The 144179-nt window shown below is 32.8% G+C and overlaps 1 protein-coding gene across 1 annotated transcript; it reads right to left on the bottom strand.

The window, feature by feature from the left end:
- Window positions 1–62255: 62255 nt before the first annotated feature.
- LOC118199067 (tudor and KH domain-containing protein homolog) lies at window positions 62256–136508 on the bottom strand. Its single transcript, XM_035370859.2, has 4 exons — window positions 136142–136508; window positions 130128–130290; window positions 117789–118014; window positions 62256–68705 (listed from the first exon to the last, which is right to left on the bottom strand). Exons 1-4 carry the CDS (start codon window positions 136383–136385, stop codon window positions 68043–68045), a joined length of 1296 nt encoding a protein of 431 aa, XP_035226750.1. The 5' UTR covers window positions 136386–136508; the 3' UTR covers window positions 62256–68042.
- Between the last annotated feature and the right edge of the window lie 7671 nt (window positions 136509–144179).

The raw sequence follows: 144179 nt of genomic DNA, 5'->3' as shown, positions 1-144179 counted from the left end.
ATATGAACACTGAAAACTACTTTTCTCTCCCTCACATTTATTTTATTCTGAAAATTTTCTACTTTGTCTTAAATTATTTTTTAAACTTTCCCAGACTTGATGAACATGACGAAATAAAAAAAAGAAAGAATATGATACGTGATCTGCTTTTATTAAAAGAATTTATTCAATTATCTTTTTTTTTTTCAATTATCCCAGACTTGATGAACATGACGAAATAAAAAAAAAGAAAGAATATGATACGTGATCTGCTTTTATTAAAAGAATTTATTCAATTATCTTTTTTTTTTCTTTACATGATTTGAAATTAGTTTTTTCCTAGATAATATCCCGTATTATCATACCAACACTAAAATTTCATTCTAAGGTTGGTATTTAAATATTTTAAAAATACTTTGCTGAGATTCCTTTCAAAGACGCCTGAGAAAAATACTTATTATTTGACGTTTTTATTTAGAAATTATATATCTATATATGCATAACGTAATATATTATAATTTATAGTGTTGCGTGCGCATCGATTCATAATGGATTGAGTGCACACAGAACCGATGATAGCTTGATAAAATTTATTTTACCAAAAGAAAAATTTTACAGTCCTAGAACTTTCCACAAAAATACTCGTACAACACTTCTTTGTATGACAAAGCACACAGTAGTTACCACTTCAAGCTATTATAAACGTTAAACACAACGCAGTGCAAAATGCATCTAAAGAACGAAGTTCGCACGTAAATCTCTTTTAGTATTTCAATGCTGAACTAAAAACTGAGAGCTAATGTTCTCTTCAGTCATATGTAGTTTTCCTCAAATAGCCTAGAAATTTCCAGTACCATCTATCTATTGTCGAAACCGATGAAAAAATATACAGTTCAGTTACATATAGGGCCGGACATAATCACAGTTACATGGAAGAATCACACCAATTATAGTTCTACAGGGATTGGATCAAAATGTTGCCAAATGGTCGGCAGTTTTGGGGACTTTTGGCGATTTCGCGCTAAATTTAACGATAAAAATTGGTCACCAAAACCACTCTTTTGAAGGTATCTTGCCAATTTAGAGCGAGATAGTCATTTATTTCAAATGAACTTGCCTCTGAAAACCTAATTTTTTAGGCGGAGCTTCGGTTCTTGAGAATTTTCATTGCACATTGTACAAGAAATACTAAATTTTATGTAAAATTTCTCTAAATTTATTTACAAATGTGCAAAATTCGTAATAATGCCCCGTCCCAAGATTGCACGGCCGAGGCAGTACGACCTCTAGGCAGGAAACCACACTTACACTTTGAGGAAAGTAAATGCAATACTAAAAATAATTTTAATAACTAATATACAACAAATCAAATACTAAATCAATAATTAAAGGCACGAATTCACACACACACATATATATATATATATATAATATCCAGGATTCAAGACTTAGTATACATTTACACTATATACCCGATGGAGACTACATACTGTGGGCATAGTAAGGGGTTAGCCTCTCCTAATGAACGACTTAAGTGTTAGAATTTAATGACTTTCCGAATTAAGTTCAGCTGTTTAAGACTACGTACGTCCCAGGGTGACCGGTAGTTTAGTAGAAAATCCTTTCCGTCGAACTAGATTCCATAATCACACCTAGTCACCTTCGTTGAATCAAAAACCTGTAGCTTATATCGGGTCAGTATCTTCTCCGTCGCCAAAATGACTGATGTATAAAATTTTGCATCACTTCAAACCGTGCCTGAAGATTTTGAAAGTGCTATGAGACATTTCCTCCTTCCTTCCAGCATGTCTTCGTGGTACAACGGTTATTACACTCGCCGCGTATTTGTGAGATTCAAGTTCGAATCCCAGCGAGGGCATTGCATGTATTTCACGTCTCTTGCTTCCAGAAACCTAATGACTCTATAGTGACGCTCGAACTAAAAGGTGATGGATGATGATTCTTCACCACCAGGGTTTAGTTACTGGATCCCCTAATCAACAGTCGAAATTTAAAAGGGAGGTTATTTTCTCCCTCCTTCCAGTATGCCTCCAACGTGTAACGATTAGCACACTCGGGGCATATTGGAGAGGTCCAAGTTCGAGTCCCGCCGATGGCACTGCATGTATTTCACGTCTCTTGTTTCTAAAAACCTAATAACTCTATAATACTCATCACGCGATAAAAGCATATCCAGAAAGGCAACAAACAATAGCTCACAAGACAGATGAAGGTGACTACCGAAGAGCAACGGGAGAAATAGCCGGTTGTCTCCTAGAAAGCACTGCGATGGGCCAATAAAAACAGAGGTAACTTCTTGTTCCAGTCCTGTTAGTTTCTAGAAATCACTAGCGAAAGTTATTAAGGATAGTTCAAATAAATATATTTTTTATGCTGTCTGACTGGGAATGCAAAGGTGTCGTTTGGCTTTTGTCGATGCCGAGTATCTTTCAGAGTTCTTTTACTACAGTCGAAGTAAAATTTCTTTTTTGATCGGAATGTAACTGAAGAGGAACTCTGAATATGGAAATTCAGTGCTGTATCATTACCTCTGCTACCGCGACAGCCTCATGATCAGGAATACGATACACTTCAGGCCACTTGGTAAAGTAATCAGTGACAGCCAGGATGTATTTATCGCCATCAGCAGTTCGTGGCAGAGGCTAGGATGGCAAAGGCGATGCGTTCAAAAAAACGCTCCTTAAATTGTAACGTTGCAGCTTCCCTCGTCTGCTTTTCTTCGGTCCTTCCCGATTCGTACAAGCATCTCACGAGGCACCGCTTTCGCACGTCAGGTAAAATTCCAAAAATTGGTTTTTAAAAATTAAGGAAGAATTACGAAGGTCGCGATAACTCATTCAAAAATAAGCCAATCCGTATGAAATTTGAATACGTTGTCAAATAAAATTTGCTTGGTAAAACTGCAGTACGGAAATTAATGGCGCTGCAATACGCTATCCGCGAGGAGGATAAAATTGCCTGTTTCAGAATAAGCCTGTAGATTTCGTTATGATACTGAGATAAGAAATCTGGGATAGCCAACATTGACCTCCAGGCATCATTTGCCGGAAGAACTGCGATGAAGAGCTATTGGAAGACTAGATGCAGAATAAAGTCACACAGAAGAGGCCGAATGCCTAAATGTGACGCCTTCTGTATTTTTTAGACTTTGGAAGCAATTTTTAATCACAGATTTGGCATCCAGGAGGTTCGGCCAAGGACGGCCAACCGCTAAGACGAGCGCTGATGACCGATGTTTGTTGTTATGAGCATGAAGGAATAGAACCTCAATTCCGACTTAACTCAAATCCTTCCTTGCGGCAACCACTGGAAGTTTGGTGTTCACGTTAACCGTGCGTAGAAAGCTTTATAAAGAAGGTCTGTACGCGAGACGACCAGCCATTTGCGTGCCGCTCACGTCCCGTCATAGAAGAAACGTTTGAGGTGAGCACGTCAACGTGTGCATTGGACAGCTGATCAGTGGAGGGTTGTTCTCTTTATGGATCAGTCCAGGTTTAGCCTCGAAGGCGATAGTAGGCGTTATTTGATTTGAGAAGAACTTGGAGCATAGAATCCATCAAACATCCGTGAAAGAGATGTATACGGAGGAGGCAGTGTTCGTGTTTGGGGTGGTATCTGTTTGGCTGGACGCGCAGACCTCCATATCTTTCCATGTAGAACCGTGAATGCTGAAGCCTACAGAGATGACATCCTTGATGCTTATGTGCGCCCTTATGTCGCGTCAATAGGTGATAATTTCCTGCTACAGGGTGACACCGCTAGACCGCACAGGGCTAGCATTGTGGAAGATTATCTTCAGCAGCCAACAGTTTAGCGCATGGAGTGGCCAGCTGGATCAACGGACCTGAACTCTCTCGAGTACCTTTGAGATGCTTTAGGAAGACATATAGCTGCTCTTAATTCTCTTCTTCAAGCCCTTGTCACGCTTGAAACTGCTTTTCAAGAGCAGTGGCTCTCACTGGCTGAAATCTGCATAAATATATGCGACTACAAAAAATATAATGAAACTTACTTGTAATAAATACCATCTAAAGTTTACTTTCTCCTGCGGATCTGTATATTTGAACATAGTTCAGAAAATATACAATTGATTGTTGAAACTGCCTCCTCTCCGTTCGTTTTTTGAAACTATTATGACCAAGAAAAGGAAGGAAATGTTTAATAGATAAGGTATTCAAGCTGGGAGACAGGAAGTTTTTGATCCATTTCGAGGAACAACTTTCAAAAACTTATCTATGAATAGAGGGATTAAAGTGTGCAAAGACTTTAATAAGTACATTATCAACTGACATACTCATAATAATATTTGGAAGTACACATTGGTATGGCAAGGCAAGAGCTATGCTGAGGTCAATGAGAGTAAAACACTTACCTCAAATAAAAATGAATAAATAAATAAATTAATTAAATAAAACGTAAAACCCAGCCCACGATTAAATTGTAGTCAATTAAATATTATTCAGAAAGTTGTATAAAAATCTTTTGTGAAAATTGAGTTTCCCTTGAAGTGTTAAAATCTGTCAGCACGGTTCTAGATAAAATACAAATTATTAAAATATTGCATTATCTGCGTTATACTTGAAAATAGCAAGCGAACATCAGTAAACTGAATAGACGATGGAAGTGATAGAAGATGTAAAAAGAACTTACGAAAAGAAATAAAAATCGTAATAAAAGAAAACACTGAGTAAGTATAAAAAATGAATTTCGGAATAAAAACTACTGGATTTACGTTTTGGAGTGGCCAATTTATTTTCTATAGACATCGCTTTCCGGGTGTACTCCAACTGCGCTAATGAAAATTTCTTCCCTCTGCTGCCTACAGGGTTACAATTTAACTTTTCGAAGCCAATTGTAGCCAAGAGGAAAATAAAAATAAATAAATAGAATTACATATCACAAGAACAAGTAAAAAATATCTAACAAGCAGGCTAATTACTTAAATAACAGTAATAAATACGAGAGCTAACAAAGAAAATAAAAGGTACTGGTAAATATACATATTAGCATTACAAACATCGTTCATTTTTTATAATAATATCATAAATTAAATAATTATAAAGCATACAAATTATATTTTTAATAAATTACATCAATAATAGTCAAGATGTCTGAACTAGACTGGAAAATTTAATAGAGTTCCCTAGCGTGCAAAAAATTATTCCATATCAAAGTGTGTTAAAGTGTGCTAAAAATATTTTTTGTTAATTAAAGCAATCATGTAAATGTTTGCAGAAATTAAATTTAGTTAAATTTAAAAAAAGCTTAGCATGAAATCTATTATAACATCATTACTATGCATTTGGAGCACTGACGTAAATAAATTTCAATTAAATTGTAAATAAATTTCAATTATTATGCTAAGAAGTTTTTTCTAAAATTTATCTAGAAGAAAGGAATTAGATAAACAATACTGCAAATTAATATAATCAATCAGGCCTCTCAATAAATAACAGTTTATTTTTTTAACCAAAAATTAAAAATTGGGATGCAAAAGTTTGAGTAATATACTTGAAAATATCTGAACATATAATTAATTAGAAATGTATAATTAAATTAATAACAAGCTAATTAACAGTAACATTAAGCTTAATTTCATTCAATCTAAAACAAGCAATTGATCAGGAGCTCCGCATAACGGAAGTTTTAATGCTATTTTACGTAGATTTGCGTATAAAATAAAAGTTGCACTTATGAAACAAGTGAATAATGTATTGATAGTCTACAGGAATTAAAATACAGTGGTTAAAAATATAACTACTTGTCAGAAGGTATGCAAAGTTGCCATGGCTAGAGAAATCGAATGATTATAGAGAACTCATAAAGTTCACAACTCATAAAGAATGATTATAGAAAACTCAGTGTGAAGAGAAAATTCTGCAATAAACATATTAAGAAAATTAGATGGAGAAATAATCCTTAATTTATTGATATCCATATAAACTCTATGCTTTTTGAAAAATGTTACATATAATTTGCACCGAGGTATCAATCACCGAAACCAAGTTAATTTCTTTCCTTATTTTTTCTTATTAGAGGGATTTGTAAAAAGATATGCTAAGGTAAAGGGGAAAATTTTTGCAATAATTTTAAAGAATGAATTAAAAAAGTATTTTTCTTCATGAACTGAAATTTTTACGCAGTAAATAAGTACAAAAAAAAAGAAAAGAAAGAGCTGGGGGATCACTGGGACTAGAAACTCGGGTCGAACTACCAATGTTTAGTGACTTTTCCGCTTGATCATAAGACCTTTTGAAATTAGGATGAGCAATATATTAAAGAAAATAGAAGGTACAGCACACGTAAGAACAAAAGTGGGCTGAATTAGAGATTTACATGTTTAATGAATAATTTAAACTTACCTGTATGCCATTATGAAATATTAGGAATGTAGCATAAAAGCATGAGTGAAGAAGGCAATGCAATCTAAATCATTGTAATCTAAATGTACAACATTATCAGTATTTGCTATTAATTTCAATACTGCTGAAAAAATTATAAATGAATTATATTATAAATCACATGAACTCGTTGCATTATAAATTACAATAGTTAGAAATATTATTAGCGTGATTTAGCGACCACTTTGTTAACAAATAATTTCAAGTAATACATTTTACAAATAATTCAGCCTGAAACTAGGTTAGAAAATAAGCTACATGTTGAAGATTAAGCTTTGCCATGGTGTTAGAAACATCTTCTGTTAACTAGAGTTGTGATGCAAGAATTTGTAAAAATTATCATTTAAATATGAATTGGATAAATACAATACAAAGTATATAAATTCTATATACATGAAAACTTGAGTACAGAGCAACAATAGTATGTGAAAAAGGAATGGATTAAAAGGGAACTGAAAATCCCAGGCTAATAAATATAAGGGAGTTCGATTTTTTTTTTTTTTTTTTTTTTTTTTTTTTTTTTTCATTATGAAAATTCTGCTGACCCTCATAATTATTAATTTATTAATTAAATGTGTATTAGAAATTAAATGAAATAAAATCAAGGTAGATAATAAAGTTAGCCAAAGTACATCAGGTGGAAAACAGAATAAATATTTAAACGTTTCTAGTACTAAAATATAGAATTTGTTACAAATTCCATATTTTAAAATTACAAATTTTAAAATAATAATTTAATTACAAGTTCCATATTTAAGTTAAATAACCTTAAATTAACTTCAATGACTAAAAATGGAAAGCTTAATACGGGAATATATTGCAATAATATTAGTTTGAATTTAGAACGACTTAAGAAGTTCAATTTTTAGATTTAATAAAGAGAATTTTTAAAAATAAAATTAGAACTGTTTACCTAAATTGATAAATTTGAAAGTTAAAACCATTCTGCTATCTAAGAAGATTTGTTAATATTTATCTAGACAAGAAACTTATTTAAGGTGAGTTACAAATCTGATATTTGATAGGTTGGTTATGTATCAGTTTTGTGTATGTCATTAATCTATCAATTTTACTATTCAAAACTGATATATATATATATATATATCAGCGACTAAAATCTACAACTTGGAAAGTTTTTAATTCTTACAGAGAATAAAAAAGATCTGGCTCATCATTCTTTTTTAAGCATCATAAAACTTTTTAAATATGGATTGAACAAAGTAAAAATAAATTTCTTTTACACTCATTTTAGAGTGTAAAAGAAATTTATTTTTACTTTAGCACACGCCAGACTTTAAATTAATATTTGTTTCGCATGCACAATTTTTATAATATTGATAAACGAAAATAAAGGCTTTCAGTCTCAATAGAATGTCCCATTAATGGCGATAAATGACTTTTGTAGCACCCAATCTTCTTGGAAAAGAAAAGGGGACAGGAAACGTCGCGCATTTCGTGGATTAGATAAGAGGGGGACGGGGATCTTCAATCAAATTTGGCGCAGTTCGTACCCTACCCGCTTTTCAGATTTAAATAAATCTGATGTGGACATCACATGTCTTTCTTGTACAGCCTATTAAATTAATTAATATTGATTAAATAAATATTATATTATTTAATATTATAAATGAAGTGCAGCAAACACATTTTTTGTTCTAGTATGATTAACCGATCACGCAAGGCAAGATGAGAATGAAATAAAATGTGAACATTTTGAAATTAAATATACCAGTCAGTTTTTGTCGTTGAGAATCAAAATTTTTGTATTTTTATTTTTTCATAACCAGTATTGAAACTTTCTCAAATACAAGTATAGGAATACCCAGACCGCATGTAAAACTAGATTTCGTTGCTTGCCCAAAATTAATTTTATTTTAACTTTGACATTTCCAAAACATGAATATTTTTTACTGACATTTTTGCCGCTATGAAAGCTATGGCGCTTGGCCATTAAACAGACACTGGTCTGGAGCTAGTAATCCCGAATTCAGTACGACAGTAGTCTCAAATTGGTGGTTCCCGAAACAATTTTGCGAGGCTTGGGAATAAATTTCCTATAAATTAATCAGCATTATTATGGCAAGAATTTTACGAAAAGTTTAAGATTAATGATCTGAAATTTAATTTTACATTATTTTGATCGCAATTAAAAATAAACTTGAGTAAAGTTCCAGATAATCTACAAATGGAATAACATCACAGCGTAACTAATTTACAATATGATATAAATCCTATTCAAAGATCTAAAGATACAGATTTGATTAACTTTCTTTCGTACTCATGAAAAGATAAATAAACCTCGGTTACGAATTTTTGCAATAAGAATAGTTGCTTTTGGGAGTACGTTTATATGTGAACACTTCTTTTCCGCAGTCAGTAAGTCTAGAAAAAAGTCGGATTGTCTTATGAGCATTTACAATTCGTCATTGAGATAGTTTCTAGTACTTTTCTCCTGGGTTACAAGCTCTATTAAAACCGAAACGCCAGGAGATATTGTAGCTGAAAAGTGTAGAAAGAAATGAAGAAGTTTATAACTATTTGCATATAAGTATATGCATTTTTTCTACGCGCATCAAAGAAAAATTTAATAAATAAAAGAGAGAGAATAGTTTGTCATTATTTATTATCAAGTTTCGTCCCACTTGGAGAGTTTTCGCAATTTTTTTAATTAACTTACTTAGTGGTTTATTCAACATATTAAAAATATACGAAATAATGTCAGTCTCAAAATTTAACTTTTAGCTATCAATACGTTTGAATTACGAAGTGCAATTAAAAAAATTTTCTTGCAGATACAAACCTTTAGATTTCAGACAAAAACTAAATATAAATTAGAACTTTTTGCATTGCGTCATTATTATTACTGTTTTGATCGAGTAATGAATAAATAAAATTTAAATAAACAGTTTTGTTTTGTTAAAAAATCTTTTCATTAAAAAAAAAAAAAAAACCTCGGCCTGTCAGCTGCTTTTATATCCTGCATTCGGCCTGAGTGCAATTTGAGTTTGAGATCACTGTAGTGTATATCTGCAGCGTCTGTGCGAAATGGGGACTTTACATCTTTCGGAGATATTCTGCTAAAAAGTGGAATACAATACAACTTAAAGAAACAGTCTTCGTTTCCTTTGCCGTAATTTCCATAATAGCATTAAGCCGAAAGACGACAGTCATCATCGAATATAAGTTCATGTTGCTTTAGAGAGTAAAGTTGTAATGTTAATTTTACAATCCATTTCTAAATAACTAAAAAAAACTACAGAAACGCCAAAATTATCTGAGAGCTCTTATTATCAATTTCTCCGTAAATCAAATTTTTGTTGTTAGGTTTAGGGAAACGTATAATATGAACACGGTACTACGAACACACAGTACTTAAAAAAGGGGGCAATTGAAATAGACTGAATTGAATAATTGTTGCAATAGACTGAAAAGGGGAAAAAGTTGAATTAAAATAAGCGCAAAAGAACAAAATCAAAAGTAAATGTGCAATGACTGTTGAAATGAAAGTCAAAGCTTTGAACTATATTGATAACTGAGAATGAATATGAAATGAAATGAGAGTTGGATAAACTATGTGACGTAATTTGCGGGAAAATCAGAAAACTCAAGATTTAATGAGCACAGAATCCGAAAAATTGCTTTAAGGAACAGGTACCTCATGGAAAAAACAAAACATGAAGATGCATTATGGATATATTTATATATATTGTTGCGTTCTACGGGTTCGTGGATTTAGAATGATTGATGACAACACTTCATGAAGAAGCAAAGCACAACTTATCGTCAGTATGACAAAGAAGAGTTCCAAAAACACGTTTAAAGCCGTCAAAAAACTACGATAAACGAGCTGTAACAATCAGCAACACAGCCTCCTTCAGGCTGTCAGGCTTTAATGGTGAAGAAAACTTCACGGCAAAGCACTAAAGTACAGCTTCCAACTCGGTCGATCGCTCTCGCGCTAATCTCTGAACTCAAGACACTACTACTTAACTCTACTACTCAAGATACTCTTACTCCGCGTACAAGCAGGGTTTATATAGCTTTAACCTGCTTTCGAGAACATTCTAGGGAAAACCGGTAAGAATTTGTTCTAGAATGTTCTCGCTCCGGCTATGGCATATAGCTAGTTTTATTGCCAAATGGGCGATTTCGCGCCAGATCTGGCAAATCTGTCTTTACTTGCCACTTTCTGGCAACCCTAAACCCGCTTTGCGGGAAAGCTATCTTACCGCAACTGGGCATTTCGTAACACTGCCCCTTCCCAAAGACTTCAATTCCCGGGCAGTACAATTCTTGGCCAGAAGCCAAATTCAGTATAAACAAAGGATAATAAAACAAACAAATAAAGTACGCAAAAATTAAAAAAAAAATATTTACACTATTTACAAGTAACTACGTATAACTTATATACAGTTATCCGGAAAAAATTAATCTATAAGAACTATGGGTTCACCTAACAATGAGTAGTACTAGATACTATGGCCATAGTATGGGCTAATATGTCATAATAACGACCTTAGGTTTGGAATTGGAGGACTTACGGATTCGTACATCACGACGCCGTTCACTCTGTTGAGAACTATAAATGGGACCCTCCCAATGCAAGTGCACTTTGGGAGAAATACCCTTACGACGAATCGGATTCCACAGCTACACCTTGTCGTTTTCCTGGAACTGATGTTCGGTCGCTCTTGCGTCGTATGTTTTCTTCATCGTGTCCGTCAAGATATTGATCCGGTCCCTGGCACTACGAACACTGTGTACCGTTTCCAACCGAGCCTGGAGGTCTTTCAAATACTCCTTAGAAAAGGAATGTACATTCGGTCGAAGAGCAGGTCACTTGTCAGATGGAGATCGTGACCAAAGAGCATCTGGGATGGAAAATAACCGGTGCTCTCGCGGACGGCACTACGTTAAGCAAACAGGAAGAAGGGCAACTTGTGATCCCAGTCTTCTTGGTTCTTGTAAACCACATGAGCAAGAGGTGTTTCAGGATTGTACGGTTAAACCTCTCCATCATGCCATCAGACTGTTGGATGTAAAGGGGTCGTCTGTGTTTTGTTGATTCCCAATAAGTCGTAGAGTCCTTTGAACACAGCCGAAGAGATGTTCCTGCCTTGGTCGGAATGAATCTGAAAGGCAGTCATAAACCTGGACAGACATCTAGTTTCGTAACAGAACTTCTGCTTACATGACAGCCTCTTGATGTGAAATTAGGTACGTTTAGAGCCGCTTCGTAAAATAATCCATAACAACCGAGGATGCATTCGTTGCCATGTGCTACAGCTTTCCATGGCTATGTCCCTTCGGTCCGTCTTTGGCTGCGCATGCATCAGAAGATCCGCACCATTTCTCAACATCGTTTCTCGCCGAACTCCAGAAGAAGCGCTCTCGAACTTTTTTTAATGTCTTCATATAGCCGAAATGCCCTCCTGTTGGGCTGCTGTGTATTTCCTTCAGAACATCAGGTATTCGATTTCGAGGAAGCAGCAGTTGCCATCTCTTATTAGTTTCATCGTCGTTTTCCCATAGTCGATGTAAGACTTAATTTCGGGAGTGAAATGAGTCCCAGAGAGCCCAGTAACTTTTAGTTGTAATACTGAAAACTGAAATGTCATGCTACTTGGGTTTTGTACTGGATGATTCCTTCAGCTCTATTACTGGCTTAATGTTAGGATTCGCCAATTGGTATTCTCTAACTTTTTCATCACTTCAAGGATCTGGATCGGCTGATGTTGAAGATGTTATTTGCTGGATGCTAGAATTCGCCAACCTGTACCTAGCTTCGGCTTTTGAACAATGCCTGCAATGTGCAAGACAAGACTTCCTGAATAAAGCATCCGCATTTCCGTGGGAGGAGCCTTTACGATGTTTTATCTCAAATTCCTGGAATCTCTGAATTCATCTAGCTACTTTTCCTTCAGGATTTTGAAATTCAATAACCAGGTTTGGGAAACATGGTTCGTAACAAGAATTTTCTGCCCTAGAGATAATGATGGATATGTTTTATGGCTTTTACGATAGCAAACAATTCTTTACGGGTGACACAATAATTCTTTTCCGGTTTGAACAAGTATACTTATTCCAGTAGATTATTACTCGCTCTTGACCATCAATAATTTGGGAAAGTACAGCTACCACATTTTCGTTGCTTTCATCTGTGTCTAATATAAATATTTTGCCAGTCTGGGGATATACGAGCACGGGCATAGATGTTAATACCGCCTTCAGCTGTTTAAAGGATTTTTCACAGTCTTCAGACCACGTAAATTTTTGTTCACTCTCTGTTAATTTATGCAGGAGCCTTGCGATGTTGGAGAACTCCTTCACGAATCTTCTGTAAAAAGTACAGAGTCTCAGGAAGCTCCTTATTTGATAAATATCCACAGGGCTTTCACGAAACTACGGTCCACTGTGATGATGTCATCTAGGTAGACCAGACAGGATTCGTAAGATAGGCCACAAAGCACTGTCTCCATCAGGCGTTCAAATGTTACAAAGGCGTTACAGAGTATAAATGTTAGAACTTTAAACTGCCAGTGTCCTTGGTCGGTAGTAAACGCAGTTTTCTCTCTATCATCAGGATGAATTTCCACTTGTCACTAACCGCTGTTGATGAATTTCTACTTGTCACTAACCGCTCTTGAGGTCCAGAGCAGAAAACTGCTTGTGTCTTGATAGGATGTCTAGAGTATTGTGTCTAGAATGCCATCAATCCTTTAGGAAGAGGGTAACTGTCTTTCTTAGTAACATTATTTAATGTTACTAAGAAAGACAGTATTGTGTCTAGAATGCCATCAATCCTTTAGGAAGAGGGTAACTGTCTTTCTTAGTAACATTATTTAACCTACGGTAGTCGATACAAAATCTTGTCAAGTCGCCTTTCTTCCGGATGAGAGTTATAGGAGATGCCTGTGGGGCTGTGAATGATTCGATGATACCATTTTCTTGCATCTCCTTCAGAAGATTTACAACCTCTTTCTGTTTTGCGAAAGGCAGACGTCTGTGATGCTGCTTGATCGAAAAGTGATCCCCCGTATTAATTGGATGTTGCTTCCGTTTTGTGCGGCCAATATTTCTGGATGTTCTATAAAATAGATCTTCAAATTCTTTAGTTCTTTTCTCAACTGCACGTTTTTGTTCGTTGGTTAAGTTTGCAATCTGCAGAAGTTATTCCATTACTTTCCCGGTTTCCTCAGTCGAAATTGTAGGGTGGGGCTTTGTAAACTCCCGTAACTGGAGTGCTGGATGGTTCTCGGTCTGCGGTTAACATTCGCCACTCTGAGTCGGATGAAGTCTCTCTAAAGGTCAACTAATGTTGAGGTCACTAATATATACCTTGGGCTGTTTTCAGGGTATTCAATTATTCCAAATTGGAAGCTATTGTTTCCTGTGGAGCCGGTTATTAATAATTCTGTTATCGGGGGGGGGGATGGTGACATCTGTTTTTGTTGTTAGTTGGTGAGCTGATGGAATGCTGCTTTCCATTTCAAAAACAGCTATATCTTTCTTTTCAGAGAGAATCTCATTATGTCTAAAGTCCAGTGTGAAGCTGTACTTCTACAAAAAGTCTAGTCCGAGGATTAATTCGTCCGCGATGTTAGCGACGGAAGCCAAGTGCTGGTAAGTCTTATTTCCGAAGGTAATGCTGATGTTGAATTTACATTCAATTGGAATCTTATCACTTGTCACTATCTGTAAAATCACACAGGGCGGAGTCCAGCGTAACGTTTCGTTCAGTTTCCGAGCTACATCTGTTCTAACTATGGCAGTTTACACATGCTAGAAACTCATAGTTTCTATAATTCGGTTTTTCTTGAAGACATTTATCGAGTTACCCTATAACAAGCAGAACTTTCGAAAACAGTCAAATATATTTCATCACTGTTTTTTTGCACCGAGAAATACTCATCATAAAGTACTGGAAATTACACGAAGTACTGGATTACGTAGTTTCCGTGGTTAATTTTATTCAATTTAGGCCAATGAAAACCCGGATTTTTCATCTATGAAAGAAAATTACGAATGTTTTCTTCTTCAAGTCACCACTTGATTGAATACTGAACATTAAAAATATTGAGCTCAGAAATCCTCATGCCGCTCCGTAAAGCGTACTTAAAACAATAGCTGATAGGCATTCGAAAGACTTCCAGTGTCCCCAAAAGTAGTGCCGATCCGATAGTACTTATAATCATGGACAAGAGAAAAAACGAAGTATGTTTGAGGACCTTACCAGAGCCAGACACTTCACACTCCATTTTTTTTATACATACGTTATATAGTCAAGAAAATACATATCGTATTTTCTCGTCTATTCTTCCCCCTTTTTTTTTTACTAATTTTATTTTCCGAAAATCGAGAGGGGAAAATTATGCGAATAATTTAATTTCTGAAGAACACGGTTACAGTAAGAACATAATGAAAAGCAGTCATGGATAAACTACAGAATATTTCTTTAGAGATAATATCAGAATATTTCTTTAGAGAGAAACAAGTATTCCAATAAGAATACATAGTAATAGTAAACACGAACAACGAAAACGATTACTACGTAGAACGAATCCATTTCATAATTTAAGAGGAGCTCATTTTCTGAACGCATTGCGCAAGGGAAAAATTACGCGAAAATTTTTTTAAATTTTCAGAATCTAGTCCAAAAAATCTAGAGGGAAAGATACGAGAGGAAATAGGATAGTAATGCAAAATATAACACACACACACACAGAGAGAGAGAGAGAGAGAGAGATAGGCGCAAAAAACGTCAAATCCAAAAATGAAATGGAAAAATGAAATTTCGCTGCACCGTCATCATGGAGTTGATGCAATGAAAGAAGTAAATACCTGTATATCAGCCTTATTCTGAACCAAGAAAGACATAGATTAAAGTTTAATACTTTTATAAATAATTTTAGAAAAATTAATCAAAATAATCTGTATCTTCATCAGTGTAACTCCTACAGGCCATAGTAAGTAGTGAAAAAAATTGCAAAAGTGTAGCATCAAAATCATAAACAAGCTTAAAAAAGCTTATACTTAAAATAAATAAATAAATAAATAAAATAAAATAAATAAATAAAAAAAGAGTTTAAATTTGTTTTAAGAAAAGCTTTAAAATTTTCAATTTTTTCTCTTAGTTTAAGCAATCTATGCAAACGAATACTAAAAGAGCAATTTCATTAAATAATACACTTAAAAAGTCTAGAAAAATAAGTTTCTCAATACACTCCAAAGTTTTCTACTGTTAAAGATTACTGATTTTTTAAAATATAAATTAGCCTCTAAAAATATTACTCACAACTTCTGCATCTTTAATTTCTTGCAAGCAATTTTTGTTCAAATTTAATTTTTACAAAATCTTCCACATTAGTAAAATCCTATTTTCTGTTTCAAATGTCAGTACTAGAATTTACTTCCAATTAGTTAATATCCCAGCTTCTATGATTAAAAAAAACATAACCAAATTTATTACAATAGTGTCTGATACTGTCCTTATTCCAAATATATTAAATTTGCTGATAATCATCATAATCACATTATTGCTGGTGATTACTGATTATTTAAAACTTAAAAATCTTGCGCAGCAAAATACTGTATTCTATCACACTCCCAAGTAATAAAACAAATGTGATGTAGAAACCACATCAGTTCTTTGTACTGCCTTTTAAACTATATACACTTTTTGCTGCACTTCATTTAAAGTTATTCCTTTAAATTTCATTACAGATATATTTCTCACTCCACGGCAAGGCAAAAAACTCAAAAGATCTTCGTTGAAAATTGTAAAATAAATAAATAAAGTTTCTACAGGAAAACAAGGAATTCAGCCAACGGAAGGAAAGACAAAGTTTTTGATTCACCAAAATTTAAAGTTCACTTTCCATCCCACTAAGCGGGGCGACACTGAAGTTGGTACACCAATACACTTAATTCGCTACACTACTAATAAAAGTTTAAAATGTAAACAAATACGCGCCACGTTATTCTTAGCTCCACTTACACTTTTAAATTTTTGACAATAGTACAGCTATTTGCATGCAGATTAACTAAAGGCATAAAAACCTTAACCGGAGCATATAACAGCATAGCAAAAACTAAACAGTTTACCAACATATTAGAAAATAAATAAATAAATAAATAAATAAAAGAAAGAAAGCAGAGCTCGCCGAACCGGGTAAGAGTGTGAGTATATATACGTTGGGGTACTGCCGATTGCAGTAACAATAAGAGGTTCACAACTAGACGTTATAGCAGTCCCATAAACAAAATGTCAACGTTCTACGGCTGCCGTTTGAAATATACGAACGTACGTACATACGCCACGAAAAAATTCCTTCTGAATCCCTTTTAAATCCATTTTGTAATATGTTTTGGAAAAAAGAGTCCTTTATTATGTGCTTACATACAGTCATCACGGAAAGAAAAAAAAAAAATATCCTCCAAGTGTATTCGAGGGCGGTCAAAATGGGTATTTCGTGGTCAAAATGTATATAGTATATATATACATATATATGATACCATGCATTTTTCGCGATTAGAATACTTAGTCATATCATACTTACGAAATTTTTGCAGAATTTTATAGCATCCTTAATTTTGTAAAATTGATAACATATCTTACACTTGCTCACTTTTCCGTAATTTTATTAAACATAAAGATAAAATCCTCTTCTTACAGAATAATGGAATTGCCACTGGCAAGATTTTTTAAACTTCCATTTGCAGTTTATTTCTTTATGCACGACAGCTAAATGTAGGGAAAAACTGTGCTCCCGCCTTCTTAGCGTGCCTTCGTGGTGTAGTGGTCTGCACGCTGAGCGCGTATTCCAGAGGTCCGTGGTTCGATTCCCGGCGAAGGCGTTGCTCATTGTTCATCACTCCTGCTTCCAGTTAACTTAATGCCTCTACAGTGGCACCCGAACTAAGAGGGTGGTGGATGGTGATTCTCCACACCCAAGATTTGGCGATTGGGTCCCTAAAAACCCAGTCGACCTTTAAAAAAGGGGAAAGTATATAAGGTATTTCTCCCGCCTTCTTAGCATGTCTCCGTGATGTAGTGGTCTGCACGCAGGGCGCGTATCCGGAGGTCCGTGGTTCTATTCCCGGCAAGGGCGTTGCTCGTTTTCCATCACTCCTGCTTTAAAAATAACCTAATTACTTTACAAGATGATCTTTCGATAATTCTGGATTAGTTCTCACTATTTGTCCTCAATGTTTAAAATGTAATAAAGCGAACACCAGTAACAATGAAACTAATTATCTTGACCTTAAAATTCTCAACTGCAAAAGAATAAAATTCTTTGACTAACTTTTCCTACCATTAAACGGTTTGCAATTAAGAAATTTTTGGTTTGCAATTAAGAAATATAAATTCATTATAAATTAAGCATTTGGTTTGCAATTAAGAAATATAAATTCATTATAAATGAATTTATATTTCTTAATTGCAAACCAATTTCTGAGAAATAAAAATATTTGCACTGATGTTGAAGACCTTCTACAAGAAATTCAATGTCTCAAAATAAATTTTTTTAAGAATCAAAGGCTCTTTAATTTTATTAGTTTAATTCTACAGAAATTACACTTAGGGTCGTTTTAATGCTATTTGTTTATGACAGAAAATACTCAAATCTGAAGGTATTTACTGCATGAGGAACAACTGTAAATATGCACATAAATAGACTCTCCATCTTTATTTCTTACACATGGTCATTTCTATTTCAGTCCTATATACGCCAAACAGATGAAGATTGTTTATTGTTACTCATGTTCAATTCAATTTCAATTTTATTTTAATTACATTCTCAAAGTTCTGGGATTTTCCATTAAAAAATAGTCATACAACTCTTCATAGTATCACAGAGTACAATCAGTATTTACAATTCAAACTACTAAAAATGTTAAACACAACGAAATGCAAATCGTATCTAAAGAGCGAAGCTAACCTGGAGATATCTCAGTACTCCGAACTCACGCTGAACTAAGAACTAACAACTGAGAAATTGATTCTCTCCCCGGTCTTATATAGTTTTTTTTCCGACTGCAGAGAGCTTTCTAGCACTTTTCTGCTTCTCCAAACTACTGGAAGGCTTAAGGGCCGGATACGGTTACAGTTGCATATGAAATCAATTGCAGTTGTTTAGTTACAATATCTATTACGGTGATATAGGGGCCGGACCAAAATGTCGCCAAATGGTCACCATGCTTGGCGAATTTTGGCGATATCTTGCCAATTTAGCGAGATAGCCATTCACTCAACGCTAAATAGACTTGCCCCTGTATGCTTATTTTTCTGGCAAAGCATGACCTCTTTAGATTTTTCATATTGTATCATATAGAAACAAATACAACAACTTCACGTATAGTTTCACTAAAATAATCTATTTTTGCACAAAATTCATAACAATAAGTATATTTCTAAAGATACAAGCAACTGTGACTAGATATGACAAATTTATTAGTTTGAATGCAGATTTGGCCCTGACTAGCAGCTGTTAATAAAAAATAAAGAAAATAAAACCATAGCAAATAAATACATTTCCCCCTTCCGCTTTTCAGTTGCATACTGCTGTCAAATTTGAAACAATTGTTTGGGAATTTTCGACGTTCTGCAGATGGGAAGACGAAGTAAATCTACGCGGAATGTTGATAATGTATTTGAAGGACCTGAACATTTTTTATGAATAAAAACAACTGTATTTCTTTTCGAAGCTGTTCGCAGTATTTTCTCTACTGTCCAAATACACGAGGATTAGGTGAAAAAGAAATTGCAAGAAACTGTAAATTGTATGTACATTTTTATAAGGATCAGGCATTTGAAACTCTCATTATTTATTTATTTTTATTGTAAGTCGAATTTCTCTAAACCCAACTTGAAAATAATATTAAATGTTTTATTCAAAATTTATCACAAATTAATGTTACTGATGCCCAATAGAAGCATTATTAAGTAGCGAAGGCCATTATGTCAATTGCAGAGGGCCTAGATTAGCGTGATAGCCCTTGTCGTCTGCTTAATTATCTAGAGAAAATAAGTTCCTGCCTTCTCCCCATTATTCTCATATAAAAGAATCCAGAACCTTTCAGGATTCCGATGCGCGAAAATACAGGATTCGGTCTGGCTCTAAATATTTGCCTTCCTCCAAATTTAACTATTAATAGCTCGCTGTTGATCAGTAGTTACACCGATACGGTAAATTAACACACATTTTGTATATACGATATATTATTACAATAAACTTTCTAAAAGAAAAAATTCACAAAGTAGAAAAAATAAACCTATAGAATCTGTATTATTTTTTATCGATATGATACGTTTAAGTCGCCTGCTTACAAGATGAATCTTCTCTGTTGTTAAATCTTAACAAAAGTTTTGTCTTTCAGAATGTAAAATGCATCGTAGCTGGTAGCTGTTACCTGTATGTATACATTTAACTTAAAAATCAAAATAAAAAGATAACGGGAAAAATATGTACAAGTACAGAAGAATCATGCCATGACAATGAAGCAGTAGGATTATTTTATAACAGCAAGGCAAATGTGATCAATACATGATGTGCTTCGCGGTAGTCCATGTTAAACATTAATGAATTCTCGCAACAGTTATAAATTTGTATGATATACAATATTAGATATAATTCATAATACTGTCCTAAATTCTTGCATTAAAATATATATAGTACGCCTTTATAAATTCAATATTCCTCAAAATTATTTGACAAAGCTCTTTCTCCGATCAATTTCAGCATACTTAGAAGCATTAAAAAGTGAAAGAAAAAATAATGGATATTTTACAGAAAAAACTGCTAACGTAGACTTCAGGCATTTAACTTACTTATGAATAAACAAATATGCATTTTGTATTTTACACTACTATATTAGAGAGAGCAATGTAGACCTTAAACCAAAATAATGTAAGAAAACAAGTGTTTCGATAACTGTCAGTTGCTACCTATGCTGGTCATTACCTCTCCAACCAAATACCACTACCCCATTTCGAGGAATACCAGACATATTCGAATCGATAATATTTATTCACATAATGCGCGCGCATTTGCACTCGACAAACCGACGAGGAAAAGCAAACAACAAATTATTAAAATAAGATCTGTTTTTAATACTTCTAATTTTACATTTTTGCTTCGCTTGCTTTGTGAAAATTTTAATTACGCGTTAGGAATTGAAAATTGAAGAGTATTTCGTTTAATTCTTCGGGTCTCAATTTCATTTGTCAGATTAAAATATTTAATACTTTTTTTTTAATTTTTAAAATTAAGAAATATTTCTTGAGAAATTAGTTTCCTTATTGATTGTAGTTTGTCACTTTGATTAATTAACTTTTATTTTTCATTTCTGTTCAAGTTCTGTTAATATTTTTGCGTGCGTACGGATTCGTAATGGATTGAATGCACACAGAACCGATGATAGCTTTATAAAATTTATTTTTTCAAAAGAAACACTTTACCTTCCACAAAAGTACTCGTACAGCTCTTTTCAGTTCGCCAGAGTATAATCAGCAGTTACCACGTCAAACTACTACTAAAAACGTTAAACACAATCAATGCAAAGCGCATCCAAAGAACGAAGCTCGCACAGGTGACAGGTGACAGCAGGACAGGGCACCCGGACGGCTTTCTATGACTACTCGGGTATTACCCTGGCCCTGCAACCATCTTGAGTCTTCACAGTTGTAAGATGCTTTTATGTTTATTGCAGGTGCCCTATTCCGGCCTGCAGAGGTCTATGCCCATTTTTTCTAGTTTGGCCATTATGCATTTAAGCTTTTGCCGCGTGCCTCGATGTTTTATGAGAAGGCGTTTGAAAGGCAGAACATTGGTAGTTGGGAATTCGCACAGTGATTTCTCAATACTCCGAACTTAAAACTTTGAACTCAAAATGAGAACTGATGTTCTGTTTGTTCTTATATAGCTTTATCGTGGCCGGCCGAAATTTTTAGTAGCTTCCAATTCTCGAAATTACTGGAATGCATATACGGCTATAGTTTCATATAGTGATCAATTAGAGTACCAATTTCAACTATACAGGGGCCGCTATTTGTAGACAAGAGTTTTCAACAACTTTAATTCTTGATGGCTATCGTGTATCTTTCAAGAACACTTTTATAAACACATTTAATTTAACAATGGCTAACAGGCAACGTTGAAATATATAGCTTTCTGAGAAAAACTGTTTTGTGTGTTTTAACCAACAATAGGAAATGTCCCATAATTTAATAGTTAAGATTTCATTATATAAAGTTTGCAATAATTTGCTGCCACTACTCATTCATTAATCATTCAAAACCCATAACAACTTCTAATTTACATGAAAAATCCTATGCAGAATATAACATTGACGTTAACGAAATATAATTATCATACTGAGACTGCATTTCTAAAATTATCTTGACATGTTCCCATCACCGCTTCCAATTCTGTTGAGTGCAATAAGTTTTATAGCTTCTTCTTTTCAATTTTTTTCACCTTTAACACAAATCGCACATAATCTCTTTCAGTACGTAAGCAAAACTTGGAACTTTAAGAGATATACCTAACTAAATTGAAACTGAAAATTCTTAAATTTTAAATAGTAATTTCCATGCTCCTTGTTTCTCCGTAACTGTTCATGTCCACACGTTTCCGAATGAGTAACACTGGGAGCTTGTCCTAGTGCGGTTTATGGCTGCGAAAGTCTAAGGGGTTGGCTCCATGGGTAATCTGAATACGAGACAGCTAGCTATAAAATATCCTCCGCGTAAGCATCTCTCCTAAGGCAGGCAGCTCCTTGTGCTTCAGTATGATTGATCAATCTTTGAATCAGTCTTTAATATTTGCACACCTTTTATCAGTCAAACGAATTTCTGTGGTAAGAAAGCCTTATTTGAACTTGAAAAGATCTTCATGCACCAGCTATCTGACTTAAATATGGCTTCTTAATGACCATCAGATACACTTTTATAGTTCATCATTTTCATCATATTTCTGCAATATAAGTACATTTTTTTAAATTAATAAAATTTTATCATGTTTCGTACTGTAACAGCTTTAAATAATATTAAAATCTTGTAGATTAAATAATTTAAATAGATGAACATTAAGGTATTTGTGAATGGCAATATTTGAAACCAGACTCGAGTGCCTCGTGCGACTCTCGCACGAAGAATGTAATTTATTTTTAAATGATAGAATATGTTTTCTCTTCTTGTTTGTATGTCGCCATTTTTTTTTAGTGTTAAATAAAAGTTATTGCTGTGTTCCATCATTGGAGTTGCTTCATTTCGCCAAAGAAGTATTACAGTCATAATTATTTTGGAGGCACTGACCGAGATCGAATAATCGTGCGTATTTTTATTTTATTAGTTCATCACTGAACATAATATTAGTGATACCAGATTATTACTTAATGTTTATATAGAATTGCTTTATGTTATTAGTTCATCACTGAACGCAATATTAGTGATACCAGATTGTTACTTCCTGTTAATAATAAATTGTCTTATTTTATTACCGTATTTGATATTATATTTAATATTCATTTTAGTTGTCCAGACGGTAGATATATATATTGCTCTATGTTATTATTCTTATTTTAATCACAATTAATGTGGTACAGAGAATGAACTTCATATAATTTAAATATTTCATTTTTGAGGTATACGTACTTAACAAAGTGCAATTAATTTCGTGATTCCTGACTGCATTAATTAATTAAAGTAATTGAATTGAGCTATTTTGAGGAAATATAAAGAAAACAGTGTTCGTTAATTTTAAACATAGAAACAATGTCTTACTTAGGAAGAGCTCGTAAGGAAGATTTGCAAAATCTCGCGGCTGAACTGGAAGTTCATGTGACTGCAGATTTGTGAAATAGTCGATTTAAAACAGAAAATTGTTGAAAGTAGAGATTATGATGAAGTATTCGTCAAAGGAGTCTTAGACACAATAATAGAAGAACGGAAAGTGAGGGAGAAAAGGGAAGAACGGAAAGAGAGGGAGGAAAGAGAAGAACGGAAAGAGAGGGAGGAAAGGGAAAGAGAAGAACGTAGGAGACAGGAAGAAGCGGAAGAGCGGAGAAGGAAAGAACAGTATGAATTAGAGAGATTAAGACTTGAAGCAGAGACAAAGTCTCAAAATACCGGACAGATCCGGCCGAAAACGGAGCTGCGTCACCTTATGCAGAAATTCGATGACAAGAAAGGAGATATCAGTCTATATTTGCTATTGTTTGAAAGGCAAGCAGAATGGGCTAAAATTGATAAAGAAGAATTTGTATCTCATTTACTAGGACTACTTCCTTACGAAGTAACCCAGTTAATAGCTAGAGAACCCTCCGATAAAGCTAAAGACTATGAATACGTGAAACATTTATTGTTAAGACGGTTTAAACTAAGCCCGGAAAAGTTTAGGCAGAAATTTATGAAACATCAAAAAAGTACCGAATCCACATGGGTGGATTTCAATTATGAAATAGAAAATTATTGCAAAGAATGGGTGACTGGTCTAGGAGTTAAGACTTTTGATCAGTTGCTAGATTTGATGGTGATTGACCAACTTAAGCGTCGAGTTCCTCCTGAAATTCGAGATCATTTTCTTGATGAGTGGGTAGAGATGATTTCATCTAAAAAATTAGCTGAAAAACTTGATGCCTATGAAAACGTTTGCGGAAACTTTAAAAAAAAGCCTGTAGTGGATAGGCAGAAAGAAAGATACAATGCACTAACTCAAGGTAAATTGAGTTCAGATAATAAAAATAAAACTGAAAACAAAATGTCCTCAGGATTTAATACGCAAAGCTTGTTTCATAGACCTAGAAGTCCACGTCCAGATGATAAATATGAAAAACGAAAGACGCCACAATGCTATCAGTGTGGGTCCTATCAACATTTAAGGCCCCAATGTCCAAAACTTAAGAATAGTACTGAATCTCCTGCTAATCTTAACAGAATTAGTGCAAAACCAGAGGATAAATTTCTATTACCTTATACTAGTATGGGTTACGTAAATGGTCATAAAATTCCTATATTAAGGGATTCAGGTGCTAGTATTGATATAGTTTGTCGCAAATACATCACGCCGGAAATGCTGACAGGTGAAAATGTGTGGGTGCAACAGCCACTTGAATCCAACCTGTTTACCATTGGCTGAGATCGAACTAAATTGCGATCTTGGAGGAGTAATAACTAAGGCTGCCATTATTAGAAATGAACTCGACAAAGGAAGGTATTTATTAGGCAATCGAACTTTTGCACTGTTGAATAAACAAAGAAAGGAACCTGATAGTCATCCTTATCAGGTTAATGCCGTCTCTACTAGATCTCAAAGGAAAAGAAAAATAGCTGAAGAGAAGATCTTGGAACCGATGAAGGAAGAAAATAAAGCATCCAGAGATGTCTTTGAAGAAGTAAAATCACCGGAATTAAACGTGGAAGATGTTCACGAAAAACTGGAAAACGATAAAGAAATTAATATTGGGAATCATTTTGCAATGCAGCGTTATCATCATCTTTCGGCTTTTGATTTAATATCAAAGCCGCTACTAATAGACGAAGAAAACAATTGTCGAAAGCAAATGACAAATGAATATTATCCAAAAGGCACAGATGAACTGAGGAAATGCTTTGCTGTGAATTATAGCCGAGGAACTGGTCCACCATGGAAAAAATCTAGGCGCCGTCAAGGAAAAAAGGAAGACTAATTTTTTGATCATTTTGCATCTTTTTCTACTTAAATGTGGTATAAAAATATTTGTTTAAAACTTAAAAATTTTGGCCTGAAATTTGGAAACTTATGAGAGAAATAACCTTTTCTCTTTAAGCAATCGAGCAAGCCGCGTTTATAAAATTTCGAATTTTACAGAACTTTTCCCTTCGGCAAAAGTCTCTCCGTTGGGGGAGAGGTTGTAACAGCTTTAAATAATATTAAAATCTTGTAGATTAAATAATTTAAATAGATGAACATTAAGGTATTTGTGTATGGCAATATTTGAAACCAGACTCGAGTGCCACGTGCGACTCTCGCACGAAGAATGTAATTTTTAAATGATTAGAAATGATTAGAAATTTTAAATGATTTTTAAATGATAGAATATGTTTTCTCTTCTTGTTTGTATGTCTCCATTTTTTTGAGTGTTAAATAAAAGTTATTGCTGTGTTCCATCATTGGAGTTGCTTCATTTCGCCAAAGAAGTATTACAGTACTTTAATTCACTTCATCAGCTAACTCAGGAGCTTCAATGCATTAAACTTTACGAATAGGATAAGTGTTTGCAATAAATTTTTATTCGCATCAGTAAACAAATTCGCTGCTTTTAGTTTAATTGACTCTGATGTTTCAGTTTCAGTTCTTTGAATCTTGAAATCAACTGCTTTATCGTGTTCACTTATTTCTAGTTCATCACGTTTTTGTCTTTTAGAACCTGTATTGCTAAAAATTTCTTTAGCAAGGAACATGTGTATTTTTTATGTTGGTCACCATAGAATAAAAGGAAAGAAGCTTTTTAAAACACGCAGTTTTATATTAATTTTAATTACACTAAAATTAGCCAGAAAAGATTGTCTTAAAATGTCAAAGGATTTCAGAAAGCTAAACCTTCTTTTTATATCTTTGAAACTAAACAATTTGTTTTATTATTTCATTCTTTATTTCATTTCATTATTATTCAATAAAACAACTAAAAAAATCGTATATTAGCTTTATATACATTTACGTTCTCAACCGGTGGTACGCAAGAGAAAAATAGGTGGTACGCAAAGAAATAAAATATTTTTAACTATCAAATTTAAAAATCTCGGGAAGAAAAAGAACAATTGATAGAAAATTCCTGCGATAGAACTCTTAACTGAAGATTGTACAAATAACACACTTGTTAACATTTGGCTAAACCCAAAAGAAGAATTTAAAAGCGTTTCAAATAAAGCTGTTAAATTTTTATTGCCTTTTTGCACAACCTATTTGTATGAACAAGTATTTTCTTCCACGTTTTATAACAAAATTAAGATTGGATCTTAATGTACGGTTAAAGTTAAGTAAAATAAGCAGACATAAAGAAATTTCACACTAATTTTTAAAATTAAAGTATTATAACTTAAAAAATTTGGATAATTAAAATGGTAACCTAATTTTAATCTAATATTTTTTGTGTGTGCACATTTAATATAGCCAATAAGTTGCGCAAAAGGCAAAATGCATTTTTTTAAAAATATTTCTATTGACACATTGGTGGTGGTACTAAAGTTTTTCAGTTTTTGTGTTCAGATGGTACGCGTTAGTCAAAAGGTTGAGAACCGCTGAGATAGACTACTTGTGGTTGGTTCTTTAATCTGATCGTTAGTATGTGTAACTGTTCCAGAAATAACCGTAATAAAACCAGCTGTACATTTCCGAAACCCGAAACAATTGATATAAGGAAAAAGAACAAGCTAAAACCTCGAACTGTACGTGTCTCATTCAAAGGATAAGTTTGCACAAAAAAAAAAAAAAAAAAAAAAAAAAAAAAAATGGAGCAAAAGACTGATAATACGAAACATTTCAGACATCCTTTTTTAGTTTCAAGAATGTTATTCCAGTGGGCCATTTTCCATTAGGTCTGCTGCTTCAAACAGTAGGCAGCTGTGTTGCCATATACTTTGGAAAGCTGTTACGGCGAATGTTAGGAAACAGCCTATGCCTCAGCACTTTTGAAAATAAATTAATATTATTAGTTCGTCTTTAAATTCAGATGAGTTTTTTAAATGCAATGGAAACTTTACTATACAAAATTTGAGCGAAAGAAGCCTGATTGGGGTAAGGGACTAAAATTAAACAATTATTAGCCCAAAGGGCGTTAGCCCAGAAGGGCTATTAATTTCGCTTTGGCATTTTGCGTCGAAAACTTTAAACATCCATTTCACTTTTCAAATTGTTGCCACTAAATATTATGGCTATGGCCTTGTGTTACATTTAAAGAAACTAAATAATGAAAATCTGCATAAATGTATGTATATTTCTTGCATTGTGGTAAAACAACGGGTACCTAAAATTTGATGGCTCTATAGCCATCAAATTTTGAATAATTTAATCCTCCACCGAATATGGGCATCTGGGAGCCCTAATTCGGAATTTGTTTTATTACCTATTTCATGTTTTGTAACACTTGTTTCATGTTTTGTAACGAATTTTTTTATTAACAAACTCAGCGATTACTAACAATCTCACAATGGCAACACTAAATGAAAAAAAAAAAAAAAAAAAATTATCTCCAGTGCGTGAGGCTGTGCATCGGAAATTCTAAAGACATGCTCATTTTAAAATTATTTTGCGATATTGCTGTTGAATTGAATTTTATGGTTTAAGTGCGAAGAACATGATATTTAATAAATAAAGGTAACACACAAAACGTTAAAAAAACACCCCTTTGGAAGTAATGTAAAATCTGAAAGCTTTCACAATTTTTTTAAAATAATTTTGCTGTTTATTATATTGACTCCATGATGCGTCCGTCAAACAACTGAAAAACATTTGAAAGGCGCCATCCTGACCTTAAGAAAGAGATATGGAAGAAGATAAACTGATGTGAAACAGGTCGGCCGTGTAGCGCAAGCAGTACTATGGATGTAATTCTTTTAAATTATTATAAACAGTTTTAATAAAATTATGCTATTTTAAATGTGTTTTTAATGCATCTTGATATGCTTCAAAGTTCAGCGTTACCATCATCATTTTTAAAGAGAAATTTCTGATTTTTCATAGATAATTTGAGGAGTCTTCTAGTTATTAAACTGAGGCAAAGTGCCTCACTTTCCTCTCACCCTTGTTCCACCTCTGATAGGCGATAAGATTAAACGAAATTAAATAATAGGTAGATAATACTAAATAAAGATTAAAGGAAGGTTATTTTACAACATAACTCAAATTTTGCGTAACAAGTAGCAGTGAAGTTAACAAAATAAATCAACTCATGAAATTAATTAAAAACTTCACTGTATCCAGTGTTCCGAGTAAAAACACTCTTAAGCATTGTTAAACATAATAAACATGGCAACACTAAATGAAAAAAAAAATTATCTCCAGTGCGTGAGGCTGTGCATCGGAAATTCTAAAGACATGTTCATTTTAAAATTATTTTAAAATGATCAGCTAAATGCATCCAAGCTACACACATTTTTTTAATCCGCCTTTTATAATATACGATTCTATATGTGGGACTCGTACGAACTGTAAAATTTTTTATAGAATTTCCGCACAACCTTTATAGAATAACTACACATATCTTTACAGAATTTCTTTATAGAACTTAAAATTTTATAGAATTCTATCGTAGATCACTGAGTTAATTTTTAGAAAATTGTGCCGTAATTCTAAAGAAGTTTAATATTGGATACTTTTAATAGAATTCTACAAGGCTTCGTAAGGGAAAAATTCAGTTTAGGAGGCTGTGATTAATAATCCCATGCGTCATGATAATGGATTGTAGATTTCATTACTGTAAACATCCTGGTGAAATGAAAGGAGAATTATTACACATGGAAATGACATCCGGTCTTGTCAGCGTTATCAATTGCGGCTTCGGGAGAAAATGACTCATTCTCTACTAAATATATTTTTTAAAAAACGGGACAAAGTCCAATGTACTGCGTTAGAGATTTGATTATCAGGAAACTATGATTTACTTGTATGGTTGCCACATTTTTGAAAAAGAATTGAAGACCAAAAAAAGATGTTTCTGTATTGATGTTATGTTTACTATGCATGCTTTTGAAATAATGTAATTCCCCCCAATTAAATAAATTGATGTAATTATTTTTTGTCTGCAGTTTCCCCCCACGCTGCTGTAAAATTTTCCATGGATGCCCATGCCATGATACTTTACAAAAACATAATTTTAGTTAGGAAACCTACAATTATACAAACTTGTAGATGAAAGTTGGTATGAAGAAATAAAAGGAAATAATGCAGCAAGGACAACAAATTATTTAAGTTACTGAAAAGTTGACAGCGAAGCTTTTGCAGCATCTGTAATGTGAAGATGAATGGGTAATTGAGATGCTCATTTTCGTCCCATTCTTGAATATCTTTCATTAGATAATATTTTCCTTACATTTTTTTTTCTTTTTACGCGTTGATTATCACTCTCATTTAAAATTTCTGGACATTTTTCAGCTCCGGATGACCTTCCTATTTATATGCCCATTAAAAGTATTAAGCCGCCCAAACGAGCCGACTGCGATACCGAAGAGCTACTGGTTCGAATCTCGGAGAAGGCATGGATGTTGTTTAGTTTAGTTTAGTTTAGTTTAGTGACGGAGGACGTGGGCACCATCCCTTCACCGTTATGGCTAATTGGTAATAGCACCACGTCCACCTTTTATAGAGACTAGTGGGACTACAGGTCATGAATAACTTGAAAGAAGAAAAGGCTAGAGGGCGCTGATGCTCACGTTGTTGTAGAGAATAAAGGTTTGTTTATGTTGAAGGCGGCGGCAAAATGTAAAAGTGTTAAAATTGTGTGAACCACTGAACCACCATCTCCTGACTTAGAAACGCACATTATTAAATGGTGCAAGCGGCGAAAATATAAGACTTTGCTTTTATGTGTTCTATTTGAGTGTTTCGATTTGATTTTAAGAACGGAAAGTTCATATTCAAGGCACAATGGAATTCCAAATTAAGGTAGGGAAATCTTAAACTAATTATTTAATGATTATTTGTAGTAAATTAGTATATATTTAGCTCTGCTGTCTTGGGTGTATTTAAATTAAATAAAATGGAAGATAAGTTAGACAGATTGAAACGTAAACGCTCCACATTGAGATCGTCTGTTACAAGGTTAAAGTGATTGAAGATAAATTAAAAATTGACGTGGAGGAAAATTCTACGGGAATTGTTTGAATTATTAACCGAAAAGAAAATAATTTGAGAATGCTTGATGATGAAATACAAGAGTTAATTGATGTTAACTTAATTGAAGAAGATTATAGTTTATGCGAAGAATATAATGATACATGCATAATTGTAATCAAATTAAGCAGTTTCTAGATGAGGTTACCGTAGTACCGCCAGCGCAGAGTCTCCAAAGTTCGGATTTAAACCAGCCTAGTGGTAATGGAAAGTTCCAGTTCTAGTGGGAGTAGTATGGTAATTTCCTATTATGTTTTACCACCAATCCTCGAATTCCATATCACAGATTATGTTCTTACTGCATTAATATAAATATTAACAAGACATAGTGCACAATAAAAATTAAACTTTATTTAGGAACATCGCGCATACTCCCCGACAGCCTGCCTGTTTCGCTCTGCTCGCTACTCGTAAGAAATTTCTCCTCTAGGGTTGCCACACTTATCGGAGGGCGCAAGGCGCGCTCCTTATCGCCATCACCACAGAGTTTCCCCCCAGTTCCTTTAATGACTATTCAAAGGAACGACATAGGTTATGAAATTATCTTAGAGGATCCGTACTGTCGGGTATTTTTTACATGATTACAAAATTAGAATATAAAATTAGAAAAGATCAAAATGCAATTCAATATATAACAAGGTATTGACACATATAATAAACATGAAATAACAAGAAATATGTTAAGATATGAATTTTAAAAGAAATGTTTTAAATTGTTACGTAAGAAGCAAGTTTCTTAGGGAAGTGAACATGTCTTCCCGATCTGGTGACAGTTTTGTGTCTTAGAGAGTTCGTTTGCAGATTTATTCTGCTGAACTGTCTTTAAGTCTTTATTTGTTTTCAGTTCAGGCAAATTAGAGTCCGAAAGCAAATAGGCTGGTTTCACACGGTCTATAGACACAGTAGATTTCAGACCGTTAACATCAATTGTGAAAGTTTTGTCCGTTCTAGAAAGAACTTTATGCGGACCTGTATATGGTTGGCATAGAGGTGGCTTTACTCGATCGACACGTAAGTATACATGCGTACACGACTTTAAGGTAGCACTTACGTAACATTTTTCTTGGCAATGTGCAGATGTTGCTATTGGATTCAACTGTTGCATTGTATGCCGAAGATTCGTGATAAATTGTGTGTCATACTGAGATATCTTAGATGACGTTATCATATCACTAGGCAGCTTGAGAGTTGTGCCATACACCAGTTCAGCACAAGATGACTGTAGATCTTCCTTTACGGCTGTCCGAATACCAAGCATAACAACTGGTAGTGTTTCAGTCCAGTTATTGGTCTCGTGAGCCTTGAGAGAAGATTTTAAATGTCGATGAAATCGTTCAACAATGCCGTTTGACATTGGATGATAGGCTGTTGTTGTGATTCTGTTCGTACCCAAAATGCGCGTGAATTCTGCAAAAAGTGAGGATCTCATTTGAGAACCTTGGTCTGTTGTTATGATCGATGGGCAGCCAAAACGAGATATCCAACAGTTGAAGATGGCTCTGCAAATGGTTTCCGTTTTCATATCCGGGATGGGAATGGCTTCAGGCCATCTGGAGAATCTATCTATTAGAGTCAAAAGGTACACGTTGCCTTCTGATGGAGGTAACGGTCCGACGATATCCATATGGATTTCTGAAAAACGTGCATCAGGAAGAGAGAATGTGCCCAGTGGTGCTTTAGTATGCCTAGTAATTTTCGATTTTTGGCAAGATTCACAGGATTTCACCCAATTTTTGATATGACGTTTCATATCGGGCCATACATAACGAGAACAAATAAGCTTCGTAGTAGCTGCAATTCCTGGATGTGACAGATTATGCAGATGATTAAAGATGAGTCTGCGAAAGGAATTCGGAACAAATGGACGAGGAATGTCTGTTGATATGTCACAAAGAATATTACCATCAGAATATTGGCACGGTTTAAATTCCAGTTTCAAAGATGATGTGTTGTTTTTGAGAAGGTCTTGTACCTCCGGATCATGCCGTTGAGCTTCCGAAAATTTTTTAAAATCCAAAAATGGAGATTTTGTTATGGAATCAATTTCGATTCTTGAAAGAGCGTCAGCAACGACGTTTTTTGAACCTTGCACATGCCTAATATCAGTAGAGTACTGAGAAATAAAATCTAAATGGCGCAATTGTCGAGGTGAACATTTATGAGGGTTCTGTTTAAAAGCGTATATTAACGGTTTTTGATCCGTATAAATTATAAAATTTCTGCCCTCTAACATGTGTCGGAATTTCTTAATTGCAGAATAAATAGAAAATAATTCCCTATCGTACGCGGACCATTTCTGTTGACTTTTATTGAGTTTCATAGAGAAAAATGCTATAGGTTCCCATGTTTGTTGAGACAACTGCATAAGTGTGCCGCCGATTGCGACGTCTGAGGCATCTACCCAGATGCTTAGCTATGCCCCAATTGCATCATAGTTTGAAATTCTTGTTTTGCTATTTTTAAGCGATCTGGAGCTAACCGACGAGGTTTTGCAACCACAGGTGGACCTTTAGTTATGATATAATGAACGGTGTTATGTTTAACAGGTTGGTTAGGATCTGGTAATCTAGTAACTGAAGGAAATTCTTTTAAAATTTTGTGATATGGTGTATCACTAAATACAGTTTTTACTGAATAAATGCTTGCATTTTTCACGCAACCGACGGTTTTAAAATGCGTTTTTAAATCTTTGAGACATTTGTTTCTGAGATCAGGCACCAATTCAAAGAAATGGAGAAAATCTGCTCCAAGAATGGGTGTACTAACATTTGCTATAAGAAAAGTCCATGTAAACTGTCGTCTTAATTTGAAATCCAAAGAAAGTGTTTTTTGACCATAAACATGAATAGTAGAAGAATTAGCAGCGAAAAGTGTTTGTTGGGACGAATTCCGTTTTTGAGAATTATTTGCTGGAAGTAAGGACACGTCAGAGCCGGTATCGACCAAGAATGAAAGGTTTGTTCTACGGTCACGAACGAACAGGCGACGTGAAACTTGAGGCAAAGAATAAGTCGCCTCTATTCTTTGCTGGTTTCGTTTCCCTGCCATGAACAAGGTTTTGTACATTTGTCATCTCTACACTTTTTCCCAAAACGTCTATGATACCAGCAAACAGAATAATCTCTCCTTTTGGAATTGCTTCTTTCCTTATTGCGATCTCCGCGATTTGGCGAGCGACCACGAGAAAGAGAAATGCGATCAATACGTTTGTTTAATTTTTCTATTTGTTTAAATAATTTATCCTCAAGAGACTGATCGACTGTGCGAGAAACGGCACAAGTCCCTGGGGTTGGATTTACTTCTAAAATTCTGTCGGCAATTTCTGCAGCTTTATCTACAGTTAAATTGGAAACCGCTGCCAAAATAGACTGAACAGTCGAAGGCAAACGTTGAAGGAATAATTCTAACATTAAGTTATCAGGAACATTTAAAGATTCTGCTCGACGTTTCATATTTCTAAGCAAATCGGAAGGTTTTCGAGAGCCTAATTCTTCTCCAGATAATAATTGGCGAATTTCTTGCTGAGAAGATTCTCCTGAACGATTTATTAACTCAGTTTTAAGCTTTGCATATGGATCAATAGGGTCTGGTTTCATAAGTAAATCCCGTACTAGTGATGCGATATCTGGAGGAAGATGAGAAACTACATAATTATATTTAGTAATGGATTCTGTGATAGGTTTGGGGGTGGCGAGAGCAAAGGTACTTTCACACACAATAAACCATAAAGAGGGGTCTGATCGGTTATAAACCGGAATTTGGACGGCATAAACATCAGACATTGTGCAAGGTTTTTAAGCCAAAATAAAAGCAAAAATTTAACTAAAGAAAATGAAATTAAATGATAAGTAGAAAACAGAATTATAAAATGATCTATAATTAGTACTCATCTGTGATTCGGAGGATGAAAACCGATGTAATCCATTACTTCTGGTTTGGAGATCTTGAGTGATGGCTTGTAGTCAAAACCGAAAGTGCTTGAGAACTGTTCATACGATTTAACACAGTCCAGGTTACCATTATGGTAATTTCCTATTATGTTTTACCACCAATCCTCGAATTCCATATCACAGATTATGTTCTTACTGCATTAATATAAATATTAACAAGACATAGTGCACAATAAAAATTAAACTTTATTTAGGAACATCGCGCATACTCCCCGACAGCCTGCCTGTTTCGCTCTGCTCGCTACTCGTAAGAAATTTCTCCTCTAGGGTTGCCACACTTATCGGAGGGTGCAAGGCGCGCTCCTTATCGCCATCACCACAGTAGTACGCTCAAATTACCAAAATAATTATTGATAAATTTGGGAGACCCCAAACAATGGCATGGATTTTGGAATAGTTTCGAAAATTCCATAGACAAAAACGAAGCGCTCTAGAAAATACAAAAATTTGCATATTTAAAAGCATTCTTAAGGGGGCAAGCTTCGAATGTTTTTTCAGGCTTTGTTTAACAGAAAGTAATTATGATAATAATTAAAGTAATTAGGATAAAATAATAGCATTACTAAACGACAGATATGATCGAAAAGACTTGATAATTAATTCATTCATGAATAAAATTCTCAGTTTAGAAGCCGTTAAAAATTCTGCTAACGTAAAGGCTTTACGTTAATTGTATGACGAATTAGAAGTTTCGATTCGTAATTTGGAAGCATTAGAGGTAACTCCTTGCTCTTATGGACATTTACTAATTCCAGTGTTATTAAAGCTAATTCTGGACAATTTAGTTTTGGAATTTAATCGGCAAAGAGGATCGAAAGATAAAGTTTCGGAATTAGCACAATTTATTAAAAAGGAAATAGAATGCAGCGAAGTTTTAAACATAGTACTAAATGAAAGGAAAAATCAAGTACCTCTAGGATTCGATCAATCAAAATATGAAACTAGAAAATATGTAAAAAATACACCCACGGCTGCATTTCATACTGCAGTTAACCGAAAATGCATTTTCTGTGATAATCGGCAAGAGTAATTTAATTACTCGATTTAATTACTCGTAATTAATTAAGTGAATGTTTCTGGTAAATTAAAGAAACTAAGATCCGAAAACCGCTGCTATTCTTGTTTCAAAAAAATTTCATGTATCAAAAAGGTGTAGAAATAAAATTAAATGTAATAAATGTGGCGGTATGTATCACAATGAATCGATTTGTACTAATAAATCCCCTGTAAACAAAAAGTCAAAACAAGGTTATTCCGAAAATGAAACTGAATCTCTGAATTTGAATTCTGAGGAATGAAATAAAGTTCAAAACTTAAATTGATTCCTTTTGTTCCTCAATATGCTAATAATAATGACTGTAATTTCAGGGAAATATTATTACAAACTTGTACAGTTTATGTTTGTTTTAAATATAAATCAAATTTAACTGGATTGAGTCTTGATCAAGATAATCAAAGATCCGCTATAACGAAAACACTGGCCGGCTATTTAAAACTTATTCCAATTCGTTATGAAATCCGTTTATTCATTTGGTGCGACCAAGGCAATGAATCATTCCTATTCGATCGTTAAAATCGAAATTCTGAATTGGAAACAAAATAATAAAATAAAAATTGAATGTTTGATTTCGGATGTTAATTTCATCGGCGTCCATAAGTGCGCCTAGTAAACAAATTGCAGACTTCATGGAGCATCTGGGGTTGCAAATCGCCGCCGACTGCTCTAGAAAAAATAACACAGATGTTGAGATATTAATTGGCGGGGATGAATTCTGGAATGTAGTTTATTCCGAAAGAATTACAATATCTGAAGGGGTGTACGCAGTCAGTTCTGTGTTTGGTTGGGTTGCTGCAGAAATCGAGATAAATAAAACGAATAAAAATTGTTTTGGATATTTAGCGGTAATGACAAACACTATTGTATGTAAAGATTTAAGAGGTTTTGGAGAATTAAAACATATGGGAATTAATGATTCTGATGATTATTCCGACATTGATTGCGAAATAATAGACCAGTTTGAAAGAAATTTGCAATTTAAAAACGGTAGATATGAGGCAAATTTAATCTGGAAATAAAGTCCGAATAATCTGGAAATAATTTTAAAGTAGTAAAGAAACGATTCACAAATCTTCACAATAAAGTAAGTAAAACTCCGGAGATTTTTCAGAAATATAAAAAAATAATTGAGAACCAGATATTAGAAGGAATTGTGGAGGAATGTTCGAATAATGGTACACATTTAGGATATTTTATGCCGCACCGAGCATTGATACGATCTAGTGAAACCAATAATGTAAGAATTGTGTACAACGCTAGCTCGAGGACGGAGAACACGAATTCGTTAAATGAGTGCCTTGAATCGGAACCTAATCTAAATCCCAATATACTAGACATTATGTTAAACTTTATTTAACTTTATTTAAGTTTAAGATAACGTTTTGTGAGAAGTTTATAAAAAGCCTTTTTGATGATAGGAATTGCAGAAGGTGATAGACAATTTCTAAAATTTCTTTGGTTTACTGAAAATAATGACTCTTTTAAGATTATGCAATTGTGTCGCGTAGTCTTCGGTTTGACTATATCTCCTTTCATTTCAAAAAGTTTCGAAATGTTAAATTTTTCTGTCTATGTCGACGACCTGTATTTTGGAGCAGGAACGGTTGAAGATGCATATCGGTTATCTGTAGATGCGGTTAAGATATTTAAGGATGCTGGGATGAATTTCAGAAAATTAAGAACTAATTCTAAAGCATTAAACGATTTATGGGTCTTAAATGGGATAAAGGAATCAGATAACAAATTAATTAGTGAATCAAATTTTTTAGGCATGGTTTGGAATTCCATTGAGGACAATATAAAGTTAAATTTAAAAAATTGACTTTATGTGCTTTTAATCTACTGAACACGGCTTAGTGCTTTTGATCTACTGAAACCGACTTTAAGTGCTTTTAACCTACTGAAACCGACTTTAAGTGCTTTTAATCTACTGAAAACGACTACTGCTACAAATAGGAAAATTTTGCAGAGTATCGCCCAAATATACAATCCATTTGGATTTATAGCGCCCTTTGTTATTCGGGTGAAAATTATTATGCAAGGAATCTGGTGTTCCGGTGCTGATTGGGATGAGTGAGGTCCTTCCTGCGGAGATTAAGGACAAATTCAACATTTGGCGTAATGAACTTAGTGATTTAACCGAAATATCAATACAGCGAAATTTCTTTGATGACGATCCAATGAATTTCACCTATTTTCGGACGCTAGTCTTAAAGCATATGGGGCCATCGCATATTTCAGATACTGTACGAGTGATTCAGATATTAAAACTTCGTTTTTCATGTCGAAATGCACCTTTAAATTCAATCACGCTTCCTCATTTAGAGTTAATGGGAGCACTCGTGGCTGCTCGAATGTATAAATATTTAAAAAAATTGGGTACTATTCGGTTTTGAGGGCCGTAAAAAATCGCCAAACTATTGTTGATGCCAGTGCTGCCAAAAATAATGGCAGCAACCCTAACGCAAGAAAGGAAGTATAATAGTAAATAACTATTTAAGATTGATGTTTTAATTTAGATGAAAAGTTAATTTCATATAATACTTTTTTATTATTATAATTTATATAAAAAAGGCTAAACATGACTGAATGGAAGTATAAGAGTAAATAACTATTTCAGATCATTTTTATAATTTATATTAAAATTGTTAAACATAACTGAATGGATGCCTGCATCGCTATTTCGCTACCGAGTTATCCCTAAAGCATAATTTCATCTCGTTGGTTGTTCAAACATAATTTTGTATAATGAATGATGCCTTTTCTTTGAAAAAATTCTCGGTTACCCACTTATTTGTTTGCCGCTTTTTACAAAGGTAAAAACAATTGGAAAGTCAAGGATGTGCGCAGTGCCATTTTTATGCAATTCTGGGATTTTTTTTTAAAGTGAAAATGGGTCGATGTGTAGTACATGAGGTAGAGTACGAACTGCGCCAAATTTGATCGAAAATCCCCGTCTCCCCTTTTTTTAATCCACGAACTGCGCGACGTTTCCTGTCCCCCATTTCTTTCTAAGAAGATTGGGTGCTACAAGAAGTCGTTTATCGCCATTAATGGGACATTCTACTGAGACTGCAAGCCTTTATTTTCGTTTATCAATATTGTAAAAATTGTGCATGTAAAACAAATATTAATTTAAAGTCTGGCGTGTGCTAAAAAATAAATTTCTTTTACACTCATTTTAAAGTTTTATGATGCTTAAAGGAATGATGAGCCAGATCTTTTTTATTCTCTGTAAGAATTAAAAACTTTCCAAATTGTAGATTTTAGTCGCTGATATATATATATCAGTTTCGAATAGTAAAATTGATAGATTAATGACATACACAAAACTGATACATAATCAACGTATCAAATATCAGATTTGTAGCTGACCTTAAATAAGTTTCTTGTCTAGATAAATATTAACAAATCTTCTTAGATAGCAGAATGGTTTTAACTTTCAAATTTACCATTTTAGGTAAACAGTTCTAATTTAATTTTAAAAATTCTCTTTATTAAATCTAAAAATTGGACTTCTTAAGTCGTTCTAAATTCACATTAATATTATTGCAATATATTCCCGTATTAAGCTTTCCATTTTTAATCATTGAAGTTATTTTAAGGTTATTTAACTTTGTTACAAATTCCATATTTTAATACTAGAAACGAACTTTATTATATTTAAATTTATTATATTTAATACTAGAAACGAACTTTTAACAAATTCCATATTCTAATACAAGAAAATACTTAATCTGTTTTCCACCTTTGGCATACATTTCATTTCTAATACACATTTAATTAATAAATTGATAATTATGAGCGTCATCAGAATTTTTATAATTAACAAAAAAAAAAAAAAAAAAAAAATTAAAACTTCCTTATATTCATATCCTGAGATTTTCAGTCTCCCTTTTAATACATTCCTTTTTCACATATTGTTGCACTGTACTCAAGTTTTCATGTATGTAAAATTTATATAATTTGTATTGTATTTATGCCAATTTATATTTAAATGATAATTTTTACAAATTCTTGCTTCATAACTCTAGTTAATAGAAGATGTTTCTAACACCTTGGCAAAGCTTAATCTTCAGCATGTAGCTTATTTTCTAACCTAGTTTCAGGCTGACTTATTTGTAAAATGTATTACTTGAAATTATTTGTTAACAAAGATGGTCGCTGAATCACGCTAATAATATTTCTAACTGTTGTAATTTATAATGCAACGAGTTCATACGATTTATAATATAATTCATTTATAATTTTTTCAGTATTGAAATTAATAGCAAATACTGATAATGTTGTACATTTAGATTACAATGATTTAGTTGCCATTGCCTTCTTCACTCATGCTTTTATGCTACTTCCTAATATTTCATGATGGCATACAGGTAAGTTTAACTTATTCATTAAACATGTAAATCTCTAATTCAGCCCACTTTTGTTCTTACGTGTGCTGTATCTTCTATTTTCTTTAATATACTGTTCAGCCTAATTTCAAAAGGTCTTATGATCAAGCGGAAAAGTCACTAAACATTGGTAGTTCGACCCGAGTTTCTAGTCCCACTGATCCCCTAACTCTTTCTTTTTTTGTACTTATTTACTGTGTAAAAATGTATAGTAAAAATTTCAGTTCATGAAGTAAAAATACTTTTAAAATTTATTCTTTGAAAATATTGCAAAATTTTTCACCTTAGCGTGTCTTTTTACAAATCCCTCTGATAAGAAAAAATAAGGAAAGAAATTAACTTGGTTTCGGTGATTGATACCTCAGTGCAAATTATGTGTAACTTTTTCCAAAAGCATAGAGTTTATATGGATATCAATAAATTATGGATTATTTCTCATCTAATTTTCTTAACATTTTTATTCCAGAATTTTCCTTTCACACTGTAGTGTTTAACTTTATGCGTTTTCTATAATAATTTACATTTGTTTATAATTTTACGCGAATGAAAGTGATTATTTAATTGTATAAGCTTTGCTGAAAGATAAACGAGAAAACAAAATTCTATCACTTGCGGTCAAGAGAGTGTTTGATGTAATAATTATTATATATTTTCTTTGATAGTTTTTATTTAATTTCTTTCATTTATGCATTACTACATAGTTCTTTTCAAAAAATATTTTTCTGTGCCGCTATGTCCGTATTTCAGTTTCAAGGAATGCGTGCTCCGTGTAGGGTATATGATGCTTAATAAACTTATGATATGAAAGAGATCTAAATTCTCTTCTCAATTCTGCATTTTTTAAATTTCAACCCCTAAGAAATTTACTCTAGAAATCTTAAACACTTATTTCCTGGAATAAATTCCAGAAAGGATTAAGCATGACTTAATTCGCAATAATAATAAAAGAAGGCGTTATCTTTGTTGTTGCCGAAGCTTAGTTTCTCTAGATTGGCAACAAATCCACTATTCATTTATAAAAAATATCAACTCCTTGAAAAATATATTTCTTTATTTTTATTTTCCTCTTGGCTACAGTTGGCTTCGAAAAATAAAACTGTAACCCTGTGGCCAACGGGGGAAAGAAATTTTGATCGGCGCAATTGGACTATCTCAGGACGAGGGGGGGATTTTCATCAGCGCAGTTGGAGTACACCCGTACAGGAATATCGAGTATGTGCAATTCTTAAAAATGCGTCAAGCAGTGGGTGATTCTGCACTTTACCCAAAATTCTATTGCACACTTTTCGTTATGGGCAATTCCCAAATTGTTAAATCCAAAGGATATCAAAAAAGAATTTAAAATCAAAAAAGGATTTAAAAGTTTAACTAGTATTTCAATGGCGTCTTAAGAAATATAGAAATATATAAACTTACGCAATCTGAAATCAGCGTTCACGCCTGATTTGGCGCGCTGTTAAATGGGCGCTTTGCTAGATTTGACGCTTTTGCGCATACATTTTCGCTGCAATTTTTTTACGGTCCTCGAAACGGAATAGTGCCAAAAATTGTTTGGCAATTTAATTGAGAATGTTTATTTTTGGATCGATTCCGAAATCGCCATTACTTGAATTAAAGGTTCACAAATAATTGGAAGCCTTTTATCGCCAATCATGTTACGGAAATCTAGGGTATATGCAACAAAAAATTATGGAACCACTGAAGGGAAACAAAATCCTTCCGATTTACTGACTCGAGGAATTAGTGCTCAGTCACTAGTTAAGAATGATTTATAGTGGCATGAGCCACACTGGTTACGTTTACCTACTGTAACTTTCCGAAACAAAAGAAATTACAACCAAATTCAGAATCGTTAGAGTTAATAAAAGTATTATTTTGACTGCACCTGTAATTGACAATGACTCCCCAATTCTGGATATAGAAAAATTCAGTTCTTTAGGAAAATTACTCCGAATTACTGCCTATGTATTAAGATTTATTGGGAGACTTCTGAAAATGTCTACAGAGAACGGACTTTTAAGGGCTTTTGAGATTGAAACAGCTGGACTTTATTGGGTAAAAATTACGCAACGAGAATCGTATCAAGTGGAAATAATTAAGTTATCAAATAAAATACCAATTCTAGATTCTTCCATCTACAACCTTAATCCAAGGCTTGATGAGGGGGGAATCCTTCGGTTGAAAGGTCTCATTCAATTTGCAGACTGTCTCGAGAATTTAAAGCACCCTATTCTATTACCTTCTAAATGCAAGTTCACCGAATTGATCATCATGGACTCACATGAAAGGGTATCCCATGCTGGAGTTAATTCGACACTAAATCAGATCAGAGCCAAATATTAGATCATTAAGGGAAGGCAGTGTGTTAATAGTCTGTCATCAGTAAATGTCTCATATGCAGACGATATAGTGCTTGTCCTGGGGTACAGGATATCGTTCCATTTCCTCCGGACAGAATCCAAGAGTCGCCTCCATTTGCTGTGACAGGGTTGGACTTCGCCAATCCATTTTTTACGAAAGACAAGCAAGGTGATGTTTACATGCTGTTGTTAACGAGTGCTGTTACTCGTGTCTTACATACAGAGCTAGTAACTGATCTCAGCACTAAAAGTTTTTTACTAGCTTTCCGAAAATTTTTAGCTCGACGAGGACTGTGTATCACCGTGTACTCCGATAATGCCAAGACTTTTAAAAGAGCTGACAAAGAACTAAAACATATTTTCAAAACTTTGAGTGATTTTTGAAAGAATTATTTTTTGCTAGAGGCATAAATTGGAAATTTATTATTGAAAGGGGTCCATGGTGGGGAGGTTCTTGGGAGCGCATGGTACGAACCATAAAATCCAGTTTACACAAAATTATTGGTCGATCATCCTTTACTGTAAAAGAATTTGAAACAGTGCTCATTGAAATCGAGGTAATGATTAATCGTAGACCAATTACCTACGTGTTTACCGATCCCAATGAACCTTCTCCACTAACTCTCTGTCATTTTCTGGTTGGTAGACGATTACTATCTCTGCCTGCTAATAACATAACCTCAAATAATTTGATTGGATCAAGAAATTAAATTATTAAACGATATAAATACCATCAAAATATTTTAAATAATTTTTGGAAGCTTTGAAGAACGGAGTATTTTTTTAATCTGAGATCTGCCAATATTTTTCCTCCACACTCGAACGCATCTCAGTTTAAAATCAACGATATTGTATTTATTCATCAAGATAAAATCCCAGAAATCTCTGATAGAATTGTGGAATTAATGCCAGGCAGAGTTGGTAAAATAAGATCTTGCATAATTAAAACACCTACTGGTACCTTAAAAAGGTCTATGCAATTGTTATATAATATGGAACTTAACTAATGGGTTTGATTCTCCTAACCTCGCTGATAGGTATCATTTATTGTTTTGCAAAATTTATGTGCTTATAATTATGTATGCATGTTTGTTATATTTAACCATATCTCTAGGCTTGATTGTCTAAATATTAATTGAATATGCTATAATATATATTATTGAAAGATGAACTCTCCACCGAGTTCAGATGGGGTGTGTTGAATAATTTGAAAAAAGAAAATGCTAGAGGGCGTTGATGTACAGAGAATAAAGGTTTGTTTATGTTGAAGGCGGCGGTCGAAAAATACGCTCTGTAACATAGTTCATTAAAATATTGTTAAAAGTGTTCAAATTGTGTGAACCACAATCACTAGATTGGTTTGGTTTATTTAATTATGGCAAAGCATAGTAGGGCTATCTGCCTAAAGGGAGGGATGCCTTCGTGGAGAAAGGTAAACTGGCTCGTATACACGTTACACATGGGGAAAAACACGAAAACGCCCATGCAGCCAGCCCGTTCGCGGGATTCGAACCTCGGACCGAACTACCAGAGTTCAGCGACTTTACCGCTCGGCCGCTGTTGGGCCCCTCACCTGGTTTAGAAATGCAAATTATAAAAGATGTAAACTGTCGTCCTCATAGGAGACAATAGCGGCCGCCTATTAGAGGTCTCCATTTCTGGCCTTAGTCGTGGCGAAAGCAATAAAAATTGCTAGTGCCCGCCATTAAAAAAGAATATTATGTACGAGATACAAGATGTCAATAATTATATTGCACTAAAATGACAAAGTTTTCTATAATAAAATCAGTATATACGTATATTATTTTTACGTCTTGTATCAATGAGATGAACATGATTGAAGTTTAATGTTTTTTACATTTTAGAAATTGAAAATTTCCGTGATATGTACAATTAACATCACTATTTGCATTAAGAAATATAACACATTATGTTAAAGACAGTGGCGTAGCTAGGGTGGGGCAAGAGAAGACATGTGTCCCCGTGTGCAGCATCCAGGCGGCGCCCAATTGATGCTACGAAATTTTTTAACGAAATGTTTTCCATTCTTCGCACACAGAAAGGGCACAAATTCTTCAGTTGTCCCTGGGCGCTAGAATCTTAGCTACGCCGCTGGTTAAAGACATATTTCTCTTATTCAAAGAAACACCAAAAGAGCAATTTTTGATTTTTGGGATAAAAAAAATAAACGTACAACTCTTAATTTTTTATTAGTTAATTTTTAATATTGAGTTTAAAAAATACAGAATAGTATTAGTTCCAGTCTTCAGACACTAGCTCTGGTAAATAAGAATGGCACCTAATATAAGCTGTGTGTAGGTCACAAGTGAGAAAATGTATAGTAACTTTTAAGACCATCATCCGAAGTTTATAGACGATTTTGATCTTCTGCGGAGGTGACAGCCATATACAGTAATTCCAAAAGGTATTCGACCTTCGTTCGATTATCTAAACAATGCGTCATTGAAATAACTTACACAGTGAACTAGAAATTTTACTTGTATAATGTGAAAATTACAGAATGAAGATACACCTCAGGAACATTTCTAAAGAAATTAAATAAAGTTATACTACCATAAAAAGAAAAAATTTAGATTCCATAGCATGGGTCAAAAAGTATTCGTCTTTTTTTCTAAAATGGGAACAAAAGAAGATTTATATTATAGTTCATATATTATATGATGTCCTTTAGACTTAATGATGGTTTTGTCTAAATGGTATATTTACAGCTTTAGTGTAATCAGTCTGTATTTTATACCATTCTTCCTCTAAATGTTGTTTTAGCTTCTTCTTGCCTGTAGCATCTTTATTTCTGAACCTTCGACCTAATTTTTCCCATAAATATTCAATTTGATTTATGTTTATATTTATATTTATGTTTATGTTTTCAGAATGGTAATACACACCTTTATTGTTCATTATGCCATCGATAAAATGTAGTTTCTCTACAGCTGCATAAGATGGACACAGAACGTCCGTCGTAGTTTACTGTCGGTGGGAGATTTCTTAATTCAAATTATATATTTGGCTGTCTTTTTATTGTTACAGTTTTTCTTCTTCTGACACCAATTGTTACGTTATTTTCTTCTTCACGTTCGTTACGGGGTTTGTGTGGATTTGGAGTGAATAACGACGACACTACTTGATGAAGTATCGAAACACACTATATTGGCCAGTATTGTCAGGACAGCTCCAAAACACGCTTACAGTCATCAATGAACTACTATAAACACGCTGATATGATCAGCGACACAGCCTCCAGGTTATCAGGCTATCACGGTGGAGACAGCTTCAAGGCAAAGCACTAGAGTACAGCTCCCCACTCTGCTTGATCGTTCTCGCACGCTACAACTCGCGATGCACTCGACGACACTCAGAGCACAGCTCCCGACTCTTCCGTTCAGTCGTTCCCGGAGCTCAACACGCTCTCTCGACGATGCACTAACCGCGATACACTAACAGACTCCTTCGGTGAACTCGACGACCCACTCGGCACTCGCTGCCCGGCTGTCAACTCGGATCGACTCCGCAGGGATTGACTCGCTAGACGAGACACCAACTCGATACTGACTTATCTCGCACTCTAGACGAGGCACTCTCACTCGCCCTCTCGACGAGGCGCACACTCTCACTGACTGCGGATTAGCAGGGTTTATGCAGCTTTCGGCTTGTGTTCGAGAACATTCTGGGCTAAGCCGGTAAGAATTCGTTCCAGAAGGTTCTCCAACAATCCATGGCATATCGCCGATTTTGTCGCCAAATGGGCGATTTCTCGCCAAATATTGCAACTTTGCTTTCCTTGCCATTTTATGGCAACCCTAAAATTGCTTTGCGAGGAAGCCATCTTACCGCGCCTGTACATTTCGTAACAATATTTTACGATTACCATCTGCTCCAAATAAGTTATACTTAATTTCATCATTAAATATAATTTTCTTCCCAGAAGTCTAAGGGCTCATTTACATAATTTTTCCACAAATGATAGCCTTTTCTTTCTGTAAGACTTCAGAAAAGTAATATTTCTTTCCAGTTGATCTTTCCTTATAACCAAACTTTTTAAGGGCATTTCTTACAGTTTGGGTACAAGCTTCTTTCTTAATCAGTAGTTTCAATTCTGTACCACTTATAGTCGGATATTTTTTAAATTGTTGTGAAACATATCGTTTACCATATCTGAACAACTTTTTTGGTTGCCCTCTTCTTGTCCTGTTTACAAATTTTGTTCACTCTAGATGCCCTTTTACTATGCATTTTGCAGTCTTTTCTCAGATTTCCTCACATTAATTGCAATTTTCCTTTCGTCAGTTGTAGTTTCTTTTTCTTTTTGAGTCATTTTTAAATTTCCCGTTTAAAATTGTAGAAATGAGTATAATTCAAGCCCAGACGTTTCAAATAATAATAAAGCAATTACTCTTGTAACATATAAGAATTTTTTTAAGTGTTAATTTAAACTCTTTAGGTAACCCTTCAAACGACCTACAAATGGCCAGAGTCGAATACTTTTTTGACTATTAAAACAGATTGTTTACAAGAAAGTCGCTATTATCCTACTCAAATTTGTATTTTCAAATATGATTTGTATTTAATGAGTAGTGCAGACCTTGATAAAGACTACAATAAAAGAAGGTTAACAATAACTAATCAAAACTATGCTTTAATGTCATATAGACATTAATCAGTATAGTCGAATACTTTTTTGACAAACTGTACAAGTAATGTTTAGTGTCGATGTTTAATTATGCTGTATGTAATACTAACCATTTTAGAGGTGCTTGTTTTAGTTTAGGGGTAAGAGAGTTTTTATAATCAGGAATCACTGTTTTTATATGTTTTATCAATGTTTTCATAAGCAGGAAAGTTGTTATTGTACGAACCGGAATCTTTCAACAAAACGTCATAAAAATGGTGCTAAGAAAAACAAAATAAAACACAAACTGTTACATTAAAAACAAAGTATCAAAATACAAATATTCAAATTATGTTACATTTACGTTCTATCAGGCCGCTAAGCAGTCTATCATCAGATTGATTTGCAATAGATTTTTCAAATACAAACTTAATTTTGAAATATATACGCAAACGATCATAACGAACATTTAATTACATCATAATACATTTAGGCATCATAATATCATTTTTATATCATACAAAAATACATATATCATAATACATTTCTTCATAATTGTTGGCTCCTTTCTCTTTATTACTAAAAAAATCTTATGTACCACATGACTTCCTTGTACCAGGGTTCGTAGCCACATTTTAGTTAAAAAAATAAGCACCTATAAGCACTTTTCAAGCCCATTTTAAGAAAAAAATAAGCACCTGTCATTATACACAAGTACATAAGAAAAATTAGACTTGCAATTTAAAATATGAGCAATGCAATATTTATTAAGAGAATGAGCATTACTTCAACCATGGAAAACAATTAACTTTTTTTTTTTTTTTTTTTTTAATTTTAAATGACAGTTCAATTTACAGAATTAGTTTACAATGAGAGAGAAAAAAACTATGCAGAACTAAACTATATTACAAGATCTAATGGTGAAATTTCAGTTCAAAATATAGAAATTAAATAATAATAAGCTATATTAGTTGTATTCACTTTATACCTAATAATAAATACAATTTATTTTTCCGCTCATAATAATATTTAAATAATTTAACTTAAATCAAAATTCTGAACATTTTCTAAATTTTCATTGCATAACAATTTTCCCTTAACATATATTCCAAGCAAAGTAATTTAAGTAAAAAAGAGGAACATTTCTGAAATCAGGAGACGGGAAATTGCTTCATGCAGTCATCCTTTAACAGTAAAAGCTTAACTAACCCGCATACTCGGAAATTGCCGAATATTCCGTATAGTCGAGCGTAACTGGAAAAAGAGGAGAGGGGGATTGTAGCCGTTCTTTAGATTTCTCGGCTAAATAAATGATTTTGATATTTCGATATGTGCATCATATAAAAATAGACCAACGGAACTGAGAAATATTCTGCTTAGAAAGCACAGTAAAACTCTTAAGTGTTCATAAATAAATCTCAGACTAAACATCAAAATTAATTATCTCTGCAAAATACCGCAAACGTTATTGCGCAATACGCGCGGCGTAATTCTTCATACGTGATATTACGCAATCGGAATCAACAGCTGCCGGTATTCGGAGAATAAAGAACTAAATACAGGAAAAGAAAGAGACTTACTAATCTGGGGGTGTTTTTGATTCTGATTTTGAAAAGACTACGTTAAATTTCCGGAATAGAATCATTCTTCGCTTGGGTTAGGTAGACCGCAAAACTTTTAGTCCTATTCAATCCAGATTGGACAATGACAAAAAAAAAAAAAAAAAAAAAAAAGAAGTCCGCTGCTTCAATATTAGAGATTTTGCGGAGAACCTCCCAACCTACGTACTGTATAATGTACTGGGGGGGGGGAATGACTATTCGATTACTTTCCTTTTATTTAAGCCATTCCGAATATTATTCCTTAGAAAGCTAATCTGTGTAAAAGTACAACCATTTTTGGAAGTTTATCTACACTTCAGCAGCTACTACAACTATATTATTATAAATATTCATACATATGCTCATAATATAAGCATAACGATCATACTAAACACGAATATGAACTGACCACGCGGAACGAGAATGCAAATTATTCAAATCTTGATAGAAATCCAAACGTGTGTAGTATTTGGGTGGGAGGAAAAGAATACCGAATGTACCGGACTTTTCTACGGTTTTCGCAATTCTTTGACCAATAGAACGACGTGCACCTGTCTGTACTCTGGCGCGCAACATAGGTTACCTTAATGCAGAGAAAGGGGGAAAAGCTATTTCCGGGAGTATGATTCACCATCTGACGTTCCATATAAGGAAGAAAAGTTGTTTATTTAGTTTCGGCTTTGGTACCGGGGGGAGGGAAATGCGCGTTCATTAAAAAAAAAAAAGCACTAAAAGCAAAAAAATAAGCACTAAAAACAAAATAATAAGGGCTTTAAAGAAAAAATAAGCACCTATAAGGGCCTTTATATTTTATTTTCAAATATAAGGACTTATAAGCACTTGTAAAGACCGCTACGAACCCTGTTGTACGGAATATTAAACTACATGCAATTTTTGCTGCATTTCATTTAAACTTATTTCCTCGAGTTTAATTAGAGATATATATTTCTCAGTCAATTAATTCAGGTCTCACTTCGCCACAAGGCAAAAATACTTAAAAACAATGATTTTTTTTAACAATTAAAATTACAGTTTCTACGCAAAAACAAGCAATTCGACCAGCAGGCAAGAAGGCAGATTTTTCGGTGCACAAAACTAAAAGTTTCGTTTTGGTCTCATTCGGCAAAAAGACACTGAAGGTGCAGAAAGGCTTAATTAACTGTTCTGCTAAGTTTCAAATGCAAACAAATATGGCTGCTATAGTAAAAAAAATTAGGCTTAGCCGCACTTAACTTTTAAATTGATGATATTCTACAACTATTGCATGCAGATAAACTAAAGACATAAAACCTTAATCGGAAGATAAGAACAACAAAATTCAATCATTTTTAAAGCAAAAAAAGTGCACAAGTTACCAACATATAAGAATAAAAAACTGAGCTCACCGAGTAACAGAGTGGGTGTATACCTATATATATGTACATATTTATATATTTTTGGTGCAGTCGATTGTAACCAAAAAGGGAGGCGCACAACTACATGTTATAGCAGTCCTATGTACAAAATTCCAAAGTTCTGAGGCTACTCATTTTTGAGTTATGAGAGATACATACAGTACGTACGTATAGACGCCACGAAAAAGTCTTTTCTGAATCCATTTTAAATCAGTTTTATAATTCGTTTGGGGAAAAAGAGTCCTTTTCCGTCGTTATGTATCATCGTTTGTAGATGTCACGCAAAAACATCGTTAAATTGCATTCGATAGCTGTCAAAATGGATATTTTAGTTGAAATATGAAATCCGCAATTTTTCTTGATTACAAAATACTTCCTTTACTTCGTATAAGGAAGTAAAAAGATATAATTATTAATTAAAAAAAATTCTCGTATGTTCTGATTCAGCGCCTTCTATCCAATTCGCGATTTTGCAACACAAAGCTTCTCAAGATTGTGTTGCTAGTGAGAACATACCGAAGAATGCATTTAAGTAATGAGAACTATGTTCTTATGAAGGTGGCTGAGATTTCCATTTCTATTTCAGATCTACCTGTGGGATTGCAGACGGAAGTTATTACTTCTAATGTTCTGTTAACTGAATCAAACATAGCGTTATTACTTTATAAGGTCTTTTTATGCTCATCTGAATCTAAAAAAAGTCTTGGATACAGTGTACCTTTATAAATCAACATCTACAGCTGCGAACAAATATTTTCGATAGTGAAACTGCACAAAAGTCTACAACTTCCCTGCTTGAGAGCGTAAACGCTGCTTTAGTTTATAAAACTCAAATTATGAATTACTTCAAATATGTCACGAAGCATTAGCAAAATAATGATAAGTTGCAGAGCAAATGAGCGATGTAAAACTAAAAATATTTCAGAATTTATAAATTTTTTAAAGTATTATTTTATGATTTTTTTATACCAGGATTTGCATATAAATAATTTAGAAACCGTAGTATAATAATTTTCACCGAAACGTTCTCAAAAGAGTTGAAATATAAATGTTAATTATCTGCACAATCAAATTGTGCCGACAGAATTAAATTTTATTAGTGATTATAATGACCTTATATTACCTGAATGCAACTTACAAAACCTACCAGTGACCATGTGTGACAGCTGAATACTGATAGTTTCACTCGGATTCCAATTTCAGTTACAGCCGTAGTTAGGGTTTTCAGTGCCTGGGGGTAACTGAAGATTTCGTGCCTCCTCCTGTTTGCCAAGAATGGAAAACATTTCATTTTAAATTGTCATAACATCAGTCTGGCGCTCCGGATGCTGCGCCAATCATCTCAGCGAACTGTTGGCTGGGTGGGGTTTTCGGATCTTTTCCTATGCGCAATGTGAGTATGAGTTAGTTTTTCCTGGAAATTCTCTTCGAAAGAATATCCTTTACAAAAGCATTTTCTCTCTTTAGGCAAATAGTTCTGGTGCGCTTTGCCGTAATCTATTAAATCCAAAATCTTACATATCTTTTTATCCATAGCTGAAGTTTAAGTGACCCAATTCGAAGCCAATACGGAATAAAAAAGTTTTGACAACTTAAAATAAATTAAAACAGCATATTTATTAGTCCTGCCTTCCCCAACATTTGTCCATATTATTGCAAGGTATGGGTACGTGAATGCGTTTAAATAATTACATTGAATGAACAAGAAGAAACTGACAATTTATTGCAATTAATAATGAAGCCCAGTAAAAAAAAAACTGAAAGGTTTCAGATTTTAAATTACGTTCAAAAGGCAAAGGGGCGTTTTTTTAACGTTTTGTGTGTTACCTTCATTTATTAAATATCATGTTCTTTGCACTTAAACCATAAAATTCAGTTCAATAGCAATGTCGCAAAATAATTTTAAAATGAGCATATCTTTAGAATTTCCAATACACAGTTCGGCGCGCTAGAGATAAAAATGATTTCCCCCCCCCCCCGTAGAGTGTTGCCATTGCTCGCTTTGAAATCCTTGAGTTCGTTAATCAAAAATTCGTTAAAGTTTTACAAAATATGAAATCGATAATAAAACAAATTCCAAATTTCAAATTTGGTTTTCCACATGCCCGTATTCGTAGGAGGATTACGTCATTCAAAATTCGATGGCTCTATGTACTGTTATTCTATCACAATGCGAGATGCAGATTTTTCATTATTTAATTTCTTCAAATATAATGCAGGGCTCTAACATTTGGTGGCAGCAGTTTGAAAAGTGAAACGGACATTATAGTGATTCAACGCAAAACGAAAACAATAGTCCTTCAGTGACTTAAAGCCCCTTTGGACTGATAACTCAAGGAAAATGTAAAATACTGTAAATAATGAAAATGTATTAGGCAGATCCTGTTTGCACTCAAGAAATATTATAAATTACCAGTATCCCTCACACAGTTAAATTGTAAAATGCAATTCAGCTAATGCTTTTAAAAGCAGCCTCTCTGAAGTACTCAGAACTGATTTATAATTAACTCACTTTGGCTCTAGGGGCCATATGATGTTGCAGGAGTTTCTGGATGCTTCTCAAATAAGTTTTTTAAAAACTCCCAGAAAGTCAGCAAGTTACTGATAAACTGTCATATATTGCTGGCGATAAAAGTTATCGCTAAAGCCCCGCAGGAGCGTTTCGACCTATATCTTGCATTTTAGTTGAGTTATTTTAACAAATTAAATGTTGTTGTACTGATAAATTAAAGACCTACAATTTTACCTAAAAAATAAACACTAATATACCAAACATGTGGGCATTCGATTAAATCCGAAACAAATTCTAAAATCATTACCTTAAATTCAAACAGCTAAATGACACAGCAACAATACGATTAAAAGGATTTAAAATCTACAGGAAAAGAGAGTGGGGGGAGGAAATACATTGCTCTTTCCAAAGGCCCCATAAAAAAATATTATTTTGGTCTTTTTGGAGATGGTCATCTTAAAGAACACGACTATCGGTGATGTTCAGTACCGATGTTTATCTGTGTTTCTGATATTTAAGGATACTTTTAGAAATAGTGGTCTCTGGAAGATGATAGCTATGAGAAATTGCAATTATTGTAGTTCATGTCCATTGTTGCACTTGTTCCCAATGAACAGTGCTCTATTCTTAAAATTATAAATCTGAAAGAAATATTCTCAAAACAGAAGAAATTCCAGTCCATTTCACTTATTCAAGTTCGATATTCAGACATTTTATTTTTATTTTAAAGCTGTTACATACCTTTCTAAATCACCGTAATTTATTAACAGATAAATCTCCTTCACTAAAATAGCTTTCCTACACGTTTTCTCAATTTTACCGTATTTTCCAAACATAATACATTTAAAATTATGCGGATGATTTCATTTCATGGCTCAGTTTTCCAAGTACAAAATGTCTGATGTGTACACCACATTACTTCCTTGTACGGAATATTAAATTAATCGCACCTGCATTTCATTTAAATTTATTTCCTCAAATTTCATTAGAGACATATTTCTCATTCAGTTCTCACTTCGCAACAAGGCAAAAATACATAAAACCTCAGAGTATCTTTATTAAAAATTGATAAATATAAAAACACAAAATACAGTTAAAACAATAAAAACAATTTTGTAATTCAAATTAGAATTTCTATGCAAAAACAATCAATTCGGCCAGCGGGCAAGAAGGCAGATTTTTCTGTGCACAAAACTGAGTTTCGTCGTCCCACTAGGAAAAAAGAAAAAAGACACTGAAGGTGCAAAAACTGCCTTAATTCACTATTCTGCTAAATTTCAAATGTAAACAAATGTGGCTGGTATGGTAAAAAAAAAATTAGGCTTAGGCGCACTTGAACAACTTTTAAAGTTTTGACAATTCTACAACTATTGCATGCATATTAACTAAGACATAAAATCTTTAACTGTAAGATATGAACAATATGATTCAATCCTTTTTAAAGCAAAAAATGCACAATTTACCAACATATAAGAATTAAAAAAAAAAAAAAAAAAAAAAAAAAAAACTGAACTCACGGAGCCTGTGCTTATGATGCGGCCGATTATAACTAAAAAGGAAAGTGCACAACTACATGCTATAGCAGTCCTATATATAAAATTTCAACGTTCTGAGGCTACTCTTTTTAAGTTATGCGAGATACATAGATATATACGTATCTACGTACAGATGTCATGAAAAAAATCTCTATTGATTAATTTAAAACCTTTTTTTCCAACCTGTTTTGAGGAAAAAAGTCCTTTATTCTGTCCTTACGTACAGATGTCACGCTAAAACATCGTTAAATTGCATTCAATAGCGGTCAGAATGGATATTTTTGTTGAAATATGACACCAGAAAAATTTTCCGATTACAATACTTCCTTTACTTCGTGCAATGAAGTAAAAACATAGCAGAAATGCAAATCCATCATTCACTAATAATTCTGTATGTGGATGATTGTTTTTTCATAAAAATTTATCCCTCTTTCTTTAGAGGGAATGTTTTAAAAAGTAAAACGTAGTATAGCTAGAATGCAAAATTAGTAAATTACTGAAGGTATTCTGATTAAATAAAAATATATCTATATAATGCCGCAGAGATCGTCAAATACATGTCGACTATTTACAAAATCAGAAATTATTTACATAAATCCGGAATATTTTCTGGGACATTGTACTAAATTTTGGTCTGTTATACGCAATCCATAATGTCTGATTACTTTAGATGAAATTTACTAGCCTCAAAATTCGATGTCCGAAAGTTAAGTGCTGCTTAGGAATTGGCCACATAATGCACCAGGTCCTCAAATGGTGAATACCTGCTTTGAAATAACTATGAAAGGAGATAAGAAGTGCAATACCCTAAAAAACATTTTTGATGAAGTAATTTGAAGAAGCTGTTTATGTAATCATGTTTCAGTTTTGCATAAATATTATATGCTTATCAGTTTACTCGTCAATGCCGCCGAAAAAGAAATTCATTTAAAATATTATTTCTCAATTATTGTGTAAGAATTCATTTATTTCAGCTCATACTAGAGTTGAATTATTTTTTAAATAATTTTTTATTATTTACGATAAAGATGCTTTTTAATTACTTCTGATTTCCTTTTAAATTATATGACCTGAAGACACAGAAATTTTTTTTTTATATAAAGTAAATGTTCAAAATCGAACTAGTAATTAGCATGCAGTATTCTAGAAGTTAGGCGTATTATATGCATAAATGCAATCATTATTGAAACAATATGTGTAATCTAGATGGAGGGGGAACACTCTGATTTGAAAATATATAAAGACTATATAAAACTTTACCTTATAACCGAATAGGCAACAAGAAAGTAAATACATACTTAAGAAATAATAAAATTCGAAACTGCAACTGAGTTCGACGAGTAAAGGCTTAAAATAAACGTATTATATAAATTTGCATTTTAAAAAAAAATAATAATAAGAGTTTTAAAGAAACATAATATTTCGTTTGGTGCAATTATAAAAAAAAAAATTAAAAAAGAATCCACGATGCGTTAAATAGTTACAATTATCTAGGAGTATTAGTCATTCGACGGCGAACTCAGACTGTAGTGAAAATAAAAAAAATTTTGCTGCGGAAGCAAAATATCACGTACACCCGTACAACTCTTCCACGTGCCTTGGTCTAGTCATCATGCAATGTGGCGCTCTGTTCGCTGGTTGGCCGTTACTCTTTTTTGTATTGTTCTATCTTTTGAAGGTCGAGGGAGTCTTTGCGTACATCCATTATATATTTGTTCGCATAATTAGGTTATATTTTGAGGCCCACGATTCATTCTGTACGTTTTCCTTTTCAGGCAACAGTCCCTGAAATTTTAATTTGGAACTATTAAAAATACACTCATGTCCAAAATTATGTTTACATGCATAAATTCACGGATTTCTCAGAGACTATGACTTATAATTTAATGAAATTTCGTGGAATCATACATAACATGATGACACATAAATGCAAAAGAAAAAATTGAAGATCACCTCATATGATATAAAATTGTAGCATGAAACAATAAAAATGGTAATAAAGTGTGACAAAGAGAGTTAAGAAAAAAAGGAATGATTCAGAAAAATAATTAAATCTTACGAATTTAATATGGAATATGATATCCCCTGACTTGTACACACATATCACAACATGTTTTAAGGCTGGAAATAACGTTGTTAACCACAGTCTGGGGAATTAATCTCCACTCTTCCAGCAATGCCGTCTTCAGAGCATTTACATCTCTAGGAGGAGGATGTATACGTGCAATTGCTCTTCCAAAGTAGTCCCATAAGTTCTCTATCGGGTTAAGGTCAGGAGAGTTTGGTGGCCAAGGTATTCGCTTAATATCTTCACTTTCAAGGAATTCATCAACGAGGTTTGCTCGATGTGGACGGGCATTATCCTAAAGTCTTACATAAGGATCTAAGACCTCATCTCGATATATCTGACCTGTCACAGATCCGCTGCTTAACATGTGTAGGGGCGTACGTCCATCGATCATTATTCCACCCCATACCATCACACCTCCATTACCGAAACGGTCACGTTCCACAATGTTCGAGGTATCATTTCGTGTTCCTGACTCCCTCAAGATGTAAACACGTTTAGAATCACCAGTTAAACTAAACCGCGACTCATCAGTAAAGAGAACATGGGACTATTGGTGTTCAGTCCAGTTTTGATGTTCTTTACACCAATTAAAGCGATCCCTCTTTTTCTGTGAAGACAGTAAAACACATACCCTTGGCTTTCTGGCATAAAGGCCTTTTTCATTAAGCCTTCTGTATATTGTTTGCCGTGATGCAACAGTTCCAGTGGCGGCTGCAAGCTCTGAACTTAACTGGCGAGCAGTAGCCTTTCTGTTATGACGGGCAGTTAATGCCAGATACCGATCTTCAGAAGCAGTTGTCATTCGTTTCCGACCTTGTCCAGGCCTCCTTACAACACTTCCATCATTTTGAAATTGTTTCCATAGCTTAGAGACTGTCTGTCTTGAAATATTCAGACATGTGGCTGTTTCCATGATTGACTGCCCTGCTTCTAAACGGCCGATAATTCGCCACTTTACAGATTCTTCCAAATGATACTTCGAAGCCATAACAAACCGCTTTGAGTCCCTACACACTGAAATCAAACGCTATGTTGCAGAAATTCACTCAAATATTCAGTTTGCGCAAAGCGCTTGATTCACCCTTGGATAACATAACGCCTAGATTTGCATATCACAAACCGTTTGATTACTTTTGATTGGATAATGCTAATTGGGCTTGGTTTTCACACATTCCCTGCAAATACGGATCACATCGATTCGATATTTCATTGAATATCATCATTTTGGGGTATGTAAAGATAATTTTGGACATGAGTGTAATATAAGTATGGTAGTTGATGTCGTAAAGGTTTTGCTTCATATGACTTCATTGAAAGTGTAACGGATGTTTATTGAAGCAAAAAATCTTTGCGGCGTGCATGAAAAAATATTTTATTATTATTATTTTGATCCTAGGTAATTTTTATAAACAATATTATAATCAATTTCTACTTTTAGGGCAGAAAGGAGATAACCAAATTCAAGTTAACAGTTTTGAATTGCATATTTGTATCTTACATAATACGTATATATCTGTAAATATAGGTTAATAAGGTGAATAATATAATTTTAAGTACAGAGAAGTAAAGTAAAATGAGGAAAACCCTTCTTTTAAATTCGAAACATTTAATCCACTTGGCGATACTGCGTAATTTTCAACATTGCATCAAACTAAATGGTGCAATCTCCCCACCTGGAAAAACTGTACGTTATTAAATAGTTCAATATTTTTACATAATTTAATAATTAACATTTCTTAGCAAACCCTTCATTTTAACGAGTTTTTGATGCATAATTTTTATGAGTTGAGAGCCAGCCGTTCGAGTGTTTTATGTTGTGCCCAGTGCAAAGTCGCCTATGCAAGAGGGGTACCATTTCAGTACGTGGAAATCAGTAGAGAAGTATTTTTCGCGTCTCATCAAAAGGCGTCTGTGGAACATTTGATATATACTTACCACCAGGGTCAAGTTATTCGAGTATGGCAAAATACATGAGGGCTTTATGCCTGAGGGGAAGGACGCATTCGTAAAGGGTTTTCTAATAGAAACTGGCTCGTATTTACGTTACACTTGGGGAAAACCAACAATACAACCAGCCCATTCATCTGGGTTCGAACTACCAGTATTCAGTGATCTTATAAACACTTGACCACTGTGGGACTATAGCACCAAGCGAACATCTTACTTAATTTTTTCACACATTGGCACCTCATCTAAACTAACGTCTAATGTGCCCACTCACCTCATAATTCGACATTGCTATAAGTAACAGTACATTTTTCTATAATGTTCTCATTCATGAAATAAAACTTTAGTACTTAGATTGTTCGACTTGAGTAATAAACCAACAAAAAATAAATATTAAATTTGAATCAAAAGACCTTTCTGCCATTTAATGTAGCAATCAATAAATCAAGTTAATTGGTAAACCTGGATTGAGTTCTTCAGAAGGCATAACTATGTAGGATTTCCAGCTCGGAAAAAATCCAATTAACAATCCTTGATAAGAGATTAGATGTTTTTGCTTTGACAATACTGTTTCAAGTGTGATGTGTCACAGCAAATTTGTAACATAGTTTATTGGGCGTAATTTTATGAAAAGATTAATGGTTGAAAGCATGGTAAAAAGTGAAGAATTAAAATCAGAATTAACTAACCAAGTAAAGCCTAAAACAGTTTTTAAAAAAACTGACATTTAAAGTAAATACAAATAAAAAAACTGGGAACATGTACGCATTAAATCAAATAAGCAAAACACTAAAATAAATAAATAATAATAATAAAAAAAAAATTAAAAACTATCTAATGTAAAAAAGGGGTAAACTATAAATTAAAGAAATATATATATATAAAACTCTGTCTGAAACTATAAATTAAAGAAATATATATATATAAAACTCTGTCATACAGCAAACATTTCTTGACTCAACTCTGTCTGAAACAAACACATTTGATTTTCCAATATAAGTATTACAACCAAACTGAAGGATTACTCATGGGAAGCCATCTTAGTTCTATCCTTGCAGATATATATAAGCATTATTATGAATAAAATTATTTGAAATTTTAATCCTTTCTATGTGGTTCCACTAAACTAATGATACCTTTACCCTCTTGATGGTAATTCAGATGATTTAAATAAAGTTATTTCAATAATGAATTCCCCTGATCCTGCAAGTCAGTTCACTTTTGAACTTGAAACATCCAACTGTGTTCCATTCTTTGACATCTTGATCACAAGCAACATATCCAATTTCAGTACTACTGTTTACCACAAACTTTCATCTGTTTGCCTTCCACTATACTTCAAATCGTATCATTCCATTAAATAGAAGTTAGCTTCATTTTATTTCTTTGTTTATCGTGTACTTCAAATTCGCATTTCTAAATCGGCTCATGCTCAAGAACTAAATTACTTTAAAACAGTTGCTATTGACAGAGGCTTTTCACAAAACATTGACAATTAAAAAATTCTCATCTCAAGAGATCACAAAGCACCCTCTCATTTTAGAAGATTATAAGAATTCTGTTGTTATTCCCTTTTGTTCCATCAATTAGCTATAAAATTGGATGTATTTTACAGAAAATCTACTTCTGGGTCGTTTTCCCTTCTGCCACTAGAATTCACAGCTCAATACTTAAGGACCACATTCCAGATATAAAATTCTGGGGTACATACAAGATTCCTTGCCAACATATTTTAATTTACATTGGTTAAACTAAGAATGACTTGACATTTTGCACTAAAGAACAAGAGGCCTATGTTATGAAAAAAGAAACATATTAATGTTTTGTCGCCCAACATTATTGGTCAGAAGATCAAATTTTCTATTTTTCTACAGCCAAAATTTTCAAAACATCTTTCATTGGCAAATTATATTTTACAGAGGTGTTTCATATTCATAAAAATCTTTAAATTCTAGTTAATGATCCCAATTTCAATCTGTCTTTACCCTCAGCTTTTAAGAAAATTATTTCACAGTTGTTTTCATATTTCATTAACAGATAGTGCCAGTAGCTTGATTTTCTTCCTCTAATTTTTATCATTGGCTTCTCTTTTATCATTTGTACTTCAGCAGATGGTTAAGGTTTTATATTTAAACCTTCGAAACTAATCCTGCAAATTTATGAATATTATGCTGATTCTTGTTGCTTTAACCCCTCCAATAATATGTAACTGTGCATTCAAAACTAAAATGTGCACTACTAATGAAATAACGCTATCATTCAAAGCACGTGAAATTAACGCAAAGACTTTCAGCATAAACAAATCTATACCTCGCATAGTACTTATAATTATTTTTTATACATACATTAAGGTACTGTATTTAATAAAAACAGCAACGATAAATAACCTAATATTATATCTGAAACATTTAAACACCTTTCTCTGAGAAAGGTTAAGTCTTTGAAATGCTGAAAAATGTGTGTTCAAAGAAATTTAAAAACTTTCCAAGATGAGCTTTCTAGAAATTCGAGACCTAAAATAATATTGCTACAAGTATGCACTTCAATTTTTTCTTGGAATATTATTATTTAAAAAATACTTATATGTGTAGGTAAAAAAAATGAAACAAAAACTTTTTTTAACAGAAAAAAAAATTAAATGAAAAATTAATAAATAATGAAAAAGATTTCTTTGCTTCACACATGGATAAACAAATAACAAATGGGTGAAGTGAAATAAAAATTAAAGGTTCACCTACTTAAAAACATGCTATGACAATTTTTATAAACACAGTTAAGACTATATGTTGTTACACATATTCTTTTAGATTCTCTCGAAGTCTCTTTCCTAGTCTAAGATTTTTTTTCAGAGTTCTAAAAAAAGAAGGGGTAGCACCCATCTGATTACTAGAAAGATATGTGAAAGTAAGTAATCTGATGTTGTGCTGCAAGTTCTCAGTTTACTCATTTAAAAAGTATTTTTCAATGATTTACAAAATTTTACGGTGATTTCAAGAATATTCAAAATGAATTTATAATAAAATGAAGCATTATTCTGATTGTGTGAACTAAGAAAAGGAGACAATACTTTTCTTTTATTAATACCTTTTTCTATGACTTATCTCTTTTTTGAAGGAAGTGAATTTAGACGGAAGGGATAGTGCATTCCTTTGTCTCAGTTTATGCTCATCCAATCCCTACAACAGAAAAGGAAGGGTTGGATCATTTTGGGGAGAACAATGTCGACATACTTCCTCTTGGGGAGCATGCCAATGTCACTGGTATGGAAATAACTCCTTCAACCAGTGACCATAGTTTCACAATATGAAAACTTAGATGTTTAGTTCTTGGATTCAGAGAAAGAGGTTTCTTTAAAATTACAGCTGAGGACGCTTTAAAATTGGATTTGCATTTAGAAAGTATTCTAATAGGAAAATATATTAAAAAAAAGGTTGGTGTACAGTGCCATTGCTATCTGCAGTAATACATAAAGGGGAAAACCTGATATATCATTAATTTTCCTTGCACAAAATGGGATTTGTAGTTATAAAGTGTTTAGTATAAGCAAATATTTAAAAAAACAAAAAGTGTCCTGTGCCACTGCTACCTGCAATACATATAAAAATATGAAAAGTCAAAACATATATTATCAGTTTCCATACAGAAACATTCAGTTATCAAAAAATTGCTGCACAGTTGCTAAAGAACAGACACTGTCAACACAAAGAAGAGTAAAATATGCAATAATCACTTCAGTAAATTATTAATATAACTACCTTGAGTATTTATATTAATACACCAAGATAGTATATGCAACAGTAAACAAAAATTATGCAAAATACTTTTGAAAGACTTCAGACGCAAGCGAGAAAAAAAAAAAAAAAAAAAAAAAAAAACATCAGAAATTTCAAAATGATAACAATAGTCAGTTCTCATGGCCAGAGCCTAGACTTGATAAGGCCCTACGATATTTGAGATGTGAGTCTGTTATACTACACTTTAATTTTTTGGCTAAGCTATAGCTTGTGTAGTTTATACATAAACCCTGCACTGCTCATGGTTATTGTTATCATTTTGAAATTATTTTCTCTCAAGTCATCACCTTGCAAATATTAAATGAAAAAGTATTATTATAATTATACTGTTATGATCACTGAGAAGCAAAGATGTATTTCAAAAGAAATTTTTTATTGTTATTTAATAATAAATTAAGAAAAAGGACACCTGCCTTCTTGGACAATTTTCTAATGAAAACTGACTCATATTCATATTACATACAGGAAATACCTTGAAATCTGTATCCTTCTCATAACTGAAAATAAAATCATCACTAACTACATCTTAAAGACTAGCTTTCATCTTTATGCTGATTATTATGCTAGTGAGTAAGTTGTAATTATTCTTTCAATAACTTTCAAATTAACCTCACTGCAACAATATTAAAATTTCTCTGGAACAAAACATAAATTTTTTTAAAACAAATTAAATTTACAATCAAGGATTCAAGGTATTTAACATTTTGTTAGAGGAGCAAAATAAACTTACAAAAGATACACATTTTTTATGTAAAAAGCATTTTATTTTTTAATACGTCATAATCAAAAAACAATCAGAGAAATAAATGACATGTGGACGATGAATTCCATTATAAAGACCATAGGAATGAAAATTCTCACATTAATATACATTTTTACATTCATGCTAGTCTATTATTTATAACAGTAGTGTAAAATTTTTCATAAGCATGATCCTCTGATTTATTTTGGAGATATCAAACCTCCATATAAATACAAGCAGTAAATTAGCAATCACACTTAAATGTATTTTTTCATGTGGCATTTATTTTCCTTTTGCCAACACCAGCTATTTTGAACAATAAAAAATACTATTGAATGAAGTGAAGTTACATTTCCTGAACTCTTTTCCTTTCCTTCTGTTTCATACCCTGTTTATCAAAAGATTATGTTATTTCTAATTTTAAGCCCTCAGGTCGCTATCAATTTTTTTGTGTTAAGTAACAATATTTGCATGATTTAATATTAATTAATAAAATCATAAACCATATTTTTAATTTCAGGTTTAGTTCCCTAATAATTTTACAGTCGAAAATGTTTCAAACTGCATTAAATGAATACATCCAGTTACTGATTTTGCCACTTATAGGGTTGCTATTGATCTGGATACTAAAATTAAGTCCTATAGACCCTATTGTACAAGACAGAGAATTATTGCTACATCTTCAAAACTCACAAAGTACTAAGGAATGTTTAAAATAACTTTTTATTTTAATTTGAACTGAACATAAGACATAACTCATGCTACAGATAAACCACCACTCATGATGATTTAAATTAAGCAATAACATGCAATTCAATTCAAATGCTGATAACATAGTTTAAGACTACACATTCACTAGAATAAGTTGGCTCAGTTATTTTACTGGCATGTAAGTTTAAAGCAATGGCTAGCTAGAGCACAAAAGCTGGACTATCACTTTTACATAAGAGCTGGTGAAAAACTAACAGCAGACATAAGTGCAAGAAGCTCTCTGTCTCTAGGGTTTTGATTTCTGTGGAAACAGAAAATGGAAAGAACATTTTTGGTAAATGAAAAACAATAAGCTTAAACTATGCATGATTCAGGAATCAGTGCAAGGCAAATTACATGGACATTCTGTTGATCTCAGGGTCTAATTGATAATTATTTGTATAATCCGAAAATCATTTGAAAAGAAGAGGTCTGGAATGACTGTTACGCTTTCATATTGTCTAGTTTGACCAAGTCAATGAACAAAGTGAAAATATTCACAGAACATTTCAAAATATACTATTCCTGAGTTTCCAATACCTTCAAAATGCTAAATTGAAGTAGGCACTGAATTTGTAATGACAAATTTCATTGTCTTGCATTTACTCATGATAACATGGATCACAAATGGATTGAGATAGAACTGTATTCTAAATATACTTTATTTGCACATTTGTAATGAATAACATACTTTTTTATGCATGAAATAAATGTATATTTTATGCCAACAATATATGTTTGTTTTATTCCAATTATCTTCAGCAACTTAAAAGAAATTTCATCCTGATGAGCTGCATGACTTCAACTGATTCAATCTGAGGATAAAGTCATTTTTCTTGCCAAAATGAAACTTTGGTGACAGGACCTGAATGGTCAGGGAAGCTCTTCCTTTTCTGACATCTTTGATGCTGAACTGAAAACTTCATGAATATACAGTGTGGATATACTGAAATCCTTCAGAATTCTTTGGCTTCATTTCTGAATTATTTTTGATATTATAATTGTGAAGATGCTGCTGCTAATAGTTCAAGCAGCATAAGATCTATGGAATGACTGAAAATATTGGTGTTTCATGTAAATACCAATAACAAACAGAAGGAGTCTAGTGGAGCTAAAGAATGCAGTTTCTGCAGTATGTACTTCAAATTAAATATGCATAACAAACAACATTCATCACCTTACTTGGGGGGGGGAAGACAAACTGACTTTTCAATTTTAATATTAGAATTTAGTGGAATACTTTAAAACAAAATTACTGTTAGTGTGAATGAATATATTCTTTTGCTAGGATCTGAATACCAATTTTTATGTATAAAAACACTGGATAATGATTTTGTAAAAATCTACAGAGAAAAGTTTTTTTTTTTTTTTTTTTTTAAATTTATTATTTTTTTATTGCGATTCTGCATTATTTGGAAAAACTGGTTTAGATAAAAACATTCAACAGCATATTAAAATAACTAAAATACATATAAATATAATCTTTCAATATGCAATATATTCACTCCTTTGCTTACTAACACAATGTTCTCAAATTACATTACGGTTATGATAAGTCAGCATGCAATGTTTGCCAAACTAGAGTAATTTATGATGATGAGTAAAAACTGGTGATGGTTGGCATAAATACACTCGAACTTGACACAGATTGAATGGAATTTCACCACACAACAGAATTAACATCACATGATATTCCAATTATCTTCAACTTAAAATTCAACCTGATGAGCTAGATAATTTTAACTGATTCAGTCTGAGGATAAAGTCATTTTTCTTGCCAAAATAAAATTTTGGTGACAGAACCTGAATGGTTAGGGAAGCTTTTCCTTTCCTGGCATCTTTGATGCTGAATTCAACACTCCATGAGCTAATATACAGAAATTCTTCAGAATTGTCTTGCTGCATTTCTGAAGTATATTCGATAGATTCCAACTGAAGATGCTGCTGCTAAGAAGTAATAGTTCAAGCAGCATCAAATCTATGAAAAATTTTTGAAAATTATTAGTGTTTCATATAAATGCCAATAAAAAAAGGAGTCTAGTGGAGCTAAAAAATGCAGTTTCTGCAGTGTGTACTCCATATTAAATATGCATCAATGCATAACAAACGGCATGCATGAGCTTACTGCAAACAAAGGGCAAACTGATTTTAAAATTTTATTATTAGAATTTAGTGCAATAGTTTAAAATAAAATTACTGTTAGGGAAATGAATATATTCTTTTGACAGGATCTGAATACCAATTTTTATTTATAAAAACACTAGATAAGGATTTTATGGAAATATGCACAGAAAAGTGTTTTTTTTTGGGGGGGGGGGCAGTTCTTCATAGTTTGGGAAAACTGGTTTAGATAAAAACATTGAGCAGCATATTAAAATAAATAATATAGATATAAATATAATCTTTTGATATGCAATGTGTTCACTCCTTTGCTTACACAACGTTATCAAATTACATTAGGGTTATGATAAGTCAGCATGCAATTTTTGCCAAACTAGAGTAATTTATGAAGATGAGCAAAAACTGGTGATAACTGGCATAAATACACTCTAACTTGGCACAGATTGAATGGAATTTCACCACATAACAGAATTAACATCACATATTAAGAAATTTCTATAAATAAAAAGAGAACTAATAATAGCTACTTACTGAATTAAATAGAAATCGTATAAAAATTAATTTTTTTCACATTTTTGGTAAACAAATTCTTCTCTGAGTTTGACAACAAATACATAAATATAAAAAGTACTGTAATAACTATTTATGTTAGACATTTTAATAACATAAAAATAACCTCAGGAGTAATAATATACACACACATATATATATTTTTTACATTCATTCATGATTCTAAATACTAATATGAAAAGAGTGATTGATATTACTGATTTGATGTTGATAATTCTCCAAATTATACAAATAATATATATATATCCGTGATTTCCGGAAGAAAAGCCGCATCAGCGTAAACGCCGCACTCGAGAAAATTGGCGGGAAAAAAATTAAAATTACACAGAAACGCCGCAATAGATTAAATTGCGCGTGACATCGTCGTGGGCCGTATAGATGCAGAAACTCAACCTAAGTCCTGATATATGACATACCAGTTAAGTTTTTAATAATGAACTATAAATAATATTTTTAATTATTGATGTATTGTTTTTTTAAAAGATTTACAAGTCTTAAGCTTGCGTTCTGTTGTGTTAAATATATTCTCTTCATCTTAAATCATCTGAAGTTTAAATAGATAAACGCGGATTATAAAGGTAAATTGTTTATTTGCCCTCTATCAGCAAACCGAAAAAACTGCCTAATATTTCCCTGTAAGTAACCGTAGAAACTAAAACCCTTATCACACTTGGCTACAGTCCCGGCTAGACGGGACTTTTCTGAGAAACGAGATTCTGGAGGCACTGATTTAACCGGGAGGATTCCTAGAAAAAAGAGCCATGCCTGAAGCGAAGTCCCGCCTAGCTACAGAAACTATGTTGCGGCTACGAGGGATTCTTTCAAACCTGACCGAAAATGTCTCGGGTCCCGGGTAGAGACAACCGATCAGACGAAAGTTCTGCTTCTGAAGGATCACGTGATCCCAATTTGAGCAATAATCGATTACTATTTGGTGTTCAAGTCTTTGTAGTAAGTGAGAACGGTAACCTAGCTACTTGTGTTTCCTGGAATTGTGCGGGTTCTAAGAATTGTCCCTTTCGACGTCAAGTCCCGCGTAGCCGAAACATAATCTGATTGGGATCTTAGGCAATCCACCTTAGCGATTTTTTGAACTTCCAAATGTAAGCAAACATCTAGTCCACTGCCGTTGCATTCCTCAGAAAACCATTCTAACTCCCCTACTCCCCGATGAAAATAATAGAATCGCCTCTCTCGTAGGCTGCCGTTTTGGGATGTAGATGCTAGTCTTAAAAACTAACCAACAAGTACTTGTACCTAAACTGATGGGATCTGTATCTGGCAGAATTCCAAGATAAATCCATTCATGCTGAAGGGGAAATACGTCAGAGTTCGTTATTGCAAGACAGGTGGAGTCGTGTCCGCCTTTGAAAAAAATTGCAGAAAAGGCAGGGAGAGGATGGGTCCTGGAAGATTCATCGAATGGCAGAGGAGAGAGGCTATTCGAACTGATGAGAATGTTGATTTGAAAGGGGGAAGAATGTTATTGTTCTGAGATCTCGTTTAAGGTGAATAAGGCATGTAGGTCCGTTCAAGGGAAAGAATGTAAACAAAATAGCGTTCGCAAAAAGCAACTGAGTGGTCTTTTGTGTGGGAACAGCACCAGTGTATGCACAATGACAAGGCCATCCAAACTATGTACAATGACCATGATAGGAAATATTTTATTTTTAGCGCACCTAAACGCCGCACCCGCTGAAAATTTAAGTTTTAAACACGTAAATGCCATGGCGTTTCTTTCGGAAATTACGGTATATATATATATATATATATTAGAAGTTATTTAACCGATTTTATCTACAAGACTATGTTTCAGTCGAATGCAATACATAGCACTAAAGTTCGGAAATAACTGAATTTTCTATCAGCTGAATTAAAATTCTGTTCAAAAAGCTATTTTTACATCAATTTTTCTGATGAGAAACTCTTTTTCTTGTCTGAGTCAATTTAACAATACATTTCAAACAAAATTTCTAACTTCTACTTAAATATTTCCATTTCATGAAATAACATGTAACAAGCAAAATCATCATGGACTTTTTTTAATCTTAAGCACACATGGTCAAAATATATTTTGTAGCTATATATCATTGCTTTAAGGAGAGAAAATTCTAAAACAGAATAGAAATTTTACAATTTAAGAAAAGCAAAATACAGACTGCAATGTACATTAAATTAGTTAAAAAATTTTTTGGATGGCACTTTATATCAGGAAAATGTGAATGCTAAATTCTTAAAGTCTACTAAAAATAAATTTCAACATACTAAAAAATACAAACTCTTCAACTGTCCTCTATGACAACTAAAATATATTTTAGCAGTATTATTAATAGTCTTCATATGCAATTAAATAAATTTTGCGTAGCCTTTCAAAACAAGTTCTTCAGCTACATTTATGTTTTTATCACCATTAGTATCTATAAGTTCAACCCATTCAATAGAATCCCGTGAAGAAGTGAAGCCATTTTCTTTTACTTTATTAATTGGTTTGGCCATTATCACCTTCCACTGAGCCAAATAGACAAGCTTTTCAAATTCTTCTGAGGCTTCTAATGACCATTCATCCTTTATTGGCTCCACATCAGCAAGGCAACACTCTATTGCTTGGAAAGGTATAGATAAAAAGTCTGGCTTTAGCACAGCAATCAGATTGGGTTTCAAAACAGCACTATCACCAAAGTCAAGATAAAAAACATGTATCTGTTTCTCGTTATCCTTTTCTCCATTTGAAACTTCAACAACCTGCGCTCGATACCAACTATTATCTCCTGCAAAAAATGCAGCAACTATATCCCCTGCTCTGATAGTATTTAACTGCCATTTGACCTTACTTTTTTCATCGCTATAAAATTCTGTCATTTCAGTGGCAAGCTTGTCCAACTGTATAGATTTTGATCCACTGAGTTGAACCCAAAATTTACTTGGATTTTCCACTGCTGATATAAATACTTCTATGAAACCATCCGAACTATTTGGGATAAGTTTTTCACAGGGTAAGGCTTTACTTGTCTACAATGAAATAAACAAACCATTAAGAACATGAATGCCATACATCCAAACTACATAAGGTAAAATAAATAATTAAAACAACTGTTTTGTTTCTCTTATGTGTACAGTGATCTATAATAATAATAATAATAATAAAAGAGGAAATGCACAAATTTGGTATCATGCACAGCTTTGGCACTGCAAATATTAAACATTATATATATATGATATTCATTATACACTCACTTCCAAAAATTAAGCACAAAGATGTAAAAAAAAAAAAAAAAAAAAAAAAAAACTGCTTTTATTTATACAAAATTTGGCAGGAGGGTAACATATATATTTAGACATAAAACAAAATCAATAATTATATACAGAAATGAAAACAATATTAAATTTTTGTAAGTTATCAGATAATAACATACTGGAAACTTAAACAAAATTTCAAAATTTGTATAAAGTGAAAATAAACAGCATAAAATGAAAAGGGACATTAATAGTGTATGTGATCCTCCCCCTCATCTGTATACAAAGTTTACACCTTGTGACTATGCTTTCAATTAGGTGGTCAACCACCCCAGAATTAAGCAATCGCCATTCTTCTTTTAGAGCAGTTTCCAGCTCAATAAGAGTGGCTGGAGGTGGGAAACGTGAAGATACAGCACGGCCGGAGCATCCCAAAGATTTTCAATAGGAATAAGGTCAGGCGAATATGCTGGCCACACCATACGTGCAACCCCTTCAATGTGCCCTCCTGGTAATCATCGACGATGTCAGCTCTATGGGGACGTGCGTTATCATTCATTGAAACAAAAGTAGGTTCAACTGCTGCAGCGTACAATCTCACAATGGGTTCTAGGACTTCATCTCAATACCGGAAAGCCGTCAAAGAACACCATTTAAAGATGTGCAGGTCAGTGCAGTATCCTAATGAAATCCCTGCCCACCATAATGCTTGCGCCTCGGCATGCGTGATATTCGGTGATGTTTTGGGACTGATTGCGTGCTCGTTGTTCATGCCACATCCTTATATGCTTGTCATCTGGCTCCAAAGCAAATTTTGACTCATCAGTAAACATGACATTGTCCCAGTCAGACACATTCCAATTGACATGTTCCCAGCACCACTGTAATCATGCCCTTCTTGATTGGAACACAAATTCAAGGTACAGTCCACTCAGGGCCGTCTTAAGGAATTCGGCGCCCATGGGCTACTAAAAATAATGCGCCCTTCTTCCTAAGAAAATACACAGAATGGCAAATGGGAGTCGGAAAAGTTATACAAAACAAAAGTGTCAGAACTAGAAAAAAACTATTTATTACTTTTATAATAAACTGTTATCTTTATTGTAACTTTTCTTTAAAGTCACTTATTTAAAAGATGGGTATATATGTTTACCCAGATTTGAGGGGATTATCTCAATAATGACAGTTCCGATCAGTTTTTAGTCTAATCCTTAGAACTTGATCAGAACTATTATATGATTCTCCATCAGTGCATAACATAAACAAAAATAAAATTTAATTAAATAAAAAACCATTTAAGAACAAAAACACACCTTAATCTAAACAAATGTAACTTATATATTTACTTTCCTGGCTTTTTCTTTGGCAAACTGATCAATAATATCACTAGTATTTAAATTTTCAAATAAATCTCTTTCAATAGACAAAATACTTAAATCATTGAGTTTACTCTGTCCCAAAGAAGATCGTAAGTAATTTTTTATTCTTTTGATTGCTGAAAATGATCTTTCGCCACTGCAGTTTGTTGTGGCGATACTTAAAAATATGCGCAGTGCTGTGGTTATGTTTGGAAATGTAGATTCAATTTTTAACTCGATTATTGTCTTTAAACTTAGTTCTGCGATAGATATATTTTCGGTATTTTCCAATAAATTCACATATTTAAAATGTAGGCATTCTTCAATAAAGTTGTTTTCTAAATCATTCTGACATATTTCGCACAACTTTGCAGCATTATTTCTAATTATGTCTTCATTTATATTTTTTAAATTAACTAGAAACCCAAATGTTGAATAAATGTCAACATATGCACATTTTCTCTTTTGTACTTCTGCTAGAATTTTATCAATAATAGCATAATATGTTTTTATGCGGAATTCGTCATTTGCATCAAGTTGCACTTCTTCCGACGTATTTTCGTCGAACTGTCTTTTTCTTTTCCGTAACCGTTTGTATTCATAACAGCCAGATAATTTTATACCTTCTGATTTGTAAAGGTTAAACGAATCTATATTTTGTTTCGATTGTACAAATTTTTCTAAAGAAGCATATAATGAAACAATGCATTCAATTGTAATATCAACTTTTTGAAGCGATGTATTAGTTTTATCGATGGTTTCCAATATTTCACTCCAAAATGCTATCATAATAGCAGTTTCCAATGAGTTGAACTCATTTAACAACCCCTGGGCTTCAACTTTTGTTGCAGGCTTTTGAAAATTATCTTCGTAAAGTTTAGTTAAAGCATTTTTAAAATTTTCATAGCCCGAAACCACTACTTTCACTGAATCAGCTCTTGCTGACCAACGAGCGTCGCTTAATTTTTTGGGAACTTTATTTTTTGCTGTTAGCGTATTTTTTAAAATTTTCCATCTTGATGTTGATGCGGCAAAGAAATTGTATAAGTTTTGTAGAAACAAAAACAATTTAGTTGCTTGTATGCAGCATTCAGCTGCCAATTGTCCAATTAAATTTAAAGAATGTGCCGCACAGGGCACGTAAATGGCAAGATTATTTCTAGATTTAATGCGTGCTCGGAGGCTGTTATATATACCCGACATATTAGAGGCATTATCATAAGATTGTCCTCTACAATCTTCCAAACTAATATCTAAATCAGATAATAGCTTTAAAATACAGTCTTGCATTTCTGAGCTCTTATGGCCAGTATTCTCCAAAAATTTTAAAAACCTTTCAACGGGTGTTCCATTTTTATTGACATATCTTACGACAATGGTTAATTGATCCATATGGGAAATATCTGGCGTCGAATCTACTATAATAGAGTAATATTTTGCCTCTTTTAGTTCCGTGATAATAAAACATCTAACATTTCTGCCCAATATGTTTAGAAACTCATCACAAATATTTGCAGATAAATAAGAAATATTCCCAGTACATTTAGTTGCAAAATTAAATATATGTTGTTGCAAAATAGGGTCAAATTTTGCTAAAAGTTCTAAGCACCCTAAATAATTCCCATTATGTTTATCACCAATAGTTTGATTTTCTCCCCTAAAAGCCAAACCCCTTGAACTTAAAAATTTTATGACTTCGATGATACGTTCTAAAATATTTTCCCAGTAATTCGTATTTTTTTCCATTGATATAATAGAATAATTTTTGAAATATTCCCATTTTTCTGTAGATCTGTTCACAATTATACGGGTGTTTTCTTTATGAAGGGCTGAATTTTCATGGTCCGAAATTTTTTCACTGTGTTTCCAATCGTTAAAACCTGCACTAAATGGATTATTGGCACTACCAAACAGTTTGCAAGGGATGCAATATACTTTTCCTGAAGTATTTGAGTATAAAAGCCAGTTTCTTTTTTGTTGTTTTCCGTTTTGTAAACGTCTATATCATTTTTGTAGCATACCTGCTCTGTGATTTGTAGACCACTTTAGATGCAGAAAAGTCTAGTTCTTGAATATCTACCTCTACGTTAGATATGTTCTTCATTATATCTATAATTTTATCTTCGCTCAATCTTCCCCATAATGCTGGATCAGTATAATTAACAATCAACATATTACTAAGTTCATCTTCATCTAAATATTCTCTTTCTTCATCTTCTGGCTGTGGCTGTTCCATGTTTTGTTGTTTCTGGTCCTCTTTTTTTTCTTTCACATTTGATTGCTGGGCATTATTGTCATACTGTTGTTGATTTTTTTCTTTTTCCTCTTTGTGTTGCTCATCCTCTGTAATATCCATAGAAAGTGTTTTGCCTTTTTTAAAGAAATTTGTTAATGTAGGCATTTTTTCCAAGAGAGCTTTTTGCCTCGCCTCTTTCTCTTCTTTTAATTTACGGTTGGCGGAACCAGATAATTTTTTTCGTTTATGTTCCATGGTTAGTCTTCCTACATAATGGAATAAAAAATTGTTATAAAATTGTTAAATATGTATATATCATTATTAATTAATTTTTAGCTAACATATACACTAGTGGACAAAAAAAAAAAAAAAATGCATAATCAAAAAAATGGCATTTAGCAAGATAATATTTATTAATTTTAAAAGGTTAAAAAATAAATTGGTTTTTTTTCTCATTTTATATTTTAAAATATATTTACTTTAAGGTATAAAAAAATTAGGTAGTATATTGAACGGTTTATAAAAATCAAAGTGGACAAAAAAATGCATATTGTTTAATTAATACCTTGTATGCCCGCCCTTTGCTTTATAAAGTGTTTCAGCTCGATCTGGCATACTTTCGACCAACTTTTTGCAGAAATCCGGATCAATCCTGTCCCATTCTTCATGCGTTATCCTTTTTAACTCATCAATGTTTTTTGGCTGTCTTTCCCTTATTCTTGTTTTCAGGTGAGTCCAGAGATGTTCTATTGGATTCATATCTGGTGATTGGGATGGCCAGCTTAGCACAATAATCTTCTTATCTCTGAAATATTCTCTTGAATGCATGAACAATGCTTTGGATCGTTATCTTGTTGGAATTCATATCCATTAAGACCCATTTTTGAAGCTGACAATGCAAGACAAGAGTCGATTATCCTAGTATATTTAAGGGAATCCATATTTCCCTCAAAGATCGTTAACATTCCAGTGCCATTAGAGCTAAAACAACCCCAAACCATAATATGCCCTCCGCCATGTTTAACAGTAGGCTTTAAATTTTTCAAATTATATCTTTCCCCTACCTTACGACGCACATATCTTCGTCCATCTGATCCAAACAAGTTTATCTTGGTCTCATCTGACCAGATTATGCTATTCCAATGCTCTTGAGTGTAATAAACCCATTTCTTAGCATGCTCATATCTGCTTAAAACATTTTCAGGACTTAAATATGGTTTAGAACAGGCAACTCTGCCAGGCAAACCTATAGAACACAATCACGACAAATTGTTCTAGATGAAACACATTTTCTTTTTCTGTCATTTAATATATTTTTCAATTTATTTGATCCTAATTTAGGATCTTTTGAGATATTTTGCTTCAAAAAAGTTAAATCACCTGATGAGAGTGACAACTTTCGGCCAGATCCCGGTTTTCGAGATGAAGACCCTCTTATAATATATTTTTTAACAATTCTGGAAATTGTTGTTTGATTTACGGAGTATTTTTTTGCTAACTCCATTTGGCTCATTCCAGACTCGTGGAAAGCTACAATTTGAGCCTTGTCTTCAATTGATAATTGCTTTGACATGGATGCACTGAATCATAGAATTTTTTTATGTTTTTTGGCGGGAAAAGGCAATTTTTTTCAATATGCATTTTTTTTGTCCACTTTGATTTTTATAAACTGTTCAATATACTACCTAATTTCTTTATACCTTAAAGTAAATATATTTTTAAATATAAAATGAGAAAAAAAACCCAATTTATTTTTTAACCTTTTAAAATTAATAAATATTATCTTGCTAAATGCCATTTTTTTGATTATGCATTTTTTTTTTTTGGTCCACTAGTGTATGTAAAAGGAAAAGCACTTACCTTAGGAAGATAATAATATAATTTAATAATTTCCACTTAATTTTCAATTTTTAATTCACCTTATTCAGTCGACAAATACTAATAAAATTATATCAATTTTACTTTTGTCGTGCAATCTATATTAAGGTACGCATCAGTGACCCCTTTATGTTCCTATCTTTTATCAGGATTGTTAAAATAATACAATTTACGTTTAGATAAATGAATATGCCCTGGCAACGCGGTGAGTATACGTAGGTGGTCTTATATTAACTTCAGTACAGCTCCGACAGTTCAAATGCGACTGAAACAAAAGTACAATCGGTAGGGAGTTACTCCTATTTCGCGTTGCCCTTCTCTATCTATCGTTTTTCAGCACATTTGGAAGAAATAAAAATCAGTTTAATATTTTAAGAAATGTTTTAATTTAAAAATAAGTAAAAACTAATAAAATGAAAAATAAATTTTTACTATATCGCAAATAAAAAATTGCTGCCTCAAAAGGCTTGCGCCCTGGGGCTATAGCCCATTTAGCCCTGTGGTTAGGGCGGCACTGAGTCCACTCATAGGTAATCTTTGGCGTACAGTAGCTGCAGATATCGCCTTACGAATGGACGCTGTAACCATAGATGTCACACAAGTGGAGGTTGCTCTGCGATTCCGCTTGGCTACAATAGCAATATATCGATCTTCCGTGGGGGTTGTAACCCTTGGGCGACCGGCTACGGGCCTTCGGACAACTGTCTGTGTGGTTCGAAATTGTTTACATATACGTGTAATTACAGAATGATGAACGCCGAAGAAAAGAGCAACATCTGTGATTGATCGACTCTCCTGCTTCAATGTGCCCCATAGCATGGCAGTGCTTAGAATCTTCCATTCGTCTTCTGGAAGTCATAGAAACACCTATGTCTTGAAAACAAATTGTACAAAAGTTTTAAACACCTTCTATCAGCACTTACAATCAACTTCTGTAACCCTTCATAAAGCTGGCATCTTATAAGACTGCCTTTTTTGCATATTTTTTGACATGAAAGCACGATTGGCTGCTACCTAACATATTTGCATACTTCCATCTACCTCTGCAGCGAATTTCATCCTCTTCAATTCTGATTGACTTCCGGAAATAAGCATTTTCCTCTCCGTGTTTAATTTTTGGAAGTAAGTGTATATAAAATAACTATTCTTCTCATGAAGCTTTATGCACTGCTAGAGCTGCCACTATTAAGCTGGATTTCATGCTCCATTTAACAAAAAGTATCAATAATTGCAATGAGTAGAAATATTAAGTACAATAAAATTTTTTTATTGTCATTTTTTTATTTTTTTATATTTACTTTACATTTTATTTCAAAAGCACAGCTTTCTAAAAACTGATATTTCATTTTAACTATCAATGCTAAATGATGATGGGGGTAACATGTATGTTATCATTTCCTAAAACAATTTGCAGGACTTTCTGAATATCTACACTCTCACCAAAAAGTCATGAACTCATTACCAACTTTGAATAATAATTTACAAAATTTAGTGGAACAACATGTCATTAGATGCCAACCTCATGATGCATTGCAAGTAGGGTACAGTAAAGCTTTACAATCATAGCCACAAATTTGAGAGTTTTTAGATATCATAAAGAAAAAGCAAAATTTTCCAATTAACAGAATTTGTGAAGACATGATAATACATGAAGATGATATAACAGAGATTTTTCATTGTGATGATAATGTCCCAATCAACAAGCAGATGGCAAAATCTGTAGTCTAGCTTTAAATCCAGAAAATACCGCTACTAACAGTGAAAAAAGTTACAGAGAGGTGTTGTTGGAGGAAAAAAAAAAGTTCAATTCACAATTTAGTGGGAATTCTTGATTTGCAATAACTTACGAACTTATAAAGAAATAATGCCTATAGAATTAAAGAGAAACCATTTCCACACAAGCGGAAGCAAACTAAACAACTTAAATATCACAAATAAACACTGAGTTTTTTTTTTTTTTTTTTAAATTTTAATTCCCTTAAGATCATAAGTGCTTTGTTATTTCATAAATCACTACTTCGTATTTTTAGTTTTGTAATTTCTACTTGTCATCTTACTAGATTTAAACTCATGATCTAATATCCAGAAAATCCCAAATCCAAAATTGCCAAAGTACCAATGAGTCTGAATCTCAAACTTTGTATTGTACTGCGAGTCTAGCATTGAAGAGTAATTTAGGGATAAAATCATTGTTAGGCCAACACATAAATAAAGACACAGAGGAGTATTGAAATTCACGTTTACACTTTCAACTATGAAAGGTAATTACGGCATTAGACATGCCTATATGTGAATATTTGAAAGAGATTGGAATGAAGCCACAGAAAGCTACAGTCTGTGCAAAATTAACCACATATGCCAATAGAATGTGATCATACAAAGCTGAGTACAGTAAGCACATAGGATTAAAAAAAAAAAAAAAACTAGTGAGGAAGTAAAAATCAGGTGTCTGAATTATAATTATGACACTAGAGTTTTCCCAAGAATGGGAGGAAGAGATTTTACCACAGAAGCTGAATGTTAAAGACATATTACTTACAATTTTGCATAAGAATGAACAAATTAAAATCAATTCTTTATGTTACTGTCTTTGACTTGAAAAGGTCAATTTTGTTCTAAGCTTTGCTGCAGCCAACTCTATAAAGCCACAAAGGTGGCGTAGGAAGATGGGTGTGGCCTGCACTGGGTATTAGCTCTGCTGGGGTAACAGAAAATTGCCTTTCTATATCAATGCACCTTTTTGTTACATAATATAACAAGGGCCTTTACATAAAATAACATGGGCTAACTGCAACAAATTGCAGATGAACGATGAGATGTTAGTAATGATTTAACATTATTGTGTCTTAAATGGGGAGTGAGTGGATGTTTTGTCTCGTTTCTTTCGAACTGTTCCGGTGCTCAAGTAAATAAAAAGCCAATGCTGGTGACTTATCATCTCATCTCTGCCACAAATACCATTCATTTCGTGTCGTTCTGCGTAACAAGAAGATATTTTTAACCCTACTATCATAATAATAGAGTCAGTGCAAAAACGTTAAAGAGATGGAGAGATATTATCCATGGCACTCGTAGAACCGACCATAAAGTAACCAAGTATGTCTATCTCAGTCTATCATATTACTCGTGTCTACTTAGGAGTGATGCAGACACACTTGTTTTTGTTTACTTTAGGATTGTCCTATGAACAAATGGACAATACCTTCCCATTCCACCACATAAAACATTCCTACATAAACTATATTTCGTTATGATCAAAAGTTTGTTCTGTTGCAATTTATTATTTAAAAATTAATCAGATTTATGCTTTGAAGAATATTTATTTGTGAGACAATGAAGATGTCTTTGTGTTATTATATGGCACTTCATTCCTTTCATCGAATTCTTCTTCTTTTTTTCTTCTATGCTGTTGGTTTTGGTAAATAGATTTGAGTTTGTAAAATAAAATAAATCCATTATTATTTTACTTTTTCTCTAAATACTATAATATACAGAAAGTATTGTGACTGTACAAAGTGACATTTTAGAGAAAATAGAAATAATCATTTGGGGTTTCCTGAGTTAATTTTTTTTTTTTTTTCATAAAATGTCTTTCTGTATGTGTGCATGTCTGTATGTCTACAGACTTGTAAAAATTTACAAGTTAATTCATTAGGACTGTGTGTCTACAGACAGTCCTAATGAATTAACTTGTAAATTTTTAAGAACTAAAATTTTTTTTGCAAAACAAAATATAATGGTTGTTTTTGAAACTGGATTTTTTTTTTTTTTTTTTTTTTTAAATCTTAGACATCAACATTAACTGTGGAAAAAGATGTTGCAACATTGATCTTAATCTGAGAGTAGAGTTAAAGGAGCAGATGAAGGGAAAACTAGTAGTAAAATTTTGTTCTCTGACAGGCCTTTTTTAGATAATCTAAGAGTTAACTTAATTGAAAGTGAAGTATTTAGAAAAAGATGGGTTATTTGTTTCAGTTAAGAGAGAAGGGGATAAGATAAAGAAGGGTGCTAACCAATTGTTGGTGTATGAATGGTTCCAAATCAATCAGCCAAAATAGCGAGATAATTTTAAGAACCTGAATGGCATGCTCAATTAAAAAACAAAACTTGCATTGATTTTGTTGTAGGCTCTTTAGCACAGATGCAAGTTTGAGCGATACTGCTAAATACTGGCTTTCAAGCTTGGTGGAAACCTAGTTTAGTTCACAACCATGAAACCCCAGAATATGAAGCTTGTTTTGAAAAATGGGAAATTAAGACCTAGTCTAATTGCTAATACAACAATTTATCCAGTTAGACAGATAATTGCTGGAACAGAAAAAAGGAAATAGAGAGATCTTTTAAATAGACTTCTAGATGTTGCATTGTTTTTCGCTAAACAAAATCTTCCATTCCATGGCCACAGAGAAAGTATTTTGATAGAAAACAGAAGAAATTTTCTATAACTAACTGAACTTCCATCAAAATATGATCATGTACTAAAAAGGCACTTAATCAAGCTAAAACAGTCAACTCCATTATCATCAGGTAAGATATTAATAAGCTATTTGTCTACCACCACACAAAATAAGTTATCTCATTTCTGATTAGAATTGTTAAGGAAAAGATTTTAACAGATATTAAAAATGAAAAGTATTTTAGTATCATCATTGACAGTATGCCTAACATCTCGTATACAGATCAAATAAACAGAGTCGACAAATTCTTATTCAGTCACAAACTCCAAATAATTTTAAGTAAGTCCAACTAAGAGATTCTTCTGTTGGAACATTGATGGCTTTTAGAAATCTTAGGCATAGAATTTCTGTAAGGATTATGTTTGCAGAAAGCTCACTGTAATTTTTAACTAAACTGTATACAAACTTGGGAAATTCAGTTTCTGAGTTTTCGGTCACATTGCTAGGTCTAAAACTGCAAATTAAGCTGATATACATTCCATGTGTTTACAATGTGCATCGATTACTTCACACTGAAACGATCAATATCTTGTGTCATCATTCATTATGTTCACATATAAAACAAAAAAGTTAATACAAAGGAGTCATTTTTATTTCCCCCCCCCAGCTAACTGGGAAGAAATTCGTTGACATAACGGAAGATATTTTAAATGTTACTGAACAGAATTGTCTGGATGTGCTGAGGACAAAGATACAACATTGCTTCTATAATAACTGGAGTACATTCAGGAATTCAAGCAAGGATTTGTGAACTCAATCCTAAGCACTGTTTGTATCCTTTAAAAACCATACACTCTTTTGCAACAGTTCCATTATGGTGGCTTTTCTAGGGACCTTAAAAAGTTCCTACATGTTTTTTCAGCTTCTATGTACAGATGAATAGTCCTTCTAACAAATGTTGAAGTTACAGTTAAGCAACTTTCAGAAACAAAATGGAGTGCTCACTACAGAGCTGTTAATCCTGCGTTTAAGAGCTTTAAGAAGATTGTTGATGCTACTGAGGAACTGTGTAATACTTCAAAAACGATCGAAACCAGAGGAGTAGCTTAAACCCTGTTGCCTGCAATGCATGATTTCTGTTTTTTTTTTTTTTTTTTTGTGTTTATGAAAAAATGTCTTAGAAGAAGCTGATCACATTCAAAAGTATTTACAGATCCTTGGAATAAGCTTCAAGAGGGCTGTTACGAAGTTTCAAATAGAAAAGAAATAACCTTGTTGAGGAAGCAATGCAATTTGCAATGAGATGGGCATTGTAGTAGGACTGTCAGGAAGAAGAAAATTATGCCTGGGGATAAGGCTGCAGATGAGCCGCTAACATTGGAGCAAGACTTGAAAAGGTGAATGTTAGAGTGCATTGATGGGTTTCAAGAAAAAATTGACTTTCTTAGCCATTCTGTGAATTGAAAATATTGTAGCTAAAGATACCCATTTTGATGCCACAGTTTTAAAATTTGCAGAATAGAAAGTTAGTGAGAAGAGATTCTAAGTATCATACTGAAGTACAGTTTGTTCAATTAGAGCTTAGAGAATGAAACTTATGAAAAATTTAATTTTCATTAAATTGTATTATAACAATAATAGTTATGCACTAGGTACTATCACTACAAAAAAAGATTTCTTTTGTACATTAAATTGGCTTATTAATAAAAGGTATTTTACTTTTTCTTTTCATTCATAAAAATTGTTAACAAAATAATTAACATTATGCTCTCTTTCCTTAAACAAATGAATAAAAAAAAAATGCTTCTTCAATAAATGTCATTTTATATTTTCGAGGACATGAGCATGACAAATTAAAACTCTGTACTGGGTGCCACCAGACCTTGCTATGCCATTAAAAATGATTTAGATATTAAACAATGTTATGGAAAAATGGTTAACCTTCCATAAATGGGGTGAGTGTGAAATTTGGCAAAAGTTTTTATTTCAAGTGATTTCGATTTGATTGTGTTTTCTGGCTGTATGTTTTCTTGTGGCAAACATAGAGCTTTATTTCAGTGATTGTAATGAGTGCAAGTTGAGCGTAAATAAAAGGCCCTTTTTTTTTTTTTTTTTTTTTTTTTTTAAATCTAATTTTGAAATATTGTGTTTATTTTTAAAAATTTTACTGTTTAATATTGAAGGAGGTTAAGATGTTGTTAGTGGGAGAATGTTAGATTTCAGTGTTTATAATTTATGAATGTTTTCATTTAATTTTATTTAGTTAATGTTTTCCTGATAGATTGATTTTTTTTTAGTTTTGTTTCATGCACGTGGCAACTGAGAGATGTGGAATGTTTAAGGTGTTAAGCGAAAGTGGTTCAGTGTGTTGAATTCCATGACAATAGTAACTTGTATATTTTAGTGAATTTATGATGCATCCATTGTTAGTGAATTTGAATATATTTACTTGGTTGACAGTTTTTGGATACGAGTGAAAAGACATTTGGTATGTACTATTTTTGTAGTAATTTATTTTTGCATTTTTTAGTTTCATGCTTGTGACAAATTTTTTGTAGTTTATTTTAAATTTCTGTTGCAGTTTGTAGTAATTTATGCTCGTGTTGTATTTAGCGTCATTTTCGTTTGGTTATGTTAGATTTTACATTGCCATTTCTTTTTGCAATTGGGAATTGCGAAACGAAATGCCAATGTGAAGTTTGACATCACAAAAGAAACAAGTCTGGTGCCAACTTACCCCATTTATAGAAGATTAGCTGGAAAAACAAACACATTCATTAGAGAAGAAATGTTTTAAAGTTTCAAACTGCTTAATCATCATGTTAACAGAATCTGAAAGGGGTATGCGAAGAAAATGAAAAGAAAGTCTTTGCAGAAGTATAGAAGACTGTAATTTTTTTGATGAAAGCTACAACTTCTTTTATATTGCCCACTACAAAATTGGTATCACCACAAAAGAAAAAAACACGATTTCCCCGCAAGGTATACATGACTAAGTAAAATCATTGTTTCAAGACACTGAAAATTCCTAAGAATAATTGGGTTTGATTCCAATAATAACTATAATGAGGAGCATATTCAGCCTCGACTACTATCATAGTATAAAAGAAAAATGAGGTACTATTTTAAAAAATTCATTCTGTAATATGAACTGCCATCAGTATGACACTAATGGCACAATTTTTAATCCTTTTTTTTTTTTTTTTGGCTTTGGCAGAATCAGAAAACAGTGATCGCAGAAAAGATTTTGCATGGTTTACCAGATACAAATGGAATACAGCACAAAGTCAGAGATCTGGACATCCAATATTCGAAATGATCTAAAAAGCTACTAACAAAAAAAGTATTTTAGGAATTTTTTTACGCTTTACGCATGTGCATTTGATTTTTTTTTCCCCGCAAGAAAACACACGGAGAATCTGGATTCTTAATTTCAGTTCGGCACTAAATAAAATACCTTTGTTATTGAAGAAACAATCATTTTAGCATAAATTCGTGTGATCAATAATTCGGCTCCGTAGCTGTATATCTGCTTGGCATACATCTCAAACTGAAACATTCTACATAGAAACATCGTTGATTTTACAAGTACAGTCAAAAGTCGTTAATTCGGACACCCATAATCCGGACCTCAAAGCTAAAATCTTTCTGCGCATGCGCCGCGTTGACGCATGCTCATAGGCGTTTTATGCGTGCGCTCAAGACATTTACGACTGCGCAAGTGCAAAATACGTTTTCGCATGCGTGTTTAATGTATAACGGACGATATAAGCTAAAATTATCTAATTATCTATTTCAGTTAATGTTGATGATTGCATTGTTCCTTAATCTTCGAATTGGATCCGGCTTATTATTTTTTGCAGACTGTAAGAGCAATTTTATAAAAGTAAACTTGAACTTTCAATTATGTCAAATAGAATTTCCGATGCTGGAGCTCCCAAAGGATCTATAAAACGAAAGTATGATTCGATGTCCATCAAACAAAAAACAAATTGCTACAAAAAATGGATAAAGGTATATCCTTTGTTTATCTAACCGTTCGGAAATCTGTTTATCAATTTAACGCTGCTCTGCGCAGGGGGGGTGGCGTCGCGGCACACAATGAACTGGAAGTTGATCTGTCACCACTATCGTTATCTTCAGGGCAGATGTTTTTATTTTATTCGGCTTATAATTCCTTACTAAATGTAGTATTTAATTTTGATGTACTCCGTCTTTGATATGATTTAAATCAAATTCCTCGTCATTATAAATATCACGAATACAAATCAAATAGTTTTCTGGTTGCAATTTTCTAATTTCAGCTATGCGTAAGGTACACATGCGCGCGTTGAAAGAAATGTTTAATAAAGTAAACAAATAAATATTAAGCTTCTTTTTTTCTAAATTTTGATACCCTTTAGATCATAATTGCTCATTATTTTATAAATTATGGTTTCATATTTTTAATTTTATAATTTCTGCATGCCATCTTACCAGATTTAAACTGATGATCTATAATCCGTAAAAATCGATAATCCGGAATCGCCGAAGTCCCAACAAGTCCGGAATAAAGATTTTTGACTGTACTAATATTTTATGTACCTGAAACCAACCTGGCGAATCATATTTATTATATTTTGCTTTTATGATTGTATGTTTATCAACACATGACAACTCAAGTAATGATTCATGCAGCAATAACTAAACAATTTTTTTATACTAATAATTGAATAACAAAGAGTATGGAAACCTTTTATTTTGACATTACTCTAGGTGATGATTACAGATTTAAGTTAAATGTGCTAAATATTGACAGGAAATAATTTAACCACAATTTCTTTCCATATGCTAAAAACAGATTTTGTTAATGATACTCATAGGCCAAAAGATTACATTTAGTGCTATTTGAATTAAGAATAACTGATTTTTTATTCACATAAACCCAGAGCTTGTATGGCTGCATTGGGTGGCAGAATTTAGAGAAAGCACTGGGACCCAAAATTAAGGGAGAGCAAAAATTTAGAATTTAGGGAGATGCTTGGTGGCCAAATTTAGCACTCACAGAGACTGCACCAGGAGGCAAAATACCCCAACCCTCAGTAAGCTTAAGTATATGTAAGAATTTATTTATTCAGGACTCAGATAAGCATGTGCAAGAATTAAGCGTAAGTATAATAAATAACTAAATTAATACACTTCAGGCTTAATTGTCTTGGTGCGCGATGGAAGCAAGACAAAATTTAATGGAACATAGCCAATAATATACAGAGGATGCTGTTAAACCTGTCTAAAATTATACTTTACTGATTCCAAAATTTTTCAGTTAATGTAGCAGATTGTGTTGTTCCTTAACTTTCCGATTTGATCCAGATTATTATTTTTTATAGGCCTGTATAATTACAGTAATTTTGTGAAAACTTAAGTTTGTACTTTCGAGTATGTGAAAAAGAGTTTCTAATCCTGGAGCTGCAACAGGATCTACAAAGCAAAAGCATATTTCAATGTCCATTAAACAAAAAGTGGAATTGCTGCAAAAAATGGACATAAGTATATTCGTCTCAAAATTATGTGAGTAGGATGGCATTGGAAAGTCAACTGTATACAACATAACAGTAAAAGGAACATTATGAATTCTTTGTGGATTCCACTTGCAATGAATAACATAAAAAATATTCGCTATGCTAAAAGTGACGATCATGGTAAAGTGATGATTGAATGGTCAGACACAGATGCATTGAGGGTGTGACTTTGACAGGTCCAAGACTAAATACGATTTCACAAAGAAATGAACTTAAAAACTGAGTGCACATATTCGACAGACTGGTTAACCAAATTTTAAAATAGCTGTGGTATAATGCAATTAAAAATTTCAGGTGGAAAAGCTTCAGTGGATACTGAAGTTGCCAAACTATTTGAAGATTAATTCATTGAACTCATTAATACTGAATCTCCAGAATAAATTTACAATGCTGATGAAACTGGACTTTTCTCGCAATATGTACTGCAAAATACATTGGCAGCCTCTACTGAAAAGGCTACAACTGTAAACTTTTCCCCATAATATATCATGCAAATAAAAGAGCATGGATGACACAAGTGTTAATGTAGTTTGATTGGTTTGAGTATCATTTCACAACAGAGGCTCATGTATATTTGAATTTGATTGATTTACCTGATGATGCAAAAATTGTCCTAATTGTATATAACTGTTTGTCTCATATTTCTCTTAAAATTTTAATGAAAGATATAATGTAGCCGTGTTATTCTTTCCTCCAAACTGTACGTCATCATTCGGGCTGTGAATATCAGAATAATGTGATCGCTGAAATAAAAATATAAAGTAACATTTTAAAAATACGTTTTAAATTACTTGAATAACTGCTAGATTATTCAAGAATTTAAAAAATATTTTAGCATAAAATCTGCTGGAGCATTGCAAGATCGTGGGATGATGTGCCTCCAGATACTTTAGAAAATGCTTGACATACTTGATGGCTAGCTACCATACTTCATGGTGAAGATGATAGCTGCGAATTTGAAGGCTTTCGGAAATCGCAAACCACGAGTGAAATTTTCCAATTAATGGATTTTGTAAAGAAATGTGGAGAACCAGTAATAGATGAAGATGATATAACAGAACTTCTGCATTACGATGACAATGCTCTAATCATCAGTCAACAGACAGCGAAATCTGTAGTATGATTCTAGATTCAGAAAATACCACTATCGCTAGTGAAGAAAGTGAAGTTGCTGAAAATGAAAACTTTCGATTGACAAATTAGTTGAAATTCTGCACACAGCAACTGCAGGATTTGAACAGTGGAACTTTGTAACTGAACAAGAAATTATGTCTGTCTATAGAATTGAAGAGTAAGTATTAGCACAAAAAGCAAAGCAGCTTAAACAATTTACATTCAAAGAAATGCTTAATAAATTAAACAAATAAATATTAAGCTTTTTTGCATAAATTTTGATCATTAAATGCTCCATTATTTCCTAAATCATGATTTCATATTTTTAATTTTATAATTTCTACGTGCCATCTTACTAGATTTAAACTGATGATCTAATATCCGGAAAAATCCCAAATCCGGAATCGCTGAGGTCCTGATGGAGTCCGGATTTTGGGCTCTATCAGTACTGTATTTAGAGTACTGAATTATGTTCCACCAAAAATAATGAGGATAACAATTGCAATTAGAACAAAACTATCAGTTTTTTATAAAAAATGATGTTGCTGCACACAGAGCATATTTTATTTTCGTGTAGCCTTGGTGTTTACTAGTTCACATGTTCCACTTGTGGTCATCATGAGCTACTGAAAAATTACTCAAGCATACAGAACACAACACATGATCTGAAAATTTTGAAGCATGAGCATTTGGCCTCTCTTCAAAATATCTATCTTTTATCTCTGAAAAGTGTTTTGTCTTTTTGAAAGAAACATGGTAAGTATATTTACCATAATATTTTAAAATAAAAATTCATACTAGAAAATCCTATTCAAGCTTCAACAAGCAACATATTAAAGATACAACTCACACATATGTACAAGACGCTACTAGAGTACAAAGTCCGAGATCCAGACTTGTGACTTTTGCGATTCCAAATTTGGGACTTTTCTGCATATTAGATCATCAGTTTAAATCTAGTAACATGACATATAAAAATTACAAAATTAAAAATATGAAATCTTGATTTATGAAAAAATGAAGCATTTATGATAGATATAAAGGGTATCAAAATTTACCAAAAAAAGGGGGGGGGCAAGCTTAATATTTATTTGTTTACGTCATTAAAAATTTCTTTGAATGTAAATTGTTTAAGTTGCTTTGTTTTTTGTGCTAATACTTTCTCTTCAATTCTACAGACAGACATAATTTCCTGTTCGCTTACAAAGTTTCACTTTTTCAAGTCGTGTAGTTGCTGTGTCGAGAATTTCTTGTCAATCAATTTTTTTTTTTTTTTTTCCTTTTTTCTTTTTTCATTTTCATTTTCAATAAGCTCTCTGACACTTTCTTCACTATCAGAAGCAGTATTTTCTGGATCTAGAACCATACTACAGATTTTGCTGTCCATTGATTGATGATTGGAGCATTGTCATCGCAATGAAAAAGTTCTGATATATCATCCTCATTTTTTTCCACTTCTCCACATTTCTTTACAAAATCCATTAATTGGAAAATTTCACCTGTGGTTTGCGATATCTGAAAGCCTTCAAATTCGAGGCTATCATCTTCATCCTCACCATGAAATATGATAGGTGGATATAAATTATGCCAAGCATTTTTTAAATTATCTGGAGGCACATCTTCCCACGATCTTGCAATGCTCCACACAGCAGATTTTATGCTATAAATATTTCAAAATCTCTTGAAAAGTTGTGCCATTACTCAAGAAATTGAACATGGATTTTAAAAATGCTTTTTTGTATTTGCATTTCAGCATGACTACTATTCCGATATCCTTAGGCTGAATGATGGACGTACAGCTTGGAAGAAAGAATAACATGGATACATTATCTTTCATTAAAACTTTAAGTGAAATATGAGTGAAACAGTTTTCTAGAATCAGGAAAATTTTTGCATTATCAGGTAAACCAACCAAATTCAAATTTTGCCTTGCCTCGGGTATGAAATGAATTTCAAACTAATCATGCATCAACACTTGTTTCCTCTGTACTCTTTTATTTGCATGATATATAACAGGTAAATGTTTATTCCTTTAAATGCTCAAGGTCGTGTATTTTTTCTGATTACGAAAAGTTTACATTCCTGCAGTTTAAGTTCCTGCAGCATTTGCACATGCCAAAATTGTTAGTCTAGCTTTGGAATTTTGGACACCAGGTGGAGCTTTTTCTGTAGAGGTTGTCAAAGTTACATATTGAAAGGAAAGACAAGTTTCATCAGCACTGTAAATTTGTCCTGGAGATAACATTTCTCTATTAATGAGTTTAACGAATTCATCTGCAAACAGTTCAGAAGCTTCAATATCAGCTGAAGGTTTTTCACCTGAAATTTTTAATTGCATTATACTGTGATAATTTTAAAATTTGGTTAACCAATCTGTCGGATATGTGCACTCAGTTTTTAAATTAATTTCTTCATGAAATACTATTTGTCTTGAACCAATAGCATTGTACCTGTCAATGACACGCCCTGGCTGTGTCTCTGTCTGGCCATTCAATCATCACTTTATTATCACAATTGTCACTTTTGGCATAGCGAATAATTTTTATGTTATTCATTGTAAGTGGGGTGTCGGAATCCACTAAAAGTTCATAAAGTTCCCTTTTTCTGTTATGTTGTATACACTTGACTTTCCAGTGCCATACTCGTCGCAAAATTTTGAGATGGATATACCTATATCCATTTTTTGCAACACTTCCGCTTTTTGTTTCATGGAACACAATTTTGCTTTGTAGATCCTGTTGCAGCTCCAGAATTAGAAACTCTTTTTTAACATAATCGAAAGTTCATATTTAAGTTTTCACAAAATTACCATAATTATAATAGCCTATAAAAAATAATAAGCTGGATCAAACCAGAAAGTTAAGGGCCAGCACAATTTGCTATATTAACTGAAGTATAATTTTACCCTAGCTAAACAGAATCTGCTATACATTACTGGCTATGTAGCATAGCGATAAAAGACAAAATGTTCCACCAAATTTTGTCTTGCTTCTCTTGCAAACCGAGACAATTAAGCTTGAATTGTATTAATTTAGTTATTTATTATACTTTATTTAGCAGAATAAAGTTAACTATAACCTGTGTAAATCTACATACACTCAAATGTGTATGTGAGGTATGCGCAAGCATATGTTGGCTACTGTTACATCTATATTTTACCAGTTTGCATTTCCCAGTTTTTCAAATGGGGACAACTTTTATAATGAGAATGTTCTGTTGATCATGTTCCCTTGTCCCCTTTGATAAAAAATTTTTAGCATACATTACTCTCGTTATACCAATATTTTAAAAATACAGTTAATTAAAAGTAGTTTAATTTTATACTGGTATTTTTCAATTAAGTTAATAGACGAAATGTTGTACTTGTTTTTAATAATTCAAAGCTATTAGATTTTGATTAATCTTTATAATCAATTATTTTTATCACATTAATGATATGGATGAGCTTATCGATTCTTGCACAGCTGTTGCTTGTTTAGATGTATGATGGTAAACTAAGGTGACCAGATTTTAACATTGTTAAAGCGGGACACCATTTATCAGGGGCGGGATTCTTGATTAAAAATCTGGTCTATATGGAGCAACAAAATTTCAAAGAATGCAAACATAGTATTGTAATATATATTTTTTAAATTAAAAAAAGTATAATTTACAAATATAATACATTAAAATATTACATATAGTATTATTTTATTCTTTGGCATATTTCTAATTTGAGTGTATTCTCTTAGTAGATTGCTGTCATTTTTTGTTGAATAACTTTTGGACAACTTATGATGTACAAGATATGAAGATCTGAACGAATTATTGTGATTATTAAAAAAGACAAGTCCTCCTGCTAATGCTAATTTTTTTTTCCCTTTGTCACCATAAATCGTTTTCCGAAAGGATTCCTGCATTTTGGAGGAAGATGCAGTAGTATTTGAATATCTTTTATATTTCTGTGTCCCCTAGTGATTTGAAATATCAATCTTCCAGCTGGGCGAAACAGAAAATTCACAATTACATTTCTCACATTTTACCATGTAATTGCTTTTCGTTTTTTTAAGAAAAGGAAATTCACTTCTTAGATCATCTTTGAATTTGCATCCTCTGTTCTTACTCTCATTGTGTTAAAAATTTAAAGAAGTAATTTATTATAAATTTATAATTTATATTATAAATTTTTATCTATATACAGTCAAAAGTCGTTAATTCGGACACCCATAATCCGGACCTCAAAGCTAAAAACTTTCTGCGCATGCGCCGCGTTGACACATGCACATAGGCGTTTAAGCGTGCGCGTAAGACCTTTACGACTGCGCATTTGCGTGTGCACAAGCGCAGAATACGTTTTCGCTGCGTGTTTAATGTATAACGGACGGTATAAGCTAAAATTATCTAATTGTCTATTTCAGTTAATGTTGATGATTGCGTTGTTCCTTAATCTTCGAATTGGATCCGGCTTATTATTTTTTGCAGACTGTAAGAGCAATTTTATAAAAGTAAGCTTGAACTTTCGATTATGTCAAATAGAATTTCCGATGCTGGAGCTCCCAAAGGATCTACGAAAACGAAAGTATGTTTCGATGTCCATCAAACAAAAAGTGGAATTGCTCCAAAAAATGGATATAGGCATTAAAGGCATATCCTTTGTTTATCTAACCGTTCCAAAATCTGTTAATCAATTTCACGCTGCTCTGTGCGGGGGGGGGGGACGTGGCGGCGCGCAATGAACTGGAAGTTGATCTGTCAACACTAGCGTTATCTTCAGGGCAGATGTTTTTATTTTATTCGGCTTATAATTCCTTATTAAATGTAGTATTTCATCTCAATGTACTTCGTCTTTGATATGATTTAAATCAAATTCCTCGTCATTATAAATATCACGAATACAAATCAAATAGTTTTCTGGTTGCAATTTTCTAATTTCGGCTATGCATAATGTATGCTTTACGGATGCTCGCGTTGAAAGAAATGTTTAATAAAGTGAACAAATAAATATTAAGGTTTTTTTTTGTAAATTTTGATACCATTTAGATCATAATCGCTAATTATTTTATAAATTACGGTTTCATATTTTTAATTTTATAATTTCTGCATGCCATCTTACCAGATTTAAACTGATGATCTATAATCCGGAATCACCGAAGTCCCGATGAGTCCGGATTAAAGACTTTTGACTGTATATTGCTTAAGAACACAGCAAGCAGGTACACTACTATATATATATATATATATATATATATCAAGCAAGGTAGTAATTGCAATTTTGAAAAACTAATTTTGGTCTAGAAAACATCTTGCGCAATATGCTGCAAAGTAAGTAAAATATAAAAATTGTAGTAAGCTCGCCTAAAAGTTACCAAGAGCTGCTGCTCCAAAAAGTTCAACACGTTTAAAAAAAAATTAATACATATGAAAATCAAACCATTAAACATGTAAAACACTAAAAAAACAGAATCAGATAAAAAAAGTAAGCGGAAAATGGTAAATTAGCCCAACTCGACTTCCAAACTGGCTTTTCAAGGGAAATTTAATTTATTTGAACGTCGAATCAAGCTAACCCCATTACGTGTTTCGCCAAAACAGACAATTGAAACTTTTTCTCTACAAAATTTTTTTAAATTTAGACAAAGTGTCTTGGAAATTTTAATAGTCTCAATTCTCTGTTCCAATTTCCCGACGCGTCCCACAAAATGACACGTTAAGGTGTTAAAATATGTTAAACTATACTGAAACATCTTAAATCTAGACTAAAATCAAAATTAAAATCAAAATAAATAGCGGTCAGCTATTAGTCCTAAATAAACAAAAAACATACGGGCTGGGCCTGCAAGCTTAAAGATTAACAATTTAATTTTTTATATATTTTATAAATCTCTAATGAAAATCTGTAATTAAAATAAAAGAAAATTAAGATGATAACAAACTAAGTGGGTCTTGCTAAGACCAAGAAAAAGTTGTAACAAAAGAAACAAAAAACTGACCTGTGGCGATGCAAAGCTCTCCCTCTTAAAACTAGTTGAAAAGTGGTTGTAATTCCTTTCTGTGTACTTCAGTTGTATGACGTATGTAGGGGGAAGCGAAGTTCTGTGGGCATTAGCCAATACGAAGAGATTGTCCGTTATCTGCAACTCGTCTCCTATTATCGAAGGGGGACGGAAACCTCAGAAAAACGTGAAAAGATCTCAAAAATGGCTCCTGGCATGTAGTTGGATGGAAAAAATTTTGTCTCGAAGTGAAAATGGCTAATTCAGCTAAAACTACAAAAACTTGGCCATTAAAGCAAGAGTAAAAGGAAAAAACAGTCATTTGTTAAAAAAGTCGTAATTCTTCAAGCTAGCGGGCGATCAAGCTACTATGAAAAACGAAAAGGCCCGATTTGTTAATAAAAGCAGTAAAATTGGCCATTATAGAAATTTAAAACTATTTACACAATAGTATTTAAAAGTTAAGTGCCAAAATTTTGGAGGAAAGAGAATGAATAAACAAGAATTATCTGTACATTTTTACATTAGATTCTCTGAATTAGTCATCCATCTTAAACCGTCCGTCGGGCTTTAGGCATAAAATATCATTATCTAATCCAAAAAATCTAAAAATAGGTAAGGCTAATGCCAGCTTTTGTTAGGGTATTTTTAATTATTTTGTGAGGAATTAGGTTACTTTTTAAAATAGTTACGAAGTATAGTATTTCTTCTTGTAAGTGTTTCGCAGTATTGCATATTCTTTTTATTTTAAGTAGCTGTGAATAAATTGAGTTGAGTATGACTCTTTTGGAAATATTTGAATTCCAGTTAGTTAATTTAAGTGTGGAAATATTAAAGTCTCTTTTTTTGTCGTAAACTTTAATAAAATTGTAATCTATAATATGTAAATCAAGGTAGACTACATTATGCTGTTCTGTATTTGTTTTATTTAGTTTTAAGCATGCATGGTAAATATTAGCTATTTCTATTTTGTTGTAGTTATTAAATGCAATGACATCATCAATGTATCTATAGATGTGTTGGTAAAAGATACGTTCTTCTGTACTGAGTGAACGGACATAGGTCAATTCTTTAGTAAACAGGAATAATTCACAGACAGAGCTTGAAAAATTACCGCCCATAGGGATACCCTGTACTTGTTTATAGACGTTATTGTCAAATTGAATAAAATTATTGAAGAGCACGCTGGTAAGGAATAGTTGCCATTTTTCGTTGCTGAGAATGGTAGAAATTTGTGGAAATAAATCTGGAAGAGCTAGTAAACTTGTAAAAATTTCTTCGAGCGGTAGAGATGTATAGAGGTTTTCAAAGTCATAGCATTGGATATGGTCTATTTTAAGTGAATTCATAGTTTTAAGAACTAGTTCGTTACTAGAGATCATCCAGTTGCAATGCAAACTCTCAAAATCATAGTTATTGATTAGGTCACGTATCATACGAAGTTTTTGTGCAAAGAGATAATCTATTTCTTTGAGATAACTTTTGGTACTATTCACTATGAACCTGAATTTTATTGGAGACTTATGAAATTTAGGTAAGGCATAGAGATTGGCAAACCTGTTGTTATATTTCTGGGGTTGTATTTTTAGTCTTTTATGGAGTGCTTTAAATTTATTGAGAAGAATCTGAGCACTGGTACTGATTTTTTGGTAAGTGCAGGTGTTATTTAACTCTTTATGCAGAAGGTTGTAGTAGAACCTGTTGTAGAATTGTTGTCAAATAATACTAAAATTGTTGCTTGCTTTGTCAATCTTCGTGATGATAAAGTGATTTTGCAATTTTTGAATTAGATCCTCCAGGCATTTTTTATTGTGTAAAGAATTGAAACAAGGTGCCTTGAACAGGAAACGTTGAAATTCTTTAATAAGTGCAGCCTTCCATTCAAGAAAAGTTGTAGTGGGTAAATTGGATCTATTACTAGCTAAAATAATAAATTTATCAAGATCATTATTGAATTGTCTGAGGCAGACGTGTCTATTAATACCGAAAATAGGACGAAATTTGGTGCCAAGTTGCAAAAGGTTACGTAATTCAACATCTTTAACAATATTAAGATCTCCTGTAATAATATGTTGGTGGAAAGGATCGACATATTTTTTGTAGACAGTCAATTGGCAGTTACATTTGCTATTATCTTGTATAATGTGGTGGTTGATAACTAGTTGACCTAAGGTTTTTTCAAATTTAAAACAGGGTTTAATTTGGAGTGGTTGGTCAGGAAGCAAGTGCTGAAATTTTTTAAAAATGCTAGGCATTTTTAACTTATCGTAAGAAGGGTGTTTGAACTGAATAGTACAAAAAAGTTTTTTGTGAAAAAAATTACTGTTCTTTAGTTTAAAATTGCAGAAGTCTATAATCAGATCCTTGACTATTTTGAAGCATTGAGAAAGTTGATTTACTGTTTTTATCAGATTCCATAAGGTAGTATTCTTAAAGGTATGCAGAAGTTTTATGGCATTTTTTGCGAATTCTTTATGTTCAAGGTAGGAATTAAGATTTTGAATAATTAATTTCAGATCTTGTGACGAAAAAAATTTTTTGTTCTTGGTATCACCTCCTCTAGTTTTTCTGGTAGTAGTAGTGCTAAAAAATCTGAATTGTCCATATATAGAGATCTTGTGCTCTCTATTGGTGGTATTACTGAGATATACATTCAGTCCATAAGGATAAAGTGACTTTTTTTGAAGTATGTAAATCGATTCCTTAAACAGTCGAGTCGAAGTTTGGTGTTTGGAACAATATCAAGCACGTTTACTTTTTGGAGCAGCAGCTCTTGGTAACTTTTAGGCGAGCTTACTACAATTTATATATATTTAAAAGGGGGACAGTTCTATATCTCTTGTTCTACTGAGCCGATTGATAAAATTCAAATTGCGTTCTTCATGTCTTGAAAGTGTGACTTAGGATATATATTATATTTATATATAGCACTATTCTATCATAGGTATTTTGACACAAATTGGACTTTTTCTGAAATAACATACCAATTTTTTAGATATTTCGATTCTACAACTCAAATTATGCCTAAATATGAAATTTTGTAAAATTTGGAGTGAAATTTATGGAGAAATTCACAAATTTACGTTGGTGCTTTTTCTTTTCAGTTTACACCAAGAATAGTTCACTTGGCGAACTTCTTAATATATTGCAACCTAGTTTCCTTTCCCGTGAGAGGAAAAAAGTCACAATCATTCCTTTTTTCCAATATATAATATAATATATATAATTATATAATATATATTAATATATATATAATATAATATATATAATATATATCCAAAAATATAATATAAAAAATATTATTTGGAAAAAAGTCACAATCATTCCTTTTTTCCAAATAATATTTTTTATATTATATTTTTAATTATAACTGTTATTATTTTAAGTAATTTTTTCTTTTTCGAATTTCATTTTAATTGTTTAAGTTGCATGGTTTTTTCGAATAACTGTTTTAAAAATTTCTATTTACCTATTCGAACTGCGTAAATAAAGGTGCAGCATTTATTATTTTTTTTCAAATAGTTTTTATATACATTTTTAGTCATAGTTATTATTTTAGGTATATTTTTTATTCTTTTATTTTAATTGTTTGTGTTGCATTGTCTCTTCAGATAATTGTTTAAAAATTTTCTATTTATTCCTTCGAACTGAGCATTTTAAATATATTTATTAATATAAATTTTATTTATTTGAATTGCATTTCTTTCGAAAGAATACTTTGTAACCCAGACTACAATGCGCTTGAAAACTCCATATATTAACCCTTTGACGCGTGCGATATTATTTTTATAATTTTTTTTAACTAAAAACTCTAGAAATTGAATATTATGATCCTAGAGATTAATAATATATGAATTAAAAAAAAATCTACTCTTGCCCATTGTTCTGTGGGTGGTGGTCGCACTGTGAAACTACCGCACGTCTAAGACTTTGAAACTTACCTAGGTAGTAGAGGGAAAAAACCTACCTTTCTCCGTGCGCGTTTCCAATAAATGACGAAATACACGAATTTTTAAAAAAATGTATGTAGGAATTGCATAACATATAGTTTTTTTTACATTATTTTACAAAGTAAATCATCAGAAATATTAAAAAATAAACATTTATGTAATTTTTCTATAATAATATGAAAATATAAGTACCTACATAATAAGGACATTTGGCTAATTGATTAAAAAACTCAGTAAAATAAAGATAAAAAAAGACTTTTTTTTTTTTAAATTTCAAAGAGCAAATATTTTTTGTGACAGGAGAAAAAAATTCGAAAATTGGTGGTTTCAGGGTGCATCCATTGCACGTCAAAGGGTTAAAAGAGAAAATAAAGTAAAGCACAGTTAACACAAAGCATGTTTTGTCTTTTTGGTACATGCATAGACCCACATTGCATGTTTCTCACATGTATCTTCTTCTATGAGGTTTCTTCCTTGTGCTACAAAATATACACTGCCTGGATCTAAATTTCACTGGTTTATGTCCAGCGTTATTTAGTTTCTTTTCATCTGGCACATGAAATTTGTGGGTTTTTAATGTTAATGGGGGGGGGGAGGCTTGGTTTTTTTGGCTTTGCTACGGATCATTCGTTTCCCATTCATATTCATTTTTTTCATATTCCGTCCCAGAATATTCAGGAAATATTTTTAATTTAAATAAAACTTTATGCGATTTCTATTTTTAATTATAGCAAAGTATATTTACATTAAATTTAAACCACAGGAAATATTTTATAAAACCACATATTAGCTTGGAGAGCAAGTGTGTTGAGGTCAGAGAAAAGTCTCTGGAGAAGAAAGACCTTTTGTACTGGGCAGGTGCACGTATTGTTTAGTAATAAAATAACTCTGCGGTTTCAAAACCCCTTATCTATATCGGGGTAAAAATAAACATTTCTATTCGAGAAGCAAGCAAACGCCATTGTGAAGAGAAGTGGTTTCAAGGCGTGACCACTGAGCCTCTAGAGCATTGTGAGCATTGTGACACAATGCTCTCTCTAGTGGTGCAGTGGTCGCGCCCTAAAACCACACAGCAAATGCCATACATATAGAGGGTTTTTTTTGTATATGCAGTTTAATTATTGCTAACTGTTATTGTTTGTGATAGAAATCATGATGTGCGATAAATAACTTTTGAAATTTAAAGTTGTTTATATTAATAAAAGGAAGTTATTTTGTTTCATTGAAAACGAATTTTAAAAGGCATCCGAATTGAAGTACTAAGAACTGAAACATGTATGATTCTGCAGTCATTTTGTGTTAGTTAGAGGTAAAAGATCAGTAATAAATTGATTTCTACTCAAAAATTTCGGAAGGAAAAGGAGAAAAAAATTCGAAAATTGGTGGTTTCAGGGTGCAACCACTGCATGTCAAAGGGTTAAAAGAGAAAATACAGTAAAGCACAGTTAACATGCATATCAATGTTTCGTTCAGAAAAGACATATATAAATAAGAGAGATGTATAACCGACATTTTTAACTTAGGATGACTTGCATACACTGCTTTAACCCTCTCAGCGTTACGAACAGATTTTTCCGTATTGAAAGATGGCTTTCCAAATCGTTTCACACAGATTATTTTGCCAGCTTTTGATGAATTCGAAAGTGTTTTAAACGATTTTTTCTGCCTTACATTTTCCGTCTCGAAATCGTTGACGATGGAATATTCTGTACTATCGTTCCCTCCGACCTCCTGTCGCGCTTATTTGGTAGTGGGGAAACAGCGATCGTTAGAGAAAGATGTTACAATGGGAAGGTCATAAATAAAAACATCAAATCCAGCCATACCATCTGCCGACCTGAGGGCGATTTTCGTGCCGAAACTGGAAAGCTTTCAACACAAACCTTTATGTATGTGAAAAATTTGCGAAGCAAAATTTCTTCTGCAAAAGTAAATGTAATTTACACGGAACTCATAAATAATTTTTAAAGAATTTGACATCACCTAATTTACAAATAATTTCTTTTAGCATAGAGTAAATACTTAAACAGGTATCTATGACTGTAGAAACAGAGAAATTTGATATAATTTTGGTTTAGCTGTGCACATTGATTAAAAATACTGTATTTTTTAAAATTATTATAACAGTTCACAAAAAGAGTTACTTCAATATATATTTTGAATAATTGTTCTGAAATAAAAATGAGATTTTTGAAAGAGTTCAAATCTTGTAATTGTGTTTCAAACTAATGTGTCATTTATATGTTTGTATCGAAATTCATTTAGTTGCGTGAATGTGAAGTATGGACATTTTATTATTGAAATATGAGGACAAGGTGCTGATTACCCTTTATTTTTAAATTCATTAGTTAATACTTATGATTCTTTTACTAAAAAGGCCAATTATATGCATGTATTTCTTGAAATCAGTTTTCACATCTTATTAACATTTTATTTGCAGTTTTTATGGCATCCTTCCTTCACGTACACTCAAATAATTTCACAGCCTAAGAACAAAATAGAATTATTTAAAATTTAATATCTATGCTTCGTTTGAAATATTTCTCTTTGGTTTGGTTTACTTGAAAATCAGCCAAAGGCGGGAGGCCTTCATGGAAACTATCTAAGAGAAAATGGCTTCTATACATGTTACACAATGGAAAAATCACGAAAACGTCCATGCAGCCAGCCTGTTCGCTGGGATTCGAACCGAACTACTCGTGTTCAGCAATTTTACTACTTGGCCGTTGGTGGGTATATCACTTTTTGAGATAATTATCATAATATTATATGTTTTAATAGATCAATAACAATCAATGCTTACTACTGTGATTTACATTTCCTGTGATGTTAATCTCGTAATTAATACTCTTGGCTCTGTGCCTAAGAGCAGTAAAGCTTCAACTGAGAACCTTTTCAGCAGAACTGGCTCATATTTCCGTAATTAATACAAATGTGGTAATATTATTCTTGTCACTGTGAATGATACCAATCGTACGATTTGTTATTCACTTTCGGAGCAAAAATACATTGAGAAAGAAATCAATTTGGGGACAAATAAAAAAGAATTGATGAAATAAGTATTATAAAAAAGCAAAATTATTTTATATCTGGGTCATTTGTTACCATTTACTTTGTGTTTAAATATCTTTTCATATTTTATTTCAGTATTGCTTTATTAATTCTTAAATATTTTGTAAAATGCGAAAAATTTGTGAAATTCATATTTTCTTTCAATTCTAAATATAATTCTCTTTCCCAGTTCTAAAAATGTATTCTTGATATTATAGATACAAATATATATATTATAGAACAAAAAGATATAGTATTCACTAAATTAATGTGGAATTATCGTTAATTAAAGTGCATTTTAGTAGTAGATTCCTGATAGTTGTAATGTATACATGCTTCAAAAAGATTAAAAAAGATTGCACGACTAAACAATTTTTTCACCATTCTGGGCAGAACCATGATTCCAATTTCAAATAAATAAATAAAAATAAAATAGGCTTCAGCACAACGACACTTTTTTTAATCATTTTATTACAAATGTATGAAGCAAATTTCTTTTCGTTCTGCAAAAGAAATAAATATGTCAATGAATAACATGTTTTTCAGTGTGCTATTAGAACAAGGAATCCATACTCGTCTGACGCAAATTAACTGATATATATTTTTAATCAAAATTTTGCAGGAGAGATTTCAAATATTACTTTCAAGTAGTAACTACACAGAAGTTGAATTTTTAAGTTTTTAAATGCAGTTTTCGATCGTTTCAGCATCTTTTATAAGTGCTAGGAACCGTCTTATTTCTCTAAATTTTCTTTAGCAAGCTAAGAAACAACACATTCAATGGCAATTTTTTCGCACAATCGCTTTGCAGACACTTAAATTTCACTAGTCTCTCATGCATTCGTAGACGAAATAGTCCATAACTGAAAGCCTAATTTTATTCATTTAATTTCTTACATTAAAATCATAACCGCTTGTACTCTTTTTAAGATGTTCCTGGATAAACAGGCATTATTTAAAATAGAAATGATAAAATCATTTGAGATATAATTTTTCCTTCTCAAAACAAACTATTTATTTCGCCGAAATATAATCGAAAATAATTTTAGAGCTATGAAATAAATTCAAGAAGAGGAATAAATATTTTAAAATTCATTCAGTGTAAGAAAGTAAAAATGGCAGCACAACACTATAATGCATCATCATAATATCAGCTGAGAGCTGTAAAAAAGTTTCCTTCCTACTAAATGGTTTATATAACTCTCTTTTTATAAAAGCTCGAAAAAGAGAATGTATATATATCATGTGCATTTGGTGAATTGATGTATTAAAGGCATTGTTGTATGTGATATAAATATTTCCTTGTTATTTTATAAAATAACAAGCAAGTTCCCAAACAAGCAAGTGTGGAGCCCATTCAAATACCCTGTAGAACTTTAACAAATTATTTTATAGGATACAAATATGCACATGCTTTTTATGAAATATGCAAACCTCATGCAAATAGAATTCTGTTTTATTAAAATTAATGATTATGAAATAAATTTTAATATAAATATATTACTCTACATAAAGAAATCTGCAGGCATTCTTATTCCCATTATTTTTCTATTATTATCATTGAAAAAAATAATAACAGTCTTTTTCTTATAATAAGCTAATTAGATTAGTTTAAAAATATGACCTGCGAAACTTTTTATCCTCCTTGCTTCAGTTTTTCTTATGACAGTTACGCACTTTCTTTAACTTGTTGATATAAGATCCATTTAATTTAAATACTTTTCTAAAACGTTTTATAAAAAATAAGAAAATAATGCTAGTGCAAAATATTTGGCTGAAAAGTTATGTAAAACTGGAGTTAGTACCCAAAACAATAAATAAAAAAGGAAAACAGATTTTATATTAGGTCCAAACGGGCATTTTTTTTTTCATTTACAGACACATACATGTTTCGAGAGCATTTGGGTTAACGCCACTTTGGGCTAAAAATATTTAGAAACAGCATATTATTAGAATTTCCGATACACCGGCTCGCAGGCTGTAGACAAAAATCTTTTATTCCTTACAAAGTTGCCATTGCTCGCTTTGAAACTGTTGAGATTTTTAATCAAAAATTCAGTAAAGTTTTACAGAATGTGAAATAGACAATAAAAACATATTCCAGATTCTAAATTCGGCTTTCTAAGTGTCCTTGTTCGGGTGGAGGACTATGTGATCCAAAATGTGATGACTCTAGGTAACGTTGTTTTTCCGCAATGCGAAAAACATACATACGTTCATGTAGATTCTCATTATTTAGTTTCTTTAAATAAATACAGGGCGATAATGTTTGGTGGCAACAGTTTGAAAAGTGATACGGACATTTTAAGTTATTCGACGTAAAATGTGATTTCGAAACTAATAGCCCTTCTGTACTAGCACTCATTTGGATTTTAAAAAGGAATTATAAAATTAAAAACATTAAAATAAAATCCAGAAGCTTTCAGATTTTATATTACACCCAAAGGGACTTTTTTTCACGCTTGGTGTGTTACCTTTATATATTAAATACAAGTTCTTTGCAATTAAAGCACACAAATTCCAATTCAACAGCAATATCATAAAATATTTAAAAACAGCATATCTTTAGAATTTCCGATAAACAGTCTCGCACGCTGGAGATAAAAATATTTTATTCATTAGTGTTACCACTGCTTGCTTTGACACTGTAGAGTTTCCTAATAAAAAAATTTGTCAAAGTTTTACAAAATATGAAAGAGATAATAAAAAAAATTCGAAGTTAAAAATTCCAGTTTCCAATGTGCATATTTGAGTGAAGGATTACATTATTCTTAATTTGATGGCTCTAGGCACTGTATTTTTAATAATGCAAGACATATATTCATGAAGATTCTTAATGATTTAATTTCTTTAAATATACAGACGATAATATTTGGTGGCAATATTTGATAATATTTGATTCGCCGTTTATAGGGAAATGCTATAAAATGCCGTTTTGAGACTAGTTGCCCATCTGTCCTAGTGCCCCTTTGGGGTTAAAAAAAACTACGATTTTGAAAAATGAATTTGTAAATATATATATGATTATAAAATCCGTTCTTAAATTTTGCATATATTATGCACATATTTAATATAAAATTGAAGCATTTTGCAGATGATTTTCCTACAAAATTGTACTCACAGAAATGCGTTCTTACATTCGGTTGAACGTCTTTCTCTTACGATACTGAGAAAAGTTTAGCTCTATTTCTAAAAACAGATCAAATATTTTCAAATAGGTCGCATGTTGAAAAGAAGCACTAATGTAAAACAACTAGAAGAAAGAACAGGATATCCGCTGAAAATTAGAGAAGGGACGATAAGAATGAAAGGCAATGTGCGTAGTCATCCACATATTATATATGGTACCTTTGATGATAAAGACTTCTTTTCCGCTATCCACGAGTCAATACCCCCTGGACCTATATAACTATTATCTGTTTCTGTTCGTATAACTGGGCTCCCACTGTAAAATTTAGAATGATGCGAAAGAAAATTCTAAAGTGCAGTTTACTTTAAAAGTTTTCTAATAACGATATTACCTGCTAATTGCATTAAAATTAGCTAACTACAGAGCACAAGAAATATAGTAAGACTAGAATTCTCTTATTGCGAGAGTCGAGTTTAGTACTGTATGCGAATAAAAGTTTTAAATTGGTTTCGTCTAGTTGAACCTTGCTAATAGCCGAATGATAAAACACTTGCCGATAGTTTGATTTAGGTTCGAACATAGGTGAATGGGATGACTGCATTATAGGTGTTTCGTGCAGTCAGTTTTTCTTAGAAAGCCCTTCACGATGGCAGCCCTGGTACGTTTGCAATAAATAGCTCTTTTATGTTCTACATTATACAAATAGTATAAACTTTTTTTTTTATTGAAAATGAATAAATTACGCGTTTTGTTTTGTAAAAAAAAGTATTTTGTTGAACTTTAGTTTCTTAGAGGAAAGAAGGAATAAAAGATTATATATTTATTTCTAAATGAGCCAGCCAGCCATATGAACAAAACTTAATTTTGCTTCTTTTAGTTGAAGTAGAAATATATTGTGCATTTTGAAGAATAAAAAGGGTTTTACACTTTAGTTTGGCCTTAGAATGTCTGTTTTGTATTTTGTTTTACGGAAATTAAAATCTTTAATTTTTTTGTTGCAAACCCTAGATGGGGAAAACATTCTCTGTATAAAAAATAACAGTCACACATGTACGTAATAACAAATAAATATGAGTCTATAGGAAGCAAACCTGTTGCCAAGGCTTTCTTCTTAAATATTCAGATAGATTGTGATCATATTATCCCGGGTATTCGTTGAAATTAGTTGAATTTCTGTTGCTTACTTCTACTTCAGTGCATGTTTTATCTAATTTCTAATACAGTCAAAAGTCATTAATCCGGACCTCAAAGCTACAAACTTTCTGCGCATGCGTCAACACATAATGCGTTCGCGCATGCGCACATGCACATAATACGTTTACGCATGCGCGTTTAATATATAATGGACGGTATAAGCTAAGCTAAAATTATCTAATTATCTATTATAGTTAATGTTGCAGATTGCGTTGTTCCTTAATCTTCGAATTGGATCGGGCTTATTATTTTTTGCAGACTGTTAGAGCAACCCGGTTATAAAAGTAAGCTTGAACTTTCGATTATGTCAAATAGAATTTCCGATGCCGGAGCTGCCAAAGGATCTACAAAGCGAAAGTATGTTTCGATGTCCATCAAGCAAAAAGTGGAATTGCTGCAAAAAATGGATAAAGGCATATCCTTTGTTTCTTTAACCACTCTGAAATCTGTTTATCAATTTCACGCTGCTCTGCCAGAGGGGGGGACGTCGCAGCACGCAATGAATTGGAAGTTGATCTGTCAGCACTATCCTTATCTTCAGGGCAGATGTTTTTATTTTATTTGGCTTATAATTCCTTTCTAAATGAAGTATTTCATCTCGACGTATTCCGTATTTGATATGATTTAAATCAAATTTTTCGTCATTATAATTCGCTTCTGATAGTGAAGAAAGTGACAGAGAGGTTATTGAAAACGAAAAAATTTTGATTGACAAATTAGTCGGTATTCTCGACACAGCAATTATAGGACTTGAACAGCTGAACTTTGGAACTGAACAAGAAATTATGTCTGTTTATAGAATTAAAGAAAAAGTTTTATGACACAAAACGAAGCAACTTAAAACAACTTACAGTGAAAGAAATGTTTTTAATAAAGTAAACAAATAAATATTAAGCTTTCTTTTTTTGTAAATTTCGATACCCTTTAGATCATAATTGTTCTTTATTTCATAAATTACGGTTTCATATTTTTAATTTTATAATTTCTGCATGCCATCTTACCAGATTTAAACTGATGATCTATAATCCAGAAAAATCGATAATCTGGAATCGCCGAAGTCTCAACGAGTCCGGATTAAAGATTTTTGACTGTATTCGCACTTTGATCATGTGTATTCTTGAACACATCAATATTCTTGAGAATAACCTAACTGAAAGAAGATGAATTTAATCATGATCAGATCTACACAACTTTATTTTAAAATTTGTTATCATTTGCATTTTTTTGAGCGCAAGCATTTTTTTTTTCTTTTCATATTTCAAAACTTTCACCATTTACACCCTTTAAAAATAACTGCATATTATTATACTGAAAAATGAAATTAATGAATGTACAGAATTCTGAGACATCTTAATTCATTACATCGAAAACCAAATTATAAATATAAATATTTATAAAACTATATGTTTCTATATTAGGTAACTACACTAAAAGTAATACTGAGAAAATGTTTAGTAAAACTCTGCACTGCTTCTATTTAACTATAATATTTTGAAAAAATATTTTAAATTTTCCAACTGCACGTACAAAGCTTATATTCAATAAAATGCATCAAGAGTGTTGGCCCACCAGCGAACGAGCAATAAAGTCTCTGAACACTGATAATTCGGCTGAGAATTTGAGTTTCGGCGAATGAGCTTACTGCGTAGGCGTTTTCTTTGTTTTCCCCATGCGCAACGTGTATATGAGACAGTTTCCCTCAGAAATCCCTACCCTTGGCAGGTAACATTCGAGTGCTTTGCCACAGTCAAATTAAATAAAATTAAAAAAATAAGTAAGCATCATGAGCATTTGACTAGAAATTAATGTTTTTAAATTAAATCTCTGTTTAATTCTTTCTAGTTATAGAGAAAGAGAAAGAATTAAAGCTATAGAGATTCATAAAACCATAAGCATCAATCTGTCAAAATCCGATGTCTTTTTTGACTAATGCTCTTATAATATTTCAACGCAGGAATTTCTAATAGCACCTGTTTATTTGCTCTTAGCCCCCCCAAATAAGTAGTGGAATAGTAAAATATACTGATATTTTCTTAGTTTTTAAAGAAAACAATATCATTATGGCACAATTAATAAACTCATGGCTTTCCTTACTCATGGCTATACACAAAAGCGGAAAATGGCATGACAAAAACTTAGACGTCTGTAATTATGATTAGCAAATAAACAAGTTTTTTACTTCATGTTTAGTTAATTAGTTCTGTCATTATATCAAGTAAATTTTCAAATATTATTTATATCCGTACCGTCAAATAAACTCTGGATCAAAAATACCCGAAGTTGCAAATAAAATAAGAAATTTTCTAAGTTAAAAAGATATTTTACTTTATTAAAAAAGTAAACTATCTTGGGAACTATCGCAAATCATATTGTTTTAGTGAGAAAATATTCCTTTTATCTTAGCAAGCAATTGTATATAAGAGGTAAATTCAATAACTAAAGTGAAGGGTATTAGAAACACAAAAATATTTTGATATTACTGCCATATGCACATTGATTTCCATAAAATTTAAATATATATATATAAACACACACACACACACACATACATGTATACATGCATAAAAATGGAGGTTTATAAACGGAATAAAAATTAAACATATATATATTTTTTTCTTTTAAAGTCTTGATTTTTCATTTTCCCTCAAATTTTCATTTGATAACAAAATCCATAGCATAAAGCGAACAGTTACTGTTACAAGGTCAGATCGCTTTCGAAGCATTCTCCTTCTTGAAAACTCAGGAAGGGCAAAGTTCTGACAGTGATTGATACTTTTACAGTCGTCACTAATTAGTTCATCTGGATGATTCTCTGCAGGTGTAGGGGGTAAAAAAAACTGCTTAACGCTTTCGGTGGATACATCGGCAGAAACCTTCCAAGTTTTTTGAAGCAATTTCTTGACAAAGCTGCTGACGCTTTACAAAACAATACCTTATCTCTTTCAAAACCTACGGAGGGTTAAACAGTTTTATCATTGTGCCCATTGCTTTACACAATTTTATCCTACATTTGGTTTCTTAAAGTGTTATTCATATTTCAGTAAAATATTTTATTTTTGAAATCGCAAGAATCAAATATAAGATTAAAAAGTTTTAAATTTAAAAAAAAAGTACAAAAGTACAAAGTTTTACGCAAAAATTTATTTTTCTTCTCTTTTTCTTCAGACATTCCACTTCATTCTTGCTCTTTTTCTTCAGGCATTCTGCAAGTATATTAAAAAGCATCCAACTTTTTGGTATTTCTGACAATTATTTTAAATAAAGTTATCGCCTTCCATTTCATAAAGGCCCACAAACGGCCGAGCGGTAAAGTCGCTGAACACTGGTAGTTCACTCCGAGGTTCGAATCCCGATAAAACGGGCTAGTTGCATGGGCGTTTTCATGGTTTTCCCCATGTGTACCGTGTATGCCAGCTGGTTTGCCTTACAAAAATCTTCACGAAGGCATCCTTCCTTTTAGGCAGATAGCCCTGCTTTGCCGTAACTTAATAATCCAATTCAATCCATTTCATCAGTATTTGGTCAGAGCCTTTATCAGTCTTTAGAGGATAAACATTTTGAAGGTATGAGATGAAAGGACTGGTTTCATCAAGAGGTTTTGGTTTATTTAATTATGACAAAGCACACTCGGGCTATCGGCCTAAGGGAAGGTTACCTTCGTGGAGGACTTTCTAAGGGAAACTGGCTTGCATACACATTACACATAGGGAAAACCACGAAAACACTCTTGCAGCCAGCCTGTTCGCGGGATTCGAACCTCGGACCGAACTACCAGTGTTCAGCGACTTTACCGCTCGACTGCTGTTTCATCAAAAGGAAAAAAAAAAAAAAAAAAAAAAACATCCTTAGGTAATATCCACATATATCACTGGATAAACTTCTGAATCTTCAAATAATTCGACTGAGAAAATCATGGGATTCTCCATTTATGATAAGATATGATGTTCTATAACATAATTTAAATCTATACAACCATAAAGTCTAAAACCAGTCGCTCTTCACTTTAATTTGCAATGATATCGTTTTTGTCTTTTCCATTACCTTAAGCTCAGTTGATGGTATTTGCTGGTGTACGCATCCAAGTGTTTTCTCTTTGAACACCTAAATTCTGAAAGTATCCTGAAAGTATATTCAAATGCGTCCAACTTTTTGAAACATCTTGGTATGCCTGACAGCCAAATTTACCTGCAAATTATTGCTCACTTTTCTCCCTAATTTATAATAAATGGTCATAAAAGCAAAACTACCGGACCAAATATTAAGTAAAGGAGGTTATGGGAATTTATTTTCCCCGGGGAAGGGGGAAGAGTTCAAAAACTCACCACCAGGGGGAAAATGGTGCTGTATGCAATATTGTTAAATCAAATAACACATGAAAACATCTGTTTAAAATGTGTTTAATAGTTTCCGAAACATGTTACAAAGCATGTTCAATGTAGCGTCCAGCATTTTCCGAAAGCAAGTTAAATCCTGTTACTGCATTCTCAACAGCAGCTCTTAGCATATCAGGAGGAATGTTACGGACATGTCAGTGTATCACATTTTTCATTTCTGCCAAATTGTTTAGATTATCACCATAAACAGTGCTTTTGAGATAACCCCATAGCCAAAAGTCACAGAGGTTGAGGTCTGGTGGGAAGAGGGCAAGTGTCGGCCTATAAGACGTTCATTCATGAAATGTTGCCTAAGTAACTGTGCGACACACGTGAGGTAAGGCGCAGCCCTGCATAAAAATCATAGTATCTAAAATGCCCCGTTACTGCAGTTCATGTATCACGAAACATTTTAACATTGACTTTAAGTGAGCTGCAATCACAGTGGTCCAGCTGTCGACTGCTCTTCAGAGAAAAATGGTTCAGTTATAAAACTAGCTGTCATTCAAAAACAGACGGTGTGGAATGACTGCTATGCAATCGAATGCAGTAGGAGAATGCAATAGAACTAGATAGATAACACGAGGAATTTCTTTGGCCCAAATCAATTAAAAGCATTTTGAATCAATATCTTCATGTTTTAGGGCCGAATTCAGGCTTCAAAAATTACAAATTAGCGATCTGTAAGAAAACGATTTCCAGATTGTACGCACTTGTGCGAGTGATTTGCAATCTGACATTTTCTAATCGCTAATTCGTGGTTTTCACGGACGAATTTCTCCCTTACACGGATGGCGTACTCGACTTTTATGGAATTTAACACCTTTAAATGGTAATTTACTTACTTCAAAGTTTCTTAATGGTATACAACATATTAAGCCCATGTAACAAAAGGTTAAGTTGAATTCCGACCCATATTTTGTTTAACAATATTGCATACAGTGCCATTTCCCCCCTTGTGGTGAGGTTTCGAACTTTTTTTTTCGTGGAAAATAAATTCCCATGACCTCCTTTACACGATTACCAAGTTTGATAACATTTGATCCAGTCGTTTTCTTTTTATGACCATTTCAATGTGGAATTTTAATTATAACCACTCTATATATTATCATGAAACTATGCATTATATGTATACCATGCGTAAAATTTCCGCTTTTATGGAAAAATAAACAATCGAAGCAAACATACTTAGGATAATGGACCAAAACTGAAAAAATTTCCCCTCCCTCCGAAAATAAAATATTGAAACTTCAACCTTGAATTTATTGGGTTATCGAAATATTTAATTTGACTTATCTTCTAAGTCCTAGTTCTGACAACAATTCCGTCAAAAATTCCGAATTACTTAAGCTGAAGTAAAAGATTTAGTAAATATTCACTGTATGTTAATAAAGTAATCAGAGTGTAATAAAAATAGATTATAGAATTTATGCTGATGCAACTTTTTGTCTGACTGCACAACATGTAATAGAAGAGAAGGCTTGAATAGATCTGTTTTTGACATGCCTCTAAAAGTAGATGTCATACTCCTTTTGTCTCTTTAGTGTCAAAAAACTTTCCTTTGAGAGGCAACTTTAGTTTCTGGGAAAGAAAAAAAATCACAAGAAGACAAATTTGAAGAACATGCAGGACGAATGACTACACATACTTATTTTCGGAACACAAGCGGTTCTCCGACTGGTTATTGAATAATGAAAAGATGAATTGTCATGCAATACAAAACATTTGGAATATGTTTTCTGACTGAAAACGTAAGATTAAAAGTCATCTGCTTAATTCACAGCCATTTACAAGTCAACTACTCGGGCAACTGCAGAATCGTTTTGATCTTTAGCTTGTAAGACAAGCCTAATATCACTGGATTTAAACACATCTTTCATCTTCCGAGAACTTTCCTTATTTAGCTCATATTCTAAGAATATTAAGTGAATACAATTATTGCAAAAGAAATTAAATATTCATTTGCACTACGGCTTGGTAGTTTACTAACGAGTTAACAAAACTTAAATTCTGCTTTTTGTGTCTAAGAATACAACAATATTTTAAATATTTACAAATAAATTGAAGCCTCACCAGTTGCCTAGCATTTGAAGATTGTTAAATACTAATTGCTTGTTGCGAAGTCTAACCCAGGCTGCATAGTTGGTTTTCGTAGTTTTCTAGGTTCTCTTTACAAAGGTTCTCTATGAAAGCATCTTAATCAAATAGCTCTCATGTTCTTTCTCTGTTCAAATAACAAACTTACCTAGTTTAAGCGCGATTTCCAAGTGAAGTTACTAGCAAAACCCGAATACTCATTAAAAATCATATAGTTGCCAATCGGGAGTAACATGAAAGATACGGCGCCAATAATTGAATTGCTGTTACAGTACGCTGTTTCTAAACTTAGATGGGCATTCCTTAATTAAATACAATTGATTTGTAACTTCTACTAGAGCTGACGGTAAGAATTGAAGTGCAAACAAATAATATCATGTGCAATCCTGATTAATATAAAATTAATAATATTTGCATTCAGACAAAGTTTTTTGAAATATTTGCAATTACTTTATAAGAAGGATTTATTAATAACCATAATAATTACTTATTATATTACTGATGATTAGGATTCAGTTTTTGACAATTACATTCTAAATTAGAATTTTAAGGATTGGATTGGATTATTCAGTTATGGCAAAGCACACGAGGGCTATCTGCCTAAAGGGAGGGATGCCTTCGTGGAGGACTTTCTAAGGGAAACTGGCTCGTATACACGTTACACATGGGAAAAACCACGAAAACGCCCATGCAGCCAGCCCGTTCGCGGGATTCGAACCTCAGACTGAACTACCAGTGTTCAGCGTCTTTACCGCTCGGCCGCTGGTGGGCCTTAGAATTTTAAGGATATAATGAAAATACGCTATGCACAAAAATGCATTTTGGATGAAAAATGAGTTGATTTTTTATGTTTTAAAACTTCTTAAATTTATTTAATAAACATTGTATCCTCGCTGTTAATTGAATCCAGAATGTTGGGTGCCGTTTATATAATTATTCTTACTTGTCCACAGAACCTGCTGACTTATCCAGCCATTAAGTAGCTGCATATCATTTCTACATAAGCATTGAACTTCCATTCTCTCTAGAGGGTTGTACGTTTATATCATAATTTGACTTTGAATATAAAAATTATTATTCTAAATCTTATGTTTCTATAAAAATATACTGTGCTTTAAAAATATAGATGATAGTATCAACCGCTCTTTCAGCCACTTCATAAGCAACAGTTTGTTTAGAAATAAATTATGCAGTTAATGTCATAAAATATTTTCATAAAATTCATATAAACATCAAACGAAAATTCTCAGTTTTATACAATTCGATTTAAACGAAGCAAAGTAGCAGATGACAAAACGCCAAAGGTAAAAATTTACTTTTACAAAAATGTACTCTTATTTTTTTAAAAAAAGGAAGAAAGAGAGAAATTAAAAAAAATAATTAAAAATTTGAATGATATCATCTATAATTTAAAAAAAATAGCTTTTCATATAGTATTAATAAATATTTATTATGCATCATTGAGGGAAAAAATTTCATATAATTAATTCTCTGTAAAATTTTACTTGAAATTTAAGGTTAAAAATAGCTGTGGCAATTCACTGTAACAAAAATCCATAAACCACATTTGGCATTATTATCGCCCCAAAAAAAAGATGCCAAATTTCAAAACACGAAAATATGTAAATTCGTGTATATCTTAGAAAATTTTGAATAAAAAAGTCTAATTTTTTGCAGATACGCTTAAAAATATACCTACCGTAATTTCCGGAAGAAACGCCACGGCGTTTACATGTTTAAAACTTAAATTTTCAGCGGGTGCGGCGTTTAGGTGCACTAAAAATAAAATATTTCCTTTGATGGTCATTGTGCATAGTTTGAATAACTTTGTCACTGTACATAGTTTGGATGGCGTTGTCATTGTACATAGACCACTCAGTTGTTCCAACACAAAAGACCACTCAGTTGCTTTTTGTGAACGTTATTTTGTTTACATTCTTTCCCTTGAACGGACCTACATGTCTTATTCACCCTAAATGGGATTTCAGAATAATAACATTCTTCCCCCTTTGAAATCAGCATTCTCATCATTTTGAATAGTCTCTCTCCTCTGCCATTCGATGAATCTTCCAGGAACCATCCTCTCTCCACCCCTGCCTTTTCTGCAATTTTTTCCAAAGGCGGACAAGACTCCACCCGCCTCGCAATAACGAACTCTGACGTATTTCCCCTTCAGCATGAATCGATTTTTCTTGGCATTCTGCCAGATACAGATCCCATCAGTTTGGGTACAAGTACTTGTTGGATAGTTTTTAACTTTAAGTACAAGTACTTGTTGGATAGTTTGTAAGAGCGGAAAATTTTTTAAAATGGCACCTAAACGGCACAGAAGCTATACTGCTGGTTTTAAACTTAATGTAATTTCATGTGCTGAACAAATTGGAAATAGAGCAGCAGCTCGAGAGTTTGAAGTGGACGATAGATGTATTCGACGTTGGAGAACTGAAAAAGAAGAACTTAAAAATATGCCACTACAGAAACAAGCCAAAAGAAGTTGTACTATAAGGTGGCCGAATCTAGAGGACGACCTTGCAAACTGGATAAAGGAGCAACGAAAAAAAGGAATGGCAATTTCGACTGTAAAAATTTGCTTACAAGCAAAATTTATAGCAAAGCAAATGAACATGAATGATTCCAAAGGAAGGCCTTGCTGGTGTAGCAGATTTATGAAAAGAAAAAATATTTCTGTGCGTACTAGAACAACAGTCGGGCAACAATTACCAATGGACTGGCGGGATAAAAAGGCATCTTTTCTAAAATATGTGACAGATATTATTGACAAAAGAAAACTTCTTCGGTCACAGATAATAAATATGGATGAAACGCCGTTAGCTTCCGACTCTCCTGCAAACAGAACTGTTGATGAAACTGGTGCCAAAAACTGTATCTGTGCTTACGACGGGGCATGAAAGAACATCATTTACATGTGTGTTAGCTTGCGCCGCAAACGGTGACAAGCTAAAGCCGATGATCATTTTTAAACGGAAAACTATTCCGAAGGGAGATTTTCCTAATGACGTAATTATTTGTGCAAATGAGAACGGCTGTATGTGCGAAACAATCATGCATGAGTGGCTACAAAAAGTTTGGCAGTATCGTAAGGGATCTTTTTTCCAACCAAAAGGGTTATTGATAATGGATTCCATGCGTGCGCATTTACTTGAGTCAGTGAAAACCAGATGCCAAAAATTGTCTACGACCGTAGCAATAATTTCTGGTGGTTTGACAAAAATCTTACAACCATTAGATTTGTCAGGTAATAAATCTTTCAAAGCTGATGTCCGAAAGTGGTGGGAGTGTTGGATGAATGAAGGATTGCATACGTATACCAAAAGCGGCAAAATGCGTAGAGCATCTTTTGAAGAAGTTGCAAAGTGGGTAGGAAGTGCGTGGAAATCGATACAAAAATCGTCAATAATAGCAGGATTCAAAGAAGCTGAAATTATATCTTTAGATAAAGAGACTGTAAACCAAGAGGATGAATGAGATGATCTGGAAGACTTGGACTTATCAGGATTTACTAAATCTTAATTCAGAAAGTGAAGAATCAGATTTTGATGGCTTCATATGATGTATAGTTTATTGTAATTCCTTTTGTAAGTAAAATTTAAAATTTCCTTTTGTAATCCAAATTTAATAGTTCGTTGTTGCAACTTTTTTTATAATATAGTCTGAGTATTACAAATATGGACTTCTTTAGCGGGTATATATAAGTATATTCGTGAACACAAATATATTTTCAACATTTCTTACCTTTAATTTATTTTTGAGTTATGATTTCATTTCATGCAATTTTCTTAACTTATATGTCATATATGAAGACATAGGTTGAGATTTTGCATCTATACGGCCCACGACGATGTCACGCACAATTAAATCTATTGCAGCGTTTCTGTGCAATTTAAATTTTTTTCCCGCCATTTTTCTCGAGTGCGGCGTTTACGCTGATGCGGCCTTTCTTCTGGAAATTACGCTACTTTAAGATGATGGTAAAAATTTTATAGGTTATATAATTTAAATTTTTTTCAAAAAATTTATAAAAATTATTTAAAAATATAAATTTAAAAAATAAAACACAAAAATATGGGTAAATTTTATTTGGAATGAACCTAAATTTCAAAATGTGAAAGGAAAAATAATAAAAGTTTAATAAAAAAAGAGATATTAATAAATATTTACCAAATTCAATTAAGATTGAGGAGCTAAAATTTTAAAAACTACTGGTACGATTTTTACAAAACTTGGTATTCTGGCATAATTTGAGTCGTAGAATCGAAATATGGGAAAAAAAATGATATGTTATTTCAGAAAAAGTCCGATTTTGTGTCAAAATACCTTTGTTAGAATAGTGTTATATATAAATCTAATATATATCCTTAGTCGCGCCTTCGAGACATGAAAAACACAGTTTGAATTTTGTCAATCGACCCAGTAGTAGGGGAGATATAGCACTGTCCCTTTTTTTTTTTTTGAGCAGTGTACATAATTACATGAACATATTTTATTGTTAGTTTAAAAATTAAATTAATTTGTTTGGTTTAAAGTAACTATATTTTAAAAATTATTGTAATTTTAATCCTATATTTCTTTCTAAATAATAGCAATACAGTAGAAGTCCAGAAATCCGCAAAGCTTGGGACCAGAGGTTGCGCGGATTTTAGGAATTTCAGGACAGAAAAGATAAATCATAATATTCAGACTAACAGTGCAGAATAAATAAGGCGCATTAAATACATTTAATTAAATTATTATATACATTATTGCAATAACTTATTATATGCATTAAATTATTATTACATATATAAATTGATTATATTATTCATTTTATTATGTATACACAGCATCGAGGTTTGCCGATTTCGCCTCATGCAAAGATTTCCGGTTTGGATTCTGGTGTTAGAATCACTGTTGCTGTAAAATTTCAACAGCTTTTCTTTATTTTTCCCTATATCATAGACAATGGTATCACAATTCCATACGATTCTGCTATAAAATAGACCTGTCTCCATCTTTTTGCAGAATTTGCACTTTTTGCATTACCGTCAATGCAACATGTTTACGTGTTTCAACGTTGCAAGCAGTAAAACCATGAGTGCGTTTCTTATCTGTAATTGTATTAAAAAGGGCTGAAATTAAAAATATTCTTACTTTATCCACAAAATATCTGGATAGAAAAAAGCAGCACTAAATAATCTCGTGAAATAACAAAGCTCAGAAAATACAACAACTTGAAAGAAGAGTTGAGTGAATTGTCTGCTTTCTTACCTCGATGCAGATTAGAGGGGAAGAAACTTTTATCATGATGTCAATAATTTGGTATTTCCGTTATGACTCATTATTAGGTAAGTATTTTTTCTTCAATACCTCGTACTCAATGTTGCGGTTTCCGGAACCTATAAACTGAATGTTTATATTTTGAGAGGCAACGCAGATTTCAGGAGTTGGTGGATTTTTGGTATTTGGCTGTACTAACTTATATTATTTTTCCTCTGAATTTGCCGTAATGTAAGTTGTAAGCATCACTTTCAAGGCCGAAGCTAGACCTTTTGCCATCACTATAAAATATAAATAATAAAAGTAGTGTCTGATAAATTCAAGAAAATTTATGTGTTTATGAAATAAATAAATTACATATCTAAATTATCTGAATAGCTGATTTGTTGACATCACTTGTTTAGCACGCAGTATGATGTGTATCGTCTGACAGACAGTTACAAAATGTTTTCGTCATTGCCATTGCCAATAAGTCCAAACAATAGTGGTCGAATTCTAACAACTGATCAACAATGCGAACTTTGAAAAACAGTTCCTCGATATGTTGCAGTTGCATATAAATTGTTATTATTAAAATTTAACATTATAAAATTAACAAAAACAATATAAGACTCATATCCTGGTGAAGTAGCCACCGAAAACTGTACTCTTCTGCCGTTCTCTAGCTTGTGCATTCTTTCCAAAAAATCGGGACAGTCCCGCTGAAAGCGAGATGTCTAATCACCTTATGGTAAACTTATGTCTGATATTGGTACATATATATATATATTCTATTTCAAGTTTTTGTTTTCATTTGAGTAAGTGATAAAAACCCTTTCTTACACAGATACGTAAAAGCAAGCTGAATCATAATATTTAGAGCACCACTGTACAGTTTACTAAATTCTCTTTTCACTGGCACTGAGGTCCAGAAGTTAATCACAACCTTCTACTGGAATTTGGATTTTATGTCTGGTGTTAAAATTAGCAGTTCTGTTTCATTCAATGCCAGTTTGTTATTTCCAAAATCACAGTAGAAAGGATCAAGAACCATGAAAATTTATTAATTTATTACTTGAAAAATAAAATTTTGTTTTAAATTGTGACCTCAGAGTTTCAAAATGCGAACACGTATAATTGTGTAACTCCTTTTCAATAGCAATATAACTTTCTGCTAAAAAGTCGGAAATGGTGGAAAGTTCCAGTGTTTTACACAACTAAGCAATAAATTAAGTTTCCTTTGAAATTCCTTTAATTTTCCATGAGCATTGAGAACAATCAAAGAACAACTTTGTAGACAAAGTTTCTTTCTTTTTTTTCTTTTAAGCCACACCCTTGAGGAAGATGTTTGCAGGAGCAACTACTTTTAAAAGACAGAAATTATTTTTATATGTTATAAATAAATACAAGAACCTCACTGTTTCATTGCAATAAACCTCTTCTTGGGCCATATTACTTACAAAATAAATAGACGAATTTGCCATTTTCAAGGAATATGTTAAGAATTTAGATCCGAAGTTTCATTGGAGAGGACTTTCCTTTTTTATTGGTAATAGCATAACACCCTGTGATTATCAAAACCTGAAACCTAGTAGGTAATATTTTTCCTTTTTAATGCAGCAGCTAAACTGCAGCTAGCAGACCAGAGAATGGCTAAATGTTTAAAACATTCATCAGGGTTAGTAATCCACATTACTGGTCTCAACATTAGGTAGAACTGTAATGTTTTGGGCATATTTTTTAGTATTCATGTGATAATATCTAAGTGTACCATACACATGTTTGAATACAAGCAAGATTTACAAATTTTACATTTAATAGTCATTTCTTTGTACAGTATCTACAGCAGTAAAAATGTAAATATTGGCTACACAGATGTTCCTTTGTCTTAAACAGAAATTCTTAAGGAAGGGAGAGCTAGTGAGAAAGCAACAAATGACAATGAAAGTGGAATAAAAACATAATGTTTTGGAAGAAAGCAGACTACTTATCAATATATGTGAAACAAAATACAGAGGAGATAATGTTTCTCTGTAAAACCGCTATTAGACCTGCTAGTTATCTTTAGTTGCACTCTGAAAGAAACATTTTCAGAAATCTTCGATTCCAGCATATCTGATTGGTCAACCTAATGAAAGCCTCCCAAAAATATATTCGGTCCTCCTCTAATACTGAAGACTGAGTTGAAAGCAAAACATTTCCTTCAGCTTCCAAAAATGTCCCAAGTAAATTGTTGAGTGTAATTATTTCAGCTAGAAACCTCCCGCTCAAATGAGTGCTGGAAGAAAACATTTCTCTGAATTTTTCATAGTGTCATGCATTGCTTCATGTAATAATTCCATAAATTTAATGGATCCAGATGCTGTAAGTAGAAATCTGGAATATCACAATTAGCTTAAAAAGTACTGATGCTAAGTTTTTGGACATTGATTAAAAGACTTAGTCTGCAGAGAACTTACTGACACAGATACACTTAATGGAAAAAAAAAAAAAAAAAAGAGGAAGAGGAATGCTGATCCAGATGATGATGAAAGTACAAACTGCTTTGTTTGTATAATAAAATATATGAGCCAGTTACAGGTTCATGTATGCATATTTTTACTTGAAGTAATATCTCAAAAGCAAAAGGATGTAGATGATTCCTTTTCACACACACATAAAGACAACAATTACATAATTTATGAATGGCTAAAAAGTACCTTCATATAAGAGGAATTAACAGTTTTCTATTCAGAAAATATCACTGTAAATTTGTTTGTGCCTCTGAACTACTTCATATTAGAAAATAAATTTATTGTGCACGCAAAACACACACGCTTTTATTAGAAGCTATTTATTCAACAATGAGCATCTTGAAATCTTTCAGTGATGCTCTGTTTTAGTAACCTTAATTATTACACTATCATTTCACATCTTTATTGCATTATAATTTATTGAAAATGTTGAATAAATTCTAGCATTTTCAATAAATTGTAATTCAAACTTTATTGTTGTTCCCACTGAATCTGTATTTTATCAAGAGTTTATTAATTTATTCTGAAAAAAGAGAAAATATATTTTTGTTCCATATTATTATTGAAATAATATATTCTAGATAACAAGATTTCCATCATGGCATTATAGTATTAATTATGCATTTACCCACATAAAAAAGACAATGCAATTATATAAATTTTTCAAGTATCTGATGGACTTATGATTTCAGTTAATAGATACATCTATAATTCCATTAAGTATTTATATTTGAAATTCACAAAGCTGATGATAATTTAAAAGTTAATCAAATAAAACTTACAATATTCGAAGAGGGCAAAGGAAGGTTTTCAGGTAATGCACGTCCTGCTATATGAACAGACTTGCATGAATTTACTTCCACTTCAGCGACTAATTCATCAATTAAATTAACAGCTGCATTTACTTCCTCTTGTTTTCCCTTTATGACAATTTTCACTGCTGAATTTTTATATTTAGATGAGTTGAATTCGAACATTATTGTGGCTCTTGTTATATCACAAATTTGCCTAAGGGGAAAAAAATAATGAATCATCATTGTTCAAATTAAGTATATTAAATTAATTACACATGCATATTAACATTTTTGTATGACTCAATTTTTCTCTCACTAAATCTGAAACTAAACATTTCTGAATACACTTAGATTTACCAAGGAAATACCATTTTTACATAGCATTTAATGTTCTGGTAATGCAAATGGAATGGTTTAGTTTACTATTTATTTTCATAATATTTAAGGTAAGATTTCACAATAAGTCAGCTTATACAGAAAACTAAATGTAAAAGCATAAAGCATTTGCATTGAAGATGAGTACTATTTAATGGTAGTGGTTTGGAGTTTCCAATACACAGAAAGCAATCTGCCTATCGCTGCTTATTGAGCGATAAATGTCATTAACAAGTTTTTAATTTTTGGTGAAAAATATGGATATTATCTAATATGACATGGATATGATTGCATTACTTTCCTTTCAAACAGTTAATAAGGCTTTATCCTGAAGAGTACAGAAATTTAACTTCTACAAGTTGATATAACATTTTAAGTTCAGATCTTCCTTTATCTGATCATGACTTTTCTTTCTTAATTAATGATTTGATGATATCAATTTTTCAGCAAACTGGTGGATAGAAATGTCCAGTTTCTCAAAGAACTTAACCATTTTCATGATCTGTTTGCTTTTTTTTCTTTTCTGGATTTGTTTTCCAAAATTTCAATTGTTACCAAATCGTTAATGCTCTTCATGCTATTTTAAAGTTAGAAAAATCATTGTTTTTGATACTTGATTATTTCTATGCTGTTTTACCAAAGCACCTTACTTCTTTCAAGGTCTCAATTATAAAAGTTGAACTATCAGGCTTTAATGAAAGTTTCCCCCCACCGCAAATATTGTATGTGCAAACAGTTCACGTTGCCGGGTTTAATCACATTTTATCAAATGATTTTTGGCATTTGAAAGAAAGAGACTTGCTTTAGAACATTGTGTTGTGAAATTTGTAAAACAAAATGCCATTATTATTATGTGCAAGGCGTCTGTAATAGAACTGTCACGCTACCAGATTAGAACCATCATTTACATCCAGTTCTGTTATGAAAAGGCAGCTACAGAATGTCACCAAACCAAGTGTACAGCTTTAGCTATTAATGTTGCATCATATGGCACTGTGAAGGTAAAAGTTAAAATAACAAGGACTGTGACGTTCAAGAAGCAGAGCGCTCTGGCCGGCCTGATGCTGATGAAACCCATCTGTGAGAATTTAATCTGTTAACTGGGTATGACAAAATTTTTTGTCATGCTGGGAAGACTATTTCAATGGGTATGACAAAATGTTTAGTCATGCTGGGAAGACTATTTCAATGGGTATGACGAAATGTTTCATCATGCTGGGAAGACTATTTCAATGGGCATAACGAAATTTTTCGTACATTTTTTTGCAATATGTCACTTGACCGTTGTTCAAGAAAAATCGATCAATGGAAACACTTGTCCGCTCATAAATTGTGATAACACTCCTAATTTGCACAATTTAATTTAATTTTAGTCTGCATTTTAGTATTTTACATATTAGTAATAACTTGTTGATTTGAGTAATTGTTAGTTTTTTATAAATATGGCTAAAATTATTGTGAAGCACAAAATATTTTTGAATTGTCTGAAAGTGACGATGAAATATTGCCCGGGAGGTTTGGTAAACGACGTCGAATTCTAAGAATAAGTACCAGTTCGCAAGAAAGCGATAACAACTTCTTTCCTGATGGTCCGGACATTGAATCAAAGGATGATGATGTTATAGACCAAAATACTCAACCCACATCAGCCGAATGGAAATGTGAAAGAATACTGCGATCGCCTTTCCCGTTTTTATCTCAATCTAAACTTACATTTGAAGGACCTGAAGAAAAGGATTGCCTTTTTATTTTGAGAAATTTATCGATGAGAATTTTGTAGAACTTATTGGGGAACAATCAAACAAATACGCTGGACAGTTTTTTGAAAAAAATAATTTCATGAAACTGCGTTCAAGATGTCTCTCGTGGGTTGACACAGATGACCAAGAGATGAGAGTATTTATTTTTTTACTAATTTTGCAAGGAATAATAGGAAAACCTTCTTATCAGCTTTATTTTACAAAGCGAGAAAGTCTGGAGACTCCATTTTTTTATAAAACTATGTCAGAGAAAAGGTTCCAACTGTTAGCAAAATTTTTACACTTTAGTGATAACAATGCTTTTGATCTAAAAGTGTGCAACAAAAAAACCTACAAAATCGATTCCATTTTGAACTATTTGAGAAACAAATTCAAGGTGTTATACGTACCAGATAAAGAAATATCTGTAGACGAGTCTCTTTTGCTATGGAAAGGAAGACTGTCTTGGAAACAGTACATTCCATCGAAAAGAAGTCGATTTGGTGTTAAATTGTATAAGATATGTCAAAGTAAATCCGGATACATAAGTGATTTCATTATATATACAGGTAAAGACATGCAGTATGGTTCGAACTATCCAGAAGAACAGGGACCAAATCCTATTGTTCTTGAATTGTGCCATGATTTGTTGGATAAGAACTATACGCTATATCTCGATAATTAGTATACTAGTACTGATCTAGCTGAGATGCGCAGAAGAAAAACCGATGTTGTAGGAACAATGCGAAAAAATAGAAAGGGAATACCATCTGATATCAAAAATTGTGTTTTGAAAAAAGATGAACATATTGCTAGGTACAAAGACAAAATAATGAAGTTATCGCTGACTACAACAAAAATATGGGAGGAGTTGATCTTGCTGACGGACTAATGAAAACTTATGAAATCGTTAGAAATCAAGTAAAAAAGTATTACTATAAGATATTTTTACATGCACTAGACATGGTGTGTTTGAATGCATATCTTTTATACAAGAAAGATGGCGGTCACCTAGATAGGCTTCATTTCCTTATCGAAACTGTAGAAAAAGGTGTTGAAAAATATAGAGACGGATCGCAGTTGCTATCTACTACTACAGGACGATCATCTTTGACACCAAAACCATCTCAACTCTTTGAAAGACATTTTGCAGACTATATACCATCCGACTCTTCAAAAGTAATTGTACCGAGGAGATGCAAATTATGCTATTCCAAAGGTCTTAGGAAAGAATTGAGATTTTGGTGTCCCGACTGCAGTGTTGCTTTGTGTATGCCGCATTGCTTTAGGGAATATCATACGAAATAATTGTTTAAATTCGTTCAATTAATTTGTTTTTCTGGATTAAAAATGTTTAATTTTAATATTTAATATCATTAAATATTTTAAAACAATTTTCTTTTATTTATTCCTTGCGATGTGCTGAAATTAATGCAAAGGAAAAAGTCCCCATTGTGAAACAATTTTACTGAAAGCTTATTCCCCAGTTAACAGGTTAAGGAAGAAGATCAGTACGCAACCACTCGAGAGCTTCCTATGAAGTTAGATGTTAGTTCCATGTCCATTAGTCACACTATACATCACATAAACTTGACATGTTCAATCGCAGAGTGCCGCATGAGGTGACTCAAGCAGATGAGCACAGATGTGTTCGGGCTTGCACTAATCTGCACAAATATCGACACAAGGACGAAATTCCTGGATTGGAACGTCACTTGTGATCAAAAGCCGATTTATTTCAACAAACAAGCCAAAAAGGAAGTTGGTCTGCAACCGGTGAGCCCGCAGGCAGTGTCGCAAAGTGCAATTTGACTAATAAAAAGATCATACTTTGTATCTGGTGGAATTGCTATGGTAATATCCACAAAGAGTATCTGGAAAAACGTAAAACTCTTGCCAGTAAGATGTACAGCGAGATGATAGTCTGTGTTAACGTTGCTATTAATAAAAATGTCGAACCAACTTCCAGCGCCAAATGTTCCATCAAGATAACACATGTGTCTGCATTCACTGGCTGGACTGTAGACTCGAATGGGATCTTTTGCCACACCCACCATATAGTCCCAACATCACTCCTTTGGACTTCTACCTTTCTTCACTCCTGGGGCTACATATTACTGGTTCTATCTTTTATTTTGCACAGGACGTCCGAAATGAGGTTGATCTGTTTTTTGGACTCGCGGCAACTAAATTTTTGAGGCGAAGGCTTTGTAAAACTATCAAAACATTGGCAGAATATCATAAATTTGGCTGGGGATTACTATCCACAGTAAAGGTACTGCTTTCATGCCTTTTTTTTTTAAATTTTATTAAAAGTGATTTTTGGTGGAAAACTTTCATTACAACCAGATATTTTCATTCATTACAGCTTTCATTAAATGATAGCATCTGACCAAAACTGATATTGTTTTGAAGGAAATAAAGTGTTACCACTATGAATTGAAAAATTTGCATATTTATTTTGATTAGCTGATACTTAATCAATGCAATCATTTCATTACTATCCTGTAGCAGTACACACTGTATGTGATTTTGTGGATTACTATACCAAACAATGCATCGAATCATTTCTGATTTGGCAGATGGGCATTCAGCTTCCAACTTAAAGGGTTAATACCGTAAGTTATGATTACACCTATGATTCATCAGAAGGCAACGGAAAAAAAAGCACAAGAAAAAAGGAATAATCTTATCATATTTCACAAAACATATATACTTCTTTATTATTATGGCTCTTGTTTTGTAAATGGCAGCATTATTATCAATGCACACAATCTACAAATAGTTGGCAGTCCCAGTGGCAATGATTTACAGTTTGCCCATGATGAGAAGACTTCAGAGTAAACTTTGTGTAATCATAATTTCTTTTTTTTATGTAAATGTTAACAACTCATGATCATAACTCTCTCCTCACCAAAAGAGCTAAAATATTCCAAGTGTTAGTTTAAAAGTGTTTCTTTTCTTTTCTTTTATGCTTAAAATGTTTGAATTACCAAGATTGAGGAAGCTGCTATATCTTTCTTTCAAGATGCAACTCTATATATTCAAATATGTGAAAATTAAATAAATCTAAATATCAATGAAAGCATTTGGAGGTGCAAAGTAAAAAGTTGGAAATAAAGAAAAAGCATACATTTGACAACTTAGTCAATTATTTCAGAATACTGTTTGCATCATAACAGTGATTTATTTACAGTTGGGCAGAGGAACTGAAGTCAATTAAGAGACGGTAGAAACAACTCAGTTTTTAAAAAATACAACTACTGGTTGGACTATTTTATGCGAGAGGTGTATTCTTCACATCTAATCAAACAATCAAATAAGCGGCCCTGAAAGAAAAAAAAAAAAAAAAAAAATGTTGCCATACATAAAAAATTTCTTCTTAGAGGGGAAAAAATAAAGTTGACAAATTTCTTCTATAATACTGAATATTTGGTGAATTCTGCAGAAAAATGAGTAAATTCTTTCTTGCTCAGGTTCTACACAGAAAGGTAAGCACACTCATAGCAAAAATCATCAAACATGTACAAGGCAGACTGAGAATTTATTCAAACAATTGGTGAGGATATAGAACAGAACTCTAAAAAGCGGATTATAGATATTTTGCTGTGAGCCATGGATTCTTTTTTCGTTGATTCAACAACTACTACATATACATAAAATGTTGACTGTGATGTGCTGCAGAGTGGTGGAATAAAGATTAACGAGGCACAGTTTGCCTTCATCATGAGTCTGGCTTTGCAACTGATACCATATTAAAAGCAGTTATGAAAGCATGGCACCCACAATATATATGTGAGAGATGAGCATGGAAATTATCCTGATGAAAACATGGCATTTGAAAATCAAGGGATGTAATAATAAGGAACTAACAAAAAATATTATAAAACAGCTTCAGTATAGCCCACCTTCAATGTTTCGAAAAATTTTTTTTGCTGCCAAAGTGCATGAAATATATTGCTTTGAAAAATGGTTACCATCGAGATTTTCGACGAAACTCAGTTTTTCAAAAATGGTGGCCATCTTGGTTTTACCAGAAATCAGGGATAATAGAAATAAATTTAAGACTGTTATACACGATTTTAAAAGAAAAAAATTACGGAATTATTAATGAAAATGATTAAGGTTAAAAGGATGTAATTTTAAAAACAATGCCGGAAAATCTCACCTTTGCTTGGCTTTCCCAAATGTAAGATACCTTTGCATGGTATCTTACATTTTTCACAAATTTTATCCTTCAACAATCCACAATCTATCAAAAATCCTCTAAAAAGTTCATACTCTCTTGTTAATTCATACATAAAATATTTGCTTGGAATGCCTGGCTTTCTCAAATTTTTACATTTGTTTGAAAACTTCCACCTTAAATTTTCCTTTAAAATCTCTTGATACTTAATTACAACATCACTAACAGCAGGTTTAGAGCAATCCATAACTAAATGCAAAAATCTTATCTCCAAAACATTTAAGCGCTAAACAATTGCCGAAAATAGTGTTATGAATTTTGTGTTTAGATAGTTAATTTTAATAGAATTCTAATTAAAAAATGTTGTATTTCCACGTGCAATGCAGCACGAGATAAATTTTAAGAAAAGCCAAGCCCGAAAAGTAAGAATACAGGGGCACGTGCATTTAACTATGAGTAAATGGATATCTCGGTAATTTTTATTGAAACTGAATAAATGTAATTGACCACTATATTAGCTGTAACCGTTAATTCCATCCTCTTTAGAAATCAGAAATTTATGGTTGTTTACGTTGCATTTGCTGTATAGTATGGGTTACCACATGCTCGTAAACCAGTGTGGATAGCCACAACATATAATTTATCGCCCTTCTTGGCAATATTTTTTGGTTAAAATTTTGGGTGGGCTATACTAAAGCTGTTTCAATATTATTAACAATTTATCAGTTTAATATGGAGAATAACTTCATTTGATCATTTTGTAAGTACACCAATAGGAAAAATTTAAGGAATAACTATAATATGATGTTTTAAGATAATTCTATAAATTGAATGAAAGATAGCTGTAAGAGTGTTCAGACAACAGAAATCAGCAGTAATTTTTAGATTTGCAGCACTTGTTTCAAAGGTTTAACTATACAACCTTCTTCTTCAGTTGCTGGAGTGAAAATGGTAAAAGAGACAAGTCACTGCTCACATGATAACAATGAAAATGACAAGAAAATCTGAGAATGTTCCATCGACAAATAAAAATACAACCTGGATGATGGAAGGTTCTCAAATTTTCTAGTCTATTGTTTTTATTGGCGTTGTAACAGCACTGATATTCTCTTTTACCATTTTCATTCCTGCAGCTGGAGAAGGTTCTGTAGTCAGGGCCGGCGGAAGCGGGCCTTCGAGGCCTTTTTTCCAGGCGGGCGCTGACCAACCGACAACACAGAGCTTTTTGTTTTTGTATTAATGCAAAAGAATGTGCACTAACTGGGAAAGAAAAATCAATGTACCTTGAATGCTACACAGGACAGGGACATTGGGCATTTGCACCCCTCACTTTTCCTCTCCAGCCCACACAAATACCTTGCCATCCATCCATCAGTCGTTAGGTACAGTTTCACACAAAGGAGTTCCAGTTCCAAAAGCCATAGGAATTCACACTGTGAGTATGTTTAATCTAGGTGATACCGCACACCCACTACACAAGCAGACGTTGTGCGCTACTCAAAAGAACCTTCTGCTCACCTAGTACCCTATAATGGCCATTTGCCATGTGTCTGGAAAGCCACATTTTATGTATCATCTGCACATTCCTTCTTCGTATTTATTGAGTGGTTGGCAAAGAAAATTTTCGATGCACAATAACCTTGCTACTATTGGAAAATAAAAATCCATTTGGTGAAGTACGTACTTATTTTATTTTACTTAATATAATTTCTATTTATCTTTATTTAATCAATTTTATTATATTTTTATTTAAAATATATGCAGTGAAATGCAGCTTTTTTCTCAAAAAATTTCTCTGAGGATGGAAAGTGACTAGCCCATTCCATGAGGGCAAATTTTTCATTTTCCAATATGTAAGAATGAACACAGGCGCCAACTTTTCATTTTCTTCACGGGAGTTGGAGAGTGGGGCAAGATTTGCATTGGACGAAAATTCAAAGTCGTATAGAGGATTTATTTTCCTCTTTCGTGGGAAAGCGGGTTGCAGAGTTTATAGTTTAAGTCTAAATTCTCACTGTTTATACAATTTATTTAAAGACTAGATTCCCCAATTAAGCATCTTGGTGTAATCGTGCATGTGTTTATACAGAGAGGCATAAGGGATATAAAAAGCCACTTGAGGTGCTTACCCATTAGGCACGTAGGCAGGAGGGAGAGGTAAAGAATTGAAGTTTTATATTAAGTTATTTTCGTAAAACGTTGAGAATCTTTATTAGATTTTTAATATTAAGTTGGCTTCTGGTGCTTCGTCCTGTATCCTGCTGGGGAATGCTGCATTGGATCTCCTAAGGACTTCTCGTTAAGGGATGAAACTTCAAAATTCCCTCGAGCTAAAAACAGAATTGTCTACATTGGTCACTTAAGCTTGGGTTTACAACACACAGTAGAATTCATGTCAGTTGTAAACATATATTTTTTGTATATTAGCAAAACATTTTGCATTTTCCTTCTCTGAAATTTTTCGGTTACGTCCCTGGTAGGCATTGTTCCCCTTCCCTCTCGTTCTTTGGAGAAAATATGAATCTGCTCAACTAGAAGGCATTTCATACATTGAATTTAATTTTAGGGGTATTTTTAATGGCTATTTCTTCAAAATGTAAGAATAGTATTTATATAAAAATACTGAACTTCAAAATTCCACATGAGGATAGTTATATCTGCTGCTAAGACTTTACAAGTTGTCTTCCTCCATCGAGGAAATCGAACCGTTTGTTGCCGCTCTTCCGCGACAACATCTGCTGATTCCAACTTGGTGAGAATTTTGAGAAAGTGGAGCTTGATTGTGGACAGTCCATTTTTAGATATTGTCTATGAATTACATGTCCAAACATCAGTGGTTTTGGCTGTGATGCCTTTTACAAATCTGGCTTTTGTTGACATGTGATATATTAAAACAAATAACAAAAATGCAATAAAACATTGGAAACATTTACAAGATTGAGGTTAGTAATAAACAAAAATGAACATTAGAAGTTCACAATAGTTCAGTTATAAAAGGCAATACAATAGTACAGTGCGACATCAAAAGGAAAGGTATGTACAGGGAAACGACAACTTCACGTAAAGCTGTTGAATGTGCTGGGGGAATATTTATGGGGGCATTATTATATGGTTAACGTTCCTCGTGAGATGGAATCTGTTTGTTTTGTTTTCAATGCTGTCATGATGGTGTACAAATGGATTGAGGTAAGACTTAGCTGGTGTTTGGGGAGTGAGAGGTTTCAGGGTCATTATACAAGAAGCTCTTGGCAAACATTTAAGTTTGACCCATCCATACGGTCAAATCTTTCCTTATCCGCTTGAAAGAAAGATGCTAATTCTTCACCAGCTGCTTGAAAAACATATCATAAAAGTTATTTTTTTTTAGTTTTTCATTAGCTTCAAAAAAAATTTTTTTTTTTAACTTTTCATCTTTATTCTATATTTAGCAGATGCCATGGCTTATTTTAAAAGAAAGATTAGATATTTAATATTTAGAATTTAATTTTTAAATTTAAATTTAAGTGTGAAATTTTTATAATATGGAAACAAAGAAGAAATTATCCTGTGCACACTATTGTAAACACAAAGCTGAGAAAGATGCTGCTCTTCAGAAGCAGGCAATCGCAATGTCACATTTCATAAAGAAGATGAAGACTACTTCTGACGTAAATAATGTTCACACTGAATAAGCATTAGAATTGACTACAAAAGAACAGACATCATCCAACCAAAGAACATCAGCTACACTGGATGAAGTTATTGAAAGGAATGATGAAACTCCAAAGTAAGGGAATGATGATCCAAGCATGGAATTAAATTAATTGGAAGTTAAAAATTATCCAGATAATTCTATGGAAGAGATTGGCATAAATGAAAATTCCTATCTTAATATTGATTTTGATGATCTTGCAAAGTGGCCAACTCTTAGCGACAAAGTGAGAATGACTTTGTGTTAACTCAATGTGTTAACTGTGAATCAGAAATTTAATTTTGTTAATCCAATGATGGGGGCCGTGTTAGCAACATCATCTAGAATCGTATCTTTTGGAATTCATATAGCAGAAATTCTACAGGAAAGATGAGCCTTTTTATGCCATACTAAATATAATTTGTGAGATATAGCTACAATTTATTTGAGATTAAATATTTTTGGTTTTAATGAAGTTTTATTGCATTATGTTTTGGGCACCATTTTACTGGGGACAGCATAGGACATAAACAGGAATGGCGCCAAAAAAATGCCAAGGCGTACTCTGACATACATTTTTACCAAATGAAGATATACAGATGCAAACTTCCCATTAATGATAAAATAAAACTTAATCTATATTTTTTGGTGGCTAATTTTCATTTAATGATACTTTTCCATTATGCACCTATCATGGATTTTTGCTGTTCTATTGTAAAGTCTCAACATGTCTTTAGCTTCTCTTTTACAGCAGCCAAAAGGCAAGGCAATAGCATAATAGAAAAGTACCCAATTAATAAATATAATTAATAAAATATTATACTGATTTAGCACCCACTCTCCATTGTCACTTACTGGTACACAAAACACAAATTTGAATATTTTAAATGCCAAAATGTCAGTAGGTAAATTGTTGTTTATTTTTAAGAAAAAAATCATATATGTGCACATCAGATGACCACCTCTGGCTATATAGTACTACAGTCAAAAGTCGTTAATCCGGATACCCATAATCTGGAATGATCTATAATCCGGACCTCAAAGCTACAAACTTTCTGCGCATGTGTCAACGCATAATGCATTCACACATGCGCGTAATACTTTTACGCATGCACATAATACTTTTACTTATGCGTGTTTAATGTATAACGGACGGTATAAGCTAAGCTAAAATTATCTATTTCAGTTAATGTTGCAGTGTGCGTTGTTCCTTAATCTTCGAATTGGATCCGGCTTATTATTTTTTGCAGACTGTTAGAGCAATTTTATAAAAGTAAGCTTCAACTTTCGATTATGTCAAATAGAATTTCCGATGCTGGAGCTGCCAAAGGATCTACAAAGCGAAAGTATGTTTCGATGTCCATCAAACAAAAAGTGGAATTGCTGCAAAAAATGTATGAAACAAGGTATATCCTTTGTTTCTCTAACCACTCCGAAATCTGTTTATCAATTTCACGCTGCTCTGTTGGGGGGGGGACGTCGCAGCGCGCAATGAATTGGAAGTTGATCTGTCAGCACTATCCTTATCTTCAGGGCAGATGTTTTTATTTTATTTGGCTTATAATTCCTTTCTAAATGTAGTATTTCATCTCGATGTACTCCGTCTTTGATATGATTTAAATCAAATTTTTCGTCATTATAATTCGCTTCCGATAGTGAAGAAAGTGACAGAGAGGTTATTGAAAACGAAAAAATTTCGATTGACAAATTAGTCGGTATTCTCAACACAGCAATTATAGGACTTGAACAGCGGAACTTTGGAACTGAACAAGAAATTATATCTGTTTATAGAATTAAAGAGAAAATTTTATGACATAAAACAACTTACATTGAAAGAAATGTTTAATAAAGTAAACAAATAAATATTAAGCTTTCTTTTTTTATAAATTTTGATACCCTTTAGATCATAATTGTTCTTTATTTAATAAATTACGGTTTCATAATTTTAATTTTATAATTTCTGCATGCCATCTTACCAGATTTAAACTGATGATCTATAATCCGGAATCGCTGAAGTCCCGACAAGTTCGGATTAAAGACTTTTGACTGTATTATCATCATTTAGGCAGCATTTATACATTTAATAGATTCTCTGCAGAAACACAAATAACAAATGTTAAAAAAATAAAAAATATATATGTTATTACAGACTTCAAGGCCTTTGAATTAAAAAAATTAATAGAAGACTGAAAACTGAACAGGAAAGAAAATATAAAACCTCATATGCAAACCATACAGATGCAATATAAGTTGCTTTCTGCATTCAATACTTTCTTTCTTATACTGTTTCAGGTCATACTTTACTTAAGTAACACTGAACTAAAACTACATAAATGTATTTAAAAAACAAAATTTACCTTATGTGATTTACATTTTTCCAGACAGATTCTGTTATATTTTGGGTAAGTGATATCTCTTTTACAACAGTAGCATGATGATTTGACATGATTTGATTTATGAGATTAATAGCTTCTTCAACTTGATCTACAGATCCATACACAGTTGCAATAGTATAACCATCTAAATTAAATAGTTAAAAAAATTATCAATAAATTAAAGCAAAAACAACAACTTTCCTCACAGGTGATTTTATCAGGGGAAAAAAAATAATTTTAAAACTTTAACTAATACGGTCCAATACCAGATACAACATACAAGAAAATCTAGCCTCTTCCAAGAAATTACAGATGGTATCAAGGTGGGGGGGGCAATATGCAGAAAATAATGATTATGATACAGTAATTTCAATTTTTTCTATATATTGTTATATTACATTTGGATTCACTCATAAAAATTTCACGTATTACTTCATACAAACACAGAAGAGTAAGACACATAAATAATCAATAGAAGATAGTAAAAATGTGATTTACTTTGGAACTAAAACATTTAACTGAATGAATAATCTTTTATCATGCACATATAATTTTCTACACTGTTTTCTGAAATCTAAAATGTAAGTTAATAGAAAAATAATTCCAAATTTAAAAAAATAAATTTTGAGAAACCTATAAGCAATACAAACAAAACTAAGGTTAATTAATTTAATTAAGGTTAATTAATAATTAATTAAGGTTATTTAATGACAGCAAAGCCTTGAGGGCTATCTGCCTAAGGGAAGGGGTACCTTCGTGAACGACTGTCTATGGAAAACTGGCTCGTATACACGTTACACATGGGGAAAACCACAAAAACACCCATGCCGCCAGCCCATTCGCGAGATTCGAACTTCGGACCGAACTACAGTGTTCCGCGACTTTAACGCTCGGCCGCTGGTGGGCCCAAACAAAACTAAGATATTGTTACTGCATTAACCAAATATCAACATGATAATAGCTATAGCTCTGCATAATCAAAATCCAGTTTCAGATAAAATATGTATCAAAACTGATTGTAAAACTAATTTGTCTGATTTACTTTTTTTTTTAAGTTTTGAAATACATACTCTTTTGACAAAACAGCCATAAGATGAAACGAAGAAAGGTACTGTGTCAAAAGAATAAGGGACTATGAGCTTTGTCTACATTAAATACAAATATTCATAAGGTCCAAGTTTGAACAAATCTGCACAATTTTCCCCCAGAGGAAGTGGTGACTCTCACTATAGACAAATGATGTGAGGATGCAAATGGGAAAACTGAGGTATGGAAAACATTTTCATTAAACTGAAACAAACTTTACAACATTAGAGGTTTGATGAAGAAAGGCATAATAATTTTTTTTTAATTATTGTAATAATCAATGACAACTTTGTGGCTTTAATATATGTATACAATATTTTAAATAGTTAATAGAAATGTGGGGTAAAAGCATGCAATACCATTTTTGTGCAATTCTGGGATGCTTTTTTAAGCGAAAATAGGTCGATGTGTGCATGGATACTGAGTACGTGCAATTCTTAAAAACACGCCAAGCAGTGGGTGATTCTGCACTTGCCCGAATTTTGGACCTTCCCCCAGTATTTAATGCAATACAAGGATAACAATAACAATCATACTGACAGACAAATATTTGCAACTTAAATTAGGCAAAGAAGTTTTAGCTCTTGAAGAAGAGGTACCTGCTCGATTACTCGCTGGTGATCCTGGTGAATTTCAATATTTTGGTGAATATTGATTTTTGGTACAGCTTGGGTATAGGATCCCATTGGCGATTTTCCGGCTTGGCGCTCTGTTTTTCTGGTAACCCAGTAAATTCTAGAATACTCCACTACGGCAACCCTGTCGCATTCCCGTGTGTTTTAAACTGGAAGGTGCCATTTACTTTACTGGAGCAGAAGCTGACGGAGTGAACTGATTGTACTGTTTTCTTATCTATGTCATTTTCTTTGCTGGAGCAGAAGCTGACGGAGTGAACTGGTTGTACTGCTTTTTTTTTTTTTTTTTTATTATTATTTCTATTTTTAAGATGCCATCTGTGTTAAGCGTTGTAGAGAAGTTTCAGGAGGTATTAAATGGGAATTTAAAATTTGAATTTTCAAATGGAAGGATGACCTTAGGAAAGCGTGGTATAGCCAATAGATTGTTTCTTGTGCATTTATGTCAAAATCAGCAATTATTCTTAGACTTTTTAAAGGAAGCAGGCTTGATTAAGGGGGGATTTATATGTGAGAAATGTAATTCCGAAATGAAATTTAAAGCTAAAAAGTCAGATGGTTTTATGTGGGTGTGTAGGAAAGTGACGGCAGGGAAAGAATGTGGATCTCAGAAGTCAATTAGATATGGATCATGGTTTTGTAACAGTAAGTTGAGGATAGATGAAATTTTTTTTTTTTTTAACATACGAAATACTTACAGGGAATAAAACTGCAGCTATTGAAGAAGAGTCCTTTTTGGCTTCTAATACATTAGCAGACTGGAGGCAATTTATAAATGAAACTATTTTAGATTACATAGAACTATGGTACAACTCTAATATAGGCCCTAATTTCACCAAATGTGGCGATATGTGTTCTGCGCTGGTTTTTGGTGTGATTGCGTGTTCTATGGCAACCCTGTTGACATTGAAAAATCTTTCGATGGAGCTCGTTGGTACGCCTCTGTGTCTGAAGGAAAGATAAAATGGTAGTTGTTGAATTGAAGTTCGGCAAAAGGAAATATGATTGTGGCTATTCTGTTGAGGGGTAGTGGGTATTTGGAAGTGTGGAAAGAGGGTCTGGGAGATTATTTTTAATGGCAGTGCATGATAGAAGTAGGGATTTGCGATTTTATTTATTTGTGAACCATAGTATAAATTTTCTGGATAGTGTGTCTGGCTGTCATGTAAATACGATAGTGATTACGTGGCGGCATGTTAAAGGCGGTATGAAATTTATATTTCTGCTATTCGAAAACACATTAATTCATGGTAAGTGCATTTTATTTTATCCTTGTTCTTATTTTGTAGCATGTTATGTTTATTGGTTCTTTAGTATGAATTTCTGCCGTTATTGTTGTTTTTTTAAATTGTTTGAAATTTATTTTAGTTTATTTTGTTGTTTAGTGTCTAGACTGTACAATTCGTAGATGTTTTTTAAAGTTGAAACAGAACGCTGTGTACATGGTATTATTTGAAATTTATTGTTGTTATGTTATTTTATTAAAGCGAGTAGTGCGTAGATCGTAGATTCCTTCCTTGCCTAAATTGTGCAATTCGTAGAATTTTTTTAAAGTTTAAACAGGATGCTGTGTACATGGTATTCTTTGAAATTTATTGTTGTTATGTTAATTTATTAAAGCGACGTGTGCGTAGTTTATAGATTCGTTCGTTGCCTACATTGTGCAATTCGTAGATGTTTTTTAAGTTAAAACATGTTGCTGTGTACATGGATTCTTGTCAAATATTTTTGGTTAGAAACTTTACGTTTCTACTATCTAAATTTTTTGTTTTTGTTTCGGATTTTTAGCTAAATTGTGTGTTCAAAACGTAGTTTTTGCATGTGCGAAAACCGCGTTTTTGGAGACATTTTAGGCTAAAAGTTCAAAAGGTAGACAAAAATTTAGATAGTAATATGGCAGCGTGAAGTTTCTTGCCAAAAATATTTGGCGACTTGAGGGCGCTTATCAGAGTAGTTCCAGAACTATCATCGGAAAAAATAGGTGGTATTGGCGAAATAGTAGAAGTAGATGAAAGTAAATTTGGAAAACGGAAATACAATAGAGGGCATGCAGTTGAGGGGCAGTGGGTTTTTGGAGGGGTTGAGAGAGATTCTGGCAAACTATTTTTGGTAGCTGTCCACGATAGGAGTGAGAGAACATTATTGGGCATTATTAAGGAGTGGATTATGCCAGTGACCACAATTTATTCTAATAGTTGGAAAAGCTATGATTGTTTAAGTAGAGAGGGTTTTGAGCATTTGAAAGTAAATCATAGTTTGCATTTTGTTGATTCAGAAACGGGGTGCCATACAAACACAATAGAAAGTACATGGAGGCATGTAAAAAGCTCCTTGCCAACACATAATCGGCAAACAGATTTTAAATTTTATTTGGCTTTTTATATTTTCACTAAATCTTGCAAGGAGCAAAATATTGATGTATTCAACAAATGGAAGCACTTCTGCAGAGAACCCGGTAAATGTAAATATCGCCAACTTTGGCGATAATAATTCAAACCTGGTAACCTGTCGGATTCATCCTATTCGCTTGTTTGAAGGTTGCAACCATTCCTCTTGAGTTCATTTTGTTGAATTATCAGTGTCGTTGTTCAAATTTGGAGATTTATATTCTTCTTCTCTTCTTTATTATTGTTTTTCTGATTTTCCACGTTATTTTTTCTGAATTTTTTAACAACGAATAGATAGAAATATTTTCGTATAATTAAAGAAGTTTTCGTCGATAGATGCCGGTTCTAGGCTCCAATTTTTATGGCATAAATTTTATTAAGATACTATATTGTTAATGCTTTTGTAACAATAACCTTTCCGAGGATGGCAGGTGTGACATAAATAACTGATTAAATGGAAATAAAAAATATTATTGATTATCTAAGACGACAGAGTAGTTTGATGCATCCCCATGGTCATCAAAATTAGCAAACCACTGCTGGTGTAAGGAATACAGTTGAAATAACTCTTGAAAAATAATAAAATGTATAAAGTTCTAGTTTTATTAACAATGCTACTAAAGAAAATTTGATTACTATTGAAGGTTATTTGTATTGTGAAATATATTATAAAAAAGACAGGTTTATTTTCGTATATCCCGTTTAATCGGTTAGTTTTACATCTGCATGCTTATTATCTGTGAATTTTTACTACCATATGCTTAATATATTGTTTTGTCTACTAACTTGAATTTACATGCACTAAAAATCACGTTTACGGCTCATTGTCGATGAACCGCGAGCTTGGCGAGTAAAAATGCAACGCCGCCAACGGGTTCTCTGCGGATGAAAACCCCAACAAATTTCTAGAAATTGTAAGGGACATAAATTGGGCAGAGTGTAGGATTTCTTTGTAAATTTACCATGATTTTATAAACTTTACTAAATTTCCAGCATTTCTTTTATTTTTAATTTAAACATGTATTCTGAACTCCTGTTTTCAGTTTTACAACTCAAAACTTGCATTTTCAATACTGCTGCTTAAAATATGCCTCCATGTGTGTATTTTCAAACTTTTCTTTACTTTTAATTTAAACATGCATTCTTAACTCCTATTTTCATGTTTTTAATTTAAACATGTATTCTAAGCTCCTATTTTCAATTTTACAGCTTGTAATTTGTATTTTCAGTATGACTGCTAAAATATGCCTCTATTTATTTATTTATTTATTTTCAGTTTCACTGTTTAAATATATATTCTAAATTTGCATTTAAAATTTTTCTTGTTAAAATGTGCATTCTTACATCTATTTTCAATTTCAACTGCTTTTACAAGACTTTTAGAATATATTTAAACATATATTCTAAAATTTTTTCTGGTTAAAACGTGGTTTCTAACTTTTGTTTTCAATTTTAACGGCTTTTCCAAGACAAAAAATCGCCAATGGGGTCCTATACTCAAGCTGTTCCTGATTTTTTTAAATTTGGAATTATTTCTCTATTAACTTGCATTTTAGATTAGCAAACAAATGTAGCCGTTTTGCCTACTTTAAAACTCCACACTTGCATATTTCTTCTCTCTCTCAATAAGTAACTTGATTTGATCATCACATTTCAATAATAAGAAAGTTTCCAGAGAAAAAATATATATATGTATAATCAAAAAGAGGGTTAAATAACATGTATAGACATAAAATTTAATAGTTTTACTATATAAAGATTAAACTGCGTAACATTCAAATCAGAAACTAAGTATTCACATATGCATAGAGAACGTATATAATGCACAAAGGAATGTATATGGTGAAAGTTCAAACTTTAAACTTCATTTGAAATCAAAAATTCAAACCTGCATCATTCAATGTTATCCTAGCTTTGCTCTTTTCACGAATATTTTTAATTGTTTCTCCACCTCTTCCTAAAACAAGGCCTACGAAACCTTTTGGTATTTTAATAGCTCTCTGAAATCTATTACTATTGGAAGTCTGTATAATTTCGTCATTTTTTTTCCGCCGCAATACGTACACAACACATGTTATAACTCCAACGCCGACTCCAATACCCAACACAAGTAGGGGCTTTTTAACCCACATTACTATTATAACCTTAAACACAAATTACGGAAGACCAATTAGCGGATAATTGTCATTAAATAAGAAAAATTTGAAATCAGACAGACAAAGACAGATGTCTTGTTTTGCACCAGCTAAATCTTTCTGCCCCACAGGGCGAAAAATCAAGCATAGGTGCGAAGGAAAGGTATAAGGAAAGAGGGGCAATTTCGTATTTGAGGAGAGTAAAAAGGAACTTCGTACATCTTGGAATTTTACAGATAACTGAGTCCCTGATACCGGAAGTTTACCGAAAAATGTGTACTTTTTCCCATGATGCCTTTCGAAATCGCTGATGCAATGTAAGGTTACCAGAATAAATTTTAGAGCCAAGTGCATTGTTCAAAAGTAGCCAAGCTTTTGTTCAATCTGTCATTGTTCGTAGTAGTATTATTAATATTAGGTCGTTCGGCGTGTTCTAACGGGCTTGTAATTTTGAAGTTTTTATAACTTGTAATCGACTATGAAGGTTCTGATAACCGGTGATTCCATGATTAAATATATGTACCGATATTTACCGTCTCAGCTGTATGATAATAAACTGCATGCTCTCGCGTTTCCGGGCATAACAATAGAAAGATTGACCAAAAAAATTTCATCCTTTAATGAATACGATTGTATCCTTTTTCATGTAGGGACCAATAATATGGATTCTACGGCACAGCTTTAGTATAGCCCACCCGGAATTTTAACTAAACAAATATCGCCAAGAGCGGCGATAATTACTTGATGTGGTAACCCATACAATTCGCCAAACGCAATGTAAACAATAGGATGAAATTACGGTTACAGCTAATATAGTAGACAGTTAGATTTATTCAATTTCAATACAAATTACCGAGATATCCATTTACTCAAAGTTAAATGCACGTGCTAATATATTCTTACGTTTCCGGCGTAGATTTCACTTAAAACTTGTCTCGCGCTGCATTGCACGGGGAAATACAACATTTTAAATCAGAATTCTACTAAATATCTAAATACAACATTTTTAATCAGAATTCTACTAAAATTAATATTTAAATACAGGCGAGAATAAAAAACGATAATCATCATCACAATTCGTAATACTGTTTTCGGGCTAAAAAGATATTCGAGAATAAAATACGATCTGTTGTGCGATTGTTTAACGTTCAGTTACCGTGGAAAATACTATTTTGGATATATTTTTTGGCTACTTTGGAGGTGAGATTTTTGTATTTAGTTATGGCTTGCTCTAAACCTGCTGTTAGCGATGTTGTATTTAAGTATCAGGAGATTTTAAAGGAAAATTTAAGGTGGGAGTTTTCAAACAAGCGTAATAGTTTGGGAAAGCCAGGCATTCCAAACAGATATTTTATGTATGAATTAACAAGAGAGTATGAACTTTTTAGAGGATTTTTGATGGATTGTGGTTTACTGAAGGATAACGTTTGTTGTGAAAAATGTAAGATACCATGCGGGTTAGTTAATCAGAAAAAGTCATCGAATGGTAGTATTTGGAGATGCAAGATGTGTAGGGCTGAAAAATCAATTAGGCGAGGATCTTGGTTCGCTTGTAGTAAGCTCAATTTACAGGAAATCGTTTTCTTAACATGGGAATTAATTAAGGGTACGGCGTCTAGTAATATTGAAGAGGATTTTGGCTTTTCTTCTACGACTTTAGCAGACTGGCGTCAATTCGTTAATGAACAAGTGTTAGATTATGTTGAATTGATGTCAAATAAAATTGGTGGTGTAGGCAAAGTTGTGGAAGTAGACGAATCAAAATTTGGTAAAAGGAAAGACAACAAAGGGCATTATGTCGAAGGTCAGTGGGTTTTTGGGGGTGTAGAGCGTGATTCGGGAAAGGTGGTTTTAGTGGCTGTTCATGAGCGGAGTCAAGAAACTTTAATTGCATTGATTAAACAATGGATAGAGCCAGGCACTACTATCATCTCGGATTGTTGGAAAGGTTATAATCACGATGTGTTGACTAAAGAAGGATTTAAACATTTAACCATTAACCATTCACTGAATTTTGTTGATCCAAGTACGGGGACTCACACCAATACAATCGAAAGCACTTGGAGACACGTAAAAACACGTTTCCCAACATATAATAGGCAAAATGATGTGTCTTTCCACTTGGCTATGTTTATGTTCGAAAAAAGTTGCTATGAAAAGAAAATTGATTTGTGCAATGCATTTTTTGAGATTATCAGAGATGTAGATTGGGAAAATTTTACTTATAACCTTTAGAGTGTTTTCATTGCTTAGTAGAAAAAAAGAAACATTGAAACCAAACCAAAATTACAATTGTTGAAAAATGGCAAGTGTATAAAAAGAATGGAAAAACATTAAAATTAGGAAAAATAAAAAGGTTAAAAATATTCTTAAAATATGTAACAAAAAATTTCCATAAATTTGCAATATTGCAATATAAGTGTATACATAATCAACCATTATAATAGTTTTTTATGTAGACACTTAAATTGCATCGAGTGGAGTGACACGTGAAACAGGGTCCTCGTCCCTCACTCTGGAAATTGTGCATTAAATATGATTGCACAGGCTAATGGTTTCACAAATTTAACTTTTTTGTTTTCCCGGGGGGGGGGATCTCGTAAATTTCTGTTTTTATTTTCTTTTTATAGCCTGTTATTTATGGTTAAAATTATTGGCTCAATCCTGGAATAGGCTGCACCAGTCCATACGTTTTTTTACTTGTCTTAGGCTTGGATACGCCTTTTTATGACGTAATATTGTTACATTGTTATGCCTTTTCTTGAAAATAACTTATACCTAAGCTATAGCTTCTTATTTAAAGGGTTATTCGCGCAGCATTCCTGAGTATATGAGCAATGAAGAGTTTAACAATGTCTTAATTTTTAAGTTAAAAGAGATCACTATGTACATGGGCAAAGCCAATGTAGTGCGCAATGCCGAGGTTATGCACGTTGCCATGTTTCTGCAATTCTAGGATGTTCTTTAAGTGAAAATAGATCGATGTGTACATGGGCATAGCCAATGTTGTGCGCAATGCCGAGGTTGTGCGCGGTACCGAGTTTGTGCAATTCTAGGATTTTTTTTAAGTGAAAATAGATCGATGTGTACATGGACAGAGCCAATGTTGTGCGCAATGCCGAGGTTGTGCGCGGTGCCGAGTTTGTGCAATTCTAGGATGTTTTTTAAGTGAAAATAGATCGATGTGTACATGGGCAGAGCCAATGTTGTGCGCAATGCCGAGGTTGTGCACGTTGCCATGTTTCTGCAATTCTAGGATGTTCTTTTAAGTGAAAATAGATCGATGTGTACATGGGCAGAGCCAATGTAGTGCGCAATGCCGAGTTTGTGCAATTCTAGGACGTTTTTTAAGTGAAAATAGATCGATGTGTACATGGGCAGAGCCAATGTAGTGCGCAATGCCGAGGTTGTGCGCGTTGCCGAGTTTGTGCAATTCTAGGACGTTTTTTAAGTGAAAATAGATCGATGTGTACATGGGCAGAGCCAATGTAGTGCGCAATGCCGAGGTTGTGCAATTCTCTGATATTTTTAAGGTGGAAATAGATGGATGTGTATATGGACACCAAACTTTGATGTTTTTCGAGCGAATACGGATCGTTGTGTACAAAGGAAAACGAGATAATGTGTGATGACGAGCTGTGATGTAACGTATTTTATATGCAATGTTTAACATATCGTTTGTGTATTTTAAATTTGTATTGTTGTTTTAATTGTGAATTATATTTAAGACATTTTTCTTTTAAATAGTAATTTTAATTTTTTGGTTTTAATATGTTTATAATGCTTTCCGACTTACGATATATATCGATAGCCCGACGATCTACTCAACAGTAGCAAAACTGTAAACTTTGACCCTATAAGTAACTTTTACCTCATTATTATAATACGTAGTGTTTGCAATCGTAATCGCACTTGATAATATGAGTTCTTTGATAATACAGTGTCTCACAAAAGTGATGGGACACTTGTGCTTTACAAAAGGAAACTGTAATAAAATAAATTAAAAAAACATGTAAAATTTTTTTGTGGGTGTGTTTCATACTTAAATTTAGTAACAATTATTACATAACATACATTTTGTCAAAATATTAATTTAATAAAAATACAATTGTTTAGAACGGAGCAAAAAATGGTTCACATAGGTGATGGGACACCATTAGATACTAACTACTATGTACTATGCAACAAAAATCGTCTGAAGTAAGCAATAAAAATATTTTTTGGGGTTTTTATTTTTACTCAAAAGCAATTGGCAATAATTTATAAAATCGTCTGCAGTATTTCTCTCCAGTTTGTTTTGGAATTTTTGAGTTTTTTATCTCTGTGTAGCCATGAATGCTAAACGAAAAGAAACTTTGCCTGGAATTCGTAAATTAGTTATTAATTTGCATATTGAACGTGGAAAATCTATTAGAGAAACTACTGAAGCAGTTAACTTCAGTCATTCAACAGTTTTCAATATCATTAAACGATATAAAAAGAATCATATGATTCAGGATAAAAGAAGACCTGGCCGACCATCAAAGCTATCCAATGGAATAAAGCAGTCCTTTGCCAGTCTTAATTTAATAAATGGCATTTTTGCTAGTGATTAGTATGTATTTCTTCTGGTTTCTGAAAATCTGAACGTCATAAATGGCTGAGTTTATTAACTATATGCATTATTGTTAGTGTTTATATATATATGCTATAACTTACCAGCTGCTCATTTAATATTTGTTAAGAAAATAATACAGCCTACTAGGCAGTTAATCTTCTGATTGCTGAAAATATTGCCTAAAGTTACTGCAGAGGAGAGCATCTTCTAATGAATCATCACTGCTGAGGGGAGAAAACGCATCCCCCCATGGCCTTAATTTTTGCATAGCTGTCAAACTTACCTCAAAACTGTGTGGCTGTTCTATTTAATAAATTGCTTATGGAAAAATAGTATTTAAACAGTAACATATATAATCTACAGAATAAAGGAAAAAAACAGCATACAGGATAGTTTGCAGTGCATTTTACAGCTTGACTTTAGCTTTGATGCTTTAAAATTGTTTTTTTACAAAATAATGCAGAAAAGTGTAATCATAATTATTTTATTCCACAGGAAACTGCCATCACAGTTGAATGTGAAAGCTCCTTCAGAAACTGAACAGCAACTTCAAACAAAGTAGCTTTTTTATGCAAATGCATGAAGTACTACAGAATCTATAAATTTTTGTTCATGAACTCTTTGCTCTAAATTGATATTTATTATACTTCATTGCATATAAATTAATTTTTTAAACAGAGAATTTCAATAGTGTTCATCTGCTGCTGTTACTCAAAAGAACCTAAAGGAAAATTCTGAATTGTCTTCTTTCTTTGAGGTAAATGATAATTCATTAGTGGTGAATCGTAATCATTTGTATACTATGCGGCATCCGTTTCTCATAACAGTTATTCCTTTTTAGTAATTTTGAGATTTCATGAATTATTAAAGAATTGGTAAATTTCTTTTTGTGCAACGGTAAACAAGATATGTTTCCTCCATCTTTCAGGAAATCAGCTCCTCCAGATCCTAATGGTTGGATTCATGTAGGGCGAAAACGTTTCACTCAAAATATAGAACAGTGTTGTCAGTTTAGGTGAGATATTGTTTCTAACTTTCCAAGGACAATAAATTAGAGCTTTTATCAAGTAACCAAACACATTTTCAGATAAAGGGACTGAAAAATGTTGTTAGAGCTGGCATGTGGGAATCCATTTTAATGGATTGGTCCCAGCTGAATATTGGGCAGCTCAGTTCAATATTCAGTTTTCTGCTGATGACCCACTTAGGTTAAAGTAAGAAACATATATATATCTTAATGTAATGCAATCATTATACAGGGTGTGAATCAAAAGTTTAAAGACTTACCTCAAAATAGAAATTTATTGGACATTTAAATACAGTGGACTAAAATTCTTCAAAATATAATACTTCAGCATCAACACAGCGCGCCTTCCACTGTTCGTAGCCCTTCTAGAAGGCATCGAGTGTCATGCTGTCAAGGGCTCTCGTCGAAGCCTGTTGGATGGGGTCGAATCGCTTTCCTTTTAGGACTGTCTTGATTCGGGAAAAGAGGAAAAAGTCACTTGGAGCCAAGTCGGGACTGTAGGGTGGCTGCGTCAGTGTTATCACATTGAACTTGACCCAAACATTGTCGTGGTGCAGAATCCAGACGCCGGGCGGACTCGATCCCTCAAGTGGCGGAGCACTCCAACGTAAAAGTCACCTGTGACAGTCTGTCCACGAGCAACAAACCCTTGTGAATCACTCCTTCACGATTAAAAAAACAATCAGCATGCACTTCACACGCGACTTGCTCATGCGAGCTTTCTTAGGCTTTGGAGAGGAAGTAGTGTGTTATTTTGAGCTTTGACACTTCGACTCAGGATCGTACTCATAGACCCAGGTCTCATCACCAGTCACCTTTTTCTCTAGAAGGTTCAGATCAACATTCAACCGTTGGAGCATTTCCTGACAAACAGTCATGCATAATTTTGCATAACATCTGTATATACGCACAGAATAAACGACTTCTTTTCCAAAAGGAATTTTTTCAATGATGTCTGTACATACATATGTATTTATCTCACATAACTAAAAAAGATTAGTCGTAGAATGTTTGTTGTATATGGGACTGCTATAGTTGTGCATCTCTCTTTTTATTGTAATTGCCAGAACCAAATGTGTATATATACACACACACACCTTTACCTAGCCTTAATTTTCACAATCATTGGCCCTAGTCTATACTCCCAATTATCATTGAAATGCTTTAAATGATGAAAATAGTTGTGTTTTGGCGATGTAGAACTTTTTTTTAAAAATTATTTTTGACAAATAACGAAATCTATTTTAATGCGATCTCCAGCTTCCTTATGTCTGCAAAAATATCTGGGACATTTTTATACTCATTATAAAAAATGAAATTATGAGAAGTTTGACTCCCATGTGACAAAGACTGAGCAGTGTTTTAAATTTCAAAATCTGCAGTTTTTGTATAATTTAATAAGTAATGTGATGTGTACATCAGATTTTGCATATGTATTTTAAAATTTTATACTCTTTAATTTACATCTAGTAATAATGTATTAGATTGAATTAAATTGTATAATATATGTTTTTGATGTTATTTTTATTTTAATGTTTGAATTTGTGTTGAGTCAGAATACATACATGCGAGCATCTCAGTTAAAGGATGAAAATATGACTTTTTAAGTAAATTCAAAATAGTTTCATTCAAATAATTTTGAAACTGATAAAAAGCTTTCAGAGATTTGTAAAATAATAATAATTTGTAATTGTATCCCAAATCTTTCTCTTGTAAACATTGTATGGTAAAAAATCTGAAAATATTAGTATATATGATGTTTGAATGTATTCAAATCAAATAGATATTTATTGAAATTGTTTTGTTCTAAAGAGTTTATGTTCATAATGTATATTTTAGCATCTATAATCAGAATTACCTAAATCAAGCTTATGTTTATTTGTCCCTTCATAATAACTGATGGGCAACAAAAAGAAGCTTGTTTTAGTACCTGACAGATTGAAGGAAAACCAGCACCTGTATATCTAAGTGGGTACTTTAGGTATTGCTGGGCCTTGCTAAGTACTAAGCTTCCACCAAAATGGAATTTTGAAGAAGAATGCTCTGAATGTGGTCAGAAAGTCTCCTACCACCAACCTCTCAAGGATTTCGCCTCACCTTCTGCTTTTAGTGCTCCTTGCTAAACAACCATTACACACTTACATTACAACATCCATGCCTTCTTTGG

The sequence above is a fragment of the Stegodyphus dumicola genome, chromosome 7 (assembly GCF_044657685.1).
Source record: "Stegodyphus dumicola isolate Sdum_Otavi_A_Nest chromosome 7, ASM4465768v1".
In the NCBI taxonomy this organism is placed as follows: domain Eukaryota; kingdom Metazoa; phylum Arthropoda; class Arachnida; order Araneae; family Eresidae; genus Stegodyphus; species Stegodyphus dumicola.
The sequence above is the reverse complement of the archived record's forward strand: the minus strand, read 5'-3'. Positions and strand labels throughout refer to the sequence as shown.

Coding starts and splice junctions, on each gene's coding strand:
- LOC118199067 (XM_035370859.2), bottom strand. CDS start 136,385: ATGTGGGTTAAAAAGCCCCTACTTGTGTTGGGTATTGGAGTCGGCGTT. Junction 130,291..136,141: donor GATAACATTGAATGATGCAG/GTTTGAATTTTT, acceptor TATTTAATTTAG/ATGGTTATACTATTGCAACT. Junction 68,706..117,788: donor CTTTGCCCTCTTCGAATATT/GTAAGTTTTATT, acceptor ATTTCATTGTAG/ACAAGTAAAGCCTTACCCTG.